The sequence below is a fragment of the Mytilus galloprovincialis genome, chromosome 10 (genome assembly GCF_965363235.1).
Source record: "Mytilus galloprovincialis chromosome 10, xbMytGall1.hap1.1, whole genome shotgun sequence".
Classification (NCBI taxonomy): domain Eukaryota; kingdom Metazoa; phylum Mollusca; class Bivalvia; order Mytilida; family Mytilidae; genus Mytilus; species Mytilus galloprovincialis.
Window position 1 is genome coordinate 85,365,570 of NC_134847.1, and position 144,179 is coordinate 85,509,748.

Genomic DNA, 144,179 nt, shown 5'->3' on the forward strand with positions numbered 1-144,179 from the left:
GGTAACAAACTAAAACTGAGGGAAACGCATTAAATATAAGAGGAGAACAACGACACAACATTAAAATGTAACACACACAGAAACGGACTAAACATACAAAATCCGATGAGAATAACAAATATAATATCAAAACCAAATACATGAATTTGGGATAGAAAAGTACCGTGACACGTCTTATAGTAATGTGAATTCACACTCAAATATAAGAGAAAACAAACGACACAACGGAAACACAACGTTAAAATGTTACACACACAGACACGAACTATAATATTACAATGGCCATTTTCCTGACTTGGTACAGGACATTTTTAAAGATAAAAATGGTGGGTTGGACCTGGTTTTGTGGCATGCCAAACCTCGCACTTTAATGGCAATGTTAAATATAACAGTGAAATGACAACATAATATTACAGGACTACAATACAAATAAATAGGAGAACGTATTAGACAAAGAAACACATGATTAATAGACAACAAAAGGCATCAGGTTTAAAATTCAATACGCCAAAAACGCGCCTACAATATGTCGATATCTGTATCTTAGCATTGCACAAGATCATGTTTTTCTCTGACTTTTTATGACGTCTTTATACTAAATCCAATGGATGTTGGATATGTACTAATTGATAATGAAGTCCTAAATGCATGATTTGTTTAGTAGTTGTTATTGGCTTTGAATTAGCTGTCAGTAACTGCGAGTACTCTCAGGTCTGCACTTTTTGTCTATTTGTTGTTGGGATGTACAAGTAGCCAACCACCTTTTTATTAGATACATTTTTATTTGTATCCATCTAATGAGTTACGCTTTTGTTCAAATTTTTTTTATAGTTCGTTCTTATGTTGTACTGTTACACCACTGTCCTAGGTTAGGGAAGTGTTGAGACACCACTAACATGTAACCCCCCCCCCCCCTGCAATTAAGTGGTTGTCGTTTGTTGTTATAATACATTTTTGTTTTTCGCTCATTTTTTTGGACATTGATAAGGTCGATAGTTTTCTCGTTTGAATTGTTTTTACATTTGTAAGTTCTGGATCTTTTAAAACTGACTATGTGGTATGGGCTTTGATCATTGTTGAAGACTGTGAGCCATAGTTATTAATTTCTGTGTCATTTAGTCACTTGTCAAAGAGTTGTCTCATTGGCAACTTACTTATCTTTTATAATGGGTAAAGGTTTAGTCGAAATGTACCTCTAGTGCATTAGCACTAGTACCGTTAATGATATCCTACATGTGGAGTATTGTTGGTACTACAATTAAACAGTGGTTATGAGTAAAGTTGTATAATTTAGAGCAAATGCCTTGTATGCTGAGTGAATGGACAACTTGGAGTTCAGCAGATGCAACTTGAACAGTTTCCAGATTCAGAAATGTCATTAGACCTGCTCTAAATAGTGGCACGGAATGTGGAGACCTTCTGGAATCAAGGAAAGGTTTGTTTAATAATGAATATGCTAATATATAGATAGTATTCAGTAAAAACAAACATGTATTCTAACAAACTGAACTCCATGGTCAATTTAAATAGGAGAAGTCCATAAAACCATCAAACGATAGACTTAATTACTTCAAGGAAGGTATTGAAATAATTGCCATATTCCTGACTTGGTACAGGCATGTTCCGAAGAAAGTGGTTAGTTTAACCTGGTTTTATACCCTTCTACTTGTATAACACTTAGTATATAGTTCAGATTTAGTTACATAATTTAACCGTAAGAACTAACCTTACCATAATATAATATAAAAAGGCAAAGTCAGGAATCGGATGTTCAGTAGTTGTCGTTGGTTGATGTTAGTTTCTCGTTTCTCTATTCTTTTTAATATAAATTGGACCATTGGTTTTCCTGTTTAAATGGTTTTAAACTAGTTAGTTTTGGGCCCCTTTATAGCTTGCAGTTCGGTGAGAGTCAATCCTCCGTGTTGAAAACCGTACTTAGACATATAATGGTTTACTTTAATAAATTGTGACTTGGATGCAGAGTTGTCTTATTGGCACTCATATCACATCGTATATATTGATATCAATTATTGACTCAACAAATTGACAACCTTTGTCAAATATAAAAACAAGGAGATGTGGTATGAATGCCAATGAGACAACAACCCACTTAAGTTTGCCTAAAATGGATTTAAGCAATTAAAAGCAACCTTACGGCCTTCGGCGATGAGAATACCCAATATTGTATAGTCGTTTTTTTAAAATAACCATTACGTATTTTCTTACAAATCCTATATAAAGCTGAGTTTATTTTCGTACTGAACCTGTGATGCAGTAACATTGGTACCGTTAATTTTATCATATCTTTTGAGTATTAGTGAAATATGGTTGTGTTTTTTAACATTATTATATAGTACAACTTCCATGTTTCTGAACATATATTAGGCATGAATATGTACCTGATTACAGATTAGCTAACTATCTATCGTTAATGATCGTATGATAGTCACAGAAATAATTATTAATAATACGTCTAAACAAGTGACAACTCTGCAACAGATCCGTCTATTACAGTACAAGTGAATGTGATACACGGTTGAAATCACATTCTATATTCATTCTATATTCATAACTACTCAAAATATCAACACAGCAATGTTAAATCTGCAAATTTGCGGAAGCCAATTTTTATTCTTCCTTGGTTACACTTAACGAAACGTATAAAAACAACTGTCATATTTCTGACTAAGGACAGTTATGCTCTGAAGATGTTGTGAGTTAAACCTGGTTCCATAAGCCTCCCACTTATGTGATACTTGTATTTATTTCCGTTATAGGGACAAAATTTTACCGTACAATTAACCATAATAGAATTTAAAAAAGGTTGATTTATCTGATTTCCACCAAACACATAACAACCATTATGAAATATCAAAACAAGGAGACGTGGTATCAGTCGGAAACCAGGTTGAAATAGAACAAAAGAATCGAAGCTCTCTATTAGAGAAGGCGATAAATGTTTACTGTATTGTTTACTATAGTGACAAATTTTTAAAAAGTTAATAGAAACAAACAAAACTGCAATTTTCTTCTCAATTACGAGGTGTTTTATTTCAAAAACACCATTTGCATAAGTTTTCAATTTATCTAGTACATAGTTAAGCAGAACAATTAGATATCAAGTCGACGACATGGGTATCTTTCAAGTTGGATGACAAAAATGCATAACCTCCGATTTTTTTTGAAAAAATTACCACGGATGGAAAAGATATCAATCTATTAGTTCAGTAATTTTCGTGTCTGCCCTTCCATTATGTGACTGAAGAAAAAATTCCAAAAAATAGGTAACAATTGTATCGAAAAGAGAAAATCGAGTGCACCTTTTTATGTTAGGGCGTGTTTGAGTTGAGTATTTTGTCTTGATATCGTTCAAAGTAAGAATATTTCATACATCGTCTCGCTTCAGATTCTATCATTTTTATAAATTAAAGCTACAGGTTGACTTTATAACACAAAAAAATAACAGTACTAAAAGATGAAATATATGGGTCAAGTGAAATACCTATCAAATGAGTCACACAAACAGGGAAGGTGTGTTCGAATAGCTATTTTTTTACTGAAAGTACTTGACGACAGTCTTACAAGTTGGATGATGAAAATGCATATCTTCGAAAAATTCTAATTTTTTGTGTGTGATAACTAGGGTTTATAGTCTTCAACCACTAAAAAAATCTAGTCTGCCCTTCCACGAAATATTTAATTAGATTTTTTTTAAATGTTTATGATTTTTCGAAAATTCCACCTAACAACCGATCAGACAATAGATTTAAGTTGAATCAATACAGACAAGATCATTAACTGATGCTCATTAGCTAGTTTATACATTTGTCTTTTAAAATATAACTGACATATAAGGATCGTATTGGTGCAATGTGGATAAATTTATCGGTTTCCAAGAGCAAAATTGGCAGCGCGTCATCGCTACAATGGCTTCCATTTTTACGATTGTGAAAATGAACTGGCGTAATGGGGAGATAATTTTGACGAAGTAGGATCCTGACTGGTATGATTGCCAAGAGACAACTATCATCCCAAGTTAAAAAAAAACCTGGATGAAAGCAATTATTGTCAACTATACGGCTATGTGATACCCCATACCGTATAATCGGCTGTAAATAAGCATATAATTAATTACTTATGGGTCATACTGAACATGATGTGCAGTAAGATTGGTATTAATATTCCTGCATCTGTTGAATACTAATTGCACTAAAGAAAACCAGTGGAAAGTGTTATATTTTATCATTTAGAACCACTACCATGTATTATGAGTGATTGGGCAGGAAGGAGTCCACCAAACGCCACAGGAACTCGTTCTAGATACAGATATGTACTTAGACCTGCTCTGAATGGGGGCAAGGAATGTGAAGATCTTCTGCAACTAGGGAGAGGTTTGTTCAATTTTGAATTTATCTATAAAGAAAATAGTATCGTTACTTTGGAAAAGTTTTTAAAGGTCTTTTCCGACTCAAGAAAGCGTTTTCATAACTCTACAGTAGTGTTGGGATCAAATAATGCAACATAAGAATGATATTTCATATATATATATATCTTCAAGCGTTTCTGTATCAATATATATATATATATATGATTTATAAAGTTATAACATAAGCATGATAAGTGCAATGTTCAAATCTCATTTATCAATTCAGAAGACAAAAATAAATATAAAAATGGTAAAGAAAATCATTAACTCAAATAGAAGCCAGGTACGTTAATATGGTACTCGTACACTCAATGCAAATCCACACTGTAATATATACCACTGAACTGCATGGTCAATTTAAACTGGAGAAGTCCATAAACCTGACAGAATGACCCATTAGACTATATCCTTTAATGAAACGTCTTGAAAACAACTGTATTATTTCTGACTTGGGACAATCATGTATCGAAGATGTTTTGAGTTAAACCTGGTTTCGTAAACCTTCCACTTGACACTTGTATATAGTTCAAGTAAAGTTAATATTTTTAACCGTAATGTTTAACCATAATATCATATGAAAAAGCTTGACTAAAAAAAATTGCCACTAAACACATAACATCCGTTATTGAATTTAAAAACAAAGAGATGTGGTATGATGGTCAATGAGACAAATATCAACCAAAATTCAAATGAAGTGTATGTATAAGCAATTATAGTCAACTACATGGCCTTCAACATTACGAAAAAAAACATACCATTTAGTCGCCTATACATGACCATTTCATATTTAATCTTTTTATAGCTAATCCTATATGATGGATACAATGAGATGTCGTATGATAACCGATGAGACTCAAGTTTAAATGAAGTTAATGTAAGCAATTATTCATAGGCACGCGTTGGGCCTTCAACAATAGGAAAAACCTCGAACCGTATAGTCGGCTATAAATAACCATTACATTATTTATTTATGTATATGTTTATTGTCATCCTGAACCTGTAGTGCAGTATCATTGGTACCGTTTACTAGTATGTTACTACATCTGTTGAGTACTAAAGAAAAACAGCGGTTATATGTTATATTGTTTCATTTAGTACCACTACCATGTATCATGAGTGACTGGGAAAGCTGGAGTTCACCAGACACCACAGGAACAGTTTCAAGATACAGATATGTACTTAGACCTGCTCTTAATGGGGGAAAGGGATGTGGAGACCTTTTGGAATTAAGGAAAGGTTTGTTTGATTCTGTCACATTGGCAAAGATCTTTTCAACCTGAATAAAGGTAACTTTCTGTAATAGTTCTATAATCTAATAACAGAAAATAAAAATGATATTTCAAAAAAATGAATCATTCATTTTTTTCTGTTCAAAACGTTTTTCTGCCCATATGTCTACTATTTGAAAATCAAGACAACAAACGGTTAATGCCCAAATTTCATTCATCGATTGTGAACATACAAATCAATATAATAAAGAAAAATAGGAATTTAAATCATAAAGGAGCTACACCGAAAACCAGATAAGTCAAGCGGGGGGGGGGGGGGGGGGGGTGTCTCCCGATATGCATTGATCCCCCGCAATGCGAATCCATATAAAAGTTTACTGAAATCATGTAGGTTCATACGTCAAGTCTTTACGTAAAACTTTTCTATAAAGGTATATTAAAAACTGCCCTTCAGGTAAATAATTTGTTGTAAATGCTTTAATAAATGATTTCATTAACTGTAAATCTGTTAAAATATTACTAAGAAAAAGTTTTTTATTATAGCAAAATATTAGGTATAAGGAGAAAAAGTAAAGAAAAACCCCCTAAACACTCAGTGGAACTTGCTCTGTCTTTTATTATTCATGGTACAGTCTATTTCGATGCCATTTTTTCATAAAATGTGTTTTTAGATTCAATCCATTCAGATTATAACATTTTTGTAATATTTCACTTAAATAGAAAGACATTTTTAACCAAATGAAGGCACCCACAAGGTCAAAGGTAGATGAGCAGCTTCCCATATTAGGTGTTATACCACCTTTGATTTTCCCAATTAATATTTGGTTAATTTGTTCTTTTCAAAACATTGTGCAAAATATATCTTTCAAAACATTGTGCAAACTATATCTTTCAAAACATTGTGCAAGCTATATCTTTCAAAACATTGTGCAAACTATATCTATCAAAACATTGTGCAAAATAATTGTGCAAACTATATCTTTCAAAACATTGTGCAAAATATATCTTTCAAAACATTGTGCAAAATATATCTTTCAAAACATTGTGCAAAATATATCTTTCAAAAATTGTTTCAAATGAAGAAATACGTTGCATGAGTTTTAACATGTTCTGTGCTATAGATTTTTTTTCGCATAATGTATCATTGCATACAATAAAATAAATATCACTGGAATCAGAATCGTCACCCATTTTTGTTTCCTGCGTACAAGCTTTAGCAACCATGTAATCTCAAGTTTCCAAAATATCGGATGTTTCACCAAATACAAAAATCATGGTTCTTTGGAACACCCAAGATATGTCTTTGACACAGATCTGGATTTACTGCAATCAAATGAAGGGTGAATTTCCTACAACTGTCCAATTCAAAGGAATATTTTGTTCTACCCTTTTTCGTATGCAACCGGGTGTGATTTAGTTGTATTACACCTTGATAATAGTATACCGGTATCTGTGTAGTATTAGTTAAAACTAGTTATGTGCTATATTTTATCATTTAGTACAACTACCATGTATCATGACTGAAAATGTACTCTTGCGGAGACCAGACGCCACTGGAACAATTTTTAGATACAGATATGTACTAAGCCCGGCTCTTAATGATGGAAAGGAATGTGGAGTCCTTCTGGAATTAATGAGAGGTTTGTTAAATTAAGACATTATCATTAATATATAACTGTCACATTTTTTAAGTATTTGAAGATTCCAACGACATGCTAGTACTTTTGTAACTTTCTATAGTGATTTTATTATCAATCAATACAACAGAAGCCTGATATTTCAAATATGAATCTTCAAGAGACATATACATGTATATATGTAGGACTCGAAGCAGCCATAGGGACGCTGAAGTGCGATTGTCGCGATGAAGTACTATGGTCCAGGCCGAAGAGCGATGGTCCACGCTGAAATACGATGGTCTTTTCGCTGAAACGCTATGGTTTTGCATATTGTATTTTTTCGATATACAACATTACTAAACAGCATGATTGTGAACATTTTTGTTTCCATGGTTATGGTAGCCAATTTCCAAATTTCAAAGACAGATGCCACCTCGCTACATGAGAGAGAAAATACCATGCAAGTTTTAAATTGTTCGACCTAAAATTTTACGATATTAACTGCAATTTTAAGGTTTCTGATGAAGTTTATAATAAGAAACCTTTCTAGAGATTCCATGGCAATACAGTAATTCCGATGATTCTCAAAATCATCTGAAACCTTTATATAGTGGACAACACTTATTGCATTAAAAAAATCATGATTTTTTTTAATAAAATCCATTGGAGATTTGGCCTACGGCCTCATCCCCTATAGATTTTACTAACCCTCTATGGATCCGTAGGGGGTCAGTAGCGAACCATATAACTTATAATATCTTCAACAATGAGAAAATCCTATATCGAACAGTCGGCTATAAATAACTATTACACATTAACTAATCTTATATCATGGATACGTTAATAATATCATATATGTATAGTATTAGTTGCATTTATGAAAACCATTTGATATATAAAGGCAACAGTAGTATATCGGTGTTCAAAAGTCATAAATTGATAGAGAGAAAACATATCCGTGTCAAAAACTAAAACCAAGGGAAACACATCAACAGTTACTATAAGAGAAAAACAAAGGAACATCGAAGATCATCGAAGTGCAGCAAATATAAACGCCAACACAAATAGAAACGAACTATCTGATAACAACTGCCCTATTTCGGACTTGGTACAGGACATTTTATGAAAAAATGGTCAATTGAACCTGGTTTAATGGCTAGCAAAACCTCCCGCTTGATGACAATGTTAAAAAATATCACTAAATTACTACGTGACAGAAGCACAGCACAAATACACGCAAGAACATTCATAACAGAGAAACGCGAAACACATAATATAATAGTACATGTTATATTTTATTATATTTTATTATCAAGTACCACTGCCTTGTATACTCTGTGCCTGGAAAGTAAACAATTTAGTAAGCTTATTTTGAATATATCAAAAATTCATCCTACAACAAGATTTCGCGGATGTGTTCTAGTAACTTTTGAATAAAGACGTTCTCCATCCTAATAACTGTCTAGCAGTTAAAATAGCAAATGATAAATAGCATGATATGTCATATCTGAATATAATGTGTGTTCGTTTCTTCTATTATATCTAGGATTTATAAATAAAGGCAACAGAAGTTTTATACCGGTGATCAAATCTCATAAATAGATTAAGATAATATCTATAATACTAAAATTACGAGGTCCAATTTGTCAGCCGTCATCACGTAAAAACGACGAATCAAAGAATTCAACTTTATATATAACTAATATAGTACTAAGGTGTAGATTAAAAATTACACCACTCCAGGCCCTTTTGTTTTCCACGTAATTAATATTGCCAATAATTAAGAAGTTCCGGGTCGAGTCCGATACCGATACCAATAGTATATTCACCTGTTACCTATTACCTTATCTGTACGTTCCGCATCTGACAGGCGCACCAACAAACGGTGTATTCAGGATTAATATGCTATATACACGGGTCATAATCACAGGGTTGACACTACTAAATTGTCGAATTGTTACCTATTGTAGTATTTTAATCAGTAAGACTTTCTAAGATAACAATACAAATACTAAAAATCTGGACTAAAAATAAGGCGTATAGGTACAGTTTTCAATTTGTTAGCGGGCATGACGTAAAACAGCGAATCAAAGAATTCAACTTTATTTATAACTAATATAGGACAATGCTGTTGATTAAAAAATACTCCATTCCAGGACCTTTTGTTTTCCAAATAATTAATATTACCAATAATTGATAAGTTCCAGTTCGACGGGTTCAAACAGAAAGATTTGAAAGCAGAGAAAACTGTGTATCTTTATCAGATGACAATACTAATACTAAAATAATGCTTGCGCATAGTTATATACTTTAATTCAGTCACGGACCCACGATATCACGGGTGTGTTCTAGTATATATTAAAATAACAAAGGAAAAAATTTTATAACCTCCAATAGAAATCAGACCAGGCGTGTCATAAGTTACTGGTCTATTGATATAACACCAGCTTAAGATATATCAATACAAATTTTATATTGTAACTTACACAAGCTAACGATATTAATAAAATACTTTCAAAATTCTTTTAACTGATTAAATAGATGAATATTACTTGTTCACATTAATTCATAAATAAATGATTAATATAATACATTTTGATTTGCAAAGGTACTATATGCAAGTATATCTTAAATAAATGAGTTGTTCGATCAATCTTGTCTTAATTCAAGGGCAAAAAACATGTCGGAAATTGGCAGATGATGATTAAAATAGGGTATCATGTTTCTTTAACTCATACACACACACAATTTTTTTCATGTTATCTCTAAAACTTAAAATTTTGCACAATCTCCAAATCCGGAGTGATCGCATAGATCCAGTAGTTTTGACCTTAAAGAGAAATGAGTTAACAAAAGGCAGAGGCCTCTTGAAGATTAATTACTCTCCTGTATATGTAAAACTAATAAAACTACAAACCCCTAACACATTTGTGCATTATGTATTGCAAGTGGATAGAGGGGATGCTTTACATGGTATTGATATTTTAGATATTCAATTTGCAATTAATGACCAATAATATTTTTGGAAACCCTTCTCCTTGAGGTTAGAGGTAGGATTATTTCTGATTCAACATTGATAAAAAGAGAAAGGATAAAATTAGGAAATCCAACTGACTGAGGAAATACAAAATTTAGAAAATAAGGCACAGAGGACAATCTTGATGAAATAGAAGCCAAAAAATATCAACTTAGAATTTTGAGACAGAACAAACTTAAAGGTCAATATGTTAGGTCAAGAACCAAATGGATTGAAGAAGGGGAGAGGACAACTAATTTTTCTAATTGGATTTTCGATATAGTTCATATCGAAATTCCACTAAATTTTAATATTGCCATTTTTTGCCCCTATGTATTTTGTAAATTGAATTTTATCCAAAAAAAAAAGTTATTTTACTGACAAAGTACTTCGTTTACAGACCTAAGATGCAAGATATAAAACCTTATATCAAAGGTCTTCGAAATTACATTAAAAAAACATGATTTTAAAGAAACATATTTCCTCAAAATATTTAAGTGTGGAAGAACACAACTTTTACTGGAACCCCTGAGCTAAGCTCACTCAAATTTAAAGGAGGTAATGCATATACATATGTGTATATCAGTATTTGAAAGTATTTGTATAAAAAGTAAAATCACAAAAATATTGAACTACGAGGAAAATCCAAAACGGAAAGTGCATAATTTTCTATACTATTAATCCATATGCATGTACACATTTTTGCACTACTATTACCACTATTTTTATATTAATGAACATGTTATTACGATACGTAATCCATAGGTCTCATACTGTTATTACGATACGTAATCCATAGGTCTCATACTGTTATTACATAGAATGCTTATTATGATTATTTATTTCACTTGCTTGATTATTGTGCCACAAGATAAATATATGCTGTTAATTCATGAAGAAAAAGATAATTATAAAAAACAGAAAATGGTGGACTAAAACCTGCTTTTATAGCTAAATTAACCACTCATTTGTATGACAGTCACACCTAATTCCATTATAATGACAACAATGGATTAGCTAAACAAACACAATATTATAGGTAAAAACCTCAAAAATTGGGACATGTGGGATGCAGCAGTCAATATTGTAATATATTCTTACTCACTATATAAGCAAATAACTGCTTGCGCAAAGGAACATACAAGGCTTAGAACAAGAGCATAAGCAAAAATGAAAGATAAAAATTCAAAATTGACCATTGCACAGTGGCAGGATGTATACGATGCTTTGAAAGGAGACTACTTTGAGAAAAGTTGAAATGTTAACATCGTCGGACGTCGGAAATATTTGTTTGGGTGTTCCGACTGAGATTTTCTTATGATTTTCAACATGATGAAAATACGATTATTTAAGCAGGTACTGAAATAAATTGTTGTACACTTAATCAGTAAATCATGAAATTAGTTCTATACTTGTTTCATTTATTTCAGACGATACTATTTTATTGAGATAGTCCTCAAACTATACAGACAACCCTCGTAAGTACTGAGCTACGTCATAAAAATATATAACCAACAATAATCTAATCAGTAAAGGTTAAACAAAGAAGAACAATAAGAATTTTACACGAAATTAAGGTAATAAACAAATGTCAGTACAAAGAAGTAATACTTCAAAGCAATCTTGTATTATTTGGGAGGATCATACGGAGTACTTATTCCTAAGTATTAAGTAAGTGTGTTTGTTTTAAATTAACTGGGAAAATTTAGAAAATGACAAAGGAATATAATAATCGCTTGAGTGAATCTAAATCTTTTAATAACAAAAATACAACAATGACTTCAGTAATATATAAATATTAACAAACAACAAATATATAATATCGCACAAAAAGTAAAATGTTGTAATTTTGTTTTTCAGTATAACGAGAGCCATGAAGGACTACACAAAGAATATTTGCGGGATAGTGCATTGCAAATGTTTGTGTACATTTATATTACAAGGGATTTTTATTGTTTCTATGTGTCTCTTCCTATTCTTAATTATGTATTTTGTGTTTTCTACCTCTGTTTAAACATATGTTATTTTTCGTGTTGTTCTTTGCTCCTTAGAGGGTTCACTGCAAATTGTTTGCAAAATCAACATCAAATACAGATGTGAATACTCAAAAACATATATGTGTATACCTCAAATAAATATGTAAGTACCTCAAATGTGAAACGGGTTTTGTACTAATGTATATTAATTTATTATGATGTAATGAGGGTTAACTATTGAAATATCTTATTTGGTTTGTGTCAATAAACATTGGAATCAATTTCATGCTTTATATCTTTTATAAACGGCAATACAAGGAAGAACATTATATTTATACAACCATCAGCTATACGCATGCATCATTTTCTCAAAAAGGTTTTAAATGCCGGAAAGGAAAAGTCTAGCATACCATATTTTTATACCTCAGTCAACCCTTTGGTTATGATTATTCGAGTAATGCAACTTATCACTACTTGTCTTCAGCTATATATCTACCATATTTTTATACCTCAGTCAACCCTTTAGTTAGGATTATTCGAGTAATACAACTTATCACTGCTTGTCTTCAGCTATATATCTACCATATTTTTATACCTCAGTCAACCATTTGGTTAGGATTATTCGAGTAATACAACTTATCACTACTTGTCTCCAGCTAAATATCTACCATATTTTTATACCTCAGTCAACCCTTTAGTTAGGATTATTCGAGTAATACAACTTATCACTACTTGTCTCCAGCTAAATATCTACCATATTTTTATACCTCAGTCAACCCTTTGCTTATGATTATTCGAGTAATGCAACTTATCACTACTTGTCTCCAGCTAAATATCTATATATATATAGGTATCGACATAATACTGACCTATTTAACAAACACAACTGTCCTACATTTAGTGGAAAGGCCAATTGACAAGTACAAATCTGTCAAATTAAGAAAAAGAAAAAGAAGATTTATCGATAATTAAAATTAAAAATAAAAATTCACAATGATAATAATCTTGAAACCTGTTATGTGTTTTCATATTACAATTCAACGAGATGAAAATAAAATAAGGTGAATCCTAAACAATGTTATAACTGTGACGTTAGTTAAGTGAGGGTACCCATCAGGCAAAAACAATATCAATCAGACAAACACATTCCTTCATTAACTGATTTTTCTCATGTTTGATTGATGCTGTGCTGTTGCACAATTGTCAATGATCAGGGATTGGTTTTTGAGAACATTTTAATATTTTAATGCCTGTCATTTTCTGTCCAAATTGAATTGTATATGCTTGACCAATGTCCGTTGCTGTCGATCAAATTTGTTTTTCATCTTTTATTATTACAAAAACAATTATGCCTGACCGAAATCAGGAACCAGTTATTCGTTGCTGTCAATCATACATGTTTTTCTTCTATTATTTTCGTGGTACAAAAAAAAATACCATTTTTCTAAATTCATTTCAAATGTGTCGTCTCTGAAGTCTTTGTTTTATATACCTTGATCAGGAACGTTCATAAAAAGAAACACATATGGGCTAACACTCAGAATTGTCATCCAAAATACACTTCTTCTTCTTCTTCTTCTTCTTCTTCTTCTTCGTATGTCCTTCCAATAATAGTTTTTGTGGTAGATAAGGTTGATGGTGTTGATGGCTCTGAAATTGCATCATTAATTGTTGATATTGAGCTTGCATAGTATGCATATTTTTTAAGCGTTTACAGTTCTAAATGTCTAATTCTGTGCTCGTTTAATTTTTGTTCAATAAGTTGGCTATAGAAGTTGTGAAGATGCTGGTTTTGATAAGCACTATTTATTGGAGACTGACATTGCTATATGTTTGAAGGTTCAGTCCAATGGTTATTTTGTTGTCTGCCTAAATTTTGCGATTTTTGTAGAATCTCTACCGTAGAGGTAAGCCTTTCAATTTGTGTCTCTAATTATGAGATGTATGCCTTATCTAGACTGATTTCTTCTTTGGCCTTAGATTTTGTCCGTTGTTTTTCCCTTTAATTTTGGGAAGATCATTTACTTCTTGTTGGATTCCACTTTGATCGACATTTAAATATTTTTATTTAATGTATTTATTTCATTGATCTCATGATTTTCTGTAGGATGAACCTCTTGTTCTTGAGTTTGTTTCCTGATTGGTGGATCTATTACAATATTATCAGGCTTATTGGCACATTGGACAAAGATCTATAATTTGAAGATATGTTTCTTGTATAGTTTTAATGTTTAATAGATGGTCATTTCTAGAAGTTTTCTGCTCTATTAGTAATGTTTCTAACTCTAGAGATGTGTTGGATGCATTTTGTTGCAAAGTATGTACATTTAAAGATGACTTTTGTTTTAATTCCAAGTTTTCCAAAGTTTCATTGTGGTCCAAATATGTAAATTTACAGATAATTTTTGTTATAATTCCAAATTTGCCAAAGTTTGAAATATATTGTTTTTTATGACATTTAAATCATGATGTTTATGTTTTATTTCATTACATAGCTGAGAGTAAATTTCTTTCACAAATATCCCATTTATAAGTGATTGTGAGGATGAATGTTAGAAATTAATAGTAAATTTCTTTTGTTTTCCTATGGAGCCATCTAACTTTTTATTGAATACTTGGTACATCTTATCAACACTGACCCCTTTGTTGTTTACAGCATTACGTTCTTAAATTGAGAAGGTTTCCATATGGCTTGTGAGAATTAAAGGTATAATTAGTTTTGCAAGCCCATAATTATGTTAACTGACAGTGCATCGTTTGGAGTGTAAAGCGCACGCAGGTGTACGTCATTTCTAAAACCGTATGTTTGCTTAATGGCGATAAAGATCACAAATCCGCATATTTTTTTATTGAATCGGTGTGCTGACAATGTATGGAAAACTAAAGAATTGCTCAAATCTAAGTCCAATAAACAAGGTTGTTAATTTAATTTGACCTTTGATCAATTGAACTCCAAATCAAAAGTTATCTTTCCACTCCAACGTGCTACGCGCGTCTGGCGTACTTAATTATAATCCTGGTACCTTTGATAACTATTTATACAACAAATACTGGTAAAATACTCAATTACTGCACAAAAGATATTGTCTGGCAATTAAACTTTTCCTTAAATCTTAAATTTTGTCTATTTATACATGTACATTGACAAAAAAATCAGCTGTTCTTGTTCTTCCAAGGAACATTCTCAAGAAAAGTTAGGTGAAATTCAGACTACCCAAATTTTACAATAATGATCACAACCAACACGACCCATATGTAAAGCCATTATGCAGCCATAAAGCCCATATGTAAAGTCATTCGAATCTCAAGAAACAACAATTTTTTAGGTTCAATGATCTTTTTCCAAAAAATGTTGTAAAATCAGGGAAAATGTACCAAGACTAACTTTTGAACATAATGAATAATTGAGGAATCTAAACTTAATTTATAATGTGAATGTGATGTGAAAATAAAGAAGTTACTTTGTATTAAGTTATACATTAACTATTTCTATTCAAAATTTGTAGTCACATATGAGTCTTTTGTAGACGAAATGCTCGTCTAGTGTACAACATTTTTATAATCCTGGTATCTATAAATCATGGGTTAATTTGTAACCTTTCATGAATCTGCTCCTTTGATATTTGCTGATAATTGGGCTGATCAACCACAGTTCTTAATTAATGGTGATCTAGATGTTAGGTAGCAATAAGCCCTTTAAAGGGTTGATATGTATTTGGTTGATGTATTGCCTGTCTCCATTTAAATATGTTCCATATAAGTGATGTTGCTTTGCTTGATGTATTGGTTGTTCAGCAGTGTGATTAGCTATCATTGTTTTAACTAATTACATTTTAGTCATGTGAGTAACAAAAATAAATGATGTGGGATAAGACAACTTTCACCTTAGACAAAATGGAGAAAAAAAAACTGGTCACTGTAAAACAACTGAGCAAAACCCATACTGCATAGGAAGTTTGCTTTTAAGAAGAGGATATTTAAAAACAATAGCATACACGGACAATCTGCTATCAAAGATAGGATAAAACCAAATCTTAACAGTGTGAATAGGTAAGGTTGAGCACTCACAAACAGATTTAACCCCGCCACATTCTTTATGTGCCTGTCCCAATTCAGGAGCCTCTAGTACAGTGGTTGGATGCAGTTGGTTCATTTCTGTCAGACTTTTTTTCCTGTAAATTATTTCGTTATAAATTAGGCCGTTTGTTTTCACATTTGAATTGATTCATTTTGTCATATCTGACTATTTGGTATGGAGTTTTTCTCAATGTTGAAGGCCATACTGTCACCTGTAATTGCTTACAACCACTTCATTTTAACTCTGGTGGATAGTTGTCATATTGTCATTCATACCATATCTCCCTATTTTTATATAAAATATCAAAAACACCAATCGAACAACATTTATTGGTATTCAGCTCCCTGTCAAAGGGATGACAAAATATATATTAAATAATTAATCCTTAAACAGATAACAATATATAAAACACATAACACTTTTACACTACTATATTTGGTTTTAGTTTAAATACAACATTTTAACTTAATTTTCCCTAAAAAATGTATCTGTATCAAAACAGACTTGGTATTGATATTCACAGACACCTATAAAATTAAAATCAACATTAGAAAGGTCAATGGAAGTAACTGATATAATATTGTACATAAAAGCTGGAACATTTGTGAAATATTGTATTCCTAATTTAATATACACCATTAAAAAAAAATACCAAGCTAAAAAACTTAGGAAAAGTTTAATTTACGCATTCTCTTTTCAACAGATTTTGTTTGTGCCAAATACAAATAGTTGCTATTTTGAACACCTATCTAACATATTTTTATACTGTAGCTGAACATAGCTAAAATCATAGCAACTAAAATGTTAACACAAAAATTGAAACAAAAAATCCCATCCCTAAATGAGCCCCAGAGTATGAATAAAAAGTGACACAACATGACATTGACCATTATATCAATTTGTTACTATATTTGGTATAAAGACAACAAGAAGACTTCAAGTTTTAGTTTGAAATAATTTAGCAGTACAGCTCACTATATAAACTTCCCTAAATTAGAAATGAACATTATTCAATTTATTGTATCAAGTCTTCAATTTTTATTATGCATTATTTAATATCAGATGAAAATTTGGCAGCACACTTAATTGATAAAAACTTCATGATTACGTAAATAAAACGATAAAAAAGTCAGACAGTAATTTGGTCAAAATTTATATAAACATTTTTAAGATAGAGTAATGGCACTCTTCTATTTCATTACAGACGCCATAAAAATTGTAGTTGTAAATAGAACTATAATTGCAAGTGAACTCACCTACTGAAATCCCAAACCTTACAAGAGAATATTACCTCAAATTCAGGGGTCACCACACTTTATAGTTAAAGGAAGGGACTGCTCCCAGGCAGCCGAACAGGATAAGTGAAGACCCAAGAGGGAGACTTCAGCATCAGGGAGAAGTTAAGCCTCAACACGTACATATAGTCGCTCACTTTGCCTGGTATATTGACCCCTGCATAATGTAATATTAAAGAAAGTTTTATTATCCCCCCTGAGGAACAGATTACAACGTCTAACAAGACACATGAAGGAAGAGAACATAAACATTATATGAAATTCATTACTTTATTCAATTTTCACACAATTTTGCTTTCTTACAAATCAAAAGACCACTTATTTGTTGAAGAAATTTCCAACCCATGTACCCATTATAATTTTTCTATAATCTGATCTGTGTCTATGTGAATTTAGGCTAGTGGTTTGGCAAATACTCAAGTACATGAATTTCATGAAATGGACATCCCTAGTAATAACATAATAAAGTCTTTTATGAGCTTTCTTCATCAGAATCTGACTGTGTAGGTAAAGATCTCATTGAAGCAGACAACAGAAAATGGTCTTGATATCTTTTTAATGTATCTGCTCCCATTCCATCTACTAAAAGTTTATCAATGGCTTCTAATTCTTGTTCTTTGGCCTATAATAGAAAATTCCAACACTTGACATGCAAAATCATAATATATTCCAGCTTCAGCATGTTCAATTAATTGTTGGATCTATAACACAATCTTAGCAGATAAGGACTATATCATCTGTGATAAGGAATATATCCGAAATTGATGCGACTGTCATACAAGTGATAGATTTAGAGCTATAAAACCAGGTTCAATCCACCGTTTTCTACATTTGAAAATGCCTGTACCAAGTCAGGAATATGACAGTTGTTGTCCATTCGTTTGATGTGTTTTATCATTTGATTTTGATTTTATTAGGGACTTTCTTTTTTTAATTTTCCTTTGAGTTTAGTATTTTTGTGATTTTACTTTTCATTGTGTACTTATCTAAGATAAGGACTATATCATGATGCACTGATTTAAGATAAGGACTATATTATGAAATATTTATATTGATTTAAGATAAGGACTGTATCTCGGTGTAATGATTTAAGATGTAAAGTGGCATGAAAATAATGTTGACATATCAGTCATCATTTGGAATATACAAATAAATTTTCCACTTTTGTGTTGATTGGCTTTCTTAATTCTGAAGCTCTAACTTTAATGTACTTATTAATCTAGTTTTCTTTGTTCATCTAACTTTTCAAAATGAAAAATGCAATAAACTAACCTTTAATGTTCTTTCTAAAGAGTGAAGTTTCTTGACTTTTTCCACCTGTACACCAGAAGGTAACCCATCTCCAGAACTCTCAGATTTTATTGCACTTCTCCTTTGTTTTTGTTTATCTTTGCCATCAAATGTCAAATTTTCACTTTCAATTGTACGATAAATATGCGTCAGATCGTCAGTACTTTGTGAAAACCCTGTTATTGTTGATGATTCTGAATCTGAAATAACAACATTAAGATTAAACTTGTTATAACCTGATAAATGTGTGATGTGGACAAAATATTTAAGCAATCCCTCGAAATTGCTTTGGAACAGTAGCATAAAACTCAAGGCAACAAACTTATAACACAATGTGCTCTGCCGTAAAACTTGCCGGTATTTATGAAAAGTCTGAAAAATTATAAAACTCTACCATGCTAGCAAGTTCCAAATAAGTTGATTTAAACAAACAATATTTCTATATATATATATATATAGTGTTATAAGAACTCTTTAACTGATGAATCTGAAAAAAATATGCCTATTTAAAGTATCAGACAATATTTGACTATGAAAAAAAAATATCACTTTTTATAATGTAACAACAAGTATTCTGCAATCAGAATCTATAACTTAAACCAGAAAAAAATCAAAGAATGAAAAATTATCTTAAAAATAATTAATGATTCTTACTATCAGAGAATTCTGTTGGTACACAACTGCATCGATACTTATTATCAGAGAATTCTGTTGGTACACAACTGTAAAGATACTTAGAATTCTGTTGGTACACAACTATAAAGATACTTACTATCAGAGAATTCTGTTGGTACACAACTGTAAAGACTGCCTGTTGTGAAAGATGAACAGCCACTTCCACGGTTCCTAAACACAACCTCGTCTTCTTCACTAACGGGTAACCTTGACCTTATATCAGGCGACCCATGACCACTAGAGTCTGTATCTTTACTTGTATTGCTAGTGTTGGCTGAGTCTAGCGTTTCATCATCACTCTCACTAAACTCGGCAATATCTGAAAAAACAACAAGAACTTTCAGCGGTCACTAATGCTACCTCTGCTGTTAGTACAAATGTAGTCGGCTCACAGAAAGTTTTTAAGTGCTATTTGTCAAAATGCATCAATTCATTCACTAGAATGGTGGTTTCTGACTTTAAGAAAGCATTGATAAGTAGTTCCTGAGAAAAATGCAAAAAAGAATTTGAATAAGAATATACAAATTCTTTTTTCTTGAAAGGTAAGGACCATAATCCCCAATAACAATCCAAACCTTTGTTGGTATGAAACCTTGTGGTACCGTACAAATACATAGAGATCTATAGCTATTGACTAATACTGAAGTTATTGTCCTGAATGCAGCTGAAAATAAATCCTTAATTATTTTGGATCCTTTTTTGCCCTTAAATCTTAACCAGTTGTCTTCAGGACAATAACTTGAGTATTAGTCAATAGATCTTTGTGTATTTGAGGAAATATTGAATACTCTGTGAGGTTCTTCTTTTTATAGACAACAGCTACTAAAAAAGACCTACCATTATTGTCGTTAGGCCGTCTAACATGAGGAAATATAGCATGCTCTGTGACTTTCTTCTCATCATAAGCAATAGCTGCCAGGCCCATTTTGTTCATCCATCTGTAGAAATAAACAGATGTTATATTATTCATATTACTAGCATTGTAATAAACATTTTGTTCAAGCAGACAAGAACCAATACTGTGATAATCAATACTATTGATTTATCTTTCTAATTTGTCGGATACCAATTATCATGATTTTTTTTAATTCAGCTGGGGTCTGTTGTTCAACTTGTGATTAAACTAATCATATGATTAATTTTAATCAGTCGTTAAAACTTAATCGGATGATTAGTAAATGCAATGATTAAATTGCTTTGTTCAACTTATTTTAATCATTGTATTTACTAATCATCCGATTAATTTTTAATCATATGATTAAATTTGGGTAGTTAGCAAGTGTTTCCCACAATGCATTGTAAATCAGGGCCTACAAAACTTCCTTTGGTGCATTAAATTATAACATTTTTCTTTTCAACAGGTTTTGGGTGCCAATAATTATTGAATAAATATCTTATAACATGTTCATGTTTTTTCTTATGGAAACATAAAAATATTTTAGATATGTTTCCAGTTCAAAATGAAATATGCTTGAATGAAAAAATAATTTCAGTGAATGCACTGATTTATAAGTAATCTCAAATTCAAAAGTAATATGCATTTATTTATCATGAAAATGGTTTAGGGTGCATTTTGTAATAATCAGCATTTGCATTCCACTTTAAATTATGACTAGGGCCAGAGTTTTTCATGTTATTGCTCATAAATCTTGGTATCTGAAATGATGAGGTCATGCAGGTGGTCGAAAAACCAACATTCAATAAGTAACTTGAAATCAGTTTGTTTCTTAATTATATTTAAAAATTTCAATAGTTGTTGAAATAGTCTTATCATACAACATGTGACTGTTCTAACTCAGAAGCAATGTCAGAGATTGTCTTCGTTCTTCAATCAAAATGCATCATTGATGACCATGATTTTAATGCCGGAATTTGGTGTCTGACAACAACGACAGTGTCCGTGATTGCAATGATAATTCAGTTGAAGTCTTTGTTTTTACATAATGATTCCTTTAAATATCTGTTAAAATATTTTTTGTTAATTAAGTCATACCTTTTACACATGCGAAAGATACGCTTTTGTTTTATAAATGACGAAATAATTTGGAATAACGATCTCCATTGACGCGTATGTGAAGGGTGCTTTCTTTCACGTCCGCATTTTATCAAGTATGGCATGCCAAGTTAACATTTCAGATCATTTTTACGGATGGTGTAGATCGTAATAAATAACAGAACTGTAATCGATTGCAGTTCACACTGCATAAGAAGATACAGCGTGACAATTTTAAATAATCACTTGTGCAAATGTAATGGCACAGTCCGAGAACCTTTTCAAATTGTTAGTTCTAGAAATTTTCATAAAGGGGGAGGGGCACTGACTGCCTTAGAGGGGGCCCGCTCCAATCATGCTTTAGTGATTCCCTTTATATAATCAACCAAATTTTTTCCACAAAAGGGGGAGGGGGCCTGGGCCCCTGAAAACACCTCTGAAATAGTTCGTTCTGATGTTGTACTGTTATACCACTGTCCCAGGTTTGGGGGAGGGATGCGATCCCGCTTACATGTTTAACCCCTCCACATTATTTATGTATGTGCCTGTTCCCAGTCAGGAGCCTGTAATTCAGTGGTTGTCGTTTGTTAATTATGTGTTCCATATTTGTTTTTCGTTCATTTTTTTTTTATATATATATAAATAAGGCCGTTAGTTTTCTCGTTTGAATTGTCTACATTGTCTTATCGGGGCCTTTTATAGCTGACTATGCGGTATGGGCTTTGCTAATAGTAAATATAAAGACAAGAAGATGTGGCATGATTGTCAAAGAGACAATTCCCTATCGGGAACCACAAGATGTAGTAGTTAACAGATATAATATAGGTCACCGTATGGCCTTTAACAACGAGCAAAACTCACATCGAAGCATAAGCTATTAAAGACCTATAGATATGACAAATCAAGGCAGTAAAACAATTCAAACTAGAAATCTAAAGGCCTTATATATATTCATGAACAAAACTTAGAACGTAAAACAATAATATATATAGCAACAAACGACATGCAACAACTGAATTACAGGCACATCCAAATGCTGATTTACGGTATACAAGTAGAAGATGTTTATTTGGTCCCTATTGGCCCGAGAACACAGTTATTTCGTAGAGCATTTCTTTTAGACAATAAATTCAAATTTAAAAAATCGCACCTACTCTTTCTCAAAAAGATTTTTACAGTGTAGTGTACTACTAGTGAGACAAATAATATCAAATTATTAGAAACTTCTACCAGCTCTAACTGACAGCTTCCGACGTAATAAAAATTGACCTTTTTTAAACTGACCAAATCACTACTTAACATAAAGATTCAGCACCCAAATTTTTATAACATGTAATAACAGCCCCCTTCTTAATATTTCATGCATTAGATATCAAGAAATGAATTGTGAAAGTGTATCAAATACAAATGCAAGTTATACACTGTTCACAGTAGGGACTAACTAACGAAAACCAAAGGACGATAACTGTGTCCTTGAACCTATTGTGTGGTCTTTTTTACCATTTGAAAAGATTGTGCTACAACCGACCAACAAAGATGGCTGCTCACTGTGAATAAAATAACTATGAATTATGATTATGTATCTATTTTTGTGGCAAAAAGTTTAGCTTCTTGTTTGAAATACATTCTCTTAATTGTTCTCCGTTATATAAAGGCATGACGTATTTGCTACTGGATTTTTAACATGATAATTCACAAGATAACAAAAGAAAGGAAGAAAGACCAATCACAATTTGTCTAATTTTTTTATTTTTAAATTAAACTGAAAAAAAGATAAACCTTTCAAATAAAAAGTTCTTTATATAAAAATATTCCCTGGATGTGGAACTTTTGCTCCCTCTATTTTCAACACTAGAAATGAGGTTTTCCAGTGTACTTAAACTTCAAACCTTGCTTTCTAACTGATCTATTCAAGGACAACAACTGTCTTTCATGATTTAAAAAAAAAAAAGAAAATCTTCAGTGTCGTTATACGCATGCATGTTGAAGTTGATCCCCACCCGGGTGACAGAAAGAAATAGCCCAACTCCAAGATGTTTATTATTAATATATTCCTGCATCAAGTTATTTTTCACCTTGGGCCGGGCTTACATAAGAATAAATACAGAATATAGAAAGTGAAACTAAAATTGAAAACATAAAGTCTGAAGTCACATAGAAGAGAAATAGATTTATGTTTTTTGGAGGAAAACAGCCTGTGCCAGGGGTACCCTCTGTGTGTTCAAATATGCATGCCATATTTGCCACTGCCCCATGTTTGTTTTATGAATTCTGACCCTAAATTTTCCATCTGTTACATGCCAAGAATTCCTCTCTCAAAACTCCTGTGGACCTACTACTGCACCCATTACTTGGATCCATTCGTAGATTTGATCCATTGTAAAGTGAAATTAATTTATGAAAGAGGGACGAAAGATACCAAAGGGACAGTGAAACTCATAAATCGAAAATAAACTGACAACGCCATGGCCAAAAATGAAAAAGACAAACAGACAACAATAGCACACACAACATAGAAAACTGAAGAATAAGCAACACGAACCCCATCAAAAACTAGGGGTTATCTCAGGTGCTCCGGAACATGACCTGCATGTACGTGTCGCCACTGAAGACCACAACCATATAACAAATGGTCAATATAAATTATCCGTGTTATTTGCTCTATGAGATATTTGCATGCTCTTTATTTTTTAATATTGATGCAATTTATGATCATTTACAGGGGCGGATCCTGCCATTTAAAAAAGGGGGGGTCCTAACCCAGGACAAAAGGGGGGGGGGGGGTCCTAACCCAAAAAGGGGGGGGGGGTCCAATTACATGTCCCCATTCAAATGCATTGATCGTCCAAAAAAGGGGGTTCCAACCCCCCAACCCCTTCTGGATCCGCGCCTGATTTATACTTATCATTTCTTACTCGGACTAACCAGAGAAGCATCTATATACAGATGAGTTGGAAGTTAAAAAAATCAAAGATATATGGCTGTGATGATCTGGAAAAACAAGCACTAGTCACATAAATCATACATTGTTGTACCTCTCTAGATCTCCCAACGATGGTATAATACTTCTTTTGAAATATATCTGACACTCGAATATGAGATTTCCTAGATTCTTAATAACAGGTGCTTGTTTTTGTATATTGTGTCAGATAAAAAATATGAGACATTTTATTGACTCAGTCTCTTAATACCTAATCAGTAATATTAAACACTGATGGCAGTATATTTTCATTATAAATATTTGCAGTTGCGGATCCTAGGCCTAAGGGGGAGTCCGGGGGTTGGAATCCCCCTTTTATTTGACAATCAAAGTTTTTGAAAGGCGACGTGAGGTTTGAAACAACCCTTTTAATCTGGGCTATGTTGGAACCCAAAAAAATGGCTGGATCCACCCATGATTTGGATCCTCATAGCTCATAAGCTTTACTAAATGGGAAAACAATATACACTGTTTAAAAACTCCGTGTAAAGATAAAAATCGTAAGGTCCGAGATATACGGGGACGAATTCACCCATCATAATTTACCTGCGTAAACAGTTAGGACTAGGTCAAGGGCGCTACTGAAACTGAAAGTGCTAATATTTGAACTTCGAAAATGGGGAAATTAGCAAAGACTTACTTTGAAAATCAATTATGGCCTGTACATTAATGCTATGGTAACATAAATTATTTATGAAAGCTGTTCGTCATAATTTGATGAATGGTTCCGCACAATAACATGTGGCCCGTCTCAACGTACGTTTAGTTTTTTTTGCTATCAACACTGTCACTGAGCGGTAAAATTTATACAAACGAAAAACTGCAGAAATGTGCAATTTCTCTCTGTTATCAAATGCCCATTGTATGAGTGCGTCCGATCCTTCGCCCCATCTTGTCAAATCTCTTTCCAATTTATGTTTCAACTCAACTCCTAGCAACTATATTGTGTTTCTTTCAAATATTAAGGTATTTTATGGCTGAAATCTCTTTCCAGGAGCTAAATATCTCTTAAACGCCTCATATTTCGAGGATAAACTAATTTTTGCATTGATACAGCAGCCATCTTGGATGCTTTAATCATATGATTAAAATTTAATACACCTCAAAGAGGTGGATTAAGTTTAACGACAGTTTTAGCCTTTTTAACGCCGCGTTATAATTAACGACAAGTTGAACAACACACTAATCATATGATTAATTTTAATCGAATGATTAAGAAATTTTAACGACGCGTTAGCCCTAACGACAAGTTGAACAACAGACCCCAGGTCTTTTTTAATTCAGCTGGACCAGTAAACTAAATGTTTCACATATTTTCTCAACTTTCTATAGGCTTGTATGCTAACCATGAAATCAGATTTCCACGAAAAAGCAAGATTTTCTCAATTTATTAAAAATATTACCAATGAAAATAATTGAACTCACAGTATTTGTAATTGATGGAAAAGAAATGTAGTTTTTAAAACATTTATTAGATTCATAAACCATTCCTGAATTTTACAGAACTTGAACAGAAGCATCTTACAATAAAAAGATAGTAACTAGAGGAAAATTTTGAATATTTTTTTTCCCCTTTTTTGTTGAGCCTGCAACTAACAGCAAAAGAAGGAAAGACACTGTGTTCTGCAGAATCCTTACAATTTTTTACCAATTAAAACTGCAAATACAAAGTATATCTGCAGAAAAACCAGGACTATATTATTTTCCAACTATATTGACTTTTTTTGTCCTGGCTTTTTGTGTCACTGGGTTGATATATAATGTGTGAATATCCCCACTTCTATTTTTATTCATATATCATATATAAGAAAATAGATACCCTTTCCTCAAAATAAATCTTCCACAACTTACTTTTTCATATCCTCTTGTCTGTCTGATGAAAATAGAAATGATGTTCCTAGGTTGTGGATTTTAAATGCACTGAAAAAGAAATAGTGAATTTGTTCATAAAAGAGTTAGAAGCAGTCTTCTTTTATTAAGACATGTATATGATGTATAAGAAACCAGCTGTCAGACAAAAGAGGGATTGAGGGGTCAATTAGTGTTATGGCTGGTCGACATTTTCTCTCTATAGACTAATTCAACTACAGAGCCCTTTACACATCCCAGCAGAGTATCAACACTGCAGAGGATAGTCCTGCCTGAGGCATCAATTCAATATGAGTACATTTCAAACACTTTGATATTTACCAGAATCAAAGCATACATGTTTGGCGATATAGAAAGTAAAATGTTTTCCCTTAAACTCTAGATTAAGAAATATTTGATATTGCAGATAATCTCTTTTGTTATATTCATTGTGTAAATCAGCCGTAATCTAAGTTATTTATAGAATAGATCTGAAATGTATAGTTAATAGTGATGAACCGCCTGCAATCAGCTTGACTTTAATTTGTTTGTTTCATATAATATTATAAAATTATTCTTTAACATTTACACTGTATTTATTCATTTTTTACAAGGGAACATGTAAGTCATGTGACATCTTAGTCAGGTGATCTGGGGCCTTGTGACAACTACATTTCTTGGGTGCATCCAAGTGAAAAGTTTTGTATATGAAAAAGCTGCAATTATTTGAATACGAAAAACAAACAAGTAAAGCAAAATATGAACTAGGTATAATCTGACAAAAAAAAACAATACTTCTTTTGAAGATAGTTCATATGAGGACAAAAACTAACAGGAAATAATGTTTAAATGCTACACTAGATAGTGTATAAACTAATTACTTAAAATAATACTGATTGTTTTATATGATCTTCTACTACTGTAGCCCATATCCTCATGCATTGGTTTCATTAAATAAAATAAATGGAGAATGTGGAGAAGGTGTCCATGGGATATAAATGATCCCCCCCTTTTTTTTTACATATAACATTATAAAGGGACATAACTAGAAAACTGTTAAACTGGTACATCCAAATTTCAACTTGATCTGTGTTTTATGGTAATATATATACAAGTTCCTCAACATTAGGTTGAGACAAACTAAAGTTAAAGAACAGAAATAAGTTTTGGGACATAGTGAAACTTAATTCCTCCTAAATAGTGGCAGGGGTAAAAAATTGGTTTAACATATATATATGTGCAGGAAGACATCATGTCTGTCCTGATCATTTTAGCAAGAATCCAAAAAATCTTTGATCTTGATCCTATTTTTAAGACTCAAATATATAACCCTAGTCAAGAATCAAGCCCATTACCTAACAACCCTAGCAACATTGTTACAAGCACAACAAAAATAAAAAAATATCCAAATAAAGAAGTGACATGCTAAACTTCTACTAATATAAAAAACATCTTTCTCTGCTTATATATAGTTCCTGAATTCAATGACAAAATAGCGTTCATGATCTTCTCATTCTTTATGTCTAATCTTATAAATGTCCAAATTTTCTCTATACTTATGTTTTTTTATCATAACCAACTTTAAACTTAAGACAAGAGTGCACACACTGAAATGTCTCGCCTTCTATACTAATCATTGATATTATGTTGATAGTCCTAAGTATAAAGCTAAGCTTTATTACAACTGTCACATAAACTTAACATTAACCAAGATAACTAAACAAAGACCAATGAACCTTGAAAAAGAGGTCCAGGTCAGATGAACCATGCCAGGCAGACAGGTACAGCTAACAATGCTTCTATACAACATATATAGTTGACACATTACTTATAGTTTAAGAAAAATAGACCAAAACACAAAAACTTAACACTGTGCAATGAACTGTGAAAATGAGGTCATGGTTAAATAAAACCTGCTCAACTGACATAAAGATCATAAAATATTTCCATACACCAAATATAGTTGACCTATGGCATATAGCATTAGATATAAAGACCAAAACTCAAAAACTTAACTTTGACCACTGAACCATGAAAATGAGGTCAAGGTCACATGACATCTGCCCGCTAGACATGTACACTTAACAATCATTCCATACAACAAATATAGTAGACCTATTGCATATGGTATGAGAAAAACAGACCAAAACACAAAAATTTAACTATAACCACTGAACCATGAAAATGAGGTCAAGGTCAGATGACACCTGCCAGTTGGACATGTACACCTTACAGTCCTTCCATACACCGAATATACTAGCCCTATTGCTTATAGTATCTGAGATATGGACTTGACCACCAAAACTTAACCTTGTTCACTGATCCATGAAATGAGGTCGAGGTCAAGTGAAAACTGTCTGACAGACACGAGGACCTTGCAAGGTACGCACATATCAAATATAGTTATCCTATTACTTATAATAAGAGAGAATTCAACATTACAACAAATTTGAACTTTTTTATTCAAGTGGTCACTGAACCATGAAAATGAGGTCAAGGACATTGGACATGTGACTGACGGAAACTTCGTAACATGAGCAGATGAGGCATCTATATACAAAGTATGAAGCATCCAGGTCTTCCACCTTCTAAAATATAAAGCTTTTAAGAAGTGAGCTAACGCCGCCGCCGTAGCCGCCGCCGGATCACTATCCCTATGTCGAGCTTTCTGCAACAAAAGTTGCAGGCTCGACAAAAAAATGACAAACTAAAGATCTTGTATGGGTACGTACGGAAGTATATATATAAAGAGGTCACAACATATGAGTCTTTTTTCTATCTACTTGTGTTGTTAAGATGCTGTATCAAGTCAAGTTTATCTCACAGTGTGATACATTTCCTTCAATTCATATACAGCAAATACAAAATGTCATTTTTTTTTCACCAAAGATCATTCATGTATGAAAAAAAAATATTTTATATAATAAACTACTAAAAATTATGCTTATCTAAATACTGTTAACAAACTTATTTTTGCGACCTATATGGGAGTAGAAAAAAATAAAGCAAATATTAATTGTTGCGAACATTTTCTTATTTACTTCACTAAACTACATGAAGTAAACAAGAAAATTGAGAAAAAAAATCACCACAGATAGACTTGAAAGGGATAAAGGGGAAATAAAGTATCCATAAAAAATGTTGGTTTACAGTAGGAAAACTGATTATCAGTATTTTTGTACATAGTATTACAACATACATATACGTGATCTATTGTAATAAGAAATAACTATTAAATCATTTGTTTTTTACAAAATCAAAATACCGTAAGTGAAACTACATCTACCTCTGTTGATTGGCACATGCTAAGCAAACAATAAACATATAAATACAAAGTACGAGCAAACAACTATCTATAAACAGGATCTAGTACTTACGTACTAACAAAGGAAGCAAAAAATAAATTGATCAACAATTACACAATCAGTTACTATAGGTATCTATTCTATTGTAAGTTTGGAATGTCAGAATGAGTTAATGGGAGGAAACTAATAAGCAGACATTATTATTAAATATATTTAAACTCTTGAAAGGAGAATGAACTATTTGGTCCCGAAAATTTAACAAGATTAAAAAAATCATTTTAAGATACAGCTATAAAGCTTAATTGTCAAACTATAAAATGAAAACTTTCTATTAAAAATAAAATAAACACATCTGAACTGTGATGTCATTTTAAGTGATATCAACATGGCAATTCATCAGATTTTCGTGAATAGGTTGAATCAACATATCACACCTAAGATGAGATTTATTCATATTTTATCTTACTAGAACTCACGAATAGATTTCTTTTATTATGAATGCTATTGAATGATATTCAACAATATACAAGCCAATCACAAAAGGCACTTATCAGTCATCATGAGGCTAATGAACAAATCATATCAAACAGAAAAGGCACTTATTTGATCATCGATGCTAAGAATTATGCATGTCAAACAGAATACAGGGGAGATGAACCACTTACTATTTACTGGTTTTGACCTCTGGAGCTGGGGAAACTTGGAAAGCAGGTAGATGTATAACACCCTCAGCCTTCTGATCCTGAAAAATACAGATTTTATGTTGATTAACAAGCAAGTCTGAAGTAAATAATATATCTTGTTTGGTAAGAGTTTACAATTGTAATGGTCTAGCTACATAAAATGGATGATGTCACAGACTTTAGTAGAGTTATACATAACTTAACACACTGTCCTGTACCAAGTCAGGAGTATGGCAATTGTTATCATATAGTTCATTTGTATGTATGTTGACATTTGTTTTTGTTACACTTCAGGTGTTTCTGTTGTTCCATTGTTTTCTTCTTACCAATATTTGATGTGTTTCCCTCAGTTTTAGTTTGTAACCAGGGTTTGTTTTTTCTCTCAATCAATTTATAAACACCAGTACACTAATGTTACCTTTATCTTAAATATATTTGATGTATCAACCATTTTATTTCCATATATCTGTAGAAGAATATTCTAACTGCATTGCCACATTGGCTTTGTCTTGTTTTCATGTCTGTACACACTACTGTGAATTCTTTATTATTCTTTGGATACCAATTTTCGTGGGTTTCGTGGGTACAGGTGAACAATGAATTCAAATGTTCAACGACTAATATATTTTCAATGCTTTGTATACAGAGATTGGCAAACTCACAAAATCAAATATCCATGAATTGCAAGCTTTCAGTAATCCACGAAAATTGATACCCACAAAAATAAATGAATCCACAGTAATTTACCTTAGCTTTATTTGGCAAAACTTTTAGGAATTTTGGTTTGCAATGCTCTTCAACTTCGTACTTTATTTGGCCTTTTTAACTTTTTTGGATTTGAGCGTCACTGATGAGTCTTTTGTAGACGAAACGTGCCTCTGGCATATATACTAAATTTAGTACTGGTATCTATGATGAGTTTATTGAATGGTGTATCTAAACATCAAAAGTAACGCCCTGATTCATCTTACCATTTTGTTTTTATAGTAGAAAAGATTATAGTTTTTCATCACACACCATCTTTTGACCCACTTAGAACTGAAGGCTCCTCCTCTATCACTACGTTTCTTATACAACCAACCCTCACAGTCACCCTGACCTAAATCTTTACACGAAACACGACGATCTGAAAATAGACAACAGTAAGCAATACTCAACTATTATCAATTTAACAAAATACACCAATGATATTTGTTATTAATGCTTTACACAGGGTTGATCCTAGTCAACCAGCATTAACAATGCATCCATTAATCATTTCATATTGTAAGTTAAATACATTAGCAATGTGACAAACGAAATTTATGGGAAATTTCACAAAACTCAAAGTTATCTGTTCTGATATCATGCACATCCTTTTTTTTCCTTCAGCCTTGATTTTTTAAAGTAAGTTTTATTTAATATTTCAGTTTCTAAAAGCAGATAATACATTAAGCATGAAAACAAAGGGCAGCTATATATCTTTATAAGTTTATATTAGAAGTTTGAAAATGAATAAAAAGTCATAAATAATCAATTGTTGACTACTGATATCAGTTGATAGTATGATATATTAATCCCAGAGCTATTACATCCCTCTCAGACTTGATCCTTTGGAGATATCTAACTCTGGTGTGGATAAATTGTTGTACCAACTTCATCAAAAGTCCACAAATATTCAGTTATACGCCTTTTTTTTATTCATTTTCAAATGAATGTCCATACACTCCTGAGATGATGGCTACCCAGTCCAAAATAAGCTAACTTCCAGCCATATGAACATCAATGCAATGATCTATTTGTTAAATGTCAATAATATAATGTCTTTATATACTATATATTGAATTTCTAACTTTTTATAGAAAAATTCAGTCTGAGTGGTACAAATATAATAAAGTATTCTATGAGTTTGATTTTCTATAACAATGATTTTATGTTTTATAACAACAGTTTCAATGTTCCACATATTCCCAATCTAACATAAAAAACAGCATTCTATAGAATCTTGCATTTCAAATAAATTATTTATCTATATATCTTTGTTGAACTTACCTTTACATAGGAATGCTTCATAATTTACCAAAACAGAACAAGTTACTATAGTAATGAAAGGTTATGCAACATTTAAAAAAATTATTTTCAATTAAATATAAGGAGCTGTTGGCACACATTAGAGAGCAAAAAAAAACCCCAAAATCAGATTAAAAGATCCAGAGGCAACATACTGTCTTCAAAAAGAGATTGGGGTCTAAACAAAATCTGAAGTTTAAAACTAGAGGCTCTAAAGAGCCTGTGTCGCTCACCTTGGTCTATGTGCATATTAAACAAAGGACACAAATGGATTCATGACAAAATTGTATTTTGGTGATGGTGATGTGTTTGAAGTTCTTACTTTACTGAACGATTTTGCTTCTTACAATTATATCTATAATGAACTTTGCCCATTAGTAACAGAGAACTATATTTGGTAAAAATTTACATAAATTTACCAAATTAATGAAAATTGTTAAAAATTGACTATAAAGGGCAATAACTCCTTAAGGGGTCAACTGACCATTTTGGTCATGTTGACTTATTTGTAGATCTTACTTTGCTGAACATTATTGCTGTTTACAATTTATCTCTATCTATAATAATATTCAAGATAATAACCAAAAACAGCAAAATTTCCTCAAAATTACCAACTCAGGGGCAGCAACCCAACAACCGATTGACCGATTCATCTGAAAATTTCAGGGCAGATAGATCTTGACCTGATAAACATTTTTATTCCATGTCAGATTTCCTCAAAATGCTTCGGTTTTTGAGTTATAAGCCAAAAACTGCATTTTACCCCTATGTTCTATTTTTAGCGGTGGCGGCCATCTTGGTTGGTTGACCAGGTCATGCCACACATTTTTTAAACTAGATACCCCAAAGATGATTGTGGCCAAGTTTGGATTAATTTGGCCCAGTAGTTTCAGAGGAGAAGATTTTTGTAAAAGATTACTTTAATTTACGAAAAATGGTTAAAAATTGACTATAAAGGGCAATAACTCCTAAACGGGTCAACTGACCATTTTGGTCATGTTGACTTATTTGTAGATCTTACTTTGCTGAACATTATTGCTGTTTACAGTTTATCTCTATCTATAATAATATTCAAGATAATAACCAAAAACAGCAAAATTTCCTCAAAATTACCAATTCAGGGGCAGCAACCCAACAACCGATTGACCGATTCATCTGAAAATTTCAGGGCAGATAGATCTTGACCTGATAAACATTTTTATCCCATGTCAGATTTCCTAAAAATGCTTTGGTTTTTGAGTTATAAGCCAAAAACTGCATTTTACCCCTTTGTTCTATTTTTAGCCGTGGCGGCCATCTTGGTTGGTTGACCAGGTCATGCCACACATTTTTTAAACTAGATACCCCAAAGATGATTGTGGCCAAGTTTGGATTAATTTGGCCCAGTAGTTTCAGAGGAGAAGATTTTTGTAAAAGATTACTTTAATTAACGAAAAATGGTTAAAAATTGACTATAAAGGGCAATAACTCCTAAACGGGTCAACTGACCATTTTGGTCATGTTGACTTATTTGTAGATCTTACTTTGCTGAACATTATTGCTGTTTACAGTTTACCTCTATCTATAATAATATTCAAGACTAGAGGCTCTAAAGAGCCTGTGTCGCTCACCTTGGTCTATGTGCATATTAAACAAAGAACACAAATGGTTTCATGACAAAATTGTATTTTGGTGATGGTGATGTGTTTAAAGTTCTTACTTTACTGAACATTCTTGCTTCTTACAATTATATCTATAATGAACTTTGCCCATTAGTAACAGAGAAAAATATTTGGTAAAAATTTACATAAATTTACCAAATTAATGAAAATTGTTAAAAATTGACTATAAAGGGCAATAACTCCTTAAGGGGTCAATTGACCATTTAGGTCATGTGGACTTATTTGTAGATCTTACTTTGATGAACATTATCGCTGTTTACAGTTTATCGCTATCTATAATAGTATTCAAGATAATAACCAAAAACAGCAAAATTTCTTTAAAAATTACCAATTGGAGGGCAGCAACCCAATAACCAGTTGTCCTATTCATTTGAATATTTCAGGGCAGATATATATTGACTTAATTAACAATTTAACTCCTTGTCAGATTTCCTCTAAATGATTTGGGTTTCAGAGTTATAGGCAAAAAACTACATTTTACCCCTGTTCTATTTTTAGCCGTGGTGGCCATCTTGGTTGGATGGCCAGGTCATCGGACACATTTTTCAAACAAGGTACCTCAAAGATGACTGTGGCCAGGTTTGAATTAATTTGGCCCAGTAGTTTCAGAGGAGAAGATTTTTGTAAAAGATAACTAAGATTTACGAAAAATGGTTAAAAATTGACTATAAAGGGCAATAACTCCTAAAGGGGTCAACTGACCATTTCGGTCATGTCAACTTATTTGTAAATCTTACTTTGATGAACATTATTGCTGTTTACAGTTGATCTCTATCTATAATAATATTCAAGATAATAACCAAAAACAGCAAAATTTCCTCAAAATTACCAATTCAGGGGCAGCAACCCAACAACAGGTTGACCGATTCATCTGAAAATTTCAGGGCAGATAGATCTTGACCTGACAAACATTTTTACTCCATGTCAGAGTTCCTCTAAATGTTTTGGTTTTTGAGTTATAAGCCATAAACTGCATTTTACCCCTATGTTCTATTTTTAGCCGTGGCGGCCATCTTGGTTGGTTGACCAGGTCACGCCACACATTTTTTAAACTAGATACCCCAAAGATAATTGTGGCCAACTTTGGATTAATTTAGCCCATTAGTTTCAGAGGAGAAGATTTTTGTAAAAGATTACTTAGATTTATGAAAAATGGTTAAAAATTGACTATAAAGGGCAATAACTCCTTAAGGGGTCAACTGACCATTTTGGTCATGTTGACTTATTTGTAAATCTAACTTTGCTGAACATTATTGCTGTTTACAGTTTATCTCTATCTATAATAATATTCAAGATAATAACCAAAAACGGCAAAAATTTCCTCAAAATTACCAATTCAGGGGCAGCAACCCAACAACAGGTTGACTGATTCATCTGAAAATTTCAGGGCAGATAGATCTTGACCTGATAAACATTTTTACCCCACATCAGATTTGCTCTAAATGCTTTGGTTTTTGAGTTATAAGCCAAAAACTGCATTTTACCCCTATGTTCTATTTTTAGCCGTGGCGGCCATCTTGATTGGTTGACCGGGTCACGCCACACATTTTTTAAACTAGATACCCCAAAGATAATTGTGGCCAAGTTTGGTTTGATTTGGCCCAGTAGTTTCAGAGGAGAAGATTTTTGTAAAAGATTACTTATATTTATGAAAAATGGTTAAAAATTGACTATAAAGGGCAATAACTCCTAAAGGGGTCAACTGACCATTTCGGTCATGTCGACTTATTTGTAAATCTTACTTTGATGAACATTATTGCCGTTTACAGTTGATCTCTATCTATAATAATATTCAAGATAATAACCAAAAACAGCAAAATTTCCTCAAAATGACCGATTCAGGGGCAGCAACCCAACAACAGGTTGACCGATTCATCTGAAAATTTCAGGGCAGATAGATCTTGACCTGATAAACATATTTACCCCATGTCAGATTTCCTCTAAATGCTTTGGTTTTTGAGTTATAAGCCAAAAACTGCATTTTACCCCTATGTTCTATTTTTAGCCGTGGCGGCCATCTTGGTTGGTTGACCGGGTCACGCCACACATTTTTTAAACTAGATACCCCAATGATGATTGTGGCCAAGTTTGGTTCAATTTGGCCCAGTAGTTTCAGAGGAGAAGATTTTTGTAAAAGTTAACGACGACGGACGACGGACGACGGACGACAGACGACGGACGACGACGACGGACGCCGGACGCAAAGTGATGGGAAAAGCTCACTTGGCCCTTCGGGCCAGGTGAGCTAATAAAAACCAATAACAGCAAAATTTCCTCAAAATTACCAATTCAGGGGCAGCAACCCAACAACCGATTGACCGATTCATCTGAAAATTTCAGGGCAGATAGATCTTGACCTGATAAACATTTTTACCCCATGTCAGATTTGCTCTAAATGCTTTGGTTTTTGAGTTATAAGCCAAAAACTGCATTTTACCCCTATGTTCTATTTTTAGCCGTGGCGGCCATCTTGGTTGGTTGACCGGGTCACGCCACACATTTTTTAAACTAGATACCCCAATGATGATTGTGGCCAAGTTTGGTTTGATTTGGCCCAGTAGTTTCAGAGGAGAAGATTTTTGTAAAAGTTAACGACGACGGACGCCGGACGCAAAGTGATGGGAATAGCTCACTTGGCCCTTCGGGCCAGGTGAGCTAAAAATGTAAAATATCTTTTAGAATTATACAGGTAACATATGTGGAGCAGGGTCTGTCAGGTGTTCCTGAGCACCTGAGATTACTTTGTTTTTTATGGGGTTTGTGTTGCTAATTAGTCTTTGATTTTCTATGTTATTAGATATAAGAAGATGTGGTATGGGTGCCAACGAGACAACTCTCCATCCAAATCACAATAAATAAAAGTAAACAATTATAGGTCAAGGTACAGTCTTCAACATAGAGCCTTGGTAATTTTCATTTTTTTGACTAGGCATCATTGGTTTGTTTTTGACACATGAGTTTTCTCTGTTTAGCAGGACTTTACTTACTTAAATCTGTTCCTCCCCTTCTAGTTTTCCTCCTCATTGTCACATTATGCTGTAAATCAATACAAAACATTGTATGAATAAAGTTAAGTTAATTCAAGTAAATATAATTTGTATATGAGACTCAATCAAATCTTTTATATAGAGCCTCAGCTCAGTTAAGTCAGTGTATCAGTATTGACATAATTTACCACAAAACTTTGCTTGAATTAACCATTGATAAATCAATATATCATGACGAACTACAAGGTTCCAACTCCTTCAGGAAAAGTTGACTTTGATGGCTTCTGACAGTTTTTCAGGGAAAATTTTGGTCATCAAGCCTTTCAGTTGCTATTCAAGCTTCTCATTTGGTGTTAAAACCACTTGCATTTGTTAACAACTTATATATAAAATAGAAGATGTGGTATGATTGCCAATGCGACAACTCTCCACAAGAGACCAAAATGCAGCAGAAATTAACAACTATAGGTTACTGTATGGCCTTCAACAATGAGCAAAGCCCAAATCGCCTTTTCTGATTTTAAGCTGCTGGCTAACTGCATGTTTCAATGACATATACCCATATATGCTTTTCATGATTTTTCAACAAAATAGATGTAGGCTTATAAATAATCAGCATAATGGGCAAGGAAAAGCAGTCATCAAACAAAATCTTTAAATCTATGTCATCATAATATTTATTTTTACAGGCCGTAAATTTATTTTAAACAATGAACAAGAATGTGTCCCCAGTACATGGATGCCCCACTCGCACTATAATTCAGTGGACCATGAAATTGGGGTAAAAACTCTAAATTGGCACTAAAATTAGAAAGATCATATCATAAGGAACATGTGTACTAACTTTCAAGTTGATTGGACTTTAACTTCATCAAAAACTACCTTGACCAAAAACTTTGACCTGAAGTGGGACGAACGGCTGGACCTACAGACCAGAAAACATAATTCCCCTCTACTATTGTAGGTGGGGCATAATAAATTATATTTGTATTTTGGATGATTCAGTTGTTTTTCATATTCTAATATGTGTATAAATGACATATTATGTCTATTAAAGTGACCTTCTTATCACGCTTAGTGACCTTAACAAAACAGGAAACCAAACAGGATGTTGTATCTATAATCCTACATATACAGATTTTATCAATGACTTAAGTTTTTTCATAGTTTCTATACTACATATAATACACTATAATCAAGCTGTTAAGATTGAAAGTTTCAAAAGAAATCATAATCACTTCAATCCATTATATCAGATCAATTAACATGCTATAAAGCAAAACATTTATCCTTTTTTAGGGAAAGTTAGTGGGTTTTTTATCTAAGCTGGACTAAACAGTGCAACAAGAGAATTAATTATGCATTTTTATTTGGTCAACTAGCAATCAGATACTCAGATACTACTTGTATAATGGTAAACTTTTATGGCAGCAGTCCTTTTGCGGCACTTACTGTTTTTCAGGGGTATCAGTTGCGCTAAATTTTGTCTTCCAAATGTATCAATTGCGCCAATTTTTGGTGCAAATGATACAATGTAATTCTAAAACAGGTAATGCAAACGTAGCATTGGAGAAAAAAAGTTGTGGTGCAAAAGGACACATTTTTGGCGCAAACAGATCTCTCCCACTTTTCCACTTTTATCATAATTAAACAAATTAAAAGAATATTGGATTTGGTTTACTGAAAGTCAGTCTATACAAAGATGCATTTAAAAAAATAATTTTTGTCAGTTTTGACTTAAACTTCATGAAAAACTGAAAATGTATAAGCCTAGTGCCAGTGTATCATTTATATTTATCTATTATTTCTAATGAGTTAAAGATAAATCTGTCCTGGTGCCTTTTTTTTAACCGTTGTTAATTTTAAAACATGAATCCCATTGTTTTACCAGCTGTTAAAAATGTAAAACCAAATTCATTATTTTAATTCACTATATAGCTAATAAATAAACTAATATTCTGATGCTAGGATAACAGAAAAAAAAACAAAAATCAATTTCAACAGCTATTAAGAATTAAAAGCAGAGCATTTTAAAGGTTTTCCTATGCCATTAAGCCTAGTGTGAAAGTCAGTCTTGGAAATTGACAATTAATTTAAAAGCCTGCAGTTAAGACTTTATTTTCACTGTAAGCACAATCTCACCAAGGATCTTATCATTGTGTACTTCTTTGTAGTTCTGATCTAGTAAATTGTACTAACAGTGTTACATATAAATCTATTTACAAATTAACTATTAAAATTCCATGTTTCAGGGATATATTTGATCAAATTTTTATATTAGCAAAAATGTCTCTCAACAGTAACAATTTACTTTAAAATTGAACTTTGGATCTCGATTGAAAAGTGAACAAAATGAGATTGAAGCACGATCAATTTCAACTGAACTAAACTTTCTTTGCTTTTCCCTTCCCTACTTTTACATGTCTGCTTATACATTGTACATTTGTTTATGTTAAGTTTCTGTCCAGCAGTTGGTATACATTGTTTTGTTTGATGAGTTTTTGGTTTTATGTCAGATAATCAGGATCCTCTTTTATCCACGTGGTGCCATTACAATTTTGGTTTTTAACCCCTACTTTTCTTTTGATAATTTTGTTAAATTATGTTTTACGCCCCCTTTAAGCACTATTTTGTGGCGGTCAGTTTTAATTGGTGGTGGAATCAGGATTTTTGGGAAAGAATCACCGACCTCCCCGACAATCCTACTCAATTAAGATGGTAGGCGTGAGCACCTGCTACGTGGAGAATTCGATCTCACAACCTTAGTGTTGACAGGCTAGCTATAAAGACTACTCAGCCACTCTGGCTGCATTTTAAAATTTAATTGCCTGCATTCATTATTGCGATTTTTTAAAAACGGACAAAAATGCTAGATTAACTCTTGTGATACAGATATATATGTATCACATATCAGAGTTCTTATTATTGCGATTCTCACCCAGCTGCATTAATAAAAACCTCTCAAAAATTTGTGAATTTACATTAGCTTACCTCCATCTGTGGTGCTTTGGTGATAGGTATTTTCTGAGGTACACCTCCCACTATTATTGTTGTATAACTGTAATTATAACAAGAATGTGTCCACAGTACACGGATGCCCCACTCACACTATCATTTTCTATGTTTAAAGGACTGTGAAATTGGAATAAATTCTCTAATTTGGCATTAAAATTAGAATGATCTTATCAAAGGAAACATGTATACTAAGTTTCAAGTTGATTGGACTTCTACTTTATCAAAAACTACCTTGACCAAAAACTTTAACCTGAAATTTGCACTATCATTTTCTATGTTCAGTGAACCGTAAAATTGGGGTCAAAACTCTAATTTGGCATTTAAATTAGAAAGATCATATCATAGGGCACATGTATACTAAGTTTCAAGTTGATTGGACTTCAACTTCATCAAAAACTACCTTGACCAAAAACTTTAACCTGAAATTTGCACTATCATTTTCTATGTTCAGTGAACCGTAAAATTGGGGGTCAAAACTCTAATTTGGCATTTAAATTAGAAAGATCATATCATAGGGCACATGTATACTAAGTTTCAAGTTGATTGGACTTCAACTTCATCAAAAACTACCTTGACCAAAAACTTTAACCTGAAATTTGCACTATCATTTTCTATGTTCAGTGAACCGTAAAATTGGGGTCAAAACTCTAATTTGGCATTTAAATTAGAAAGATCATATCATAGGGCACATGTATACTAAGTTTCAAGTTGATTGGACTTCAACTTCATCAAAAACTACCTTGACCAAAAACTTTAACCTGAAGCCAAAAACTTTAACCTGAAATTTGCACTATCATTTTCTATCAGTGAACCGTAAAATTGGGGTCAAAACTCTAATTTGGCATTTAAATTAGAAAGATCATATCATAAGGAACATGTGTACTAAGTTTCAAGTTGATTGGACTTCAACTTCATCAAAAACTACCTCGACCAAAAACGTTAACCTGAAGCGGGACAGACGGACGAACGGACGAACGGACGAACGAACAGACGGACGAACGGACGCACAGACCATAAAACATAATGCCCCTAAATGGGGCATAATAAATGGGGCATAAAAATACATTTAACCACTGATTATTTATCTATACCATCAAGTAGACATAAATCAGGATGTTATTATTTTCTTTATCATAATTTCACATAGGTGTTCTATATATATTGCTTGTTCAAAGGTATTGGTTTTGCACATTGTTGAAGGCCATTAGGTGACCCTTACTTGCTTACTTCTACATCAAAGGTATTGGTTTTGCACATTGTTGAAGGCCATAGGGTGACCCTTACTTGCTTACTTCGACATCATTTGGTTTCTGAGGTTTTTTAAGCCATCACATCACATTTTCTTATTCCTATACAGTTTCTGTAGTGACAATGTAAAATTTGTATTAATCTCAGTGACTGTGTGTCTAGGATTTTCCTGCAACCTTTTCAAGTTCAATTGATGTTAAATGAAATACTGTCAAACATCAAATAACACAAACATTTCTATGTGTGTACATCACCATTATTATAGATTATATTATAGAAAACTAATCAAATAAACTGTTAACACAGAAATATGCATACATATAAAAAAGAAGATGTGGTATGATTGACAAGAGACAACACTCCACAAAGAGACCAAAATGACAATGAAACAACTATAGGTCACTGTACGGCCGTATGTTCTGATAATAAAATGGAAATGATACAACTGAAATGCTATTACTGACTCCCCTTAGACAGACCTAATCATCAACCTGAACATCTACACCAAGCTAAAGCAAACTAAATCAGTAGACTCCCCTTAGACAGACCTGATCATAAATCTGAACATCTACACCAAGCTAAAGCAAACTAAATCAGTAGACTCCCCTTAGACAGACCTGATCATAAATCTGAACATCTACACCAAGCTAAAGCAAACTAAATCAGTAGACTCCCCTTAGACAGACCTGATCATAAATCTGAACATCTACACCAAGCTAAAGCAAACTAAATCAGTAGACTCCCCTTAGACAGACCAGATCATCAACCTGAACATCTACACCAAGCTAAAGCAAACTAAATCAGTAGACTCCCCTTAGACAGACCTGATCATAAATCTGAACATCTACACCAAGCTAAAGCAAACTAAATCAGTAGACTCCCCTTAGACAGACCTAATCATAAATCTGAACATCTACACCAAGCTAAAGCAAACTAAATCAGTAGACTCCCCTTAGACAGACCTGATCATAAATCTGAACATCTACACCAAGCTAAAGCAAACTAAATCAGTAGACTCCCCTTAGACAGACCTGATCATAAATCTGAACATCTACACCAAGCTAAAGCAAACTAAATCAGTAGACTCCCCTTAGACAGACCTAATCATAAATCTGAACATCTACACCAAGCTAAAGCAAACCAAATCAGTAGACTCCCCTTAGACAGACCTGATCATAAATCTGAACATCTACACCAAGCTAAAGCAAACTAAATCAGTAGACTCCCCTTAGACAGACCTAATCATAAATCTGAACATCTACACCAAGCAAAAGCAAACTAAATCAGTAGACTCCCCTTAGACAGACCTGATCATAAATCTGAACATCTACACCAAGCTAAAGCAAACTAAATCAGTAGACTCCCCTTAGACAGACCTGATCATAAATCTGAACATCTACACCAAGCTAAAGCAAACTAAATCAGTAGACTCCCCTTAAACAGACCTGATCATAAATCTGAACATCTACACCAAGCTAAAGCAAACTAAATCAGTAGACTCCCCTTAGACAGACCAGATCATAAATCTGACATCTACACCAAGCTAAAGCAAACTAAATCAGTAGACTCCCCTTAGACAGACCTGATCATAAATCTGAACATATACACCAAGCTAAAGCAAACTAAATCAGTAGACTCCCCTTAGACAGACCTGATCATAAATCTGAACATCTACACCAAGCTAAAGCAAACTAAATCAGTAGACTCCCCTTAAACAGACCTGATCATAAATCTGAACATCTACACCAAGCTAAAGCAAACTAAATCAGTAGACTCCCCTTAGACAGACCTGATCATAAATCTGAACATATACACCAAGCTAAAGCAAACTAAATCAGTAGACTCCCCTTAGACAGACCTGATCATAAATCTGAACATCTACACCAAGCTAAAGCAAACTAAATCAGTAGACTTCCCTTAAACAGACCTGATCATAAATCTGAACATCTACACCAAGCTAAAGCAAACTAAATCAGTAGACTCCCCTTAAACAGACCTGATCATAAATCTGAACATCTACACCAAGCTAAAGCAAACTAAATCAGTAGACTCCCCTTAGACAGACCTGATCATAAATCTGAACATCTACACCAAGCTAAAGCAAACTAAATCAGTAGACTCCCCTTAGACAGACCTGATCATAAATCTGAACATCTACACCAAGCTAAAGCAAACTAAATCAGTAGAGCATCACTGAGGGTTTTCTCAATTGGAATGAAATGTGCCAATGCTTACATGGCTTATACAAATGTTAACCAAATATACATGACTTACCATAGGATAAACTAACCATGATTATCAAACTTCCTAATAAATTGCTGACACTGCAGTTACCCAACACTGAAAAGCTGTTAAATATCTGATCCTCTAACAAACTCAGCACAATGATAAACTAGATAAGCTGTGATACACTTAATAACAGGACACTATCCACATAAAAAATTAACTTCCTTCAAAAAATTGAAGTACAACTTCTAAATCTAGGTCTAAAGTATTCATATTCTATAAAAAGCTTTTAAATACTTATATTTGTATTGTTATATGTGAACCAAATGAAAATGGTATTCATATTGAATAAGAACAAAACAAAAAACATGATATGTAACTAATTGTTATACAATAATACCAAAAACATACAGTTTACATGCATGGAAGGATCACAATGAAGGAAAACACAGCTTCTTCTTGAAGTTTTGTACAATAACAAAATGATTAACTATATGCCATCTGATACCTATTCTCTGATTTAAGTGTAACTTTATCATTATATACACCAGTGCAAAACCCTATGTTCTTCAGTGACTGCCTAAGAGGGGGCAGTTCCAGTCATGCTTCAGTGATTCCCTATATAATCAACAAACATTTTCCCAGAAAAGGACCCTCCTCCTTAATCTGCCTATGTTCTTGATCCTTGTTTGCAAGGCAGGGGTGTGGAAATATTTGTTGTGAGCACTTGTCCCCGGGCAAGTTAAACTAAAATTTTTACTTGTCCGGAAAAAAATTTACTTGCCCTGATGATCCCAATAAATATTGAAGTATTTCTTGTTAGCTAATATATGATTCTTACTTAGCACTGTTGTGCATCACTAACAAATGAAATCCATTTGTTTATATGTGTCAAAATTTAGGAAAGAAGGAAATGGGTTAACATCAGTGGGACAGAAACCAAACAGCAAACCAACCAATGAAATGACATGTAAAGGAAAATTTTGCAGCAGTTTTGAAATCAAAGCGCGAAAGCGCTGTAAAGGCAGTTAATTACAGGTTGTGTGTATTTCTAGTCCAGTTATATCATTATCTTCCATAGAACAGAGGTGGTTTGTAGAATTTAAGATTTAGAGTTCTTTTGTACCTAGTTCACCTATATCTATAGTCTACTGTTTACAGTATATTTTCTGTGCCTCGCCATGAAATGCATTTTTAGCCATGGCCTTGTCAGTTTGCTTTAAATTTATGAGTTTGACTGTCCCTTATGTGTCTTTCATCCCTCTTCTTTAGACATATAAGAACTTTTCCTTTTCAATATAAATAGACTATTTTTAATTATTGATTGTATACGCATATTCTATGACTCCCATAAAAAGTTCACAAAGATTGACTAGTCTCTGTACTGTGTGTATAGCAAGAACATCAAGTAACATAATGGTAAATGTACATAGTAACACATCAACTTTTTTGATGACCATACCTGCCAACTGTCAGTATTTGCAGAGTATTTCCCCCATCGAGCTTGAGGCTCCCAAATGGAAATTTTGTAAGAGCAATTTTGTCGACTATTTTAAAGAAAACAATTAATTCAACAATGGCAATGAGCTTGTTTATGCACGAAGAAGCCAAAAACCACATTAGAATATATTTGAAGGGAATCCATGACAAATCGCCCCATTAGCAAATAGCCCCACTTTTTCACTAACTCGCCCCACTTTAAAAAAAAACTGCCCCAACCTGGATAACCAAATCGCCCCACTTGTGAAATGTGTTATATCCCTTAATATTACTCCTGCCAACTTGCCCCAACTTATAGAAAACGATAATATCTAGATAAATATATTATTAACCAGGAAGATTTTACTAATGCCAACTCGCCCCACTCATGTAAAAAGATGTTATCCTGTTGTATATAAGTTAAATTCCGTTAATATTACTCCTGCCAACTGGTCCCACCTAATGGAAATCAGTGAAATCTAGATAAATATATTATTAACCAGGATGAATTTAGTAATGCCAAATAAAGGCAACAGTAGTATACCGCTGTTCAAAACTCATAAATCCAGGGACAAAAAACAAAATCGGGGTAACAAACTAAAACCGAGGGAAACGCATTAAATATAAGAGGAGAACAACAACATAACACCGAAACGTAACACACACAGAAACGGACCAAGCATCAGACAAAACACCACGAGAATAACAAATATAACATGAAAACCAAATACATGAATTAGGGATAGACAAGTACCGTGCCACATCTGATCTCAATATCTCAAAAATAAGAGAAAACACAAACGACTCAACGTTAAAATGCAACACACACAGAAACGAACAATAATATAACAATGGCCATCTTCCTGACTTGGTACAGGACACTTTTAAAGGGAATAAAAGTGGTGGGTTGAACCTGGTTTTGTGGCATGCCAAACCTCGCACTTTAATGGCAAAGTTAAATATAACATTGAAATGACAACATATTACAGGACTACAATACAAATAAATAGGAGAACATATTAGACAAAGAAAAACATGATTAATAGATAACAAAAAGCATCAGGTTTAAAATTCAATACGCCAAAAACGCGCCTTGTTTACACAGGACTTACAAGTGACGCCCAGATATAAAAGATCGAAAGTGAAAAAAGTACAAAGTTGTACAGCACTGGAGATAAAAAGTTGAAAAGGTTTCGCCAAATACGGCATTGTTTTTAGGCCCGGGATAAGAACATTCTTATTATATAGAACAATTCATGCTATTGCAAACAGTAAATTTTATCAAATGAATATGAAAGAGATATACATAAAGAAACTGAAGTATTAACTAATTACAGAAAACTAAACCCGAATACATAACGCCCAGATATAAAAGATCGAAAGTGAAAAAGGCACAAAGCCGCTCAGCACCGAAGACCAAAAGCTGAAAAGGTCTTGCCACTCTCCCCATTTATGGAAAAAGATGTTATCCCGTTGAATATAAGTTAAATTCCTTATATTGCATTATGATACAATTAACAGGTTTCTTTTCAATTGTTATGCAAATAACTAAGCTTCAAAACTTAGTTATTCTTCAACAATACATTTTTTTTTTAGAATTATAATTTCAGTATATCAATAATAGTAATTAAATAAATTTTCGGTTTGTTTGTATTCTGTGTAGATTAGTTTTCATTAAAGTGGTGCGAGTTTTTATTTTTAATTATATATATATATATTAATCTAAATATTACCGTTTTTTTATAAGTAGGGCAGGAGTAATATTTAACATGATTTAACCAATTTCACATGTGGGGCGATTTGATAAATCTGTTTGTGGCGGTTTTTTTAAAAGTGGGTGATTAGCCAGTGGGGCAACTTGTCCTGCTTCCATTTGAAGGCCCCCTTGAAGGTTTTGTATGACTATATGAACCATCTTTCACGTAAAACCCCCATGTGCATTTTGAAAAGTTGGCAGATATGTTTCTAACTCCAGGTAAAATCTACCGGTATGAATGAAAAAGAAGTTTTCAATTAAGGCTCTGTGGCCATAACAGCTGTCTCATTAGCATTTTAACCACTTCCCATATTTGCAATTAAAACAATAGAAGAAAATTATTCAACGCAAAAACAAAACTTACTTGTAAATATGAAATTCTCTTTACGGTATGAGTTTTTCTCATTGTTTGAGATTGTACAGTAGTACCTGTAACTGCTTATACCTATTTCTTATTCACTTTTGCTTGATAAACTCACTAAATATCATGTATATACATTGTACCACATCTCCTTATTTTTATATGCATTCCAATAACATGAACAATTGTAATTCAATTCTATATACCAAAGCAAAATGAACTGCACCACTTTCATTCACTAGTATGCATCTTTTGGCAAAATACAAGTTCTTAAATGACACAAGATATATTTATTGATAAAAATAATAAAATTTAGTATACTACTCTTTAACAGGTATAAAAAAAAAGCACAGCTGTGTCATAACTTGTGAAATCTGTGCTGAAAACATAGACATTGATGGTATTTGGGTAATTCCATATGTGAAGCTCAACATTAGCTCGTCAGTTGGTGGTGGACAGTTATAGTTCCTTTCTGCAGGCTAGGATGAATGACTTTTCAGGAAAACCAATTTCACAAATCAAAACTTTCCTCTAGATTTCTCCTACAATATTCATCCAGTTTAGTTCTTTTGGTTTAATTGGACACCGTCCTGATTTTTAATTTTGCAAACCATTCAGTCTCTTGCTTGCAAATGGTGCATGAAAATAGGATTGGTATGGCAGTAGACAAGTCTCTTTAAAGTGGGTTTGTGCCCTGAAAAAAAGTTTTATAACTTAAGTTTTTTTGAAACTTGTGCAACACACATACCTAAATAACTATAACATAGAAGAGAGCATCATTCGTGTCAATGTTTTGTTCCTGTTTACATTGTCATTGATATTTTTCAGAAAGCCTGAGGCATAGCTCATGAATTCCTGTCATTACATCCTAAATTAACATAATTACTGCTAGAATAATTATCAGTATGATATACGTACACTATCATTGTACAGCCCAAGTCTTCAGTATATTATATCATTGTTGCATTCATTCACTCCTGTGTTCAGTCGTTCAAAAATATTTAAACATCAACAAATGAACTTTAATATTAAAGGACAAGAAAACACTAGAAAAGATACGTACATACAACCCGTGTTTAAGTGTATTTGAAAGAGAAATATATCTGGTTAAACGATGTATAAAGGAGGAAAAAATTGCAGATATTGCATTACGATGCTTTCTACCTAATAGCACGTGGATATGTTGACATATTTAGACTTGACCCAGTATGACCAGTACCTTGTAGGTCACCGCCGTCGTTTAAACACTAGACTACAGTCGTGTATAAGACAATAAAATGCTTAAGCCTGTACTATTAGTGTGAAGTAAATGTGTTTTTCTGTACATTTAAATTGTTTTACCTGATAGCAAGGACGTATATCTATCCGTTTCCTTCTCAATTCACTTTGTCAATTTCTTCGAGCTCCTTCAAAACATACGTATTACTGCGCCCGGAAGTGAAAAAAATATTAGAAATCCTCGTAAAATAATGCTATTTTCAATTTTGTGGAATCCATTTTGTTATATTTATTATATAAAGATAAAAAAAGTTACGATTAATTATGAATTTGCATATCATTATACGGAACGTTTATGGACTATTTTTCCATAGCTGTAAGTCGGTCATTTTGGCGGGAAATCATGTACACATACACACGTAGATTGGCTGGTACCTGATGGTAATGTTACACATCAGATATATCAAATAGCTAATACCCGGAACGTAGTACCGGGAACCAGGATAATACGTAGACAACATACATAACTAATACCCAAATTGAAAACGCTTTACGGTTTCTCGTTTATAAACTGAATTCCGCTTTGAATTATAGAAGATGCAATATTAATCATGTTCAGTCGACTTTTCATAGTTATATCAACGTCTGAACTAATTAAAAAATCTTTAGATCTCAGATAACACTCGAAATTGACCCGACCTCTTTCCACACGGAATACAAATAATGATAGTTTGTAGTCAGGTTGACTGCTTATAATGCAAAATACACATTAATAACAAGTTCTATAAAACGAACAATACACACTGATCGTTTCTTTAGTCCCCAATGTAAATGAAAGAAACAAAAACCATATCATACCATAAAAAGAAGAGGAGAAATTCGAACATTTCCGGATCTTTTTCTGGCCAAAAGACCCCCTGCATAGATTGCGTATGAAAAGATTAACCTCATGACTTGAAAGTCAGGCCTTAAAGCACTGCCTTTAATAAAAATTGTAGCCAGTAGGTACATAATATACTAAATTTGAGGACAGTGATTTCTTTTTTTTTTTAAATACCCTGTGTCCTCCGTTTGCATTTAAGGTTTTCTACTCCACTCATGATTCTTTTTGTCTTGCTTGCCCAGCTTTTTATTACGTATTTGTCAATCTGAATCTCGATACATGTACAAAATTTAAAGAAATGACACAACCGGTAAATGATGGATAATCGACGATCCAGGGTCAATGGACAAAGCCAATGCAATGTTACGCGACTCTGGTTCGCATACTTATTTTTATTTATTTTGGCAATCGATCTATTTCCAGTATCATGTAATATTTATCGTCATGAACATTGATGTTTTTACTTGCTGAAGATTGGTTTCTTTTACATAAATTAAACATCTTTATACGTTTTGAAATTAATTTTATGTTTTTGTTGGATTTGAACTTTGTCTTGTACATGTTGTATATTTTTTTACTTGTCCACGGGCAACCAAGACAAAAATAATTACTTGTCCGGTTGTTCAAATGTACGAGTCGGGCGAGTCGGGCATAGCATTTCCACACCCCTGCAAGGGACATGTTTGATAATAATAGGAAAAGTACATATTTCTGAGTAATTATGTTGTAAACCATACCTGACTTGACTTTGGTCATCACCGTTAGGGTCTTTATGTGTAGAATTTCCTTCAACTTTTTTATTCTCCTGCAATTAAAATAGTTTTCCAGTAATATGTGTAATATAACTATAAGTAGAAATCCCTAGTTCTGTTGTAATTAACACCTAACTGTTAACAACATGCTATAGTGTTATAATCCGTTGAATCAAGATGATATATTATATATGTCATGTATCTGGTTTCCTGAATGATGTCAACTTTGTCTCGTATATAAGTATCTGCAGTGTAACACATACTACAACTCATCCTTTAATGGGTCAATGGTCTTACTACTTAGAATGTGAATTTCAGGAAATTGTTGGAAGATTTAGGTAGATATCACTTGTAATACACACAATGTATATTCAACAGAGAAAAGTTTAAACCTTAACCATGTTAGATGAGGTTAGTGTGGATTCACTTGTGAGTACCAATTTTATGCAGATTAAGGATTTTTTTACTAACTTGTTTGTGGATATTTAATTTCATGGTTCATCTGTATCCATAAAATCCATGAAAATTTGTATCCAACTAACAATAATGAATCCACAGTATTCAGTTTCAATATATTGATCCCCCAGTACTTTAGATATTTTTTATTAAGTTTAATTACAATATCATTTTTAGGTCCTGTGATGGCAATTATTAACACTATCCCTTGAATGGAATCTACAAAAAAGATCACATTCCAAATAGTTCAAGTGAATTTCTCTGTTATAATTTTTAAGTAGAAAGTATAATATTACCCAAGCCATATTCCTAGAAAAGACATACCTGAGTTAAAGGCTCTTAACAATTTATAAATAGAATTAATATATATTCCCTCAGTCTATTTTCAGCTTTCATTTAAAGACATATACTATACTGAAAATATCTTTTGTCAAATTTTAACTTTTGGAATAAAGTATTTTTATAGGCACTAACTATAAGAATGATTGAGTTATCTTTCTTGAAACAATTTTTTCAGAGGTGCTCTTATATTTAGAGGCTTGAGTAGACACAATAAGAATTGGCTAACATTTTTAGAAAGACAAATTGTGGACACAAACCCATCTGATTTTAATCGATTTTACAGATTTGACATAATGTTTTTAGATGAATTCATTGCAATTTTAATTTTTTGGTTAATCATTTTTTTTTTTGCCATGAAACTTTAATTTAGTTTTCAAAAGGTAAATATTACAAATTGTGTTTGTATGAGAAATTTATCAAAATCTTACACTGACTGACCTATTCTATTTCAATGAATTGATTTTAAGGATCATAAACATCCCTTTAGATTAGCATATAACCTCTAACAAATACTTTGGTTTGTCATTTGGTCTTAAACTTCCCTAGAACAACATGCACAGAACTAGTGTCACCAGGTAAAAATGAAGATCTTGTAAGAGTTTATTTTTTACCTTTAAAAATCTTAGGTGATGAATGAAAATTATATCAGATATATTCCCTATATTTAAACAAATACCCACTTGCATATAATATTATAAAGGGACATAACTCAAGAATGGTGAAATAGATGCTTCCCATATCCATACTACCTGTACTAGATCTGAGTTTTGTGGTAATTTAAAACATTTTGTGTAAGTTTCATAACATTTGGTTATAAGGCAAACTTAAATGAAAGAACAGAAACACAAAAAAACATGTTTAAATAGGAGTATAACTCTTAAAATTTTAAAATGACACCACAAAAATCCAAACACAATCAGTGTTTAGTGGTAATCATGGTAATGACCAATGTTTATGAGATTCGTAACATTTGGTTGAGGCAAACTTAAGGATGTACGTACACCTCTGAGGAGCCAAAAATTTCTAGAATTAAACTTTTTTTCTTAACCTGATTTTTACATTTATAAGACTGCAACAAAATAATTGGTGAAGAAAAAATCATATGGTGGTGCACTTCTTTTTTGCTACGGCCCTTTGAAAATGCCCAATTTTGATGATTTTCCCATTTTTCATCGATTTTTACCTATTTTTGGGCTATTATCGTGAAATAAAGGGCTGCGCTTTACCGCATGATACGCCCGTTGCTCTTTTAACTTATCTTTTATGCTTTAAATGAATTTATATGATCAACTAGAAATATATATACAAATCAAAAGGGATGTTACATTAATATATTCACCAAAGTTTCATAAAATTCCCCTTTTTTAAGTATAAAAATTCATTACTAAGAAAACGTAAAATCTAAAATTTATAAAAATGGAAAGGGAGCTTATGTCAATAGATATAAACAATTTATCAAAGTTGCATAAAATTTTGTGAAAGTGTTAGTTATTGTCCCAAAATTGGAAAATCCCCCCTTTTTTAAGCATAAAAATTCATAACACGGAAATGTAAAATCTTAAATTTATAAAAATTGAAAGGGAGCTTACATCAATAGATATAAACAATTCACTAAAGTTTCATGGACATTGGTGAAAGCCTTTTTGAGTTATTGTCCGAAGTGTTGAAAATCCCCCTTTTTTTATGAATAAAGCCCCATAAATCCAAAACTTAAAATCTGAAATTTATAAAAATTGAAAGGGAGCTTACATCAATAGATATAAACAATTCACCAAAGTTTCATGGACATTGGTAAAAGTCTTTTTGAGTTATTGTCCAAAGTGTTGCAAATCCCCCCTTTTTTATGAATAAAGCCCCATAAATCCAAAACTTAAAATCTAAAATTAAAAAAAAATGAAAGGGAGCTTACGTCATAAACAATTCACTTAAGTTTCATGGAAATTGGTGTAAGTGTTTTAGAGTTATTGTCCGAAGTGTGGACGATGGACGGACGGACGGACAACGGTATACCATAATACGTCCCGTCTAAAAGACGACGGGCGTATAAAAAATCATAGTTCCACAATTAAACTTTTTTTCATACTTTCGATAAAGATGAAGTGGACCAATCTGCATAAATTTTACTTAAAAAAACTATAGGTAGGTGTTAATATAAGAAAGTTTTATCATATTTTGACGCTTTTTTGTGTAAAATTTACCATGCTGTCAATTTTGTATTTTTGTGATTTTTCTCAGTTTTAAGAACAAAATGCATATTATTTCAATTTTTTTGTTATTAAATTATTGAAAAAATACATATCCAAGAAATTTGAAAAGACCAAAATGATATGGGATATAAATAATTCTTGTAAAATCATTTTTTGTATCCCTCACCCATTTTCTCAAAATTTTGGCTAAAAATACTGACTTGATTTGTCGTAAAATTTGAAAACTGGATTACTCAAAAACCATACATTGTAAATACACAATTTTTTCACATAGTTATGTTTGATTATAATATTTTTAAAATTCATTGATATTTTCCACTTGTATCACATGTTTTCGAAATAATTCAAGAACGAGATTTCAACGAGACTGAACGAGACTGAAAAGTCAGCAGAATACATCCTTAAGATAGAGAACAGAAAAGAAAAATTCAACAATGTTTCCATTTGGAGAGGGTCATTTACGTGAAACCAACCAATTTCAAACTTGATCTGTATTTTATAGTAATAAGCATGGTCTCCACAAGTTTCATAACAATTAGTTGAGGCAAATTAAGAAAGGTGATGAAAGCAATTTTGGGAAATTATCAATATTGACGGAAGGACAGAAATACAGATGAGCAAAGTAGAAACTTAATGTCCCCTTTGTAATTACCACTAGTGCTTAAAAAAAATGTTTTGAAAAAATGATGAGCTCATGGTAATTTACAGATTTTAGCATATAAATAAGGAAGTTTTGTAGAAAGTAATTAAAAACTTTATTTAGACAAATATTATACATGTTTCCCAGTATGAAAAACTGTAACAAGAGACCATAGTTTGTCTCACATCTATAATAAACAGCTGCGCCATGAGCGCATGATACGCCCGACGTCTTGTGTGGAAGTTTTATGCAATAATCATAAATAGTTTCTGAGAAAGTTTTAAGCAATAACCATATATTGTTTTTTAGACACAGCGGGACATGTGAAACCCCTAACCCTGTTTTTTTTTTTTTTTACAAAAAACTAAATATCACTAAAATAAAATTTTAAATCAAAACCAAAAAGTATACAGATCTTTAGATTAATATAACAAAGAAGTGTGTAAAGTTTTAAGCAAAATTCATGAACTATTTTTGAGATACAGCGTGACATGTAAAAAAAAACCTCCCCTGTTTAACTAAATACTCAATAACTCAAAAATGAAAATTTTGAATCATTACCAAAAAGTATAGATCTTTAGATTAATATAACCAAGAAGTGACCAAAAAGTATACAGATCTTTAGATTAATATAACCAAGAAGTGTGTAAAGTTTTAAGCAATAATCATAAATTGTTTTTGAGAAACGGCACAACATGTAAAAAACCCCTCCCCCTTTTTTACAAAATACTCAATAACTCAAAAATGAAATTTTGAATCATCACCAAAAAGTATACAGATCTTTAGATTAATATAACAAAGACATGTGTAAAGTTTTAAGCAATAGTCATAAATCGTTTTTGAGATATGGTGCGACATGTAAAAAAAACCTCCCCCTTTTTTACAAAATACTCAATAACTCAAAAATGAAATGTTGAATCATCACCAAAGAGTATACAGATATTAAGATTAATATAACTAAGAAGTCTTTAAAGTTTTAAGCCATAATGAAGAATAGTTTTTGAGATACGGTGTGACATGTGAAAAAAACACACCCCTGTTTTAGTTACAAAGTGCCTTAACTCAAAAAGTTTAAATCTCATTTTCACCAAAAAGTATACAGATCATTTGACCATCATAAGAAACAACTATATTAAGTTTCATGGAATTTGGATAAGTGGTTCTCAAGTTACGGTGCAACATGTTTACGCCGGACAGACAGACAGACAGACAGACAGACAGACAGACAGACAGATGGAGGGACGGACAGACGGACGGACACCAGTCGGACGGACACCAGACATTTTTATACCATAATACGTCCCATCAAAATTTTGACGGGCGTATAAAAATTCTACTGGATGAAAAGTTTTACTGAAGATTTCCAATGCCCAGGATATCATGTTTCCTACCATTCATGGTGCGTACCATGGTGGATGTCGATAGTGGTGGAGAAATTAATTGCTAGTTTTTAGTTGTGTTTGTGTTTCTCTATCTTTAGTTTTCTTTGTGACATTGTGTAAATTGTTGTTTAGATGTTGACTTTGGTGTTATCTCCCTTTATTTGACTAAATAGTTTTGGTTTGCTCATTTGATAATCTTCTCTCCTTTATGGTGTGTTGGGCTTCTCGCAAACAGGTAATTTCCACTTCCTTATTAATGTTTTAAGACCCCAACGTGTTGTTAATTATATAAGTGTTCTATTTTCTTATATCCAGACTATAGCTATTTTCCAACATCTCCAACTTATGTTTAGATCCATTTAAAAAGTATTTAAATGAAGTGTTTCATTCATTCCAAAAGCCTACACAAGAACTGGCCTGTACTTTGCCTTGCAGAGAGTACAGACACGACAGAGCAATCTATATTTTTATAATTTCATAGTCTAGTTTCCTATTTTGTTATAATTTTGATTTGAAACAAATTCATAATGTTAAAAGACAATGTCTACTCCTACATGTCATTCTTACCTGAATCATATATAATTCTATATTTGTCTGCCTCACATATATCCAATGAAATTTTAACTTCACAAAATTTAGTAAATTATTTCCAGGCATCAACTTCACAATAAAAGTAGTTGTTTAAGTCACATTTTATCCATTTATGTATAAATTTATTTAACCTCAAATTTAAATAATATTAAATATATGCCGAGACATATAATACATGAGAAGATTTCATCCCCAATGTTAAAGGATCTATGGTATTATCTCAGTAATTAACTGACACAAACTTCCTGTTGTTATTAACTTGTACTTGTAAATATATATATCATTGACAAATGTATTGTTCAAAAACAAAAATTTAAACCATAAATTTCCCTATAAGTTTTGACAACTTGTTCAACTTTCAATTTTAGTTATATATTTTTGACATATATAATTTTATTACTTTTAAATAGAAAATTGTTGATGGGTTTAATCAAAGTACAAAGTGACAACTTAACTTTTTACATATTAAATTAGGATATGAATTACTGCAATTGAATGATGGTTACGAACAAAGTGATATCAATGATGCTTCAAGTTAAACGAGGAAGTAAATTGTTATGTAAATGATTATTCTGATGTTCTCAACTTACCATAGTTACTTTACACAGGTATATTTATTCCTCTCTCATTAAATTATAAGGAAGATGAAAGTTTAAAAAAGCTTAAAAAGTGAAGGTCACTAGTTTTTAATCGTGAAGCTTTCAGATTAATCATTCCCTATAAATAATTATACTTTTATAGTTTTCTGTCTAGATTATCTTTAAAATATAACAATACCAGGATGTACATATGTACATGTTCAAGTAGGGGAAATAAAACAGAAATGAACTAGCTCACTGTTTCAACAAACTGCGGAAACTTGCACTATAGCGAAGTATAATTTAACTCCTCCCCCTGTTACAATGAGTGTGAGAGTATTTAAACATGTCAGATTGTTCACCTTGTCCATGCTGCTTTATAAATTCCTTTTTCCCATATAAAATGTAAGTGTAATCCCCATTGATTTTTAAAGGGAAAAAATGTTTCTTCCAAATCTTTATATCAATCAAAGTTTTTTTAACATTTTAAAGCGAAATTGTTTTCTCTGGACATGCTGGTATCAATCCCTACTGGTTTAGATCTAACAGATATTCCTTCAAACTTAAGATTTGACACATTTATCAAAAAAAAAAAAAAAAAAAAAAAAAAAAAAAACCCCACTTTTAAATGTTATAAATGGATACTGATTTTTTTAATTTTTTTTATATCAATGATAAAAATATTTCCCTAACTTGATCTACTTTTTAATCAAACAACTAAAGAATGAAAGGCCAGGTATGTAATCAGTGTATTCTAATTATTGTCAGAAATGTTTCCCTTTTGTATTGATTTCATTACCAAAACTAAACATTTTAATGTTTCACTAGTTTACTACTGTGTCTTAATAATACCCATATAAAGCAGTTCAAATCAATGTTAATTTCCTTAATTTCTTTCATAACTTTTATTTTTAAGGAAATTACTTTATATTTAGTATATTAGTATTAAAAAAATAAAGGTAGTTTGAATTGTTATTAAGGAAAGAGCAACTATGCTGAGTGGTGATTTTGGCCATGTGAATTATTAGTAGATCTTGTCTAATAACATTTGATATTTCAAATGTCTTAGCTATCCATTATAATTTGTTAAACGAATAAATTTGATAAAAATTGTCATTACAGAACAATAATTGCAATAAGCTTAAGGAACCCACAAGTATGAGAATGCTGAACTACTTGTACAATCTTAAGTCAAAAGTGTTTCACATATCCCAAATTCCCTTATTACTTCCTATAAAAATACACTTTTTTCCTACATTATTTAATTACATTTATGCTCTTTTCCTACAAAAACTATATTAGTCTTTAAAAAGTGATTGCCATTAAAATGTAAATCATAAATATATTTCATAATCGTTGCAAGAATCTGATAAAGAAGTTCTTCAACTGGACAAAAAATATCTTCAGTAAAATTTTTGATAAAAATGTTTTTGTTTCTTCAAATAATAGGTAATTTCCAATAGATGAAAAACTTATGACTTAAGATCGGTTTTGCTTTTAAAAGTTTTTTCTTGAGAATATTACCCAAGAAGCAAAACAAATGTTTTTTTCTACGGGTATACATCTATTATTGATTTTAGGATAAAAGACAAAATTTGCATTTTTATCCCAATGTTCTATTTTCAGTAATAGGTTGGCTATGTTAGTTGATAGGCAGGGTCACCAGACACGTACAAGCTACCCCAATGACGATTTTGGCGAAGACTGGTTCAGTTTGGCTCAGCAGTTTCAGAGGAGAAGATTTTTGTAAAAGACAACAAGCAACATTGAACAACAATGACCATGATGAAAGACAACAGAAGCCAATTAATTTGAAAAGCTCACAATAGCCTTTTGGGCCAGGTGAGCTTTAAATAAAAGATTCAACCATGTTCAGAGAAATTCAAGCCTACAGAAGTTCAAATTGAATAACACCTAATGAAGATTATAAATTCTAAAACTTGTCAGATGCTTACTCACATCATTATCATGAATCAACCTGTTAACAGGGACAGACTCCGTTCATTCAAAGTTATAATAATTACCCTATCTACAGCAGTGACTGAGTCTAACTTCCTGATCTTGACCAGTTGTGGTTCATTTTTATGTTTATGTTCATGAGCCAATGTTGTTCTAGTATTCCAATGTCGATCGTAATCAACAAATGTAGCATCTAAATTTTTAGGAGCTGAGTTAGGCAATGATGACTGTTGCTTTTTCAGACTGCCACTCAGATGGTGGATGTCTTCATTGTTCTGTTTTCTTGCATCCCTTTCTTCATCAATATCGTGGACACCTGCAATATTTTTGTCTCTTTCAGAATTTTCTTTCCTAACATGTTCTGTTTGGAAATTGTCCCTACCAGAAATCTCTTTTTTGTCATGTTCTTTGCGAGACTGAGATATTTTTTTGACCTCCTCTTGAATTTTTCTCTCTAATTCATTATGCTGTGTTTGTTTTCTACTGTCTGATAAGCTTTTTTCCTCACAGATTTTCTCTCCTTTCTCTTCATCATCACAATGTTTTAAAATGCCCTTTATTGGTTGAGTTGCCTCTTCCCCGCCCTTATCCTCTGAATGTGTCTCAGAGCTGACTTCCTTATCACAACCATCATCTTTTACCAAATTATCAAAGTCAGCCTCATTTTCATTCTCATCATCAATTGTATCATTTTCATTGGCTGATGTTGTCAATGTTGAGATTTTAGCCGTTAGTTCTGTCAAAGTCTCCTGTGATGATGTCATTGAGAAATCGTTATTCCATTGTTCGTCCAGACTATCCATGGAGTCGCTGACCACACACCTGGGAGGAGTCTGAAAATGAGACGGTACCTCAAGTAATGCTACAGTCTTTTTCAAGTTTTGAAGTGTTCTTGTGTTGTCAGCTTTAGAGGTGTCAGACTTGACACCATACTCCATGGACTGAGGAACAGATTTGGTCTGTTTGTAATCCTGTCTTTTCTGTTGAGCTGAAACCTTGTTCTTATCACCAAACTTTGAAAAGCCGTTTTCATCACCTTAAATTATACAATAACACTTTTTACTATCAATATATTGTGGGAATTTATTCATAATATTGTTATGTAATTGTATCAATAAACCAATTTTTGAGACGTTTTGGTCATTTGCTTTCTTCAGTTTTTTATTTTACCTCTCAACTACATGGCTGACATTACATTTGTTCCCTATTGGAATTTTGGAAACAAGAATATCATTATGCATAAAAACATTTGTATTATATTTTTTAATCTATAAATTAAAATTAGAAAATAAACATGTTAAATGATGAGCAATGTTTTGTAACGTCTAAAAGTCTTTCAAAAAACAGAAAAAAACAGAGCAAATACTGAAAAAGCTGTATTGGGCTTATATGGGTCATTCACTTCTGTTTTTTAATTCTCTTGAAATCATTTAATAAAAGTGTTATGAACTGGCTGTTTCTGTATTGGCCTTGTTATAGATTCTGTATCAGTTGTATTGTAATTAGGCAAAAACTAAGATTTTATCAAAAAATCTAAGTAAATAGGAAACAGGAAAATTTGTCAAATGTACCTCTGTTTTAAATTTATAGATAACAAACAAGATTTTATATGGGAACTGACAAAATTTTAGTAAAAAACTAAGATTTTAATCATGATCAACAAAAATAGGAACCAGGAAAATTTGTCAAATGTAGTACACATATAAGTGCTTTTTGTCAACTTGTCTTGACCATAGAACAGACAACAGCAGAAGGTCACCAATAGGTCTTCAATGCAGCAAGACACTCCTGCACCAGTAGATGTCCTTCAGCAGGCCCCATGACAAATATTCAAAGGCTATTTTTATTTTTATTTTCTAAATTTTACTGCATACCTAGCACTTTTCTAGTTCTATTTGAGGGATATGTACCTTTTAACCCATTCCCTACCCCCAGATAACTGCATACCTGGTATTGTTTCAAGTTCTATCTTACTGTAAATTCAGAAATTATTGCGAGGTTTTTATTATTGCGAAAATTGCGACAGAGTTGGAAACGCAATAATTTAAACTCGCATTTTAAAATATTTTATATGAATAAAAGCAGGATTTTTCCAAAAATCGTAAAAATTAAAATCGCATTTGAGTCTAAAATGACAAAATCGCAATAATAAATGCACGCAATAATTTCTGAATTTACAGTATTCTTAGGGATATGCATCCCTTTAACCTTTCCCCAACCACCCTGATAACTGCATACCTGGTACTGTTTCTAACTCTATCTGTGGGATATCAGATGCAGTAATAGTAAATGACTTTGGTCTGGTTGGTGTGTCTGGGTCCTCTATAATCAGAAGTGTTCTACTGAGTGTTGGAGAACCACCGCTGACCGTGGCACGTCTATGTTGTGTGTTAGTTACGACAGGAAGTGTGTACTGTGGTGACTCTGAGCCACTACGGAATACGTCGTTATCTGTATCGTTACCATCATCAGTTATATCGTTTATATCCTCTTTGTCATCAGAGGCATTCTCATTCTCATCTCTAAAATAAAACACACATCTTTAAAGTTATACTTATTACAGTGACTTGACTGTTAGTGTTGCTATCCACCAATTGCAACTCATTCAAAATTTTGACCAAATTGCAATTTGTTTTATAAATCAAATTGTTCAACTGGTCAGAATATTGAACAAATTGTTCAGTCAAAATGTGAATGTGCAAGGTGATAAAATAAAATATACTTACAATCCTATAAGACTTTAACTCCACTTTATTGATGGTATTTCTAAATCAGTCTATCAATCTGTATAGTTATATTATAGCCATTACCATACTAAAGGTGAACTGTTTTATTTTTAATTGCTATAAAAATGTCCAAACTAAGCTTTTATATAGTTTTTCTTTCGAAAAGTATTCTATATTCATAAGAATCACACATTATGTGAATAAAAACATTTCATATTCAGTAAAATATTTGTGAAATTGCAATATGTTTGTAGGAAGGGGAGATAATCTTTTTTGGTTTCAAAAAATCTTTATTCAAAAGAATAGTATTTTAGGTTATCTCCACAAGGAAACTTATCAATAGCATATTGTTATTTCACACATATTTTACTGAATATATGATGTATTATTTTAAATGATATATGATTCTTATAAATATAAAATCCTTTTTATTTTTAATTGCTATAAAAATGTCCAAACTAAGCTTTTATATAGTTTTTCTTTTGAAAAGGATTTTATATTTATAAGAATCATATATCACTAGAACACACCCGTGATATCACGGGTCCGTGACTGAATTAAAGTATATAACTATGCGCAAGCCTTATTTTAGTATTAGTATTGTCATCTGATAAAGTCATGCCGATTATAAGATACACAGTTTTCTTTGCTTTTAAATCTTTCTGTTTGAACCCGTCGAACTGGAACTTGTCAATTATTGGTAATATTAATTATTTGGAAAACAAAAGGTCCTGGAGTTGAGTATTTTTTAATAAACGGCATTGTCCTTTATTAGTTATAAATAAAGTTGAATTCTTTAATTCGCTGTTTTACGTCATGCCCGCTAACAAATTGAAAACTGTACCTATACGCCTTATTTTTAGTCACAGATTTTTGTCAAGCCTTCGACTTTAGTCGAAAAAGCGAGACTAAGCGATCCTACATTCCGTCGTCGTCGGCGGTGTCCACAAATATTCACTCTGTGGTTAAAGTTTTTGAAATTTTAATAACTTTCTTAAACTATACTGAATTTCTACCAAACTTGGACAGAAGCTTGTTTATGATCATAAGAAAGTATCAAGAAGTAAATTTTGTGAAAATAAAATTCCATTTTTTCCGTATTTTACTTATAAATGGACTTAGTTTTTCTGCGAGGAAACATTACATTCACTCTGTGGTTAAAGTTTTTAAAATTTTAATAATTTTCATAAACTATCCTTGATTTGTACCAAACTTGGACAGAAGCTTGTTTATGATCATAAGATAGTATCAAGAAGTAAATTTTGTAAAAATAAATTTCCACTTTTCCGTATTTTACTTATAAATGGACTTAGTTTTTCTGCGAGGAAACATTACATTCACTCTATGGTTAAAGTTTTTAAAATTTTAATAACTTTCATAAACTATCCTTGATTTGTACCAAACTTGGACAGAAGCTTGTTTATGATCATAAGATAGTATCAAGAAGAAAATTTTGTAAAAATAAATTTCCACTTTTCCGTATTTTACTTATAAATGGACTTAGTTTTTTTGCCAGAAACAAAACATTCACTCTGTGGTTTAAGTTTTTAAAATTTTTATAATGTTCTTAAACTATCCTGGATTTCTACCAAACTTAGACAAAAGCTTGTTTCTGATCATAAGATATTATTCAGAAGTAAATTTTGTAAAAAAAAAAATCACTTTTTCCGTATTTTACTTATAAATGGACTTAGTTTTTCTTCCAGTTAACATTACATACAGTCTGCAGTTAAAGTTTATAAAACATTTATTAGATTCATAAACTATCCTGGATTTTTTACCAAACTTGGAAGCTTCTTTCAATCAAAAGACAGTATCGAGAGGGAAATTTTTATTGATGTTTTTCCTCATTTTTGTTGAGTCTGCGATTAACAGCAAAAGTAGGCGAGACACTGGGTTCCGTGGAACCCTTACGAATTTTTAGTATTCGTATTGTTATCTTAGAAAGTCTTACTGATTAAAATACTACAATAGGTAACAATTTGACAACTTAGTAGTGTCAACCCTGTGATTATGACCTGTGTATATAGCTTATTAATCCTGAATACACCGTTTGGTGGTGCGCCTGTCAGATGCGGAACGTACAGATAAGGTAATAGGGAACAGGTGAATATACTATTGGTATCGGTATCGGACTCGATCCAGAACTTTAATTATTGGCAATATTAATTACGTGGAAAACAAAAAGGCCTGGAGTGGTGTAATTTTTTATCTACACCTTTGTACTATATTAGTTATATATAAAGTTGAATTCTTTGATTCATCGTTTTTACGTGATGACGGCTGACAAATTGGGCCTCGTTATTTTAGTATTATAGATTTACAATAATACATCATATATTCAGTAAAATATGTGTGAAATAACAATATGCTATTGATAAGTTTCCTTGTGGAGATAACCTAAAATACTATTCTTTTGAATAAAGATTTTTTGAAACCAAAAAAGATTATCTCCCCTTCCTACAAACATATTGCAATTTCACAAATATTTTACTGAATATGTAATGTTTTTATTCACATAATGTGTGATTCTTATGAATATAGAATACTTTTCGAAAGAAAAACTATATAAAAGCTTAGTTTGGACATTTTTATAGCAATTAAAAATAAAACAGTTCACCTTTAGTATGGTAATGGCTATAATATAACTATACAGATTGATAGCCTGATTTAAAAATACCATCAATAAAGTGGAGTTAAAGTCTTATAGGATTGTAAGTATGTTTTATTTTATCACCTTGCACTTTCAGTCTTGACTGTGGTTTTCTACAGCAGTTGGTTCAAATTTCTGACCAGTTGAACAATTTGGTTTAATAAAACAAATTGCAATTTGGTCAAAATTTTGAATGAATTGCAATTGGTGGATAGCAACACTTACAGTCAAGTCACTGTAACATATACCAATTGTTATTTTCAGTGATAGCAACGTGTGCACATGTGGCATAAAACTACATAAATTATTGATTAAAAGTCAAATCAGCCAAAATTGGATATATATATATATGTTAATCATGATATGTTTCAGTTTAGGGTGTTTTTTTGGCAGGTTATTTTGAAAGTTTTTATTTCTTTGTATTCAGACTTTGTATCTACCATGACAGCTGACAATAGGTTATGTCCCTTAGAAGACCTTACAAAGGGCTGGAATCCTGGTTTCTTTGAATTATTTTTAAATCATGTAAAGTGTCATAAAAAATTCAGCTTGAATCCCTTATTCCACTTAAAACTTCTCATTTTAAATAACTTGATCTGTGCCAATGTCTAACGTCATGATGTACAAACTTACTTATTCTTGTATTTTTTCTATATTTATTTTGTAACCTTTATTCACCTTAGTTTACTATAAAGGACAAGGTACGAAAGGGCCTGTTTTTGTCCCCCCTATTTTCTCATTTTTCAATTTCTGTTTTGGAAAGCTACTTATTGTGTTATAACATGGGATTTCCCTGATGTTTGAAGTTTGTTTGGATGAACTTCAAAACCTCTTATTTTTTGCAACTGGGTGTCTTAGGTGATGGGGGTTAACTTTCTGTTATTATTCAAATATTTTTGCAGCTCATTTTACAACAAATTGTTATTTTTTTAGTGCCTGTGCCAGGATTTTTTTTATTCCAATGTTATGGGAACTGTTTTTTGCTGTCTAAATCGCCAATTTTTTTACTGAGTCATGTAGGCGCACGATATTACATTTTTAGAAACAATGGCCAATAATCGTTATTTTTCCTTCTTTTGGCGTTTTTGGTGCCCTTTAACCCCCCTTATCTCATCCATTTTATGAAATTAATGATTTTTAAGATCATTAAAACAAACTTCAAACCTAATGTGATATTTTAACTTGATAAGTAGCTTTCCAAAGCAAAGTTTAGAAATGAGAAAATAGGGGGGCCAAAAAACAGGCCTTATCGTACTTTGTCCTTTACACATTATATTTCACCCCTCCCCTTATATATATGCTGTCTATAAAGCTATATACATGATATATATATTCTTTCTAAAAAATTAGGTAAAGGAAAAACAACATGAATTGATGAAAGTATCAATTGTGAAACGATCTGAATTAATACATTGGGACACTTAAATTAACAACTCTTAACACCTGAGTAAAGATCTTGTAAAGATTAAATAAAACAATATTATACTTTTCACCATAATAAACCTACCTGATGTAGAAAGAAAAATGTGACAATTATATCTCTGATCAAAAATATTTCCCCTACACTAGATATCAATAAAATCACTTGTATAATCTATATAACTTATCTACCATATATATAGGTGATACAGGTACAAAATATGTACTTCTCTGTTTATCACTTTATATATTATTTACAAAAAAGATAATGCGTTCACCTGGAAAAAAAAAATACCTCAATTTTAAAAGATACATAAAACTTGTCACATTTTCCACACCTTTGATCTGTAAGTATTTCATCAATTTCATCAATGGGGCAGGTAATGAATTGAACAACAAAAGATGTGTATCAATTATTAAAATAGAGTTCAACTTTAGTAACCTTTAAATCTTCTAAATCAAGTGTTGAAACCTTACAACATATTAGGAGTTTTACACACACACATCGTAAATAAAACTACAGATACATGGATGGATGGACATAAAATGATGCTATCAATCAAAATCAATTGAATACACATCAGCCATAACTTTATACATTCCAATTTAAATGTGAAAACTGTTGATGTACAGCCTCAAACAACGTTAAACAACTTAGTATCTATATGTATTAGTAAAAGGACATGTAGGGTATACATACACAATCAATGCTTCAGTTTGTAACCTACTTTTAACAAAAACTTTGACCTGATGAGGGATATCCACATTGACCTTAAACATACTGACCCCTATAATCATAAGCTAATACCACTATGTTAATGATTGTTAAACATCATCATGATGATAATTTATTTTGCAAAATTAGAATCTAACAGACCTTTTAAAAGAACCAAAATTGGTCTTGAGAAGTGGGTAGACAGGGAGGTAGCTGATTTCTGTGTACACCTATATACATGCCCTTTCATGTTGTGTAGTTTTTGTAATTAGTGCAACATGCATTCTATCACCTAGATAACACTATTAAATTATCTTTTCTATGTTAATTTACTGACACCTTCACCCTGTTTTTCCCTCCAATAATAGGATACCCCTATCTGTACATGAAAGACATCCTCATTAGAACTGTAAGTTGCAGAGTCTCTAATTAAACAAGTAATTTGTGTTATATCTTATCCAATTTAAAATAAATATTAGTTTACCAATGCATTGAATGCGACAAATACTTAATCTATTTGTCAAGTGTCAGTTTACTAGTGTAAGACAAATATTTTTTAACTAGGAAGTGTGCATCCAAAAAAAATATTTATCCCTAACTTATATATCATATGGTCCGAGTACACAGTTATCGTCCTTTGATTTTCGTTGTCCACAAATATAGTCCTTAGTGTGGACAGTGTGTTACTTGCCAATGTTTGTTATACCCCTTCCAAATTTATTTCTCCATGTTTTATGCCTCATATTGCAAGTAGGGGGATGAAATGACACTGTAAAAAAATTTGGGTCATAAATATTAATGTAAAGTAGTGATTAGGTCCAGCTGAAAAAGGTCAAAAATTAGCACTTCGGAAGCTGTCAAAAGATTTCAAGACCCCCTCAACATACAATTGTCCATATTTTGAGTTAGAGCTGATGAAGTTTTCTATAATTTTGATATAATTTGTCCCAAAAGTAGTACAACACACTGTAAAAATATTATTGAGAAAGCGCAGGTGGGATTTTTTTAATTTTCATTTATTGTCTAAAAGAAATGCACTACGAAATAACTGTGTACTCGGACCTAAGAGGTGAAATCAGGAAATATAGAATCTGTACTTTGGCAACTTCCCTGAATGATTTGATGGTTTCAATTTGTCAAATAGCATAAAACTAAAGGATTTAAATTTTTAATTGATAGAATTTCTGCAAAAATGATCAATTCTGGCATTATATGGTCAAAATAAGCATTTCATAGCTTTTTCAATTTTGATGCCTAAGTGGCATTCTGACTTTCTATCTGACATATTTTCATGTGTCAATATCTGTGTTTCTATGCTTTAATCCAGTTGTATTACTCATTTGTGAACTCTGAATCTTAAGAAAAGAAGATTATCTCAGACAATATGAGCAAAATGTGTTGTATAAATGACCCTCGTCTAACGCCCTGTTTGGATCAAGTTAAATGTTAGGAGCATGGCACATAAAAGTTGAAGTCCATAATAAAGACCTCACTAAATTAGTATAAAAAGCACTTAACAATGTCTTTTGTACCTGTTTTATTTCCCATAATATCTCTCTTTACTTCTGCAGGATAGCATGTGGTTCAAATATAAGCCTGTTGAGACTAAAATTGCATGCAATTTTTCACTAAAAAGTGAAAAATCTTTGTATCAGACCATACTGTCTGCTAAAAAAGTTGAATGTATGAGCCTTTTTGTGCTCAGATTTATTGTATCATGTCACTTGAGTATAGAGATGATAGAAAAGACACAATTTTTTATTTCCTATAGCTTCAATATGCATTTTTAAATGTAAATATGTGCTACGGCCTAAATTGACACTAAATTATTTTTAGTCTTACTTGGCCTCAGACCCTTTTAAACTAATATGATATGTTATTTGTAAGTTTTCTTTCCATTCAAAGTACATTGAATACATGTGTAAGGATTATTAATAATCAAAAAGCTTCACAAATTTAAAATTGCTGGAAAATATTACATCTTCATGTAAGGCCCCCTTCATTGAAAAAACTCCATTTTTAGGCACAGGCTCATATAAATTTGACTTTTGAAAAATTATGCTAAGTCTGATATATCAAATGAGTATTCTATTGCTTTAAATACATAATATATTATATATTAAGGCATTTTAAAAGTATTTTTTTGCAATATTTCAATTTTAAAAGCCCCAAATGTTGATAGTTGAAATTTCTCAATTTTAACGTCTAAATTTAACACGCAAATTTGAATATAGAATTAATCATATTGTCTTTAATATATATCCTATTGCTATGAACTCTGTTAGCAGTCTTATAATATATTAAGCTTAAGTCATACCAAGTTTTATTAAGATTGGTCAACTTTTTCTATCCTATTAGGTCCGAGTACACAGTTATCGTCCTTTGATTTTCGTTGTCCACGAATATAGTCCTTAGTGTGGACAGTGTGTTACTTGCCAATGTTTGTTATACCCCTTCCAAATTTATTTCTCCATGTTTTATGCCTCATATTGCAAGTAGGGGGATGAAATGACACTGTAAAAAAATTTGGGTCATAAATATTAATGTAAAGTAGTGATTAGGTCCAGCTGAAAAAGGTCAAAAATTAGCACTTCGGAAGCTGTCAAAAGATTTCAAGACCCCCTCAACATACAATTGTCCATATTTTGAGTTAGAGCTGATGAAGTTTTCTATAATTTTGATATAATTTGTCCCAATAGTAGTACAACACACTGTAAAAATATTATTGAGAAAGCGCAGGTGGGATTTTTTTAATTTTCATTTATTGTCTAAAAGAAATGCACTACGAAATAACTGTGTACTCGGACCATATGACAGGCAGCCCAACTTCCCTATCTCTTAAATATGTGATGCTATATTTGCACAGCTATTGGGATATTAGTATAACAGTATAAATATTCAATTTACATAATATCTTTAACGTTACCATCATACTTCAATAAGGTGAGAAAATCAAAGAGCTGATAGCTCTGAGGTGGAAGAAGGTGAATAAAAGGTAACTTGAATTACCATAAAAGCAGCCCCACTTACCCAGGCTGCTTTGTTCCATTATCGTTAAAATGTATTTTTTTTCTTCAAACAAGAAAAGGTCATAAGTACATGGATTTCCCATCCGTACAATCATTTTCTATGTTCAGTTGACTATGAAAATTAGGTAAAATCTTTAATTTGGCAGTAAAATTAAGAAGATCATATCATAAGGAACACATGTGTACTAAGTTTCAAGTTGATTGGATTTCAACTTCATCAAAAACTACCTCGACCATAAACTTTATAACCAGAAGCAGGACGGATGGACAGACTAGAAAACATATTGCCCATAAATGGAGCATAAAAATAGTAAGACTTGTAACATACCCGCCAACTTTTGAAAGTTCCCATATGAGTTTTTACTGCACAACAACAATTTTAAAGGTTACAATTTTTAGCGACATATTTTGCACGATCTGGATTGTCTAGAAAAAGTGTCATATTTGTATGATGAACTTACATGCCTTTTCCTTAAGTCTGTTTGCATGATTCTAGTTATTAAATCGGTAGAAAAAATATACATGAAGCTAGCAGACCAGGGTTTATTTTCCAGATTAAGAATATTAGATGCTTGTTGAAATTTCCAATTTTGAATTGTGCACAAAGATGGACCTTTAACAGGTTGAGAACAACACTCCAAATGAGGGTAACCTAACTGGAAGATCATTACAACCCACTGTAAAAAATGAGCACAAAAAAAAAGTCATTTATATTCATATTATTTGATGAAACTTTTCCCCAAGAACTATGCATCTATTAAGTTCTGAATGGTCAAAACATGTCAAAAGAATTTTCTGTTGTTTCTAAACTTATATATCTTTTTTTATTAATTTGACCCCTCATTTAGAAAAGTTGTTCCAAATATGAATTTTCCCACTTTTGAGTTTAATAAAAATCTTCAAAATGTTTTTGTTTTTTTTAAACAGTAAAATGACCCCTTGTTTTAGGGACAGTTCCTCATTTTAAGGGACACCACTCATAAATTGGGGGGGGGGGACCCAACCTGAATACAAAAATAAAATATGTTACAACCAGTATTATGTCAATAAATTGTCAATAAATTAGTGAAAAAAATACTATTTACTATATTTATCATGTTTTTGGTAGTACAGTAGACTCCGGCCAATGAGATACCCAAATTGTCAGCTAAAAATATCTGATTACCCGATATATTCAATAAGACGATGAATGTATATTCATTAAATATTCTACAATAATAAGTAGATCTATGTGAAAGGGCTGGAGGATTGATGGAGTGATTTTTATCAATAACATCACCACGATGTTTGTGAAATAAAATTATCAGCTGATTATGTAGCTATGATTAAAATTTGTTTCCACTTGCAGTTTTTAAATCCTATATTTATTAAAATCAATTAAATGTCCTGAAGTATTTATGTAAATTATTATCTTCCATCAGAGACATATATACACATATATGTGTATATATGTCTCATGTGTATATATGTCTCTGCTTCCATCCATAGTTTGTCTTTACTTGTTTAGTAAACAAATTATTTACATTTTCACACAGGTAAACTAATTTGGCTATAAATAGATTAAAGCATGTCTGTGTAGAATCTCTTATCTAAAATCGTAATTGTTATAATTTTACTTTTTGAAATAATCAAATTTAGATTTATGAAAATATTCATGATTGATAAAATAGTATTGCTTGAAGTTTACGCTTTCAAAGACTATTTATGTTTAGGTCATGGTTCTAGAGGCTTCTTCACATAGTTGTAAACAAACCAATATGGCCGCCACACATGATTACCTTTGCACACGTGAAAAAAATATGATTGGAAATTTAAATTTATATTGCAATAAATTCTTCAGAAGGAGGTACATTGAGTTTCAATTATATTTCTTTTTTTATGAGCATTTAGAGTTTAATCAAATTCTCCAAACAGCAACGTATTGCTCTTGTCAACTGAGTTTTGAATGATTTTATAAATAGATTCAAACCATTTGGAGTAGAAGGGCATCTAATTCACATGACAAAGGAAAACCATGAATAAAGACAACACTTTATATATCCTTTTTATTTATATAAAAACAAAATCTTCTTGTCTGCAGGATTGCAAATTCGTAACTTCAAGGGCGAACTCTTAAACAGGGCGAGTTGTCCCGATACCAAATTCACGCATGCGTAATACAAATATCTACAGTTAAAACATTCTGTTACAAGTAAACAAATAACGTTCATTTGGATGAGATGAAATCTAATAATTTACATAAATAAAAGGGTCATATTTACGATAGTGATTGTTTTTCAATCATAATTTACAAATTAAATGATTCAGATGCCTAATCATGTGTAAAAATCGGTGTCAGGAATCTTAAGTTGTTATGAAATTGTAATACACGAAACGAATGCGGCATACGGAGGCTCAATGGTCAGCCCCTTAAGTCTTCAGAAGACTTGACGTCTTCTTCCACTAAAAACAATATTACTGTACTACATTAGTATCAGTTTTATTAGATTTGATCAAAATATACATTTAGAAAAGTATGCTGTCCTTTTCCATGTCAGAGCATTAAATAGATTTAACACTGTCAATTTACATTAATTTTTTTTTCATTAATTCAATTATATTTGATACATGGATATGTATGTGATAAGGTGAATTGTTACATTTACTTATCTAAGGGACATAACTCCTGTATTTTTTTTTTAATCAAAGCTCAAACTTTCACATATCCACAATGCAACTTTGCAAATAATCTATATTTTCAAAAGGGGCATAACTCCTTAAAAAAATTAATTATCACTGATCTTAGAAATTGGTTTGAGAAATTGTTGAAATAAACCTTTGATATAGAGGAATTTCAATAGACCTTAGCATAATTTGTATTAGTGAAAGCCAACAAAACTAGGGATAATCATGCACAGATATTCCAAGTGACATAAATCCTTCATAACTAGTAGAATTAGATTGGCACTGATTTTGGAAAATATCCAAGATATAAGTATACAGTATCAACATACAGTTTGGACGTAAATTTCTTTTATTTTATCAGACAAGATCTGATAGATGGATTAACAGACAAATATCACTATCTATACTTTGCAGTTTAGACAACAAACATTTAACATATTCGTTTACACACTCTCAAAAATATAAGAGCTTTTAAAATTGAATATTTGAATTTCCTGTCTGTTCAAAGGAGATGGCATATTCTGATGCTCAATGGTTGAACATGTGCATGATGCAGCCCAGTTTTTTTAGTCTGCAGTTTTACGTTTATTCCATTTTCGTTACTGTGGATACATTTATAATTTTCGAGGGTACACATTTTCATGGTTTTGAGGAAACCTTGAATTGTCATGGGTATTTGATGAACATTTTAATTCCATTTTCATCTTTGACCACAAAAACTGGTATCCCACAATTAATAATAAATCCATAGTAACTATTAGTTGTTCAATTTACGTATTGTACATCAACTAACTCTAACTAAATAATGTATTTTCTTGTTAGAAAAACATATGTAAATAAACAAGTTCCAATGTTCCTTGCATTCTACATTCAAATGACATATGTCATGTATGTCGTCCGTCCCATGTGCTTCAAATTTATTATGATTTTTATAGATTCTTTGAACTCATGATCAAATATGAAGTAATTCTGTGGAGTAGTATATGAGAATGAGCAACAAAAAAATTTGTTGGCCTAACAGACAGTCAGACAGGTTGATATACATGGGGATTGCATTATAGCCAAACTTTTAAATTGGAAGTATACACTGTTGTCTTTTATTAAATTGTATTGAACTACACATTTGAAAAAGGAATGTAAAATAGAACATGACATCACAATGGAAGCACTTTTAAAGTATTGGCATTGCACACTCATGGTAGAACAATTCAAAATGGATAGCGACAACATTTCATAATCATTGTTGTACACAAAATGAGATTGGTAATTATATTTAGCGAAGCAGTGATATGTTACACTACAAGATACTTTAAAATGATTGTTAATAAAAGACAGAGTAGAAAACTCTTAATTCTACTTGCTGATCATGATGTAGGAATCTAAAGCAGTGAAAGTTTAAAGTTTCTTACTAAAAGCAAAGCAAGAAAAAGAATGGACATACAATGCTCCTTGCATTGTTATCATGCTGAGTGTAAGGCAAAAACACTTTACTAAAGTGTTAAAGTGGTAAAGATATAAAAGTGTTAACTCACCCTACAACTGACAACAGATTACTACCAGGATTGACAAATTCTTGTAGAGATGGTCGTGCATTCTTTGGTTCTCCTTCACGAGATCTACGTTTCTTCAGAGATTTAGGCAGAGTAGAGATCTGTTGGGCATGGTGTTTGTTCATCTGTTTACGTTTGTTGGGTACCTGACCATATGGGTTTATATGGTGGGGGCGTTTCTTTAGCAACAAGTTGACCTCTTTAGGTTTTTCCTTCAGAATGTTCACAAGTGACTTCAACTGCCATCCAACCTGAAGAGGTATTTAAGCATAATACAATGTTAACTAAAGTCTTTTTTAACAATAACATTATGGAGATATGAACAGAGAACGAGAAAACATTATAAACACTGTTGCTTTGTTTTGAGTTTATAGATTTTCCATTTAAAATGTACAACAACAATTACAACCACCAAAATGGTATTTTTCCTTATATATGGAAGTGTTTAACGACCTTGACTGGCTTTTCAGCCCTCGCACGGTCGGCTCGGTGCCCGAAGACGATTGGTGAGCATTTAAATATTTTGTGCCGTGGGTCAGGAACGGGTAGCAAAGGACGCCGAATGGAGGCCGCCATCTTGGTTTTGGTGAGTTGATTTTACTTTTTGACTATTTTTGTTGTTTTCTTTACTTCACAACGGCTGCTTTCAGGGCCAGTTTGGTCAGCTTGGCAGCCCGCTAGCCTCGATGATGGAGTACTGGTAAATGAATCGTGGACGTAGTTCTAAGATGACAGGAAGCGTTATCAGGACCAAAGCCCTGAGGCAGTGAAATGTAGGTCGTATCACCCAACAGCCTAGGATACAGCCCTCGGACGTTAATCGGCATGACACTCCCCATAATAGACAATGGTTTTGGAGGCATGTTAACGCGGGTACGCCTACTACTACGTCTCTCTGTACGGCATGGATTGGTTTCTGTCATCTTAGTAGTATGTCGTTGACCATCTAGCAATAAACCCTCATCGAAGATAGCGGGTAAAGGAGAGCTGACCCAGCACGTCCGTTCAGCTGTAAGGACTGAGACGTGACTGATGATGAAAGAATTAGAGTATCATTTTGCATTTAAACATTTGGAATATAACCACATTGTTTCATCCACACTCCTTTTACTAATAACAAGATTCTAACTTTAGGATGGTATCCAACACTTTCACTAAAATTAATTTGGCTCGTTTAATTTTCATAAAATTTTGTCAAAGTAAATCAACAAAAATATAAAAATTTAAAACAAGATTTGAACTAACCATTTAGTCAGAAAAATTACACTGGATATATACATGATATAGCAATTTGAAAACCACCAATTTTGATCATTGAGAAGCTTAATATTCTTTTTACAACACAACATAATTGAAACATTTAACTGAATTTACAGAAATATATCCCTGATGTGTTAGGTACCACCTTAAATTTAGTATTTGTATTTTAATTGTTTTTGTTATAAAATGTTGCCATGACAAAACAAATTTCACCAGTTTCTTTAATGTTTATCACTTAATTCTTTATGTCAATGTGTTATGAAGGTATCATTCTACAAACCTTGTAGGTTTGATAATAACAAATAATGCATTTAATAAGACTCTGGCATATAGATGTTTACATTATCTCAGAGAACACAGGATTATCTCCCTTTTTCCAAATCAGGATTTAATTTAATTGAAAGCCTACAAATCCAAAGATGACTTTTCTCATTGGTCTTTTAGGAAATCAAATATAGGTATATTGTCTATCTTTTGTCCTTTACATGCATGTTATATGTCTTCTGAATCCTTCCTTTTACTGAAGATTTATCTTTACAACAATTTGTCTTAAAATGATCTCCCCTTACACAAGAATTGAAGTTAGTGAAAATGATAGATTACATTGAAGTCTTTTGTTGAAACTGTGTTATAAAATTTTCTCCCCTTACAGAACAATAATCTTAGTGAAAATGATTGATAACTTTGTAGTCATTTTTAAAGCCATGTTTAAAATTACAGTAGATTCCGGTTATTTGCATAGCCTATTTGTCAGACAAAATTATGCAATAAAGCGGAGTATGCTTATATCCGAAATGCCAAATGACAGTGTCAGAGTCAAATAACATCGATAGAACAGATCAGGAAAATTATCCCTGAAGAAAGATCCACTTACAACATACTGAATGTTGTTTTATTCTAATAAAAATTATATGTCTAGTGTCATATGTGTTATTTTATTTTGTTTCTTTAAATAAAGATTATAAACACATTTTGTTTTAGTTTATTTGGTTCCGACTTTCCTTTACCTGTGATACGAAAATAAACTGTTCTAAAAATAGATTTGTTTCTATGACCCATATGTACAATGTACATTGCTATGCTTTTAATTAAAATATACTTTTAAACAATACTTCACAGTTTATAATTATTTTAAGAATAGATGTGTAATGAATTGCCTTTGATATGCAGTTGGACATTGAAGAAATACCTCGTATATATACGAAACTAACAAGGTGTTATGCAAAGCAGTAATGGGGCCCTGTACGGGTTATTTTCTGGACACAAGTGTTGAAAGTGAGAAAATATAATAATTAAAAGTAAAAGCTCTTTTCATAAAATATTAGCAATAAATGATTGATGTCTAAAATTCTTTACCCATATATAAATGCCCTACAATATTTAACATTAATACAGATCCCCCAAGCCCAATTACAACAGTTCACATTGGTTAGGTCATGATCGATAATTAGCAGGAGTAATTGTTTTTAAAATTAACCCCAAATGTAATCTATGGACAATTGTTTCAATCCAATCAATTATTAACACCCTTTCAAGTTTGAGATAGAATGGTCAGTGTTTTTACAACAATTACCTGTTTGACATTTTTATGACCTCGAGGCTTAAAATAGAACATGGGAAACTTTACCTGTGTAGACATCGAGGTTTATTTTTAAACCAAATTCCATAATATAAACACGAAAGAAACTGTTTTAAAACTTTATTTGAATAACACAAAAGTAAATATGTAATAATAACGAAAAATTATACTTACCAAATTGCCGTTTCCGGTCAAAAATCTCGTCAGTTTTAACTTAGCATATCTAGACGGCAATAATTTTCTATGCAATAAACCGAAAGGCCACTTGTAGAGCTATGCATATAACCGGACAATTTAACATTAGATGAATGGGAAATGGTTTTGTGCAGGAGAAAACTATGCAATTAACCGAATTATGCTATTAAGCGGTATGCAATTAAGTGGAATCGACTGTATCTCCCTTTACAACAATAAACTATGTTTTAAAATTATCTCCCCTTTCACCATGTTTACAATAACTAAACTAAGTAAAAAGATTGATGACATTGTAGTCCATTGAAACTATGTTATAAAATTATCTTCACTTACAAAACAATTAAACTAAGTAAAAATAACTTTTGTCAATCTAGACCTTTGTTAAAACTTACAACAGTTCTGTTATTGACTTGTATAACTTCATCCCCTTTCTCTATCTTCCCACACAGATCTGCTGGAGACTACAAACAGTTTACAGTAAATTAACAATTTTATAGTAGAGGTTTTTATAGAATCTTTATTTTCCATACAAAATTTTGCAACATAAAATAATTCTTCTTCTATGCCTTTGCCTTTTTTATGACAGTATGAACTGGTCTAGTCTGTTTCCCGACCGTTATTAAAATTCTTGACAATATTATGTAATATTTGTATATTTCGAAGGCATACTGAATGTTTTACGGAGGGGACCAACCTAGAACTGATCAGATGCTAGTTCAGTTAAATTCTACTTGACAAATTATATATACAGCCCAAATATCAATGTTGCTTTAGATTCAATGAATAATGTGAAAAACAATTACATACAGGAAGATTATACCTAATCTTCTAAAGAAATAGCTAATGAATTGTTATTTTGATATTTCTATAAAAATGTGTTTTTGTAATTAATTCTAATAGTGTTGTGTGAAACTAACTAATACTATCAGGAAATGTTACATATCGATCATTATTCAATACAATGTTAAAATAATTGTCATATTATCTTGTCTCATTTACACAAGAATATCTAAATTTAGAGTAGATTCAGGAAATATAAATGTGATGGTTGACTTACCATTTCCTTTATACCACCTACTACATGTATACCATAATACGCTGACTGTATAGTTATACCCTGAAAATATAATATATTTATAGCAAAACTGTGACTGTATAGTTATCCCCGGAAAATATAATACATGTATACCATAATACGCTGACTGTATAGTTATACCCTGAAAATATAATACATGTATACCATAATACGCTGACTGTATAGTTATACCCTGAAAATATAATACATGTATACCATAATACGCTGATTGTATAGTTATTCCCTGAAAATATAATATATTTATAGCAAAACTGTGACTGTATAGTTATCCCCGGAAAATATAATACATGTATACCATAATACGCTGACTGTATAGTTATACCCTGAAAATATAATACATGTATACCATAATACGCTGACTGTATAGTTATACCCTGAAAATATAATACATGTATACCATAATACGCTGATTGTATAGTTATTCCCTGAAAATATAATACATGTATACCATAATACGCTGACTGTATAGTTATACACTGAAAATATAATACATGTATACAATAATACGCTGACTGTATAGTTATACACTGAAAATATAATACATGTATACCATAATACGCTGACTGTATAGTTATTCCCTGAAAATATAATATATTTATAGCAAAACACTGACTGTATGGTTATACCCTGGAAATATAATCAATCATTACATGTATACCATAATACGCTGACAGTATAGTTATACCCTGAAAATATAATCAATCATTACATGGATACCATAATACACTGACTGTATAGTTATACCCTAAAAGTATAATATATTTATAGCAAAACTGTGACTGTATAGTTATACCTGGAAAATATAATATATTTATAGCAAATCCAAATAATCAAGAGGCTTAAAAGGAAACACGCATGATCATGAGGATTAAATAATATGAGGCAGGCATTACCTGTAAATGGGGACGAAGTCTGTATGAATTATTTTTTTGTAACTTAAAAATATTTGTTAAAAAAAAGAAACGGAAATACCGTAACGTTTCCGATTTTGGTTCTGTTGTTAGGGATTTTAGTTGTGACGTTATTTAAGTTATGACGTCATATGCAATGTAAACAAAGAAACGCTATCATCAGGAAACGTTTTTTCATATGAAGGAATTATTAAAAATGAAATTGGTATTGCCTTCCTTCCTATTTATACTAGACTGATAAATATATTTTTTTTCTCAAAGATTCATAGAAACAAAACCAGAAAAATTTGTAAGGGTTCCGCGGAACCCAGTGTCTCGCCTACTTTTGCTGTTAATCAAACACTCATCAAAAATGATGAAAAAAATCAATAAAATTATTCCTCTCGATACTATCTTTTGATTGTGAGAAGCTTCTGTCCAAGTTTGGTAAAAATCCAGGCTAGTTTAAGAATCTTAAAAATGTTTTAAATACTTTAACTGCAGACTGTATGTAATGTTAACTGGAAGAAAAACTAAGTCCATTTATAAGTAAAATACGGGAAAAATGGAATTTTATTTTTACAAAATTTACTTCTGGATACTATCTCCTGATCATAAACAAGCTTCTGGCCAAGTTTCTTACAATTCCAGGATAGTTTAAGAAAGTTATTAAAATTTTAAAAACTTTAACCACAGAGTGAATGTAATGTTTCCTGGCAGAAAAAACTAAGTCCATTTATAAGTAAAATACGGAAAAAATGGAATTTTATTTTTACAAAATTTACTTCTGGATACTATCTCCTGATCATAGACAAGCTTCTGGCCAAGTTTTGTACATTTCCAGGATAGTTTAAGAAAGTTATTAAAATTTTAAAAACTTTAACCACAGAGTGAATGTAATGTTTCCTGGCAGAAAAAACTAAGTCCATTTATAAGTAAAATACGGAAAAAATGGAATTTTATTTTTACAAAATTTACTTCTGGATACTATCTTATGAACATAAACAAGCTTCTGTCCAAGTTTCGTACAATTCAAGGATAGTTTAAGAAAGTTATTAAAATTTCAAAAACTTTAACCACAGAGTGAATATTTGTGGACGCCGCCGACGACGACGACGCCGACGGCGACGGAATGTAGGATCGCTATGTCTCGCTTTTTCGACTAAAGTCGAAGGCTCGACAAAAAGGAAGTACATTGTAGATTTCCGCGCAGGTCGGGGATTTCAAAACGGCGACAAAAAAAATTTGAACGATTTTGAGTTCATTAGTACAATTTTAAATTCGGGAATTTTTCCCGAATTTTTTTTTAATTGAATTTTCTACTGTTATTGGGGACTTCGTCCCCATATTATATAAATTTAACTGATACTTTTGTTCCTCATTTGAAATATTAAAAAAACTGTTTTTCAATAAGTTACAAATATATAAATACAAAACATATGGTTGCAGTTTTCAAGCATACAGAAAATCTTTTCAGTATTTGATTAGAAGAGTGTGTACCATCTGAAATAGAAGACTTTCTAATTAGTGCATATCTCATAAATTTCCTATGTAGTAAATGTTCCTTACGTCGTAACTACAATCCCCTTCCCTTTCATGAATTTGACTTACCGAATTAGACTTTTTACCGGATTTGCAATCACATAAGCAACACGACGGGTGCCGCATTTGGAGCAGGATCTGCTTACCCTTCCAGAGCACCTGAGATCACCCCTAGTTTTTGGTGGGGTTCGTGTTGTTTATTCTTTAGTTTTCTATGTTGTGTCATATTGTGTACTATTGTTTTTCTGTTTGTCTTTTTCATTTTTAGCCATGGCGTTGTCAGTTTGTTTTCGATTTACGAGTTTGACTGTCCCTTTGGTATCTTTGGTCCCTCTTTGAATAAAGGTATACTCGATTGAAATAATCTGATTTCAATAATAAATTCCTCTGAGTAACAAAATGCAGACCAGTACATATAATATCATTCAACATATTTTAAAAAAATATTTGCTGAAAAAAATAAGATATATACCAGTTCTTCTCCTGGTTTCTTCCTAATGATGGCTATCTCTAATGATGTTGGCTGTATCACCAATGGATCTCTGTTCTTGATGACTAACTCATCACACACCTTTGACAAGTTGTCACACTGTTAAATACAAATCATGAAGTCAATAGAAGTTAACAAAATGACTAACATGTTCTAAAGTACACTGTGATTTGCTTGCTATCACGGCTGTCAGGGTTAAAGTGTAATACTGAATCCCAAAAATTATACATTGTTATACCAGTTAAATACAGAAAAATGAAGAACAAGAATGTTTCCCCAGTACATGGTTGCCCCATCTGCACTTTCATTTTCTATGTTCAGTGGACCTTGAAAAAGGGAGAAAATCTCTAATTTGGCATTTAAATTAGAAAGATCATATCATCGGTAACATGTGTACTAAGAGTCAAGTTGATTGGACTTCAACTTCATCAAAATCTACCTCAACCAAAAACATTAACCTGAAGCGGGACGAACGGATGCACAGACCAGAAAACATAATGTCCATGAATGGGGCATAAAAACAATTCTTAATTTTCCTCAGACATTATTTCTTAATCATAAAAAAAGCTTTTTCACAAACTCATTTAAAATTCTATGAAGGTTCGACAAAGTCATCAATGTTGAAGAAATGTGACTACAATCTGTGACAGTAATGTTCATAAGTGTTTCTCATTTCTCATTTTTTTTTATATAGATTAGACAGTTGGCTTTTTAATTTGGATAATTTTAAAATTGCCTTTTTTGGGGCCCTTTATAGCTTGCTGTTCCGTTTGAGCCAAGGCTCTGTGTAAATGACCATACTTTGACCTAAATGGTTTACTTTCACAAATTGTGACTTAGGTGGAGACTTGTCTCATTGACATCCATACCACATGTTCTTATAACTATTAACTTCAGAGGATATTTTTGTCTTATTTCTATATTGGTAAAGGAAAGAATTATACTTACTGATTTGATGATATTATTTTCTATATCAGTAAGCTGTGTCTCACGCTGAGAGTTAGACACTAGTTCTATACCAATCTTCACTATACTATTTCGTACTAGACATAGTTCATAAATTGCCTCAAATGGTGTTCTGAAAATTATATATACATGTATACAACACAAAAATATTTTAAAAACATTATACATGTAATTTCCATTCCATTAATTAAAGTGATAAATTAAGCTTGAGATTAATGGAGTGGAGATAACTCTAGCAGAATTACTCACGATTTATAGGAAACCAACAAATCTTTGAGAAAAAAACTTCATACCTGTAATGTATAATTTTAAATACCAAAACTCACCTGTCAAGCCAGTTGACAATACTTTTGAGACTGGTGATAAGATCCGACACAGAGGACAGAATATTGACAGATAGTTTATCATGTGATGTGGAATGTTTAGATACATTGGCAGCATTAGGATTGTTTTCTGATGAGCTAGCCTGAACCTCTCGCTGTAAACTCTTGGCTTTACACCCAAGCTGTAGAGCAAGGTACTGTAGGTTCTCTGTGTCATAACCATACCTCTGAAATAAAATTTGTTAGTATTAGATCATATTAAGATGATATTTATTTTGTAATAGAAAATATATTCAGCATTACATGTACATGACAAGTTGAATGTTTCAAAGGCATCATGACCTTTGTTTTCATGAGCTCATGTATACATGTATGTGTTTTTGTCATATTTGAAGGTCATACGATGACCTGTCATAACTTGTCTCCATGTTTTTTTATCACTTGTGGACATGTAGTTGTCACATTTACCATTGAATCACATCTCATCATTTTTATAAGTACATGTATATCGAAGGAGCACTAATCATCTACCTCTCTCTGTGTACAAATTATTATAAATGTATAACATGTATAAATGTACTTAGTGCAATTCAGACATTTAACCACAATCAAATGAACAAGAACAAACATTTAGAGAGACAAATAGTACAATGTATTTTTGGTTAGGACGTTAAAATTTTGAACAACAGGCTGGGTTGCATTTTTTAATACAATACACTGCATACATTTTGTTAGTGATGGTCATAAGCAGCACTTAGACTAACACAGAATAATCTAAGTTATAAATGTTACCAATGTTTTAAGGAGATCAACAGCCTGCAGAATAAGTTCCTGATGTCCAAGTTTGTTTATTCCTATTTTTTCTAGATCATTGTGAGTCAACATTAACAGTTTCCTCCCCCCTATGCCATGTTCTAGTATCAGATCAGCATACTGGGGCGTCGCCTCATCCAATCCTACAAAATAAAGTACTTAAAATCATATCAACATACATTAAAGATGTATTAACCCATATGTCTTGAGTTGAGAAAAATTTTCCTATAATCTTAGTACCTTTATTATGGAGTGAATCTGTGAAAGCAAGGAATTCTCAGTCTGGTATCTTTTTTAGGCAGTCCACTTAAATGTTTTACACATGCTTATTAGACAGCAATTCCTTAATGTCAGCAGTGCTGAATATCAACTATAAGAAATTAAGAATTAAATTTGTCGAATAATTATGCAATATAGCATTATCGTTTTTTAACCCACTGCTCCATATAGGAAAGGAAGTGTCATCATGACGAGTAAAAGCATCCCCCTGGTCAAATGATGTTCATGAAGTATGGAGATTCATGAACTTATGAACAGCTTATAAAAACTGTTTTCATAGACACTTTTCTGTACATGTCCATGACATGCATGAACTATAGATATCAATATAATGATCATTTTGATTTCATGAAAAATTATTGTATAAAAAAGGTTAATGAAATAAAAAGATTGGATGAAATGAATTTATAGATACAAAAATTGAATCCAAATACCACACTGATAGTTGACTTGTCCAATTACCATATGAAGAGCTATAAAAATACTTTTCATCAAAATTCCTCAATAATTTTTCAAATAAACATTTCATATACAATGTTCAACTACATGTATGTCAGAAACAAATGTAATTTATTGAAAATTATTTTATTTTTGTAAAAATTTGATACAACCATGCATTTTACTTGTGGCTTTTAAAAATGCATGTATAAGAAAAGTAAATTAAAGAACATTGATCATGGTGATAGATTTTCAAGATTCGATAACAGATGTTTATCATTTGATACACATGATACATTTGAATCATCTGTATGTTAGTGTTAAATATCATTTATTTACGTGTACATGTATGTCACAGTTTTATCTTACAGTTTTATGTTACATTTATTTACCAGTACATGTATGTTACAGTTTATATTACATTGATTTACATTTGTTGGTTTTTCCATAGGACAAATGAAGTACATTTTTTGTACATGTATTTACTGGCACTCTATCATGTCTATCTGTTGTCATTAACAAATATTTTTTCCCCATTCATATCAAATCAATATTCTTCAGTTGAGCTTTATTTGCTTCCTTTGAAAATCCAGATATGTTTTCTTTGTTCCATTAGGTACTGGAAACAGGAAATTAAATTTTATTAGTAAACATAAATGTCATACACAAGAGTCCCCTATCCATCAGGTGTCTAACTGTTATTCTGCAGCTGTACTGTTAGAGTCAAATTGGGTAAAAAAAAAAAAAAATATTTGTCAAAATCAGTTGTCTTTTTTTATTGTCTTATAACATGTATAACATTACTTAAAGGAAAAGTACATTTTAATGTAACATTATGTTATCAGGTCCGTAGCCAGGAATTTCCAAAGGGGGTTTCACAAACCTGACTTTAACAGTCACAGCTCTAACAGAACATCGACTTTAACAGTGCTTTTTGTTTTCAAGGGAGGTTTGGACAGGGCCGAACCCCCTTGCTACGGGTGTGGTTAGGCACAAAAAATTACCATTTATCATGATTAATGTCATTCTGCAAGAACTTTTATCGTTTACTCGTCAAGAAGGTACCCATTTATTACGGACCACATACATGTACATGTACACATGGGTTGTATTGCATGCCTTGATGATCTCTTTCTAGGTGATAATTGATCATTGAATACATGCATACATGTACATGTATAAACATGATAAATTGTTATATATTCAAAACTTTGGTAGACATTTAGAAAATAAACAGCTGCGCCATGAGCGCATGATACGCCCGACGTCTTGTGTGGAAGTTTTATGCAATAATCATAAATAGTTTCTGAGGAAGTTTTAAGCAATAACCATTTATTGTTTTTGAGACACGGCGGGACATGTGAAACCCCCCACCCTGGGTTTTTTTTTTTTACAAATATCACTAAAATAAAATTTTGAATCAAACCAAAAAGTATACAGATCTTTAAATTAGTATAACAAAGAAGTGTGTACAGTTTCAAGCAATAATCATAAATTGTTTTTGAGATACGGCGCGACATGTAAAAAAAACCCTCCCCTTTTTTACAAAATACTCAATAACTCAAAAATAAAATTTTGAGTCATCACCAAAAAGAATACAGATCTTTAGATTAAGATAACAAAGAAGTGTGTAAAGTTTTAAGCAATAATCATAAATCGTTTTTGAGATACGGCACGACATGTAAAAACAACCTCCCCCTTTTTTACAAAATACTCAACAACTCAAAAATGAAATTTTGAATCATCACCAAAAAGTATACAGATCTTTAGATTAATATAACAAAGAAGTGTGTAAAGTTTTAAGCAATAATCATAAATCGTTTTTGAGATACGGCGCGACATGTAAAAAAACCCTCCCCCTTTTTTACAAAATACTCAAAAACTCAAAAATGAAATTTTGAATCATCACCAAAAAGTATACAGATATTAAGATTAATATAACTAAGAAGTGTGTAAAGTTTTAAGCAATAATCAAGAAACGTTTTTGAGATACGGTGCGACATGTGAAAAAAAACACACCCCTGTTTTAGTTACAAAGTGCCGTAACTCAAAAAGTTTAAATCTTATTTTCACCAAAAAGTATACAGATCATTTGACCATCATAAGAAACAACTATATTAAGTTTCATGAAATTTGGATAAGTTGTTCTCAAGTTACGGTGCGACATGTTTACGCCGGACAGACGGACAGACGGACGGACGGACGGACAGACGGACAGACGGACGGACGGACGGACACCGGACATTTGTATACCATAATACGTCCCGTCAAAATTTTGACGGGCGTATAAAAAGCATAGTAAGTGGACCAAAACAACCAATGCCACAAAGAAGTGCATGGTAGAAAAGACATGGGTTTATGACTGAAATGTTGCACAAGGAACTTATACCTTTAGAACTAGATGGTTGCATCTCTGGATCATCATGATCATGGTGTTAATCTAATGATTATACATCATACACATAGCAGGGTCAAAACTGGGTTTATATTCTTATTACATGTATTAGGAGCATTTTTATCTTCCAGTAGTTACATTGTGTAATATGTATGTAATTTGCAATGGAAAGTTTAACAGCCATTGAGTCTAGTCCCAATAATTATGTCTTGAAATGCTATAATTATTTTTTTCTTTGAAGGCTTACAGCAGGTCATAACGCCACTCATATTTTCAGTTGGACTTTGAGTAAGAGAAATGCATCAAAGCAAAAATATAACATAGCCTTCTGACACATCATAATTATTAGGACTACCATGTATCCAGGTGTAATGATAAGTCGTTATACTAAGGCTATTTTTTTCTTATTTTTTCTGTAGACTTAGCTTTAATTTTTTATAACCATGCATTGGCAAGCTTGATAACTCGTAATTGTTTGTCAGTAACTAAATGTACGATGATGTCCCATACGGAACCTTCTGGCCTTGTTTGTTTACATTAAAATTTCAATGGCGTCAAAATCACGTGATGTCAATTCGTTATATCCAATCAAATTGCTCTACTGTCAATTAGGGGATTTTTCAGTCTACGGCAATTATGTTATTTCTTTCTGGGATATTGCTTCAAAATATTTTGCAATAGTTCTGGGTTTTATTCAACAGGAAAACTCTTTTTTTGCCATCCCTTTTGATATCAAGGGAATTTCGTATGAATATTTACCCACAGTCATGATGGTCAGAATATCGATCTTTTTATAATGAATAAAAAGAAAATTCTATGAAAAATAAATGTAAATTGTTTCTTATTAACCAACTCTATATGCCTGTTCAAAATTATGGCATGGACATCATTTTTTCATATAGTTTTCCTTTCATTTTGGTTGGGCTTTTTTCACGGGAAAATCGAGAAAGAGGTAAGGAGCATGTCATTTTTAAATTCCTAAAAATACGATTTGCTTGACCTGTATTGCCTGCCACAAGATTGATGACGCTGAATGGAATGTACACAAAGCAATGGAGGCCGGAAATGGGATTTTGTGAAGTTCTAGAATGTTTTTAAATATTCGGAAGTTGGGATTGAAACGGGCATTAGAAAATTGGCATTTTTTGGCAATAATTGAGAACAACAATGAAAACTTACCTTTAGAAATGGTTTTTTATTCAAAAGTGCAGAAAAAAAACATATTTTGCACTGTTTTTCTACGCCAGAAGTACCGTAGTGACATCAATGCGGAGTTTCCCCGTGTGTTAAGTTCAAACACAAATACCTAACGAACTGACAAGATGAACGATCTTAGACTATGGTAGGATATAACCATCAAACCAACCTGTGAAATATTTGCTGCTGGACATTAAACATCAATCAAATCACACATGACCAGCAGTTTAGGGGTAAAAACTCTCATTCAAAGAGAAGGAATTAAGATACGAAAAAATCATCCTGATTGAATCAGAGTGTTTTATTTGCATATTTATAAATAAATTCCGACTGTCACTGAGAGTGCAGGGAAATCCAGGTGTGTGATTTCATGTCTTTCAGAATGCACCAGTTGGTCGTACGTAACTATCAAAATATAAACGGAATCCTACTTCACAGACATGACATATATTCTATACCTTTGATCCAATCAGAAACTAATGCTGGACTCCAGTTTTCGTACAAAATATGATTGACGAATGTCATCGCCATTCCGACAGCTGCATTAGTATATTCTTTTCGGACTTTTTCGCTGTGCGAAGGTAAAAACAACGTACATCCGAACGATCGATGTAAATAAAAAGGGACATAACTCATTTCCCGCGTTTAATCAATAACAACTTTTATATGTACTTCGGGATTTTTTTGCCAAGTGAAGAGCTTCACATAGCTAACACAACTTCTTGGTTCTCATTTGTTACTAAATTATTAAAAGTTTTTGGAATCAAACAAAAAGTAAAACACTTTGGATATAAATCTTTGAATATATCTAACAAATTTAAAATTCACACTAAATATTAAAAACCATTGGTATGTTAGCAAATTAAAGTGCTTCTAATATAAAATAGCCTTTAATTATTTAAAATTTAAACAAAATTTTGGCCATAAAAATTATCTCTCTTTGTTTAAAAACTTTGAGTTCAGAAGAACTATTTGTGTATCTCAGTGATCATAAACTTCAAATAGATTTTGGCCGTTTTTCAATTATCTCACGAAAAGAAACTCGGAATTTCCAAAAAATGCTCTACTGGCTGTGTTGAATATGGAAACCATTTTTCAAATTCATGTGAAAAAAAATTAACTCTAAAAGAGATGCTTTCTACATCTTTGACTTTGTTTGCCATAATTAAAATACAGACGTTACGCGCGATGTTCGTGCCTGTAAGCGTAACAGACGTTATCGCTAAAATCGGACGTTTTTCATGGTTTAGACGTTACAAAAATACTTCTAGAATAAGTAAAGTTAATGTACCTGTCTGGTTAGGGTGAGGGTTGGGATCCCACTAACATGTTTAACACCGCCACATTATGTACGTATTTGCCTGTCCCAAGTCAGGAGTCCGTAATTCAGTGGTTGTCGTTTGTTTAAGTGTTACATATTTGTTTTTTGTTCATTTTAAAATAAATACGGCTCTTAGTTTTCCCGTTTTACATGGTCATTGAGGGGCCTTTTATAGTTGAGTATGCCGTATGGGCTTTACTTATTGTTGAAGGCCGAACGGTGACCTTTAGTTGATAATTTCTGTGTTATTTTGGTCTCTTGTGGAGAGTTAATTGTCTCATTGGCAATCATATCACATCTTCTGTGGGATCCCAATTGCGGTTTCAGTTGTTTTCGACAACTGTCGCTATGGTCGCCTTATATTTCAAATGGAATTATTCATACAGTCATTGTTAATACCAATCAAACAAGATTAACATGTCCAGGTACCTAAATGTCAAATAAGCATCGTCCAAAGAAGAAAAAAACCTTGATAGATACTTTTAAAATTAGGAATTAACGATTTAAAGGACAATTGTGTCACGATCTACATGTATTCTCTCGACATATCTAAATATTCGGCGCTTACAATACGGTAGGCACTTAAAGTTAACCATCGAGGGACGTTAACTACCGAGGGTAGTAATGAATATTCATCTTTACCGGATGATTGACAGCGATGTAAATAAAAACATGAGAGTGATTACCGTGTGTCAACGTCATATCAAATTAATTCAATTTAATTGTTAGAAATACTGTTTTCTGCTGAAAATTAAAAAATAAATAAAATTGAATGGAATGGAATGGAATTGAGCTATGTACAATACAGTAAATATTAGCAATTAGAATTAGACGGTAGACAAGCATATTTTGCCTATTGATTCTTTTTTGCATGCCTATTTGGTTATATTATAATGCACTAATTGTTTTGATACTGTTTAATGTTTAAATAAGACCCATATGTGAACCATTTATGCACTTTTAATATAAGGATCAGATTCACACAGGATCATACAGTTCGAGCTAACTATTTTATGTACGACAGCTATTACTAATGTAACGGTGATGCTGAGATAATCTCCCTTTGCTAGAATATGGGATGATGCAAAATGAACTATATCACTGTGCAAGAACGGAATAGCAAAGTGAATATATAAATCAAACTGTATTGGGATGATTTGGTAAACGTTTATCCAACTTACTGGATATTTTATGAAAGATTTTGCCATTTGTATAGAGGAATTATACCTTTTCAAATAAACTTGGGAGAATAATACACTAATTATAGAATTTTTAGCAACTTAAACGAACTAATCTTGTCAAATATACATCAAATTCATAGTCTTTTGAATGTAAATTTGTTGCGTGCAGTTATTAAATATTTAATGCGATGAGTGTCATTATAACCTGAAATGAGATTTTGATTACAACGATTAAGAAAAAATTCAAACGCAATACTTCAAAATGCGAGTCTTAATTATTGTCGCAATAATAAAAACCTCGCATTAATTTCTGAATTTACAGACATCTGTACCGTCAGCGTACCGTGATCTGTTAAAGGTTTTTTTTAATAGTTAATTCCGGTGTCACTTTGTCTCTTTTAGAGAGTTGTCTCATTGGCAATCATGCTATATCTCCTTTTTTTATATAATAAAACAAAAACCTGAACGACTTTACATTATAAATTAAAATGCATCCTAGTCGTGATGGAGACAGAGTCAAATGAACAAATGGACTAGATGAAACTGAACGAAAAAAAGAAAGAAAACACCAATTTGATCTGATAGGGGTGAATTCTATTCTTTATTAATTCAAACTCGAGTTTGGTTTGGAACCGTATCTATTGTGATTATTACCCAAGGACAGATATTACATATCTGAACTTCGATGCTCGAATTTGAAGTTACCTATTGAGACGGGTAGATGGGCGGGGATCGCGAGGGAAAATAGAATATGTACATTATGTAATGAGGGAATAGGGGATGAGTTTCATATATTGTTTACCTGTAAAAATGCTGATGTTTCTGCTCTTAGATCAAAGTTTGTACCAAATTACTATGTAATGAATCCAAGCAAGAAGAAATTCACTGGCTTGTTGTCTATATGTAACGTACAAGTTCAAAGGAAATTATCAATTTTCGTGAAGAAAATCATAAAATACCTAATCTAATTATACCAATTGTCTTTTAAAATATACTATGTATTTGTGTTTCGTTTGTCCTGTCTCGCTATGTATTATCTTAATATGGTTGTATATATTATTGTCCTCTTGTACACAAGTATGTGTCTGAGGTTATGAATAAAATCTTGAAATCTTGATACGAGAAAAGATTATATTTGCTTCGGCTTTTTCCATTTGCGCCAATCTGCACTTAATTAGCGCCTATTTTTTTTTATTTCTTTGCGCCAAATTTCTTTTCTTCATTTGCACAAATTAACAGGTAAACACAAGTCATGAGGCATATAAGATGTATAGAATTTATTTATATAATAACAAAAATATTCCTTCTGGCCTTTTGCCACCTGCCACTTGCTCACACGTGACGAGGAGGAGGAGGGGGATTGAAAGCAGGATAAGTTTATTGCAAGTGTACATCACACTTGAAGTAGCACTTTATAAAATAAGATTGTAAGAGTTTGACATAAAAAGCACATTTGCATATGCACAAATCTTTTTTAACTGAGTATTGTCATGCAACACTTCTGTTGAACTGCAACCTTGTGATATCTTCCCTACAATAAAGCATCCCCTTTTTTATCAAAATTTTTATAAGTTAAAGCCTGTTTTTTTTCTTTATGGCATCGGTTCCATATATGAAAGTAAATGTTCGGGTACCAGAAGTGTGATTAAATGATGATACCCATGAGCTCAACATGTGTCTATACACACATTTGTCTATATTGTAGCTTGTGTTCATTGGATTGCTGCGTTTGGTTAAACAAGTTAAATTTTATCATCTAAATTTATCAGACCTAACCTTTCGAATCAATTTGGCGCAAATTAAAAAATGTCAATGTGCGCAAATGAAAAAAAATATGCTTTTTCAAAATTGGCGTAATTGTCATACGTACATTCACCGATCACATATTACTGGTTAGATTAAAAAATAATATATTATTTAGATTAAGAAGTACTTTAAGAAATTGATTGATTGTTGTTTGCCATCAGTACAGCCGCAAATATTTCAGACAAGTTCAGGGAGAAAACTAAATAATGAATACAATAGGGAATGTTACTGGTCAAATAAATGTCATCAGTCATTCAGAGTGAAGTATAGAGACTGTCGATTGAAAATAGTTTGTTTTGATAACAACCGTCGGTAGGTATAGACAAATGCGGTTGATAGACGGTATATAGGAGCACTAAATTCTATGTTAACCACCGACAGTAGGTATAAAGAAATACTATTGAAAGACGGTATATAAAGGAGCACTATATTTTACGTTAACCACCGACGGTAGGTATAAAGAAATACTGTTAATAGACGGTATATAGGAGCACTATATTGTATGTTAACCACCGACGGTAGGTACATTCAGATACTTTTGACAGACGGTATATATGAGCACTATATACGGACCATATAATACGTTATATTGACCATCGACGGTAGGTATAAATGAAAACTGTTGATAGACGGTTTATAGGAGCACTTTATTGTATGTTAACCACCGACAGTATGTATAGACACATAATTTTAATAGACAGCACTATATTTTACATTAACCACCGACGGTAGGTATAGACAAATACTTTTGATATACGGTATATAGGAGTACTGTATTGCTTGTTAACCACCGATGGTAGGTATAAACAGGTACTGTTGATATACGGTATATAGGAGTACTATATGTCATGTTAACCAACGACGGTAGGTATAGACTAAATACTGTTGATAGACAGTATATAGGAGGACTATATTGCATGTTAACCACCGACGATAGGTATAGATAAATACTGTTGATATACGGTATATAGGTGCACTGTATTGCATGTTAACCACCGACGGTGGGTATAGAAACAGGTTAGAAACATAGTGTTGATAGACGGTATATAGGAGCACTATATTGCATATTAACCACCTATGGTAGGTTTAGAAAAATACTGATAATAGACGGTATATAGGTACACTGTATTATATGTTAACCACCGACGGTAGGTAGAGAAAAATAGTATTGATAGACGGTATATAGGAGTACTGTAATGCTTGTTAACCACCGATGGTAGGTATAGACAGGTACTGTTGATATACGGTATATAGGAGTACTGTATGGTATGTTAACCACCGACGGTAGGTATTGATAGACAGTATATAGGATGACTATATTGCATGTTAACCACCGACGGTAGGTATAGACAAATACTGTTGATAGACAGTATATAGGATGACTATATTGCATGTTAACCACCGACGGTAGGTATAGACAAATACTGTTTATAGACGGTATATAGGAGCACTATATTGTATGTTAACTACCAACAGTAGGTATAGACTAAAACTCTTGATAGACGGTATATAGGAGCACTATATTGTATGTTAACCACCGACGGTAGGTATAGACAAATACTGTTGATAGACGGTATATATATACACATGCAGGAGCACTATATTGTATGTTTATTACCGACAGTAGGTATAGACAAATACTGTTGATAGACGGTATATAGGAGCACTATATTGTATGTTAACTACCAACAGTAGGTAAAGACTAAAACTCTAGATAGACGGTATATGTAATAGCACTATATCGTATGTTAATCACCGACGGTAGGTATAGACAAATACTTGTGATAGACGGTATATAAGAGCACTATATTGTATGTTAACTACCTACAGTAGGTATAGACAAATACTGGTGATAGACGGTATATAGGAGCACTATATTGTATATTAACCACCGACGGTAGGTATAGACAAATACTGCTGATAGACGGTATATAGGAGCACTATATTGTATGTTAACCACCGACGGTAGGTATAGACAAATACTGTTGATAGACTGTATATAGGAGCACTATATTGTATGTTAACTACCGACAGTAGGTATAGACAAATACTGTGACGGTAGGTATAGACAAATACTGCTGATAGACGGTATATAGGAGCACTATATTGTATGTTAACCACCGACGGTAGGTATAGACAAATACTGTTGATAGACTGTATATAGGAGCACTATATTGTATGTTAACTACCGACAGTAGGTATAGACAAATACTGTTGATAGACGGTATATAGGAGCTCTATATTGTATGTTAACTACAGACAGTAGGTATAGACTAATACTGTTGATAGACGGTATATAGGAGCACTACATTGTATGTTAACTACCAACAGTAGGTATAGACTAAAACTCTTGATAGACGGTATATAGGAGCACTATATTGTATGTTAACCACCGACGGTAGGTATAGACAAATACTGTTGATAGACTGTATATAGGAGCACTAAATTGTATGTTAACCACCGACAGTAGGTATAGACAAATACTGTTGATAGACGGTATATAGGAGCTCTATATTGTATGTTAACTACCGACAGTAGGTATAGACTAATACTGTTGATAGACGGTATATGGAAGCACTACATTGTACGTTAACTACCAACAGTAGGTATAGACTAAAACTCTTGTTAGACGGTATATATAATAGCACTATATCGTATGTTAATCATCGACGGTAGGTATAGACAAATACTGTTGATAGACGGTATATAGGAGCACTATATTGTATGTTAACTACCGACAGTAGGTATAGACAAATACTGGTGATAGACGGTATATAGGAGCACTATATTGTATGTTAACTACCGACAGTAGGTATAGACAAATACTGTTGATAGACTGTATATAGGAGCACTATATTGTATGTTAACTACCGACGGTAGGTATAGACAAATACTGGTGATACACGGTATATAGGAGCACTATATTGTACGTTAACTACCGACAGTAGGTATAGACAAATACTGTTGATAGACGGTATATAGGAGCACTATATTGTATGTTAACTACCTACAGTAAGTATAGACAAATACTATTGATAGACGGTATATAGGAGCACTATATTGTATGTTAACTACAGACAGTAGGTATAGACACATACTGTTGATAGACGGTATATAGGAGCACTACATTGTACGTTAACTACCAACAGTAGGTATAGACAATTACTGTTGATAGACGTTATATAGGAGCACTATATTGTATGTTAACCACCGACGGTAGGTATAGACAAATACTGTTGATATACGGTGAATAGGAGTACTGTATTGCATGTTAACCACCGACAGTAGGTATAGATAAATACTGTGGGTAGACGGTATATAGGAGCACTATCTTGCATGTTAATCACCGACGGTAGGTATAGACAACTGTCAATAGACTGTGTAATGGAGCACTGTATTGTATGTTAACCACCGACGGTAGGTACAGACAAATACTGTTGATATACGGTGTATAGGAGCACTATACTGTATGTTAACTACCGACAGTAGGTATAGACAAATACTGTTGATAGACGGTATATAGGAGCACTATATCGCATGTTAACTACCGACGGTAGGTTTAGAAAAAAAAATTATAATAGACGGTATATAGGAGCATTTTATTGCATGTTAATCACCGACGGTAGGTATAGATAAATTCTGTTGATAGACGGTATATAGGAGCACTATCTTGCATGTTAATCACCGACGGTAGGTATAGACAACTGTCAATAGACTGTGTAATGGAGCACTGTATTGTATGTTAACCACCGACGGTAGGTACAGACAAATACTGTTGATATACGGTGTATAGGAGCACTATACTGTATGTTAACTACCGACAGTAGGTATAGACTAATACTGTTGATAGACGGTATATAGGAGCACTACATTGTACGTTAACTACCAACAGTAGGTATAGACTAAAACTCTTGATAGACGGTATATAGGAGCACTATATTGTATGTTAACCACCGACGGTAGGTATAAACAAATACTGTTGATAGACGGTATATAGGAGCACTATATTGTATTTTAACTACCGACAGTAGGTATAGACACATACTGTTGATAGACGGTATATAGGAGCACTATATTGTATGTTAACTACCAACAGTAGGTATAGACTAAAACTCTTGATAGACGGTATATATAATATCACTATATCGTATGTTAATCATCGACGGTAGGTATAGACAAATACTGTTGATAGACGGTATATAGGAGCACTATATTGTATGTTAACTACCGACAGTAGGTATAGACAAATACTGGTGATAGACGGTATATAGGAGCACTATATTGTATGTTAACTACCGACAGTAGGTATAGACAAATACTGTTGATAGACTGTATATAGGAGCACTATATTGTATGTTAACTACCGACGGTAGGTATAGACAAATACTGGTGATACACGGTATATAGGAGCACTATATTGTACGTTAACTACCGACAGTAGGTATAGACAAATACTGTTGATAGACGGTATATAGGAGCACTATATTGTATGTTAACTACCTACAGTAAGTATAGACAAATACTATTGATAGACGGTATATAGGAGCACTATATTGTATGTTAACTACAGACAGTAGGTATAGACACATACTGTTGATAGACGGTATATAGGAGCACTATATTGTATGTTAACTACCGACAGTAGGTATAGACAAATACTGTTGATAGACGTTATATAGGAGCACTATATTGTATGTTAACCACCGACGGTAGGTATAGACAAATACTGTTGATATACGGTGAATAGGAGTACTGTATTGCATGTTAACCACCGACAGTAGGTATAGATAAATACTGTGGGTAGACGGTATATAGGAGCACTATCTTGCATGTTAATCACCGACGGTAGGTATAGACAACTGTCAATAGACTGTGTAATGGAGCACTGTTTTGTATGTTAACCACCGACGGTAGGTACAGACAAATACTGTTGATATACGGTGTATAGGAGCACTATACTGTATGTTAACTACCGACAGTAGGTATAGACAAATACTGTTGATAGACGGTATATAGGAGCTCTATATTGTATGTTAACTACCGACGGTAGGTATAGACACATACTGTTGATAGACGGTATATAGGAGCACTAAATTGTATGTTAACTACCGACAGTAGGTATAGACAAATACTGTTGATAAACGGTATCTAAACATGTAGGAGCACTATATTGTATGTTAACTACCGACAGTAGGTATAGACAAATACTGTTGATAGACGGTATATAGGAGCACTATATTGTATGTTAAGTACCAACAGTAGGTAAAGACTAAAACTTTTGATAGACGGTATGTGTAATAGCTCTATATCGTATGTTAATCACCGACGGTAGGTATAGACAAATACTGTTGATAGACGGTATATAGGAGCACTATATTGTATGTTAACTACCTACAGTAGGTATAGACAAATACTGTTGATAGACGGTATATAGGAGCACTATATTGTATGTTAACTACCGACAGTAGGTATAGACACATACTGTTGATAGACGGTATATTGGAGCACTATATTGTATGTTAACTACCGACAGTAGGTATAGACAAATACTGTTGATAGACGTTATATAGGAGCACTATATTGTATGTTAACCACCGAAGGTAGGTATAGACAAATACTGTTGATATACGGTGAATAGGAGTACTGTATTGCATGTTAACCACCGACGGTAGATATGGATAAATACTGTTGGTAGACGGAATATAGGAGCACTATATCGCATGTAAACTACCGACGGTAGGTTTAGAGAAAAAAAAATAATAGACGGTATATACATGTAGGAGCATTTTATTGCATGTTAATCACCGACGGTAGGTATAGATAAATTATGTTGATAGACGGTATATAGGAGCACTATATTGCATGTTAATCACCGACGGTAGGTATAGACAAATACTGTTGATAGACTGTATATAGGAGTACTGTATTGTTATTGGTTGCTGTCTTTGATATTAATTTTACGTTTATCGTTTCAGCATTAATCGGGCTGTTAGTTTCGTTTTTCGTCACATCTAGTCAGGAATGGGTTTTAATTGCTTTTTACATGAATACATATGTGTAACTCATGGCTGATTCACATTCGTTTGTCTTTGGTGGATAAGTTTTCCATTGGCAATATTACCACATATCTTCTGAATTTTCATTGCATCATCTAAACATGTAAAATTCGTATATAGAAAATATATACGTATAGATAATACATATATAATATAAAAAAGTAGATGTTGTATGATTGTCAATGAGACAACAGTAGTGTTTGTGGGACAGAATGACCCCCATTAAGGTGGACGTCGGACGCTGACGCCATATTCGAAAGTTGGCGCAGACGCCGACGCCATATTTGGGCCTTAAAGCGGACGCCATAGTCGACCCTGAAATCAAGACGCAAACTTCGGGTTGGACCATGTTACTCGGACATCGAGACGCCGACGCCATATTTGGGCTTAAATCCTGGACGCTATATCTTAATGTTTGTCCAGGCTACCCTCCAGGGTGAATACTTTTAGTGACCCTAGAAAGAGTTTTTCAAGACTTGAGACCTGCTATACATCCATGTAGGTGTTTTAAGATTTTTTTTTTCTTTTCTTCTGTTTTTTTTCTTTCTTTTTTCATTTTTTTTTTTTTTGTATCATTATTTTTCATTTAACCAAATAGTGCTACGAGTTTACTGTCATTCTGAATCGTGTCAGTGGATGACAAGTTGTTGATAATGTCCTTCATCTCGAGTCCCGACATCTCAATTTGACATAATAAATGCAATACAGGCCACATGTATCTGAATCATCGGGTTGGATTTGATTGCAAACCACACAGTATTTCGGTCCATTGACGATGAGTACATTTCTGAAATAGCGTTGGTACTTTTCCGGTAATCGTCCTAAGGAGTCGAAAAATTCTGATGGACCCGATGCGGGGAAATGAAATGCAACCCAATGACTCCCCTTTTGATCACAGTTGTCCGTATTGACCACAAACCTTCTACGGCTGTCGCTCACATATCTAGGCAAGTCTTCTGCACAGCAAACGGTCACGGGCAATCCACTCAAAGCATCCTCTACATCTTTCCCGGTCATCGTTAAGGGCAATGCCGTTTTTATTCCCACAACCTTGCTGACGTTGGGCTTCTCATCCACGTAGGTGAGCAAACACTAAGATGAGATCTTTCCGTGTTTCAGCATCCTCTGACGAAATATGTGTTGTCTCGTCGGCAATATCTTCGTCTGATGAGACCGAACTATCGTCTTCAAAAGTATTCGAGAGACGGTCGTCATCCCTCTGTCCGTCTGGTGTCTCTCCTTGACCGACCTGCAAGACCTCTGTGTGCAATCTGGAGGCTTCTGGGGTTCTAGCTTTTAGGTCAACAAGAAAGTACCCGAAAGGTGTCCTCTTTGCCTCTTCAAATTTCCGGAGAAAGAAGTCCCCTCGAGAAGGATACATCTGTCGGCCAAGAGTCACGATGGGCTGTCGATCAATGGGGTTATTAAAGAGAATGAGATAATGACAGTTTCGTCTCTGGGTGGGGTCTTTGCCAAAGTATAAATTCTGATTTAAAACGACGATCGATAAATTCCTATGGTGACACCCTTCCGTAAACAAATCATTTATTCTGGAGTCTTTGTCCGATGTCGACATGAGGTCATCTAATAGGATCATGTTTCGAATGTTGGGATCGAAAAAATCGTCCTTTTCGAGATCAAAAGGAATTCCACGAATGAATTCAACGCGTGGAAGCACTGCATGTTCGTTGTATTTCCTCGTAAAGAGGTTGCCACCTTTTATACAACCAAACGATCCTGTCTGGACTAGGACTTCACAGTTTTTTTATGTGTTGAAACAAATAAAATAAAATAAGTTTTATCGCAGGAGGTTGGACCGGACACAATCATGGTGAAAGGGTGTCTAAATACGAAAGCCTTCTGCTGCTGCTTTTGCTGCTGCTGCTTCTTTTTCTGCTGCTGCTGTTACTGCTTTTGCTGCTGCTGGGTAACACCTGGGTGGTATAGTGGCTCATCGGAAGAATGCTTACTCCTTATATGTCTTTGAAGATCGTGCGGCCACACATACACTTTACAGCAAATATTGCAATTAAACATACTCGTAATTTCCTAAATGACAGTGAGTAGTTTCCTCTTATAGATTTACTTCACTTCCTTCGAAAATATAGAAAGAGAAATACATGGTCATCTTTTAGACGACATATTTGAAGATGATCGTATCTCAAAACAAATTCGATGTGATACAATTCATTCCTGGTTACCGTGAAATAGACTGGTTTCCCAAACGTCACGTCCGTGATATCTTCATTTAATCGTATCGACTGGAGAATATGGAGAGATTTTCCCTAACGTACGACTGGTGCACGAAATCGGAACAGAAGTACATACGTCTCGTTTAGGCTTCTAATTCCGGTATGAACGACATCTTCAATGCACATTCCCACGATCCATCCAACGTATAGCGTTTTGCAAGGCGCACTTTGAAATTGCCACGTACGTTATTTTCAAACGATGGATGAAAGCGAGTTTTCGCTATTAATAAATAAACAAAACTCGTCCATAGTGCTAATTCCAGTGAAACCTTTAGTATCTCTCTTACAGCTTTGTTATACTCAAAGCCGTATTTAAGGAAATAAACGGAAATAGTAATTGATTGCTTAACGTCCAGTGGCAAATAATTCATGAATGTTTAGAACACGTTAACCATAAATACAATAGGTATAGGTCTTGTAAAAGAGGCCACCCCGCGGGATAAAGGGTATATTGGATAGGAACATAAATTTTGCCTTGCAATAGGCTAAAATGTGTTGTGTATAAGTACAGTAGACTAATTTATCTTCTATACGGTTGAAATAATTTTTATAGTCAATACAATTTTTTGTGTTTCTGTATAATTAATGAATCCTCCTGATCATCTTTCTTCCTTAAGCATTTAGTAATCTTCATCATAATTTTATGTTAAGGACTATATAGACATAAAACTTGTTTGATTGGACCGTATGCTATGAGCCGGCCACCTACAGAGCCAGAATCATCTCATTTATACCGGTTCAAACCGGTTCTTGTTTCTCTGCACGAACATAATTCTTGCACGTGCACAAACAAACAAAACATGCTACTGTAATTATATACTGTAACAGTCGTATTTGTTTGTATTCCTTTATAATTTTTTTATAGTTTAACATCCCATAATTTTTAATTCCTTATATTTAAGCAGCCGTATATTTCTCTATTCGATATATTTTACCAGTCCCTATTTCACTATTCTTTATATTTATTTTGGTCATATTTCTTTATTCTTTATTTTTCTCGCCCATATCATTCTTTATTTATTTTTTCGTCCATTATTCTCTATTCTGTAAACCCAATCCAAACTCCTTGTATATAAATATTGATTGATTAAATATATTATCCGTATATTTTTGAAGATAAAAACCAACTACGACCGTGGAATTTTCAAATATATAGTTAAGATTATGTTAAATGAGAAACAATTTTAAATGACCAGACGTGGTTTTAGTTAATCATTTGGGTTGAAATCCTAATCATATGATAGTAATTATATGTGGTTGAAATGAGTTGGAATGCAATACTACTCAATGTTTACGGTTGTCATTCTTATCTAAAAGATAAAGATAATTATTTAATGTCACAGACTATATTTTTATAATTGGTGTCCGTTAATTAGAACCAAATAAAAAAGTGTACACCTGTAAACATGTTATTGAAAGAAAGTGTATAAAGATACTTATTTTTAATCACCACATGTGCTTTATCTCTTAATCTAATTATTTGAGATGTCATGTTAAACAGGACCATAGGATATTAATTAAGTGGTTCAAATAAGTCGGAAAGCTACGGACGCCCATAGGACCTCCCACAAATATAATTTGAATTCGAAATCACGAATTTAAATCGTTATTACGAATTTTATAATTCGTTATAACAGCTTAAATTTGTGAGAACGAATTGTTGGAAATCGTTATATCAGATTTTGTAATTCGTTACGAATTATTACGAATTAAATTCGTTATCACAATTTTTTGTAATGTGTGATACCGAATTAAAATCGTTATAACGAATTGTATAAATGGTTATTACGGATTAAATTCGTGATAACGAATTTGTGGAATTTGTTATCACATTTTTTTTTTAATGTAATTTGTGATTCCAGATTAAAAACATTTTCACCTAAATTTGAACTACCTCACCTGGCACACAGGGTTAAGTTAGCTTTTTTCTCTTTACTAAAACCTTTTGGTCAAAGTTAAACAAACTTGACCACGAGCAATTCAGTTTTAACGATTTCTATTTTAAAAATTAGCAAAATTGATTGGACACTTAATTTGGTTGTTTGTTGGTTTTGTTTTGTTTTTGTAAATTAGCGCTGAATGGGCACAAGTTCAGAACGGTAAAAGTGACGTCACCCAATTTCAAATTTGATCATCAGACTCAGTGTTTTGTGTTAATAAACATTGTGTATTAATTCAATAACATTTGGTTGAGGCAAACTAAATGTAGAGAGCGGAAATTACAGAATAAACACTACGTCTTTGACCATTTGTAAAGGGGCATAACTCACGAACTATAAAAGAGACGCCCTTCAATTTCAAATTTTATCTGTGTGTTTTAGTAATTGGCATAGTGTATAAGTTGAATTTATAACATTTGGTTGAGGCAAACGGAAACCATTTCTGGGAACGTACCCGACAAACGGACTGGACTGACGGACAAGGGCTAGACTAAACTTCTCCCACGCCTAGCGGCGGGCCCATAAAAAGTATGTTTGATACCCATAATTCGTGACAGTAACATTTGTATTCCTTTTTCTTAATTTAAAGTCTTCTCAGACAGGCGATTTCCTTCGTGTGTATCGCCAATTAATATATTTTACACAGAAGCAAAAGAATTAGTTTCGGCAACATGGTTAATCGAAGTGTAATACCTAAGATTTTCATCCCTAGGTTTACATTTCGATAAACCATGTTGGCGAAACTATTTCCGTTGCATCTGTGTAAAATGTATCCAGGTACACACACTAATGATATTCACCGCTTAAAAAAACTTTGGTAGAAAATAAAAAATAAAAATATTTCGGTCAAGAAATATGAGAATTAGACATATTTTCCCCCGGAGAGTTTCGGTGTGTAAACTGGGTCACTGGCTAATAAACCCACCCGTTTACACGACAAAAATTTCTAGGTATAGTGTAAAATGCGTTAAAACTAAATTGATTGCGGTCAAGTTTGTTTCACTTTGTCAAAAAGGTTTTAATGAAGAAGATTTTTGTAAAAGTAATAAACAGCGATGGGTGCAGAGTGAGGAAGAAAGCTCTCTTTATTCTGTGTGCCATGTGAGCTAAAAATTCTGTGATAATGAATTTTAATCTGAAATTACCAATTACAATAAAAACTGTGATAACGAATTCCACAAATTCGTTATCACAAATTTAATCAGTTTAAACAAATTCTACAACTCGTTATAACGATAAAATCGTTATAACGAATTTATCGTTATCACAAATTACAAAAAAATTGTGATAAGGAATTTAATTCTTTATAACGAATTACAAGATCTGTTATAACGATTTTCACCAATTCATTATCACGAATTCAAATAATTTTATATTTTTGGGAGGTCCTAAATGGGCTTCCGTAGAAAGCAATACTACTGAATGTTTCACGATTGTCATGTTAATAAGATAAGAAATCCAAAAATTAAAAAGATAAAGACAAATATTTTATGTATTGATATCAAACATTTTAATCCAATTCTCTTTACACGGGAATAGTTCCGCCTACTGCATTGAGTGACAGTTTTTCTGATTAATATAAATAGTATATCTTGGAGAATTCTTACAGTTGTTATAAACATGTATAAGCAGTTAATTATTTAAGAGGTAGAAGATTCTTTTCAGAATTATCACAGACTTATTACCTAGGGGTTGGGTAAGCGTTTATCAAAGACAAATTCTCGTCCATTTTCGAGAATATACCGTCCACTTTTAAGGGTATGACGTCACTTTAAAGGGTAGTCTGATGCAACATTAAGGTATAGCGTCCGCGTTAAGGCCCAAATATGGCGTCGGCGTTCACACCCAGGTCCAAATATAGCGTCAGCGTCCGACTTCCACCTTTATGGGTTCATTCTGTCCCACAAACACTACTGACAACTCTCCACAAGAGACCAAAATGGCACAGAAATTAACAACTATAGGTCACCGTACGGCCTTCAACAATGAGCACAGCCCATACCGCATAGTCACCTATAACAAGTCCCGAAATGACAATGTGAAACAATTTAAACGAAAAAAATAACGACCTAATTTATATACAAAAAATGAACGAAAAACAAATATGTAACATATAAACAAACGACAACCACTGAATTACAGTCTCCTAACTTGGGACAGGCACATACATACAGAATGTGGCGGGGTTAAACATGTTAGCGGGATCCCAAACCTCCAAAAACCTGGGACTTTGGTGTAACAGTACAACATAAGAACGAACTATAAAAATCAGTTGAAAAAAGCTTACTCATCAGATGGAAAAAAATACAAATATATAAGATCCATACAATACATACAGACCATATATCGAAACCAATATATACTAAGCATTCAGCCAATCAAACAAAATGCATCTTAGAACCAAAGATCATTTTCACACTGTATATGGGTTAGAGATCTTAAAACAGAGTTTTTTTTGGACACTGTATATGGGTCAGAGATACAGTTTGTATACAGACTGAATCTAAAAATTAGACCCATAGATAAAGCATACAGAAAATGCATACATACTGTATATAAGAGCCACAGGCAGTGCACACACTTTATCTTGCAGTAACAGGCAAAACATACAGACTTTTATTTCAACTTGGAACAACTTACAATGCATACATACTGTGTCTCTGATCCATAGACAGTGTTAACCGACCAAATCTAAGATATACCGACAATAGAAGTATCTTAGACTCATAGTCAAAGCATATAAACAATGTATAAAGACTAAGAACGACGTACAATACATAAACTTAATTTAATTTACAACAAAGAAAATGCATACAGACTGTATCTGGGAAGCACAGACAATGCATTGACTGTGTGTAATCAAAGAACCTTTGTGAGCACGCTCACATACTTCACAGCCCGACATTGTCACTAAGCAAACAAAATTTCAACAGATTATTTAGTTCAAACACGCATGAAATTCTGTTGTGTAATTTCAGAAGATATGCAGAAGTATATTTAGGCCGAAATTCTAAGTTCAGAAGGCATAGTTCCTAATTCCTAACAAGAGTACACACGTTGAAATTTCTCGCCTTATTTATGTTGATAGATCTAAATATAAAGTTTTACTACAATTATCACATAAACTTATTAATAACATGACCAAAGAAAATGAGATCAAGGTCATATGACCAAAATGAGGAATACATTTACACCTTACAATCATTCAATACAAATCAGGTCAAGGTCAGATGACACTTGGCACAAAAACTAAACACTGAACAATGAACCTCGAAAATGAGGTCAAGGTCAAATGAGACTTGCGAGGCTGACATCATAAGATATTTCCAGACACCAAATAAAGTTGACCTATTGCATATAGTATTAGAAAAAACGAACAAAACTCAAAAGCTTAACTTTGACCATTGAACCAAGGAAATGAGGTCAAGATCAGATGACACCTGTCAGTTGGACATGTACACCTTACAATCCTTCCATACACCAAATATACAAGACATGTTTCATATGATATCTGAGATATAGACTTGACCACCAAAAACTTAACCCTTTTCATTGATCCATGAAATGATGGCGGGGTCAAATGAAAACTGTCTGATGGGCATGCTGACCAAGGTACGAAAATACTAAACATAGTTACCCATAATATGAGAGAAATTACAAAAAACTTTACCTTTTTTTCAAGTAGTCACTGAACCATGAAAATGAGTTCAAGGACAATGGACATGTGACAGACGGAAACTTCCAAACTTAAGGCATCTGCATTTAAAGTATGGAGCATCCAGGTCGTTCGCCGTCTAAAATATAAAGCTTTTAAGAAGTGAACTAACGCTGTCGCCGCCGCCGCCGGATCACCATTCCTATGTCGAGCTTTCTGCGACAAAAGTCGCAGGCTCGACAAAAACAAGAATGTGTCCATCGTACACCGTTCCCCACTTGCCCTATCATTTTCTTTGTTCAGTGGACCGTGAAATAGGGAAAAAAAAACCTTCTTTGGCATTAAGCTTAGAAAAAAACATATTATTGGAAACATATGTACTAAGTATCAAGTTTATTGGACCTGACCTTCAACAAAAACTACCTTGACCAAAACATTTAACCTGAAGCGAGAAAACGGACGAAGGAGCAGACGCATAGACCGGAAAACTAATGCCCATTTACTATCGTAGGTGGGGCATAAAAAAATTAATCATGATTTTCTGCCAATATGCACATTTACATAGCATGTCCTAACTATCTAAAAAATTCATGAAACTATGTTGTGGTCTTTAGACAGATTTTATGACAAACTGTTGTAGGAGTATATAGGAAATCAATGAATTGATAATTTGATAATTTCCTCATTATCTTCAAAGATTTATAAAACTCTGTTATGTGGTTTCAGAGGAGTTGCAATAACGAGAACAGGACTGACAGACCGATGGATCAAAAACATTGTACCATAAAGAACTTTGTTTGGTTTGGTATAATAAAGGGTTTGCTAAATAATGTAAGGCTGAGATAAATTAGTCATTTGGTCACACCAGTTTTTTGGCGAGGTTCGTTTTGTTCAGTCTGTGATGTTCTTTGTTGTGTTTTGCATTCTGTTGTTTGTTTTTTAATCTTTCTCTTTTTTTTTTTGCCGTGGTTTTGTCAGTTTATTATTGACTTATGTGTTTGAATAAGCCTTTAGTATCTTTCGCCTCTCTCTTCGGTCAATTTGATTATGTGGGACATACAGATTTAGACCCAAACTTGTCTCTGATTGTTTCGTGATTATTGCAGATGTAAATCATACTATAAAATTGAGTATGGAAATGGGGAATGTGTCAAGGAGACAACAACCCGACCATAGAGCAGACAACAGCCGAAGGCCACCGATAGATCTTCAATGTAGCGAGAAACTCCCGCACACGGAGGTGTCCGTCAGCTGGCCCCTAAACAAATATGTATACTAGTTCAGTGATAAGGGACGTCATACTAAGCTCCGAATTATACACAAGAAACTAAAATTATATATCATACAAGACTAACAGAGGTCAGAGGCTCCTAACTTGGGACAGGCGCAAAATTGCGGCGGGATTAAACATGTTTTTTAAGATCTCAACCCTCCCCTATACCTGTAGCCAATGTAGAATAAACAAACGCGAAACAATACGCACAGTAAAACTCAGTTTAAGAGAAGTCCGAGTCCGATGTCAGAATATGAAACAAAAGAAAATAAACAAAATGACAATAATACATAAATAACAACAGACTACTAGCAGTTATTGACATGCCAGAACCAGACCTTAATTAAACTGATTGAAAGATTATGTCTTCATCATATGAATATCAGGCACAATCCCTCCTGTTAGGGGTTTAGTATTATACCGTCATGAAATATACAACCCTCTTATTTACAATATCATTTGATCAACACCTGTTTACAAGGGTCTATTTGATATGATTTTTCTCATTGTTGAAGGCTGTATGGTTGCATATAACTGCTTACATCCACTTTATTTGAACTTGAGTGGATACATGTAGGCGTCTCATTGGCAATCATACCACATCTCCGTATTTTTACAGTATTGTATCAGTACTGTTACCTAATAACAGGACAAAACAAGACAGTAATTTGACAAAACTAAAGACATACATACTTGATTTTACTTCTCTAAAGATATAAACAAAATTTTCATAGTTCGTATCTGAACATGTACACAGCCATGGGAATTTTAAGGGACTATATTTCAGTGTGCATATATTTAGTAGCTAATCTGGCTACTTCCTGTTTATCAGACCGGTACCTTAGAAAAGAATTGTGACAATATATCCAATCTTTTCAAAAACCAAAGACTAACGTCACTAGGAGCAGCAGTTAGTTGTCATAGATACTCTAGATAGAAAGATAATCTGCCACTTTTATAAAAGGGACTACACATAGTTTTTGAAAGGGTATAATCGGTTTGTGCCGAAATTACTTTCTTTAGTCCAGAAACTCATTTGTGTTAAATGGTAATCTCCACCCACATTTAGGACTGGCAGTTATTTGTAGTTTTTATCAACAGCTTGCACTTTTTCTAAATTATATTTGCTTCTTTTAAGACTGACCAAAACTGTTTTTTTACCATTGTGGTTTGATTAAGGTAGTGTATATCAAACAGCTGTTGGAAATATTTTGGACAACCCTCTTATTTACAATATCATTTGATCAACACCTAGTGGTCTTTGGTGGTATCTCGCATAACATTAATGAGGTCTTTTTTAAAAGGCAACTTGAAATTATTGGTCCCATATTTATGTGCTATAGCAAATGTATGGGCTGCTGATCTGCATATATGATAGCAATATATTCTTATGTTTTCAATGACCCCTTATTTCTTCACTCCACTTTATAAGATAGAAATAAATGTTATTCCATATTTTATTGGTTTTTTCAAAGGTATCATAATTTAGACATAAAGACAAAACTAAGCACAGTGAAAAAAGTCTACTCTGTCCTGTAAAGTTTGAGATGTTTTTGTTGTTCAATCTTTGTCACTTGTATGGAAACACTAAATCTTTATAACCTACAATAGAAATATTATCACTTTTATTTCAATTCAATTGTTGCAGTTATCATGCATGTACATAGTAATAGAGAAAATGATCAATTAGACCAGATCTCCACATTAATAATATTAAAACTAGAGGCTTCAATGAGCCTGTGTCACTCACATGATACTTTTATTTACAATTGATGCATGATACAGAAATTGTCCATACCAACCGTCAGTGTTTACCATACAATACAGTACTTCTATACACTGTCTGTATACAGTATTTGTCGTATTTTGTCCATACCTATCGTCGATGTTTGACATAAAATACAATACTGCTATATACCGTATATCAACAGTATTTGTCTATACCTACCGTCGGTGGTTAACATACAATACAGTCCTCCTATATACCGTCCATCAACAGTATTTGTCTATACCTACCGTCGGTGGTTAACATACGATATAGTACTCCTTTGCACCGTCCATCAACAGTATTTGTCTATACCTACCGTCGGTGGTTAACATGCAATAAAGTGCTCCTTTATACCGTCTATCGCCAGTATTTGTCTATACCTACCGTCGGTGGTTAACATACAATATAGTGCTCCTATTTACCGTCTATCAACAGTATTTGTCTATACCTACCGTCGGTAGTTAACATACAATATAGTGCTCCTATATACCGTGTATCAACAGTATTTGTCTATACCTACTGTCGGTAGTTAACATACAATATAGTGCTCCTATATACCATCTATCAACACTATATGTCTATACCTACCGTCGGTGGTTAACATACAATATAGTGCTCCCATATACAGTCTATCAACAGTATTTGTCTATACCTACCGTCGGTAGTTAACATACAATATAGTGCTCCTATATACCGTGTATCAACAGTATGTGTCTATACCTACTGTCGGTAGTTAACATACAATATAGTGCTCCTATATACTGTCTATCAACAGTATTTGACTATACCTACCGTCGGTAGTTAACATACAACATAGTGCTCCTATATACCGTCTATCAACAGTATTTGTCTATACCTACCGTCGGTGGTTAACATACAATATAGTGCTCCTATATACCGTCTATCAACAGAATTTGTCTATACCTACCGTCGGTGGTTAACATACAATATAGTGATCCCATAAACCGTCTATCAACAGTATTTGTCTATACCTACTGTCGGTAGTTAACATACAATATAGTGCTCCTATATACCATCTATCAACAGTATATGTCTATACCTACCGTCGGTGGTTAACATACAATATAATGCTCCTATATACCGTCTATCAACAATATTTGTCTATACCTACTGTCGGTGGTTAACATACAATATAGTGCTTCTATATACCGTCTATCAACAGTATTTGTCTATACCTACCGTCGGTGGTTAACATACAATATAGTGCTCCTACAATGTATATACCGTCTATCAACAGTATTTGTCTATACCTACCGTCGGTGGTTAACATACAACATAGTGCTCCCATATACCGTCTATCAACAGTATTTGTCTATACCTACTGTCGGTGGTTAACATACAATATAGTGCTCCCATAAACCGTCTATCAACAGTATTTGTCTATACCTACTGTCGGTAGTTAACATACAATATAGTGCTTCTATATACCGTCTATCAACAGTATTTGTCTATACCTACCGTCGGTAGTTAACATACAATATATTGCTCCTATATACCGTTTATCAACAGTATTTGTCTATACCTACCGTCGCTGGTTTACATACAATATAGTGCTCTTTGATACCGTCTATCAACAGTATCTGTCTATTCCTACTGTCGGTAGTTGCTCCTATATACCGTCTATCACCAGTATTTGTCTATACCTACCGTCGGTGGTTAACATAAGATATAGTGCTCCTATATACCGTCTATCAACAGTATTTGGCTATACCTACCGTCAGTGGTTAACATACAATATAGTGCTCCTATATACCGTGTATCAACAGTATTTGTCTATACCTACTGTCGGTAGTTAACATACAATATAGTGCTCCTATATACTGTCTATCAACAGTATTTGTCTATACCTACCGTCGGTAGTTAACATACAATTTAGTGCTCCTATATACCATCTATCAACAGTATTTGTCTATACCTACCGTCGGTTGTTAACATACAATATAGTGCTCCTAAATACCGTCTATCAACAGTATTTGTCTATACCTACTGTCGGTAGTTAACATACAATATAGTGCTGCTATATACCGTCTATCAACAGTATTTGTCTATACCTACCGTCGGTAGTTAACATACAACATAGTGCTCCTATATACCGTCTATCAACAGTATTTGTCTATACCTACCGTCGGTGGTTAACATACAATATAGTGCTCCTATATACCGTCTATCAACAGAATTTGTTTATACCTACCGTCGGTGGTTAACATACAATATAGTGCTCCCATAAACCGTCTATCAACAGTATTTGTCTATACCTACTGTCGGTAGTTAACATACAATATAGTGCTCCTATATACCATCTATCAACAGTATATGTCTATACCTACCGTCGGTGGTTAACATACAATATAATGCTCCTATATACCGTCTATCAACAATATTTGTCTATACCTACTGTCGGTGGTTAACATACAATATAGTGCTTCTATATACCGTCTATCAACAGTATTTGTCTATACCTACCGTCGGTGGTTAACATACAATATAGTGCTCCTACAATGTATATACCGTCTATCAACAGTATTTGTCTATACCTACCGTCGATGGTTAACATACAACATAGTGCTCCCATATACCGTCTATCAACAGTATTTGTCTATACCTACTGTCGGTAGTTAACATACAATATAGTGCTCCTAAATACCGTCTATCAACAGTATTTGTCTATACCTACCGTCGGTAGTTAACATACAATATAGTGCTCCTATATACCGTCTATTAACAGTATTTGTCTATACCTACCGTCAGTGGTTAACATACAATATAGTGCTCCTATATACCGTCTATCAACAGTATATGTCTATACCTACCGTGGGTGGTTAACATACAACATAGTGCTCCCATATACCGTCTATCAACAGTATTTGTCTATACCTACTGTCGGTAGTTAACATACAATATAGTGCTTTTATATACCGTCTATCAACAGTATTTGTCTATACCTACCGTCGGTAGTTAACATACAATATATTGCTCCTATATACCGTTTATCAACAGTATTTGTCTATACCTACCGTCGCTGGTTTACATACAATATAGTGCTCTTTGATACCGTCTATCAACAGTATCTGTCTATTCCTACTGTCGGTAGTTGCTCCTATATACCGTCTATCACCAGTATTTGTCTATACCTACCGTCGGTGGTTAACATAAGATATAGTCCTCCTATATACCGTCTATCAACAGTATTTGGCTATACCTACCGTCAGTGGTTAACATACAATATAGTGCTCCTATATACCATCTATCAACAGTATATGTCTATACCTACCGTCGGTGGTTAACATACAATATAATGCTCCTATATACCGTCTATCAACAGTATTTGTCTATACCTACTGTCGGTAGTTAACATACAATATAGTGCTTCTATATACCGTCTATCAACAGTATTTGTCTATACCTACCGTCGGTGGTTAACATACAATATAGTGCTCCTACAATGTATATACCGTCTATCAACAGTATTTGTCTATACCTACCGCCGGTGGTTAACATACAACATAGTGCTCCCATATACCGTCTATCAACAGTATTTGTCTATACCTACTGTCGGTAGTTAACATACAATATAGTGCTCCTAAATACCGTCTATCAACAGTATTTGTCTATACCTACCGTCGGTAGTTAACATACTATATAGTGCTCCTATATACCGTCGATCAACAGTATTTGTCTATACCTACCGTCAGTGGTTAACATACAATATAGTGCTCCTATATACCGTCTATCAACAGTATATGTCTATACCTACCGTCGGTGGTTAACATACAATATAGTGCTCCCATAAACCGTCTATCAACAGTATTTGTCTATACCTACTGTCGGTAGTTAACATACAATATAGTGCTTCTATATACCGTCTATCAACAGTATATGTCTATACCTACCGTCGGTGGTTAACATACAATATAGTGCTCCCATAAACCGTCTATCAACAGTATTTGTCTATACCTACCGTCGGTGGTTAACATACAATATAGTGCTCCTATATATACATGTATACCGTCTATCAACAGTATTTGTCTATACCTACCGTCGGTGGTTAACATACAATATAGTGCTCCCATATACCGTCTATCAACAGTATTTGTCTATACCTAGTGGCGGTAGTTAACATACAATATAGTGCTTCTATATACCGTCTATCAACAGTATTTGTCTATACCTACCGTCGGTGGTTAACATACAATATAGTGCTCCTATGTACTGTCTATCAACAGTATTTGTCTATACCTACCGTCGGTGGTTAACATACAATATAGTGCTCCCATATACCGTCTATCAACAGTATTTGTCTATACCTACCGTCGGTAGTTAACATACAATATAGTGCTCCTATATACCGTCTATCAACAGTATTTGTCTATACCTACCGTCGGTGGTTAACATACAATTTAGTGCTCCTATATACCGTCTATCAACAGTATTTGTTTATACCTACTGGCGGAGGTTAACATAGAATATAGTGCTCCTATATACCAAGAGGGATAACGGATCTGCATCTAGAATTTATCATGCTGCCCTTTTTTTGGATTTTTAAAATTCTTGTTATCCCTCAATTTTTACATTCATCCCAAATAATACAACAGTAGTCAATTAGGGGCAGAACACCCATTGTATTATGTTTTCTTGCAGTTATATAAAAAAAAATGTATTTAAGAAAGATGGTATATTCTGGATGATATATTAGCACAACCTTGGTCAATTTGATTTCTCCAGTTACTTAGTGGGCTGTCAATTTTGAAACTAATATTTTTTCACATGATGAATTTTGTAATACTTTAATTTATTATCAAGTTTGGTTGAAAAGTCTGAATAGTTTCTGCTTTGTTCCAGTAATCAAACATTTTGTTTCATTTGCATCTATGAACATGTTATTCATTTTACACCACTCTTCAACCCTGTATAAATCTTCTTGAATATCATCATTTATATTTTCTAGATGTTTCCCCCTGATTTATGAATAGTGGTGTCATCAGCATATACAACGATATAGGTCTGTTTCACAATTTTTAATGCATAAGGGAAGGTCATTTATAAATAGCACAAACAATAGAGGACAAGGTATAGAACATTGGGGAACACCAAATTTTACATGTTGTTGTTCAGAGTTAACATTACAAATGTATACCTTTTGTTATTCAGGTACGACTTAAAAAACTAACAGTAGTCTCACTAAATCCATACATGTCGAGCTTTAAACAAAGAAAGTCATATTCTACCAAATCAAAAGCTTTTTTTTAAATCTTAATAAAATTGATAGGTTTAAATTACCATCTTTCATTTCTTGCAACCATGTGTCAATGATATTAAATAAATGTCAAGCTCAATCCAGTATATATTCCAAGTTATGGACAAATGATAATGCTATTAAAAATACCAAATCATAACCAGTGCTTTTCTCTTTTTCTATTTACAGTATATGACTAGGTAATAATGATTACTTTTTTCAACTATTTTCATACTTTTTTGTTTCCTCTGCTTTTGTATCAAGGGCATAATTGTTTATGGCAAACTAAGCATCTGCATAATCAAACTATTCCTAACTATACTCTACCTCAAATTCTGGAAACTGCAAAATTTTTGTCATAGCAGTCTTATGGTAGCTGAACTATTTCTATTTTTTGTAAATCTGGATTAATAAGTCTTTTGTCACATTCTGGGGCTATAGAAAAAAAAACATTACAGAATTATCAAAATTATGTGTGTATAATGTTTGTGTACAGTCATTCAACTAAAAAAGGACAAAAATTATTTTTTTGTGTATAAATAAATAATTGTGATTTTAATGTCTTAATATTATAAAAAAAACTTCAAAAGATTAAATTTAAATTATAATCTAAACATGAAAGAGCACATATAAATCAACCTTTTACTCAGATTTATATCTGACTTCACAAATATCATCATCTAATTTTACAAATCAGTATTTATTTGGTGGCACTTCCTGCACACTAAGTATGTTATGCCTTAGGTTTAATTTTGATGCAATCACATTTCAGAAGGTACATGTCTTGAACTGTTTTAATGAATAAATTACAGTTTTAAACTCAGTTTAGGCTGACCTGAGGTCAATAGTCTTAAACAATGTCATCAAACTATCAGTTTTACTGTAATATATTGATATTGTGACATTTATGGGAAAGAGCATATGAGTTAGTCATATTGGTCAATACAATGGAAAGTTTATATCTGAGACTACTATAACACTATGTGTTATACTAGTAGTCTCAGTTTATAACTATGTTAATGTCAATTATATACATGACATAATAATTAAATCATTTAAAAAACTATTCCAAAGATTTCTCTCAAATCATGTTTACATTTTTTTAGAGAAGAGTCTGTCTGAAATATATTCAGGGGTAGTCCAAATAGTTATGACTTCTTAAAAAGCTATATTATGGGGAAAAAAAAGGGGGGGGGGTCTATTATGTTTTTTTTTCATACAGGAGGAAGACGTCAAAGCAAAAAAAACCCCAACAAAACAAAATAAAATAATAGCCTGTCAAGACGTCCTTATATCATAAAAATTTGGTCTAATTTTGGGATAATACATTTAACTTCCTTTGATGTCGGGGAGGGGATAAGTTTTGACGATTAATTATTTTTGAAACTAACAATAATTATTTCTTATTGTTACTTTGTTAAGCGAGCGAGATGTGTGGTTCTCGAGTTATTTAAAAAAAAGGGGGGGATGTTACTATATCAAATTTACCCAATTTGGAGACAATAAATATTTAAAATCTAACCATAAACTCCAATGTTCCTGCTTTTTTTAGCAGAACAAACACGATGGCATTCTCGTCTCTGTTGTAATCAATAGTTAACTCATTTCTTCTTCCAGGTTATTTCTTAATCAATTATGATTATCAGCTGTCTATCTATTTACCATGTTTATGTTAAACTGGTCCGTAATTCCATCGTAGTGTATCGATAACTGAACACAACAAGGATCCAGTTTATTAAACGTATATAATATACAAGGTTCCTGAGTCAGTAACCGTAACTATCACCGTGCTTTGTGCGCATGCGCAAGAAACACCAACAACAAGGATAAAACAGGGTATACAGTTCCGTAATTTCGTATATTTTTCTTATCTTCATACTAAAGAGCTCTAAAAGTAGGCGTGCTTAGGTGCACTGGGCGGGTCTAAAAACCGACTCTCGGTGGTTAACGTCTCTCGATGGTTAACTTTAAGTGCCTACCTTACAATACAGTAACTTAGTATCGTTCAAATGTTTCCCACAATAATTTTTAAAAATCTGCCGCCGATTGTATTATTTCGTTTCCGCGAAAAAAAACTTGATTCTTTAAAAAAATCCCCCGGCTGCGTCCTGAGGTCCTTTTCACGAAGTTTCGAAATAATTTCGAATGAAAATTTCATATCCGTGTTTGAAACAAATGTCGGTTTAGTAACACTGAAAAAAATGTCGTGACTCATACTATACCGATGATATCAGCTGATAATACATGAAATATTCGGCAAACTTTCTTCTTCGTCTACCTCTAATATCGATAAATAACGGACACATAGATAAATACCTCGCTGCGCAGAAAATAAGTTCAAATTTTTCTTTGCAACCTTACTTTCGGAATAGTCATGAATTATAATACTGTGCTTAGGTGATAAGTTTTCTTTTATACCTTTAAGTTGTACATTTTCCCTCTATGCACGGAACTGATGTCCAGCGAATTTGTCTAAAAGTTTTTTAAAGTAATTTAACATATTATCCGGTTTAGTGCATTTTCTGATAAAAGATTTTTTTTCTTAATTGTCACAGTAATATATTCGTATAATTCCAAAGATACATTGGGAGCATCATCCAAAACATATTTTGTCCGTAAATTTTAAAGAAGCCTCTTTAGTGCTATAAGATAGAAACGCAAAAAAAAAAAGCTCGTACAATTACGCACTGAAGTTTTACTCGTTAAAAAAACTTTGCTATAGTTCTGCACTTAATTTAAAATTTGCGAGTAAAAATAAAACATGCAATCAGTTCCAGGTTGAGTGCAACACTTATCAATATCACGGAATAACAAAAAGAATCCGAAAAATCAGTAACATATAGATAAATCAAATCGTAGTTTAAAAATACTCTCTATATATATGTAGTTGAACAATACATGCACCGCCAATCGATTAATACAAGTTGTACGCTTAGCTTGTTCTGTGTGTTTTTATTGCACAGCGTTTTTTGTTATTTTGGCTATTCGAAACGACGTCAGGTTGCCGCCGTCAGAAATTCAATGCGTGTGGCATCTTTTTCACCAACTTTCAAACATTTTTTACTCGGACAGTTCGAATGCTATGGAGATCAATATAGATATTTTGAAAAGATTAGAAAAATAACATGTTTATATAAGAATTTCAGTGTCGACAATCAAGTGCAAAACTTAACATAGTTTACTTTAATTACGACTGTACGCAACGTTTTTGCAAAAAAATAACGTGTGACATTTTATTCACCAAATTTTAAAATTTTGGATCTTTTTTGTTTCTGAGTTTGACCGAAGTTGCGTTTGAAATTTATTAATTACAGAAAAACAACATTTTACCAGCTATATCATTTTCTCACCTGATGACATCATTTATCCGTATTTTTTAACTGTTTCCGTTTGAGCAGTTTCGAAAATGGAGATGGGACACAATGAAACCTTGCAGATTTGCCTGGCGTAACAGAATAAAACGCAATTAGCCGTCAAACAAATATATCATAATGGGTTGCCATTTCATGGCAATTCGCGGCAAAAAAAATTATCATGAAAAATTGCCCAAAAAAACTTGTAAAACTTTACCGTTTACTGGACAATAAACAAAAAATCATGTATTTATTAAGATGTGAAGACAATCAGGTTCTTAATGCTGTTAGAAAATTTGTTCGCGTCAATTTGAGTTATCGGATGTAATTTCTAGGTCTCATAGCAGAAAAATATAAAATAGACAGGCAGGACCCAAGCTTGATCCAAACTATAGATGTTTTTATTTGTGTATACTATGATAAACCAAGGGCTTGTTTTACAGTCTAACTGAATTATGATTTTGTATTAGTAATTAAAAGTTCTATGGAGCTGCAATCCGTTTTCTTTTTCCTTATACATGTATTCTCTATATGCCCCTAGTTGGTCCTTAAATGGCTAAAAAAAAAAAATCCTATCTTATCTTTTTTCGTTTATTCTATATAACGTAAAATTGAGAATGGAAATTTGATCTCTTGATTTTTTACAATCAGATTCAATTTATGTCATCTACCTCAATCGTGTAACCCCACTAAAAATTAAAGAAAACAAACACATTTTTTTGAAACCACCAATCTTTCATATATGGGGGTCGGCAAGCATAATTATAATCACCGATTTAAAAAAAACTTTGTAGTCATTCGGAAACAAAACCAGATTTTATTTAATAATATTTGATCATATTTATCAAATCAGTACTTTTTGGCCGAATATTGTCTAAACCCGCAGATGCAGAGGTCATTTTCATAGGATTTGGGAGACAAATTATACACATTTTACATAAACAAAATGTACATTTGGTATCCACCTCCATATAAGCTGTGGTTATAAATAAAAAGTTTCTTTTCAATTAATTATATCAATTTTTTTTGGGTATTGCTTCCATGTGAGCAGCAAACCCCTATCAAGGAAATCATGCATGGTAAAAAATGCAAGTCCCAAAAATTAGTATCACCTGGGAGATATAAATAACATAGGTACAATGAAGGAGCTGCTACATATTGGAAGATTATCAACTGGGAAGCTAAAATCATCTCCTTTGTCGTAAAGTTTTGTTTTCATTGTCAATTCATAGATGTTAGTCAAGATAGGAAGCAGATTTGACTGTACCTGTTGTATCCTTTATATTTCAAATTTGGAGGGATCGATTAACAAACTAACAAGAAAGTACAATTTGAGAGTACTAGCAGTTAGTGACAGCTAGTTAAAAGACAAACAAACAGTTAATAATAAAAAAATCATGCATCAGAGACTAACATCCACTAAAACATATCAGTGATTAAGTGTTTAACGTCATGGACAGTCAAAGAAGAATGATTTGTGCAATGTTCTTTTCTTTCTTCTTAAGTATGAAGTAGCAGTATGCCATTTACGCAACACATTCTTTATTGCGTAGAATGCAAGGTGACAATGGATGGTAACTTACGGTAGTAAACTGGTCCTAGATCAGTGTTGACGGGGAATTATAACTGACGGTGTTGTAAACTGGTCCTAATTCAGTGTTGACGGTGAATTGTAACTGACGATAGTTAACTGGTCCTAGATCAGTGTTGACGGTGACGTGTAACTGACGGTAGTAAACGGGTCCTAGATCAGAGTTAACGGTGATGTGTAACTGACGGTAATAAACTGGCCATAGATCAGTGGTAAACTGGTTCTAGATCTGTGTTGACGGTGTTGGGTAACTGACGGTAATAAACTGGTCCTAGATCAGAGTTGAAGATGACGTGTAACTGACGGTAGTAAACGGGTCCTAGATCAGAGTTAACGGTGTTATGTAACTGACGGTAATAAACTGGTCCTATATCAGAGTTGAAGATGACGTGTAACTGACGGTAGTAAACGGGTCCTAGATCAGAGTTGAAGATGACGTGTAACTGACGGTAGTAAACGGGTCCTAGATCAGAGTTAACGGTGTTATGTAACTGAGGGTAATAAACTGGTCCTATATCAGAGTTGAAGATGACGTGTAACTGACGGTAGTAAATTTGTCCTAGATCAGAGTTGATAATGATTTGTAATTGACGGCAGTAAACTGGTCCTAGATCAGACCAGCAGACAATATAGCGGTTAAGAACAGATATGTTTAATGCTTTATAAAAAAAAACAAGAAGACATGAAATATTTACAGAAGATACAATTTGTTGTAAAATGAAGCATGAAAAAGAAAATGAATCATATTTTTATGTTAACGCCAAAAAAATACATCAATGAGCTTCATTCCTTACATGAAAAGATTAACGATAAAGAAAATTACCACACACTATATATGCATATGTTACGAGCTACTTTCGGTTTCATACATTAAATAAAGTATATTTGTAAGTTCGTTACACCTGAAAGATTTCTTATTGATTTTCTTATGAATGTATGTCTATTTAAAAAGCGTAGTGTAAACTTGATCCAAAACTCACATAACGCGTCAACACTTCAAGGTAAAAATAAGTAATAAATAAACGAAATACTGAAAATCAAGAATAGCAGAGGTGCCGTGCTTTGGGATTTCAGTGTTCGAAGCTTGCACCAGAAATTGATTGTTTACTCTGATTTATAACAGTTAGGACAGGCAAGTAAAGATCAAATTTTAAACACGCGAATTTCTAAATACTTTGAACATTTCTTTATTTTACAACTATGCCAATGGTATCTGTCCACGAAATGCATTGAATTAGGCGCACGAAGATAATAACTGAGTTCTACTGAGAATGGTGATATATGAAACTCTAGCGTTAAACAGTTTAAACGGTTGTTACCCTTACCATGTTTACAAACAAAGTATGTGGGATCGATCTAAAGGAATAAGCCTGCCTGTCTATTTATAGACACCATGGCAAACATGATAGAAGTAAGATCTTTATTAATTAAATATGAAATATGCAATAATTTGAATTGAATAGATTATGCTAACAGATATATGCATTTATTCAGGATTGACTGATTTATTAATGTTTACTATACATACTATACCTATATATATATAATTAATTTAACCATCATATATCAATAAGGTATATCAACATAGTCATCCTTGAATATTCCCATCCGGCAGTCACTTAAGCCATCATTCAAGTGGGATGTTGGCTTTGCGAGATGTATAAATACGTAATCACTCCAGAATATCATCGGGACGTTATAATGGATTAGTGTCATGTGAAAAACCCTCATAACAACGTTTGAGAGCTAGAGATTTGTATCCTATCCAAAATAACCCCATTCAATAACTACCGAAAACGAAACTTAGGGGTCAGCATGAAGTCTGAAGATTGTAGTTGCATTCAAATAGTAACAAGAGACCAAGTATTGTATATAGTTTTAAACTTCATTGTTTTTTCTTTCCAGATATGTCGTCCTTAGATGTCTACATCCAAAATCTTCATGACCACCAGTGCATATTTCAAATACCTAAAAATGAAGTAAAGGAGATCGAACACTTTGTAATTCACATCGTTAAAAGATTTATACCTACTACTATCAAAGCCCTCAATCCAAATTTCACGGTTTTGGAAGTGGTCAATGCTGGTAGCTACTTTGAGCATACTAAGGTCAAGAACCCGGATGAATTTGATTTTATGGTAGTCGTGCGAGAGCTATCAACGCCTGTTTCAGTACAAATACAAAAGGGATGTATGCCGGGATATGCAAATGTCAAACTACGACAAAGAGGAAGATGGCATAGCTCTGGGATGGAATATACACCAGAGAAGGAATTTGAAATATCGATTCTAAGCTTTAATGCGTTTCTGAGACAGGCGGTATCATTAGTTCCGGTACAGGAAGGTAGATATGGGTCTTTGATATACCAGGACGTCGCAGTAAGAGGGAAACCATATTCAGTCTTTTCACACGTTCAGACAGCTAATTTTATTTGGAAACGAAAAATGTGTAAAACTGGAGAAGAAATGTTGTATCAACGTTTTGATACCACCAACACTAACAATGAAAATTTGAAAATTTGTGTAGATATGATGACATGCTGCCATTTACCTGTAGATATATTCTCTGAGATACTCCCCATCAGCTCATTATCTAATCCTTCCTTGATAAAACATGGTTGTCATGTTGTTCTAAAACCTTGTAATACGCCATCTTGTAACGACAAAGAAACTACCTGCAGGCTTATTTCTTATACGAAGTCTGAAGTCGAGAAAATGGCATATTTAGATGAGAACTGGAAAGTTATATATAAATGCACGAAATTGCTCTTCTCATACGTGGAATATTCTGGGATAGATTCATACAAACTGAAGTCAACGATTTTACATCTAAGCGCTAGACAGGGACATATCGAATTAGGGCGAGGTCTTGTCCTAGTTTTAAAGTCGCTTCAAACTTCATCTTCTAAAGGAATGCTTGGGTGTTATTTCAATTCGACTCTTAATATATGGAGTATTTCTCTATCTTACAGATATTTCACAAAATGGCAAATATTACTTTTGTTTAAAATATTCCGGGTTTTTGAAAAGATACCAGCTGGAGAAAGTCAACATTTGTTGCTATCACAACTGATTGACCAATGGATAGGCTGTACGTGTAGACACTCTATCGAAGTTAGCCAGATTCGTAGTAACATCTTTGATGAGAATAGTCTTGCTACATTTAATGTACAAGGGAACGTATTCCTAGAGATCGTTTCTGAAATGGAACCAGTGCTTAAGGAACAGACGTCACTGAAGTGGATTCCTTTTCAGATGAAATGTCAAGTTCTTATTGATGTTTGTAAAGTATTGTTTTCAAAATTAATTCAAAAAGCTTTCATGTTTATTCCTGGCTTTCTTAGATTTTCCAAGAAATAAAACAATATTTCTACATTGTATGTACATTGAATTAAATGTTTATTGTTGTTATGTTTTTTTTTATTTGATAATTTTTTCTCCAAAATACTCTTCGTTCACTTGCTAAAGAAATGACTAATGGTAGCTATAGATATACCTATAATATCAAGGACCAAGTATAAAGTATCATCATTTGTCTACTTGTAACTTGTGACCGAACGCCGCTATAGATTAAACTCGTGCTGCGCATTCGTTTAATCCATGCGTCGTTCGGTCACGCGTTGTCTTATTTTTGATATTCAAATACGGCGATTAGTTATACTATAAATCTTTCTACTTGTCAATGAGATTAACTTGTCGTATGTTCCTTATTGATGTTTTATTTTGCTATTTGATGATTTGCATTTTCCCATCGTTGACGCAATATAGAGAAACAGCATTATCTGCATTACTATTCAAGGTGGAGGAGTTTGATATATGTATTGTTAACTGTACAAGGAACGTATGTCACAATGAATTTTGAGGCTCTTTATATTCTTGGCTATCGCCTTTCTCTTCGCAGAAAAACTATCAAGCTGGCTTACATTCGTAAAGGTTAATTATATAATAAAAAAAAAGACAAGAAAAAGCATGTTACACGTTTAAATACAGTAAAATTTCAACCGCTCGCAAAAATGTGTAGCTTTTTTTTTTATCGTTTGCACATTGACTGCTCAGTGGCTGCTTACGGCTGATATTTTAAGTAGCAACCTGGAAAATCTGGATTAAGAATAATTATTTTTGTCATCATTTTGACCCAAATACCTTTTTTTCCCTAATTTAGGAATAAGAATTTGTTTCTATGATAAAACCATACCCCCTTAAATTTAAATGGCCGTTACCTTACGATATAAAATTGCACAAAACACGATAATCTTTATGTTGTGTACAGTTGTAATAATGTACAATAGTTATCAAAGGTACCAGGATTACAATTTTATACACCAGACGCGCGTTTCGTCTACATAAGACTCATTAGTGACGCTCAGATCAAAATAGTTATAAAGCCAAACAAGTACAAAGTCGAAGAGCATTGAGGACCCAAAATTCCTAAAAGTTGTGCCAAATACGGCTAAGGTAAACTATTCCTGGGATAAGAAAATCCTTTGTTTTTTTCAAAAATTTCAAAGTTTTATAATAAAAATGACCATATAATTGATATTTATGTCAACACCCAGTTGTTGACTACTTGGCTGGTGGTACCCTCTTACAAATTGTTGTGTTGTACAGAATTTGTGTACAAGTTATCAGTGGTTTATGAACCGCTTAATACAAATGGCTGAAACAAGCATACAATTTTTTGTTTCGCACACTTCTATTATAATTCCATAACTACATGATACAGTCACATTCTGAGCATTGATACTAAAACATTATTAAGAACACACAAAGACTTTTTATGGATTTGAGCTTGATATAAGGAGAAAAAATATAATAGAATTTAAATCATTCAGGTGTCCTTATCTCTAGTTTGAAGACAAAGATTACTGGTACGAATGGAACTAATGAACCGAGGGGTCTGAAAAATGAAGCTGGAGTATAATTTTATCGTCGAGTATTTACTTATACCAACATGACTTGTTGAACGTTAATTGTTATATATATCATAGATAGTGACCTTTATCGTAGCCACTGAGCGATCCTTCATTTTCGGTTATCAATAAACTCATCATAGATACCAGGACTAAAATTTGTATATAGGCCAGACCCGCATTCATTTATGGATGCTAAATAAAGTCGACTGATTTGTACAGCAGTTTGTGTCTGTGCTGTTTCATCACTATCCTATGTGAGGAGATGGCTTTCAGTTCATAACCATCATTTACCTCTTGACGTTCTATTCATGCCGTGAATTTTTTAAATAAAGTAATTCAAATAACATCTACATTTTCATATACCAATTTTTTGTGGTTAACGTGAAATTCACATGAAAATTATCACGTGAGTTTCATGTATAAGTTCGTTTCTCACATGACAAAATTTGATGTGAATGTCATGTGAGATTCATTTGAAAATCAAGAAATCATATTTCGCCTGTAAGCACAATCTTCTTGTTACTATACTTCATGTACTGTGGAAAACGCCAGATAAAACCGACGAAATAAAAGCTTTATTTGTTATATAGCCCAGTTGGTCGATTGACCTAGGGCGCTGGACAAATTGGAGTCGGTTCCACGAGGTCACAAAAGTAAGGGTTTGAATCCACTCAGTTTATAAAAATGTGCAGATTTAAAATTGTTGGGCTCCAAATTTGAGACGAATTATATCCATAAAAAATTGAACATATCATATTTGTTTTTCGTTAATTGTTTAACAATATTCATACCGTTTGTTTTAAAATGCTTTACAATTCAACATTTTATCATGTCGACTATCTTTATAACTTATAATGCAGTATGGTTATAGTTCAAGCTGATGGTTGAATCCTATGTTTGTACTTATTGGCAGTATTTGGCATCACGACGGGTACGAATGGTGGTGTGTTATCAAATTTATTTTGCATAGCACCAGGACTCATACACACCCTTTGTTAGGTGTTTTTATTTTAGTTTAATTCAATTAGAAGTATTTATGAAGCAAAAGCCTTGTATTCCAGTTACTTCGACTGCCAAAGGAGGGAAACACATATTTATGATTTAATAAAGTTTGCAACAATAAGATAAGATAAGATAATATAAATTGTATTAACCAATCATGCATGGTGCCCAATTCTTGAGCTATTCAATCAAATGAATTACAAAATAAAGCACAGTAAATGATTAGATTGATTAGAATGATTAAAGTACATTAAACTTAAAAACACTAAATACTCATTCACACAAAATAACATGATTATAAACCATGTTATTGACTAACTCGAATTATTCAGTCGTTATATTCCGCTGATCTACGATTACTACATTAGTTATTGACAAAACACACAGTTACTTTGGGTGTCTCTGTGACCTCGAGAAATTACATAATTATTATAATCCTAGGCCTATGAGAGACAACTCCTCATACGAATTCTGTGCTAATGTGTTACAACAAAGTTTAAACCGACGAGGAACTTTCCTGTTGCGTTTTCCCCTTAGACTTAGCTATCGACTCCCACTGAAAGAAAGGTATATAAAACAAATTGTCAATTTTTCGTTATTAGAGTCAATTCATGTAAATATGATTGAGAAATGCGTACTAGAATTCCGTGCTATTCAACTTTTATATACAAGATGCATTATATCAAATATATCATTGTGTATTTACGCAATATAATTTATATTTAACAAAAAATATTCGACATAGATAAAGGCAACAGTAGTATACTGCTGTTCAAAACAAGTATTACAATTGGAAACTGAAACAATCGTTTTGAATTCGAATGACAATTTTGTGTTGATATTTAAATGTTTTATTCTCTGTTGAAATCATTAATAACTTATTTAGACTTGGGCGATTTAGAGCTTACATGTATCATACAGTATGTTTCTGTGTCTTTTTACGAGGTTAGTATAATCAGTGTTTATTCTTTTCGATTTATTCAGAACATAATACAAAATAAGTTCCAAATTTCATAATATGAAACTTGAAACAAAAACAAATCTCTTCCTTATTTGTAAGGTTGTCAATAGCGTGTCTCAGCTGTCGTATTTATTTTTGAAATGCGCAGTTTAGTATTGTATACTTATATCTGGTTTTCGTTTCGAAAATCATTTTGAAATCAGAGAATTTTAGCTCAAGAAACCAAACGGTAAAAGTTTTATAATACAATTCTCTTTACAACATTAGTATATCTATTATATTTTTATCAGAATTAATTATAAGCTTGAAATAAAACTTAATTGTTTTTGTTGCAATACTTTAACATTTCTTTTTCTTTATTAAAAGAGATACATCAGTGTAAAAATGTAAATGAATATAATGTAAAGAAAGATGACAATGTTTAAAGCTCATTAAAGAAACGTTTATAAAAAAAATTATGAAAAAAAAATAAAAAAAAAATGAAAAAAAAAAATAATCTAGATATTATTATTGTCTCCGGGAAATACAACATATTTTGGTACGATTTTATATTTAGTTAGTTATCATTTTTCCTGATAGTTTTTGTAATTAATTACTGTTTTTTTTTAAAGTAACGGATTTCTTGTTACTGCTTCAATATTGTATGTTTTATGTACCCGTTGTTAAGCGACTGATAAAAGAATGGAATGGGGTTGGAATTTTTTTAACCCCACAATCTGTGTAGGATATGCCTGTCCGAAAACACATTGTTTTCTTACTTTGTTATTTAGAAACATTATATTTGATAGCAGATCTTTGAATAACTTCGTGCAATGTTAATTAACTATTTACAAAAAGCTAGTTGGTCGAAATACTAAGGGGTTTCTAATCTAGGAGTAGATTACCGTAGCTGTATTTGGCAAAACCTTTACGAATGGTTGGTTCTCGATGCTTTCAAACTTCGGTCTTTTTTTACTTTACTACTGATGAGTCTTTTATAGACAAATTTGAGTCTGGCGTACAAAGTTTAAACCAGGGTAGCATTGCTAGGGGATTTCTTAAAACCTTGTTGCTTTTAAACATTTAAGAGCTTGACAAATTATATATATAATTACATATATTTATTTATTTAGAACTCTTAATACCTTCTTGTTATTTGTGTCGTTGTGCAGTTGTAATCTGCTAAGCGTATATCCAAATCTTTTATTGATATAAAAATGTAAAGATGTTGTATGATTGCTAATAACCACAAGTGTTTAAATGACACAAACATTCATATTTATATTACTGTCCTTATTTGGTTGGCTTTGGGGTATTACAATAGCTAAAACAGTTTACCAAATTGCAGTTTGAATTCTTCTCCAACAAACAGATCAACCTTTAACAAATTGCTTTACTGAAGCTTCAAATTGCTTCAGTAATACCACACATATATATTTTGTTTTTAGAAATGCTATTTAAGTTAGATTGACACTTTAGTAGTAATAGAAAGCAAGCTACTTGTCATTCATGGTACTAATGGTTGGTAACTAAGATTTGCCATCAGTTTATACTCTATAGTTAACTTGCATAGACATTCACAAGAATACATAAATGGCAATCAATGCATAAACTTGTCGATATATATTCAGATACACATTAAACAATTTTGTTCCATTGCAGTTTTTTCTACAGTATGCTGTTCATAATCCAGTTTACTTTGCTGGTTGTGGTCGTCAAGCCTATCTTTTGTCAAACCTGTCTTTCTAATGAGTCTAAGGAAGACTTTGACAAATCAAGGACAGCCTTGACAGATATGCAAGAAAATATTGGAAAAGTTCTCATCAAACTTGAAAACGACAGTAAAACAACACTAGACATGTTTAAAGAAACTCTTAACACTATGGGACAAAAGATAAAGAAACTTGACACAGATTTAAAAGTCCTTGGAAAAGACTTTCGTAGTAAGTACATACAAGAAAAGCTTAGATACTGTTGTCTCAAATAAGATTGAGAATGGAAATGGGGAATGTGTCAAATGGACAACAACCCGACCGTAGAAAAAAACAACAGCAGAAGGTCACCAACAGGTCTTCAATGTAGCGAGAAATTCCCGCACCCGGAAGCGTCCTTCAGCTGGCCCCTAAACAATTATATGCTAGTTCAGTGATAATGAACGCCATACTAGTTTCCAAATTGTGCACAAGAAACAAAAATTAAAATAATACAAAACTAACAAAGGCCAGAGGCTCCTCAAAGTTTGTATTTGCAACTATAGGTATTTTATTCACACGATGCTAGTTTTATGCACAGTACTATATTTTCCGCTGTGGAGAAGTCTGACAATTTTCTGAGAAAATTAAAATAATATAATGAATTTTTTTTTAATCTTTAAAAATCTGTTCAGATTTCAGATAAAAACTGATATACTAGTGAAACATCGTATGGATATTTGACCAACCCTTTTCTTGGGTTATCTGTCTTTTGTCCACACTTCAATCAGTACCTTTGATTTGCAATCTTAAAACAATGTATGGATCTTCAACCAAATTGGGATTTACTATTAATTTAAAATGTTAAATGAACTCGATACAAGTTTTTATTAATTTCAGAAACAAAATGGCACAAATACAACGGACACTGTTACTATTATAGCTCCGATTCTGCAGACTGGTTCATGGCTGAAGTGAGTATATAATAGTATTTTAACAAACGCGCGTATGGCGTACTAAATTATAATTCTGGTACTTTTGATAACTATTTACACCACTGGATCGTTGCCACTGCAGGTGGACGTTTCGTCCGCGAGGGTATCACCACCCCCAGTAGACGGTGTTGACATGAATATAAAAAATGTGGTAATTTCTATAAATTTCCTCTTTACAAAACTTTGAATTTTTCGAAAAACTAAGGAATTTCTTTCCCCCAGGCATAGATTACCTTAGCCGTATTTGGCACAACTTTTTGGAATTTTGAATTCGCAATGCTGTATACTATTTTGATTGGAGCGTCACTGATGAGTCTTATGTAGACGAAACGCGCGTCTTGCGTACGGTACTAAATTATAATTCTGGTACCTTTGATAACTAATTAAACAATTTGTCAATGTTTTTTTTTGTTACACTTTTTATATCGTTTAATATATAGAATGATAAATACAACGCAGTTAACACCAGATTTAAATATACTATCGATACACATTTTTATGCGTATAATTTGTCTATTGCTCAAATCTATAATTATTAATCAATCAAATTTGTTTCTTCAACAGAGGAAATGTAGAGAAATAGGAGGATATCTTGTCAAAATTGATGACAAAGAAGAAAACATCAACATTGCAGCCAACAGAAAAAATATAGGTGAGTTGTTTTCTTCAAATGTCTCACAAACCTCTCATGTTTAGATAATGTAACTTACAACTTACATACCTGTAGCAAATCTCATCATTGACATCAAAGAGCAATGTCAGAAAACACAACATTTTTTTGAAGAAATAGGAAGAAAATCTAAAAATGTAGTTCTCATTTCTTCGGTTCGTTGGGAGCCCAATTATCGATACCTCTTCTGAATGTTACTCATGCATAGTCGGCATACATGTACTTATGAACTGTAATCAAAATACAGATATTAATTTTGGTGCTTTTGTTGTATGTCATCTTTTCGTTTATATAAGTTTTAGATTTTTAAAACGTTTAACCTAGATCTAGAACTAGATACAGAAATTAACGAAATGCATATCTGATGCGTTTAAGATTGCAACCGTTACATTTATTCATTTTTATTTCATTATTATACATACCTGACATACATATAATAAATGAAATGAGCACACGATAAACTGTTGTCAGATGATTTGTAAATATTTATAACTGCAACATCTCCGGCGATCTTTATTTTCCCAAGTATTGTTAAAAAGTGATATTTGAGTATTCACATTATTTCGTCCTAGTAGAGGCTCATATAGGGAGAAGCAATACATTTAACAATATTCTCATCCCTTTTTTTTTTTATCTATTTTTGAGATAATTTAGCCTCGATAAAGAATTAGTATATTAAGTGTCAGAATCATATCACTTTTTCGTTTGTCGCAAAACTGTCGAAGGTTCAGAAGGTTTGTGTTTCCATTAAATGAAAATAAGTTAAGATGACCTCATTTGTATAGATATATGCAATAATTGAAAGACATTAGCAGCAATTCCATGCATAAGAGCTGAATATCATTACTATGAAACATATGTGTTCCAAACGTTTGGAAATCTATGCTACTCATGATGGCAAGGAACATTTTGAAAACCAGTTTGTTAATTGATTAGTGTCTTAGTGAGTTAAAATAATTTCATTCCAATTCATGATTATACATTTTCCCATTATATTTTGTTAATATATATATATTTATATAATATTTACAAACCAGTTCTAGTGATAATCAATCGATGCTATACAATGGTTGCGATGATGATGTGCATATCACTTTTTATTTTATCACTAAAATTCAAGATTATGATGATACTAATAAATGCAACATACAAAATAATTTCCTGAAACCTGGACAGAGCGTGAAACCTGATGTTGTTGTTGAGAGTACTATGTGTCCTTAACCAAAGTTTATTCCGTTGTATTTATTGTCAGAGAAAGTCTTAACAGTTAAAATTAAATAAAATTAGTTATGCTGTATCTAACATTTTAGGTGCTCATTATTGGATTGGCCTGATAGATCTTAAAGAGGGAGTATGGCGCTGGACGTATGACCAGTCGAAAGCTGTGTATCAAACGTGGTATTCTGGTTCCGGTAACAGGGGCCATGAACATAATTGTGTGATTTTACATGGTAATACACCAACTTGGTTTGATTGTGGATGTCAATACACGACGTCATTCATCTGTGAAAGCAATTTCTGTAAGTAATGTTTTAATGTTGCACGATTCGTAATAATAAAAATTGAATGATAAGTTAACACTGGTATTAAAAGACCTTCGAACAAAAATGAAAGTTGAGATCCCCGAGCCTACGGGCCGAGTGAATTTAAACAGCCCCTTTTATGAGGAGGTCACTATTTTGATCCGAACGTCACTGATGAGTCTTATGTAGACGATACTCGCGTCTGGCGTATTAAATTATAATCCCGGTACCTTTGATAACTATCATAAACTTTTACTGACTTACACACCACCAGAAGCATAAGAAACGTACACAAAACAAGCATTTGCAGAAGCCTAACTTATCTACAATGAAGAAGCCAAAATAAGATTCAGCTTAAACGATAGTTAAACAGTACTCAGACTGATATATACAAACACAAGTTACCCAATTGTGTCGAATACGGACTGATTAAAAGGTAGTGCATCATTTGATATTTTGGTCAAAAGTGTTAATTTATCAAAATGATCATAATTGACAGTAACACCAATGATATAAAGGTGTATTTTAAGATTTAGTTACAATCAATATATTTCATAATTCAAAGTTCATGAAATTGAAAAAAAATAAGATTTTATAAAGGTACACCATGGAAACTATTTTTATTTACGATATAGCTTTTACTTACTTTATTACTAAATTACTAAATTTTCAACATACAGGTAAAATTGCTAGGGGAGAAACTATTGTAAGTGCTGAAATCTAGCGAAAAATAACTCTTACCCTACCAATTTGTCTTTTGGTTACACCATTGACTTAAAAAATGTTACATTTCCTTTTGGTGAAATTCTTTATTATAAAACCAATATACACCTCCCAAATCATAAAAAAATGTTTGTATGTATCAAAATGTAATAAAAAGTGATAAAGCAAATTAACAAATAATAATGAATAATAGTCCTATTTCAGGTCTGAAAGGATTTATATTAAAAAATCACAATTAATTCTGGCTATATCCAAGGGTTTAAGAAAACATTATAGATGTTTTTTTTTTATAACATTTCATACTGTAAACTGTATAAAGTGTATCACATAACATTCATATCTGCAAGTTTATTTTGATATATTTTCTTAAAAAGACCAAATAACATAGTTTTGCATATATATTTTTTTATAATGACCCGTATGGGGAGGGGGGATGCAATTAGGACACACATTCTTTAAAAACAAAGTTAAAGATCATTGTTTTTACTTTGAGTTTTGTATATATCCATGACTCTCGTTTTGAAATTGAAAGTAAAGTTAAGTTAAGTTACTTTTGAAATAGAAGTTAATTATTCCACGCCTGCTTTGATTCGTACATGCAATATTTCTGCTATTATATGGGTTAGTACAGCTCCGGCCCACTACACCACTGGAATTCCAGTTTAAAGTATCGAAATTTTAGTAGTTAACTCTACTATTAACGTAGTCAGAGTAAAAAATAAAAAAAGCCTGTTTTCGTTTAGAAATTAAGTGTCGATATTACATATATATAATTGTATTTGATGGTGAGCAAGTTTGGACCCCTTAAGGAGTTATTGCTCTTTATAGTCAATTTTTAACAGATTTTTGTAAATTTTTGTAATCTTTTAGCAATATTTTCTCTTCTGAAACAACTGAGACACATTTGACCAAACTTCTCCTCAATCATCATGAGGGGAATCTTGTTTACAAAACGTGTCTGATGACCCCATCCGCAAACCAAGATGGCCGACATGGCTAAAAATAGAACATAGGGTAAAATGCAGTTTTTTGCTCACATTACTGAAACCAAAGCATTTAGAGCAAATCTGATGACGATAAAATTGTCCATTAGGTCAAGATCCATCTACCTTAAAATTTTCAGACCAATCAGGCAACTCGTTGTTGGGTTGCTACCCCTGAATTGGTAATTCTGAGAAGGTTTTGAAGCTTTTGGTTATTATCTTCAATATTAATACAGATAGAGATTAACTGTAAGCAGCAATAATGTACAGCAAAGTAAGACCTACAAATAATTCAACATGACCAAAATAGTCAATTGATCCATTAAGGAGTTATTGTCCTTTATAGTAAATTTTTAACAATTTTCATAAATTTTGTAATTTTTGTAAATTTTTACAAATATTTTCCTCTGTAACTACTGTGCCAAGTTCATTATAGATAAAGGTAATTGTAAACAGCAAGAATTTATTTTAGAATTAAGATCTACAAACACATCATCATCACCAAAACACAATTTTGTCATGAATCAATCTTTTTTCTTTGTTCAATATGCACATATACCAAGGTGAGCGACACAGGCTCTTTAGAGCCTCTAGTTTGAGTGTGTTAAACCTTCCATATATCTTATAGTGTGTCTTTCTATGTTGTGATGTTATACTACTGTTTCAGAGAGGGAGAATGTTTGGTACCATTAAAGTGTTTAATCCCACTGCAATTGTTTGCACCTGTTCTAAGTCATGAATCTGATGTTCAGTGGTTGCCGTCAGTTTAAGTGGTTCTTAAGTAGTTATCTTTTTTCGTTTTTACATAAATTAGACCGTTGGTTTTCCCGTTTGAATGGTTTACACTAGACATTTTGGGGCCCTATATAGCTTGCTGTTTGGTGTGTGCCACGACTCCGTGTTAATGGTCATACCTTGACCTATAATGGTTTACTTTTATAAATTGTTACTTGGATGGAGAGTTGTCTCGTTGGCACTCATAACACATTTTCCCATATCTAATTATACAAGAAATTGACTTTTATGTCTTCGTGTAATAATTACATGAAATAATTTATGAACGGAACACATCAATTTTAAATTTAGTATGTAGGCCTTGCAATAGGATATCGACTGTGGGGTAGGACCAGAAAGTTCGAAATGCAACTGGAAAATGGGGGAATTTTGGTTATGCCTTGGAACAGCTGACCGCATAAAGGCCCTTCAAATAATTGGTACAAAAGTTGTTAATGTTCAGAGAGCGTTGAAGCATGAAATCTACTCTGAATGCAACCATCCATATCTAAGTGTAGTTTCATGCATATAATTTAGAATAAAAACATAAACTAAGCACGCGTTATAAGGAGTTAAGTCACAATAGAGCCTTCAACAATTAGCAAAACCCATATCATATTGTTAGCTGTAAAAAGCCCCCTCTGTGACATAATGTAAAACAATTCAAACGAGAAAACCAATGACTTGATTTTTTCTTAAGCAATAAACGAAAAGAAAAATATGACAGACATATACAACGAACGACAATAACTACATTGCACGTTCTTAACCTTGGACAGTCAAATAGAGAGTGTGAATAGATTAACAAAATATATTACTTCGACCTTCCAATACACAAGCATTCAAAATCAGCTGAGAAAAACTCATCAGATCGACAGAAAGCACACACAAAATACAACTAACAAAAAACAAAACCGAGCTAAGTGTATACGCAGTTACTAAATACTAGTTTCAAAGCCAATTCATTTGATAAATAAATCATGTTTTTCAGACGGAAATTCGTCTTGCTAATAATGTGAAAAATCCAAATATTTATTGCATTTAATTCACTTGAAGTCAAAAATGGTTATAAATTCTAGAACAGACATGATTTTAATAAACGGAAAAGGTGTTTGAACAGTGACTGGTCCCGCTTTTCTGTTTTAATTTTTTTAGTTATTCAAATTAAGTTTCTATGAAACTCTATTAGCCATTTATACTAAACGTCCATTGTTGAATGCAATGGTATTTAGATGTGTAGACATCCAATTGATAAATTATCATCTGTTTTTTTTAGTGTTAGTTAGATCAGTTCTTTCTACGACGCATCTTGTTTTCGTAATAACTGTATGTACGTTTTACTTTTTAAATATTCACATCAAATTTAAATTGCTAATTATGTTTTTAACCGGATTTTTGGGACAAAAATGTCGGTTATTGATTTGGGGGTGTAAGGCGGGCGGCCGGTCGGGCGGGCGGGCGGGCGGCAATCAAATGTTGTCCGTGCATTAACTCATGAACCGTTCAACCAAAGCTTTTAAGATTTTAATATGTTGTTACTGACAACTAAATGAAGGTCAAGTTCAATAATGGCGATTTTGACTTTTACCGTTCAGAAGTTATGGTTCTTGAAAGATTGAAAAATGGAGTTTCCAGTGGTGTCCGTGCATTAACTCATGAACTGTTCTACCAAAGCTTCCCAAATTTTATTATGTTGTTACTGATGACAAAATGGAGGTCAAGTTCAATAATGACGATTTTGACTTTTACCGTTCAGGAATTATGGTTCTTGAAAGATTGAAAAATGGTGTTTCCAGTCGTGTCCGTTCATTAACTCATGAACCGTTCAACCAAAGCTTTTAAAATTTTAATATGTTGTTACTGACAACTAAATGAAGGTCAAGTTCAATAATGGCGATTTTGACTTTGACCGTTCAGGAGTTTATGGTTCTTGAAAGATTGAAAAATGGAGTTTCCAGTAGTGTCCGTGCAGTTACGCATGAACTGTTCTACCAAAGCTTCCCAAATTTTAATATGTTGTTACTGATGACAAAATGGAGGTCAAGTTCAATAATGACGATTTTGACTTTTACCGTTCAGGAGTTATGGTTCTTGAAAGATTGAAAAATGGTGTTTCCAGTCGTGTCCGTGCATTAACTCATGAACCGTTCAACCAAAGCTTTTAAAATTTTAATATGTTGTTACTGACAACTAAATGAAGGTCAAGTTCAATAATGGCGATTTTGACTTTGACCATTCAGGAGTTTATGGTTCTTGAAAGATTGAAAAATGGAGTTTCCAGTTGTGTCCGTGCATATGTTGTTACTGATGACAAAATAGAGGTCAAGTTCAATAATGACGATTTTGACTTTTACCGTTCAGAAGTTATGGTTCTTGAAAGATTGTAAAATGGCGTTTCCATTTAAGTTGTTGCATTTACTCATGAACCATTCAATCTAAGCTTTTCAAATTTTAATATGTTGATACTGATGACAAAATAGAGGTCAAATTTGATATTGATGATTTTCACTTTCACCATTCATCAGTAATGGTTCTTGTGATATTGCCAGGACACAAATAAATGTTAATAAATCCGGTTTGCTGTCGTTGTGACAGCCTCTTGTATTAACTTAATTTGATTTGATAAATCTAAAATGAATAAATAAATGTTATCTTAGTGTATCTATGCTGTTTTTCTTCTTCAGGTTTTTGAATAATGCAAAGAAGAGAAAACACTCGAAGTAAAGACAACATAATATAACTCTGCTATAAATGTCAAATAAAATATATCGAAATATTTAGAAGTCTTCTGTTTATGCTGTTTTTTCTTCTTCAGCTTTTTGAATAATGCAAAGAAGAGAAAACACTCGAAGTAAAGACAACATAATATGACTCGGTTAGAATTAGTTATCAAAAGTACCAGGATTATAATTTTATACGCCAGACGCGCGTTTCGTCTACATAAGACTCATCAGTGACGCTCAGATCAAAATAGTTAAAAAGCCAAACAAATACAAAGTTGAAGAGCATTGAGGACCCAAAATTCCAAAAAGTTGTGCCAAATACGGCTAAAGTAATCTACTCCTGGGGTAAGAAAATCCTTAGTTTTTCGAATAATTCAAAGTTTTGTAAACAGAAAATTTATAAAAATGACCATATAATTGATATTCATGTCAACACCGATGTACTGACTATTGGGCTGGTGATACCCTCGGGGACGAAACGTCCACCAGCAGTGGCATCGACCCAGTGGTGTAAATAGTTATCAAAAGTACCAGGATTATAATTTTATACGCCAGACGCGCGTTTCGTCTACATAAGACTCATCAGTGACGCTCAGATCAAAATAGTTAAAAAGCCAAACAAATACAAAGTTGAAGAGCATTGAGGACCCAAAATTCCAAAAAGTTGTGCCAAATACGGCTAAAGTAATCTACTCCTGGGGTAAGAAAGTCCTTAGTTTTTCGAATAATTCAAAGTTTTGTAAACAGAAAATTTATAAAAATGACCATATAATTGATATTCATGTCAACACCGAAGTGCTGACTACTGGGCTGGTGATACCCTCGGGGACGAAACGTCCACCAGCAGTGGCATCGACCCAGTGGTGTAAATAGTTATCAAAAGTACCAGGATTATAATTTTATACGCCAGACGCGCGTTTCGTCTACATAAGACTCATCAGTGACGCTCAGATCAAAATAGTTAAAAAGCCAAACAAATACAAAGTTGAAGAGCATTGAGGACCCAAAATTCCAAAAAGTTGTGCCAAATACGGCTAAAGTAATCTACTCCTGGTGTAAGAAAATCCTTAGTTTTTCGAATAATTCAAAGTTTTGTAAACAGAAAATTTATAAAAATGACCATATAATTGATATTCATGTCAACACCGAAGTGCTGACTACTGGGCTGGTGATACCCTCGGGGACGAAACGTCCACCAGCAGTGGCATCGACCCAGTGGTGTAAATAGTTATCAAAAGTACCAGGATTATAATTTTATACGTCAGACGCGCGTTTCGTCTACATAAGACTCATCAGTGACGCTCAGATCAAAATAGTTAAAAAGCCAAACAAATACAAAGTTGAAGAGCATTGAGGACCCAAAATTCCAAAAAGTTGTGCCAAATACGGCTAAAGTAATCTACTCCTGGGGTAAGAAAATCCTTAGTTTTTCGAATAATTCAAAGTTTTGTAAACAGAAAATTTTTAAAAATGACCATATAATTGATATTCATGTCAACACCGAAGTGCTGACTACTGGGCTGGTGATACCATCGGGGACGAAACGTCCACCAGCAGTGGCATCGACCCAGTGGTGTAAATAGTTATCAAAAGTACCAGGATTATAATTTTATACGCCAGACGCGCGTTTCGTCTACATAAGACTCATCAGTGACGCTCAGATCAAAATAGTTAAAAAGCCAAACAAATACAAAGTTGAAGAGCATTGAGGACCCAAAATTCCAAAAAGTTGTGCCAAATACGGCTAAAGTAATCTACTCCTGGTGTAAGAAAATCCTTAGTTTTTCGAATAATTCAAAGTTTTGTAAACAGAAAATTTATAAAAATGACCATATAATTGATATTCATGTCAACACCGAAGTGCTGACTACTGGGCTGGTGATACCCTCGGGAACGAAACGTCCACCAGCAGTGGCATCGACCCAGTGGTGTAAATAGTTATCAAAAGTACCAGGATTATAATTTTATACGCCAGACGCGCGTTTCGTCTACATAAGACTCATCAGTGACGCTCAGATCAAAATAGTTAAAAAGCCAAACAAATACAAAGTTGAAGAGCATTGAGGACCTAAAATTCCAAAAAGTTGTGCCAAATACGGCTAAAGTAATCTACTCCTGGTGTAAGAAAATCCTTAGTTTTTCGAATAATTCAAAGTTTTGTAAACAGAAAATTTATAAAAATGACCATATAATTGATATTCATGTCAACACCGAAGTGCTGACTACTGGGCTGGTGATACCCTCGGGGACGAAACGTCCACCAGCAGTGCCATCGACCCAGTGGTGTAAATAGTTATCAAAAGTACCAGGATTATAATTTTATACGCCAGACGCGCGTTTCGTCTACATAAGACTCATCAGTGACGCTCAGATCAAAATAGTTAAAAAGCCAAACAAATACAAAGTTGAAGAGCATTGAGGACCCAAAATTCCCAAAAGTTGTGCCAAATACGGCTAAAGTAATCTACTCCTGGGGTAAGAAAATCCTTAGTTTTTCGAATAATTCAAAGTTTTGTAAACAGAAAATTTATAAAAATGACCATATAATTGATATTCATGTCAACACCGAAGTGCTGACTACTGGGCTGGTGATACCCTCGGGGACGAAACGTCCACCAGCAGTGGCATCGACCCAGTGGTGTAAATAGTTATCAAAAGTACCAGGATTATAATTTTATACGCCAGACGCGCGTTTCGTCTACATAAGACTCATCAGTGACGCTCAGATCAAAATAGTTAAAAAGCCAAACAAATACAAAGTTGAAGAGCATTAATGACCCAAAATTCCAAAAAGTTGTGCCAAATACGGCTAAAGTAATCTACTCCTGGGGTAAGAAAATCCTTAGTTTTTCGAATAATTCAAAGTTTTGTAAACAGAAAATTTATAAAAATGACCATATAATTGATATTCATGTCAACACCGAAGTGCTGACTACTGGGCTGGTGATACCCTCGGGGACGAAACGTCCACCAGCAGTGGCATCGATCCAGTGGTGTAAATAGTTATCAAAAGTACCAGGATTATAATTTTATACGCCAGACGCGCGTTTCGTCTACATAAGACTCATCAGTGACGCTCAGATCAAAATAGTTAAAAAGCCAAACAAATACAAAGTTGAAGAGCATTGAGGACCCAAAATTCCAAAAAGTTGTGCCAAATACGGCTAAAGTAATCTACTCCTGGGGTAAGAAAATCCTTAGTTTTTCGAATAATTCAAAGTTTTGTAAACAGAAAATTTTTAAAAATGACCATATAATTGATATTCATGTCAACACCGAAGTGCTGACTACTGGGCTGGTGATACCCTCGGGGACGAAACGTCCACCAGCAGTGGCATCGACCCAGTGGTGAAAATAGTTATCAAAAGTACCAGGATTATAATTTTATACGCCAGACGCGCGTTTCGTCTACGTAAGACTCATCAGTGACGCTCAGATCAAAATAGTTAAAAAGCCAAACAAATACAAAGTTGAAGAGCATTGAGGACCCAAAATTCCAAAAAGTTGTGCCAAATATGGCTAAAGTAATCTACTCCTGGGGTAAGAAGATCCTTAGATTTTCGAATAATTCAAAGTTTTGTAAACAGAAAATTTATAAAAATGACCATATAATTGATATTCATGTCAACACCGAAGTGCTGACTACTGGGCTGGTGATACCCTCGGGGACGAAACGTCCACCAGCAGTGGCATCGACCCAGTGGTGTAAATAGTTATCAAAAGTACCAGGATTATAATTTTATACGCCAGACGCGCGTTTCGTCTACATAAGACTCATCAGTGACGCTCAGATCAAAATAGTTAAAAAGCCAAACAAATACAAAGTTGAAGAGCATTGAGGACCCAAAATTCCAAAAAGTTGTGCCAAATACGGCTAAAGTAATCTACTCCTGGTGTAAGAAAATCCTTAGTTTTTCGAATAATTCAAAGTTTTGTAAACAGAAAATTTATAAAAATGACCATATAATTGATATTCATGTCAACACCGAAGTGCTGACTACTGGGCTGGTGATACCCTAAATGTGAAATTAAATATATCGAAATATTTAGAAGTCCTCTATTTACAGCTATAATGTAAATGTATAAGTTGCAGTTTCACACACGACGAGAATGTTTCAGCTATTTTTTTCAAATTTTGTATATTTTATTCACTTGTTTCCTTTTGGTATACTATAGTGTAAGTCAGCATAAATACAGCAGATTAAATACTCTGAGTTTGATTTCAGTTTCTGCAAACTTAAGCATTATTTATCGCATTTAAAATCCTTTTTTACTTTCATGTGTTTATTTAGAAACCTCTGATGTAGAAATGATAGTTTGGATATTAATTACATTTAGTATATAATTTTCATTGGAACAACCATCGTCAAAGATCAAATGACAAATATTTAAAGATTTATAGGTTCTCGTACGTCCTTCAATAGACTTGACGGTATACGTTCCACTTTTTAACTTTTGTTATTTACTGAGTGGTGTTATTAGAGAAGGGTGAGTGTATTAAACACTAGGTTAAGGGTATCCAATTACGTCCTTGTTTTTAAGAATAACATTTTTTGTCTATATATATATATGTATTTTTTGGCAATGAATATATCGTTAATAAAAGACCCTTAAATTTGTTATATCAATTGATTGTTTAATTAAGAAAAAACTTATGACATATCGCATTCTCCAGGGACAAACAAAGTTCACTGATTGTTAAATTTGGACCAAATCAGTAGTATTTTTCGGAGTTTGAATTGCCTTAATCGATATATTGCATTGCAAGTACAAAATTACTGAATTTAAATAGTGTTTAGGAATCTAAAGTTTAAAATACTTATTTAAAAAAACATTTACACAATTTTGGTTTCTCAAGTGACTTTCAATGTTTATATTATGTTATAACGATGTATTTTAGAAATTTGTATTGGTTAGGCTTTGCATATATTTAATAACATAGTTTGACAATACCCTTTTAAAGATAAGATTTCAATAAAATAATTTTAAATGTGTATATGTTTTGTTGTTTTGGAGAAGAAGTTACTAAGTTGTAAAAGTATGATGTGATCGAGTGGTCTGGCACATCGGAAATAGTGAAAGGCGATTTGGTGCCACAAAATCTCAGTAGCATGACTTCATATCCCGGCCAGGGAAAATCAAACTAGTTGCTTCCGCAAATTTACAGATCTAACATTGTTGGGTTGATATTAAAGACGAAATTACATATACAGAATGTGTTTTCAGCCTTGTATCACCAACACTGGGGACCCGATGGATAACATCTGTCGTAGAGTTTGCTCTGGTTCAGACGTACTTAATATATATATATAAATAGGTTTTGTTGAATATACTTTTTCACTGTTTTGGTCTTTTGGTCTTTTGGTCTTTTGGAAATGTTGTATATGCTGTAGTTATCCCTTCTACAACGAAATTTGTTTTACATGCACACGTAAAAAAAAGTTGCAATTTTTATCCAACGCAATCATAGGTTTGAACGTAGTTTTCAATTTAGACTTGTTTATATATTTTCGTTTGGGCTTGTATCATAATTTTCCTCCGGTTTATATGATCTGTTCATCCTATTTTGACTCTTTAAATTCAGGACTTTATTCTAAATTGAGGTAATTTATATGGCCTTCCAAATACCGTTTCGATACCTAACATCACTGGAGAGACATTTATTGTCGAAATCCGGATATGATGTACAATTTTTTTTGCACCTCATGTTCATGGTATAGCATATTTGCCGCAATTTAAATGTTTTCTGTTAAGTATTAATTTAATATGAAGATCCATATTGTTACATCTTGTGGTCAATTTATTTGGCAATTGCCAATGGCAGTCAGCAGGGTTACAGAACATTAGTTGTTTGGTCTGTTAATCAAATGCGTTTTGTTAAAACATACTTTTTTTCACTATATTGGTCTTGAGGAAAATATTGTTTGTGATGTATTTAGACCCTTCACAACGAAATTTGTTTTACATGCACACGTATAAAAATTGCGGTTTTTATCCAAAGCAATCATAGGCTGGAACGTAGTTTTCATTTTAGACTTGTTCATATTTTTTCGTTTGGGCTTGTAACATTTCTCCCCGCCCCCAGTTTATATGATCCGTTCATCCTATATTGACTCTTTAAATTCAAGAGTCTATCCTAAATTGAGGTAAAATATATGGCTTTCCTAATACCGTTTCGATCCCCAACATCACTGAAGAGACATTTATTGTCGAAATCCGGATCTGATGTACAAAAAAATATTGACACCTCATGTTTTTGGTATAACATCTTGGCCACAAGTTTATTGTTTTCTGTTTAGAATTAAATTTATTTTTAGATCTATTTTGTTACATTTTGTTATCAATTTTATTTGGCAATCGCCAATGGCAGTCAGCAGGGGTTAAGAACATCAGTTGTTTGATTTGTTATTCAAATGCGTTTTGTTGAAATATATATTTTCACTCTTTTGGTTCTTTTGGAAAATGTTGTTTGTGCTGTATTTAGACCCCTCTACAACAAAATTTGTTATATGCTCACGTATAAAAATAACGTTTTTTATCCGACACAACCATTGGTTTGAACGTTGTTTTCAATTTAGACTTGTTTATATATATATATATATATACAAGATTGGTTGTTTATATAAATATACAGTGTTAATTTCCATTGTTTAACGCAAGCGTACATAGATGAATAAATTGAATGAAAACTACAGTTCCTTTTATATGTGCATTGTGATTAAAAATTCGTATGTAACATTAGTTTCATCTTCGCTAGCCAAGGGTTTATACGATCCACTCCCGCTCTCGTGAAGAGAGCGGGAGTATATCGTAACCCTTGGCTAGCGAAGATGCATTAGTTTATTTTTTTACAACTTGTATTTTTGTTTGTTCTGGTCGTACTATTGCAAATATTCAATTAATGACTGTATCATGTGTTTCTATCAGTTTACCATAGTACTATCACATATTAAGGTTCGAAATTAATGGTAAACCCTAGTTTTAAGTGTTTTGATGTCTAATCTTACCGTTTTAATTTATTGACATAACTACACGACCCGATTCTCAATTAACAGTGGTAAGATACTCGTTGCAAAGAATCCTGCCCAAACTTTTATGAAAGATGGTTTTACCTTTTTAGTGTTGCGAGAATTTATTTTCTATGCTGAAGGCAATTGTATTGACCTGCAATACAAGAACCGTTCCATTGAGTTTAGTTATATGTCTTGGGTTTCTGTCTCTCACCTAGGTTTTCTGTATTTGGCATGTGTAGTGCATCATGACATAAGACATTGTTACGTGTACCATGACAAACTTTCGTGCAGGACTGCTGTGTGTATTTTTGACATCTAACTCTTGACCAGACTATGACTTTTTAACTCTTGACCTATGCACGTTGTGTGTTACTTGGTATTGAACCTTGACCTGAAAATATAATTTTCAATTGACCTTGCTTCTGAATATTTGGCTTACATATGTATTGTCATAATATGGTGAGTCTAGTGGCACGAGAAACTTCATGTGAGCTTGACCTTTGCCATGTACGACTTATATATTTTGTTTGAATTGAATGAAGAATTGTCTGATTGACACTCATACCACATCTTCTTATATCTATATTAGATATATAAGTGCCTATAAATAGCAGCACATGACATAACGGACCTTCATACCAAACAAACGGACAAACATCAATTCTTTTCTCCTAAAAGTTGCCATCATCAACACTGCTATCATGGTATCCCATTCAGTCAGGCATTGCGAATCAAGACAATATGCTCTACTGAAAACACGAAAAATGCTAGACTTGGACAACTACGTATACGTAAATATCTAGTTGTTCGAGGATACAATAACAACATCATTGTTAGCGCTTTCGAAAGAGCAAACAACAATAGTGGCCAAGAACTTCTACAGTACAAAGATAAGAATAAAGCAACTAACAAAACACCCCTTGTACTCACTTACCATTCTGATTTTGAAAATGTGTCATCCATTGTACAGAAGCATTGGAAAATTATAGAAAATGATTCAAATTTAAAAAAAAGTATTTTCATCACCACCAGTCATGGCCTTCAGAAGACCTAAAAACATCCGTGACAAATAAGTGACATCTGTATTAGCAAAGCAGCCTACTCCATCTCCCGGTTGCTTTGAACAATGTGGTCGAAGGAATTGTTTGTGTTGTTAAGCTGCCAATACAATCAGTTCTTTCATCAGCTCTGTTACTAAACAAAACTATACCATCTACTCAAATTTCGTCTGTAAAACGGAGAACTCAATTTATATATTAACATGTGACACTTGTGGCATTCAGTATGTGGGAGAAACAATGGACAAATTTTATATTCGGCTCAAAAACCATTGTTCATCGTACAAAACTAGCAAAAACTATCCTCTCACAAAACATCTTCGTTCAACGAAACATCTTTTTGATAATGTTACTTTCCAAATTATAGAAGTCAACACCGGGTGGGACACCACGGCGAGAAGGAGAATAGAAAATTTTTGGATCCACCAACTCCACACTTTAGAACCTGATGGTCTTAACGAAAAAGACGAGAAAAAGATACAGGAAAGATAAAGAACTATATTTATTACAAAGCATCGTCCTTTTTATCCCGTAATATTGGCCAATGGACGTTGCTAACTTCAACTACCAATTATGTATTTTCAAGGCAACTAAATACAAGTGCAACATATAAATGATATACATTGAGCTGCAAAATTTTATTATTTTCAAGGCAGCTAAATTCAAATGCAACACATACATAGAGCTGCAAAAGTTTCTTATCATCTACATACGATTTCACCTGGATAGATGCACGCTTGATAAAGCTAGTTGGTCTAGCGAAATATTGCGTTTATTTTCATTATTTTGTAAATATTTTAAACATTCTTATACTTATATACTAGTACTAAATAGTGTGTTAAAATTACATTGTTAGAATATTTATTAGTTTTGTGTACTACGATGACCCTTTCTTAAAACATCTGCTTTGTGTTTTTGGACAAGGAACTCTTGACGAGACTGTGACTTTTTTTACTCTTGACCTATGCATATTTGGTGTGTCTCTTGGTATGATTTCTGTACCTTGACGTCAAGTTAGGAGTCTCTGGTTTTTGAAAGTCTTGCATGTTTTTAACTGTAAGTTCAGTTTTATGTTTTGGAGTTTGAACTAGTACACACTTTGTTTAGGAGCCATCTGAAGCCCGCCTCCGGGCGAGGAATTTTTCGTTTTGTTGAAGACCCATTGGTGGTTCTCGACTGCGTTCTGCTCATTTGTCATGTTACTGTGTCTTTTACACATTCCACATTTCCATTCTCAATTTTTGAGAATGTTTGGTTCAAATGTAAACTAAATCTTTTAATTTCTGTGAAAAATTTAGAG

The 144,179-nt window shown here is 32.8% G+C and overlaps 1 protein-coding gene and 1 long non-coding RNA gene across 2 annotated transcripts; both read right to left on the bottom strand.

Annotated features, from left to right (window-relative positions):
* Positions 1-16,655: 16,655 nt before the first annotated feature.
* On the bottom strand, positions 16,656-86,998 carry LOC143048673 (uncharacterized). Its single transcript, XM_076222479.1, has 21 exons — positions 86,881-86,998; positions 82,093-82,256; positions 81,304-81,527; positions 80,960-81,089; positions 79,994-80,110; positions 77,051-77,110; positions 76,386-76,454; positions 72,942-73,210; positions 60,442-60,725; positions 58,269-59,239; positions 50,034-50,101; positions 40,102-40,168; positions 39,253-39,291; positions 37,111-37,159; positions 31,385-31,539; positions 30,396-30,472; positions 26,429-26,497; positions 20,442-20,542; positions 19,702-19,923; positions 18,912-19,129; positions 16,656-18,261 (listed from the first exon to the last, which is right to left on the bottom strand). The coding sequence occupies exons 1-21, from the start codon at positions 86,951-86,953 to the stop codon at positions 18,112-18,114; spliced, it is 3,576 nt and encodes a 1,191-aa protein (XP_076078594.1). The 5' UTR covers positions 86,954-86,998; the 3' UTR covers positions 16,656-18,111.
* A 20,351-nt stretch (positions 86,999-107,349) lies between these two features.
* On the bottom strand, positions 107,350-114,745 carry LOC143048672 (uncharacterized). Its single transcript, XR_012969913.1, has 3 exons — positions 114,451-114,745; positions 113,256-113,363; positions 107,350-107,508 (listed from the first exon to the last, which is right to left on the bottom strand). It is a non-coding gene; the product is annotated as an uncharacterized LOC143048672 (long non-coding RNA).
* Positions 114,746-144,179: the final 29,434 nt, after the last annotated feature.

Bases quoted from the DNA above. Each gene is read 5' to 3' on its own strand.
- LOC143048673 (XM_076222479.1), bottom strand. From the start codon at position 86,953: ATGGCGATGACATTCGTCAATCATATTTTGTACGAAAACTGGAGTCCA. The intron at 82,257-86,880 runs GTATAGAATATA...TTTATTTTGTAG, and splicing joins AGTTTCTGATTGGATCAAAG to GATTGGATGAGGCGACGCCC. The intron at 19,130-19,701 runs GTAAGTATCTTT...TTGTTATTTCAG, and splicing joins ACCAACAGAATTCTCTGATA to ATTCAGAATCATCAACAATA.